This window comes from Balaenoptera borealis (assembly GCF_965194805.1).
Source record: "Balaenoptera borealis genome assembly, chromosome: 3".
In the NCBI taxonomy this organism is placed as follows: domain Eukaryota; kingdom Metazoa; phylum Chordata; class Mammalia; order Artiodactyla; family Balaenopteridae; genus Balaenoptera; species Balaenoptera borealis.
Window position 1 is genome coordinate 9,100,417 of NC_138866.1, and position 144,179 is coordinate 9,244,595.

The 144,179-nt window shown below is 42.8% G+C and overlaps 1 protein-coding gene across 11 annotated transcripts; it reads left to right on the plus strand.

The window, feature by feature from the left end:
• The first annotated feature begins 1,589 nt into the window (after positions 1 to 1,589).
• Positions 1,590 to 70,965, plus strand: DICER1 (dicer 1, ribonuclease III). Of its 11 annotated transcripts, none has more exons than XM_082384446.1 (30): positions 3,455 to 3,576; positions 18,970 to 19,095; positions 21,926 to 21,989; positions 22,975 to 23,075; positions 26,978 to 27,166; positions 27,804 to 27,966; positions 28,953 to 29,083; positions 30,021 to 30,155; positions 30,616 to 30,776; positions 32,619 to 32,787; positions 34,083 to 34,555; positions 40,309 to 40,441; positions 41,677 to 41,919; positions 42,491 to 42,645; positions 45,253 to 45,385; positions 46,363 to 46,438; positions 47,427 to 47,566; positions 49,278 to 49,457; positions 49,685 to 49,898; positions 50,099 to 50,252; positions 51,240 to 51,422; positions 51,701 to 51,806; positions 52,244 to 52,419; positions 53,413 to 54,193; positions 57,002 to 57,157; positions 60,165 to 61,050; positions 62,997 to 63,265; positions 65,757 to 65,919; positions 66,012 to 66,087; positions 66,443 to 70,965. In XM_082384446.1, exons 5-30 carry the CDS (start codon positions 27,023 to 27,025, stop codon positions 66,606 to 66,608), a joined length of 5,766 nt encoding a protein of 1,921 aa, XP_082240572.1. In that variant the 5' UTR covers positions 3,455 to 3,576; positions 18,970 to 19,095; positions 21,926 to 21,989; positions 22,975 to 23,075; positions 26,978 to 27,022; the 3' UTR covers positions 66,609 to 70,965. The 11 variants fall into 11 exon arrangements, with proteins under 11 accessions (XP_082240567.1, XP_082240574.1, XP_082240572.1 ...); XM_082384445.1 differs by lacking the exon at positions 3,455 to 3,576 and adding an exon at positions 3,615 to 3,737; XM_082384449.1 differs by lacking the exon at positions 3,455 to 3,576 and adding an exon at positions 3,615 to 3,737 and having other exon boundaries at positions 22,980 to 23,075.
• The last annotated feature ends 73,214 nt before the right edge of the window (positions 70,966 to 144,179 follow it).

Genomic DNA, 144,179 nt, shown 5'->3' on the forward strand with positions numbered 1-144,179 from the left:
GAGATGCTTTGAACCTATGTAAATATCTCAGTCTTTGTTCAACTTTTACCCACTAAATTTAGCAAACACTGATATTTCTTGTCTGATGATTGCCAAATGATGATTTTCTAATTCCATTATTCCTGCTAAATTTATTAGTTGCGATCTACTTTAAGCAAGAGTTATCTTTCCCCCCTATTTGGTTATTCATTTAAAAAACATCAGTGTGGACTCACGGCTTCTATATTATTCCATGGGATAGAATCTCTTACTATCATAATTAATTTTGATGCTAAAATTGTCCCATATTTGGCCAGCGGGAGCCCCTTCAAGCTGATTGCTTTGTCCTTTTGAAATTCTCCATCATTCCTTGAGCATTTTCATAGTTTCTAGCACAATAAGGTGTTCCAGGCTTATTTATATATGATGCTTTCACATGTATATTTATTTTTATATCTATATATATTGAAAAAGTTGAATTCACATCAATACTTACAATTCTGATCCAATCACTCAAGTCTTCTTGCTGTTCCCCTTTCTGTATTTTAATGCCCTTCTCCAACAGTGAGAAATCTGGCTCGCCTTACTCTTAACACAGTTTTTCTTTGCGAAGTCTCCCTGTACATGATAAGTCACCTGATTTTGCAGGACCGACTCCGCCCCCTGTTTGGGCTCTGACCCTCACACTGAGCTGACTTCCTAGCTGAATATGGGGGTGCCTATACTCTCCTATGTAGATGGAAGAGTAGAGAGAACCAGTCACTAGAGAGAGATGCACAGATGAGACAGGCACACAGAAAATAATCACAGAAGAAGGACACAGAGAGTACCTTCTGGGTTCCTGGAAGCTTTCCAACTCCTGTTTCTAGCCTTTTGCTAAGATGCAGCTGTATGCCTGCTCGCAGCTTTTGTGAGAAGCTCCTACATCCTTATGATAAATTCTTCCCTTTTGGTTAAGCTACTTCAGGTTGGTTTCTGTTACATGCAAACAGAGGCATATTAAACAAAGGTATATTTATATCTTAAACAAAGGTATATTTATATCCTGGCTTGTTCTACAAAAAATAAAACAAATTGTGGAAATAATCAGGGAAAAGGGAAAATAAAAAATTAGCCCACAGAAAACGCATACCACACGGTACTGTACTGTTGCTTAACATGCGCTGAAATATTAGCTCTAAGATTTCCTGTGATCCAAACAAAGTGTGAAACACTATCCCTTACAAGATTTTATGTCTACAGATTTAAAACAAACCAGCAACTGGAGCATGAATAGATAGACCACTGGAAGAAAACACAGAATCTAGAAGTGAACTCTTCAACAAATGGCCAATAAACGGCAAACTACATAGCCATCTGGAAAAAAAAAAATTTGGATTATACCTCACGCCATATACTGAATCAGGTCCAAGAGGATCAATGTTTAACTGCAAAAGACTGGAAGTCAAAATGTCCATCAATAGAGAACTGGTTAAATAAATTATAGGCATATCCCTGCCATTAAATGTTATGGGGACTGAAAAAAACAGCGAGGAGTTCTGTATATATTGCTATAGACATCTATTCTTGATATACTAAGTTAAAAAAAAGCAAGGTATAGTAAATGTGTATGGCACACTATCACTTTTGTAAATGAGGAATGTCTTGGCTTGTACTGCATAAAGAAATTCTCTAGGAGAATGAGCAAGAAACAGTGGTTACCTGTTTGGAGCATAGGGACAGGTGTGGGGAGAATTGTTTTTACTATATACCTTTTTTATGCTTTCTAATTAATGAACCATACATATATACCTCTTTTTAAAAATTCAAAAAATGGATGAAAATCAGACAAACCTGCTGATGGAGTAGCTCAGCTAGTCTTGACAGACTGAGAGGACTCTAGGAGGGGATGGAAATTTTACCTGCCCACAAATTTCCACTGTAGTGAACCCCAGTGCCTATTCCCACCCTAAGATGCCATCCTTCTCATAAAGGATTATCTCCAGAAAGGCTTTATTTATATTACTGGGGAGGTCTTCTGCCTACAGTTCAATATAAGCGCTGGATATACGTAAGAAAAGTTATTTTTATGGAGGTCCGCCAAGTGCATTCTGACTACTTCCTAATTTTGCCCACGAACATTCTGTTTATGTGAAACGTCTTGCCAATTCCCAGTAAATATATGACCAAAATGTGAGCATCGTAGTGATTGAATATACCAGCCCTGAAGCCAGACCGCCTGGGTTCAAATCTCAGTTGTTCACTTATTAGCAGCTTACTTGCTGGAGGTTATGAATTGTCTTCATCTGTTAAAATGGGGGGCAATCACAGCATCTACTCACAGGGTCCACATAACAATCCAAGCTTAGAACAGCCTGTCCAATAGCAATATATACGAGCCACAGAAGACATTAAACACTTTCTAGCATTTACATTGAAAAAAAAATGAAACCAATAGGTCAAAAATACTATGACTTCAACACGTAATCAATATAATAAATATTGAGATGGTTTACATTCTTTTTTGGTAAAGAACACATACATCTGATTTCCAGCTATCATATCTCGATTAGGTCTAGCCATATTTGAAGGGCTCAGTAGCCACACGGAACTGGCGGCTGCTGTATGGACCAGCGCCGCCCTAGACATGTCTCGCACGTAGCACGTGCTAAGGGCTAACTCTTAGCAAAAGCGTGGCTGCTGCCACCACACGTCGTCTGGAGCAAAGCAATCTATCAGGTGAGTCATCCGGAAGACAGGCCTACATTTGGGGATAAATTAATAGAACTTTCTTTTAGCCAGTCACTTACTGGATCTCTGTATTTTAATTCACAGCTGCAAGATAAACTACACGGCTCCGACCTATGCAAATGAACAACTTACATAAATGGGGCCGCTGCCCCCATCTCATTTTCTGGTTATCCCCGTTCCGGGGTGGGGCTGGGGGGTGGGATTAGTTGTCTCCCCAGATGCGGAGGGCCCTGGACCACTAACGCAGGGGAAAAGCAGGCGCGGGGGACGGTCCTTTAAAAAAGGTGCGGGGGCGGCGAAAGGAAAGCCGAGCCCTGCGCACAACAATTACGACCATGGGGAAGGGCCTCGTTTAGGGGGCAAGGGCCTCGTTTAGGGGGCCGTGGGTGCCAGAAAGGGCAACAATGGAGGCGGACGAATTCCGAGAGCCAGCAGATTCTGCCGACTCAAGCGAGCGTCCGCAACCCCCGCGCGCGGGCCCGGGATGGTGGCGAAGGTGCCGAGCGGCGGGCCGTAGAATGTCCGGATCCCGTCCCGGCTCTGGGCCGCAAACACCGCCTGGGCCTCCGCCGCTCGCGTCCACTGTCTCCCGGCTCCTGAGTGGCTGGGGGGCCGGGATTAACCTTTCACCGCCGCGCTCTGTCCAATCACAGGCTCGCTCTCATGCCGGCGCGGGGCGAGTGGAGCGTGGGGGCGCGGAGGGGGCGGTGCGGGCGCCCGTGGTATTCTCCAAGCCGCTGTGCGCCGTTGCCGCAGGCCGTGCGCGGGCTGCGGGCGAGCAGGGCGCTGCGCAGTCTCCGCAAGCGCCGGCGGGAGGGGTCGCGGCGGAGGCGCGGCGCAGCGCGGCGCAGGCTGCTTCAGGCCCAGGTGAATGGAGTAACCTGACAGCGGGGACGAGGCGACGGCGAGCGGGAGGAAATGGCGGCGGCGGTGGCGGCGCCGGGCGGCACCGGGAGGCCTGGGCTGTGACGCGCGCGCCGGAGCGGGGTCCGATGGTTCTCGAAGGCCCGCGGCGCCCCGTGCTACAGGTGAGGCGGGCTCCCGCGGAGCCGCTTTGTGTCCGGGGCGGGGAGCGGCCCCGCCTGGCCCCGCGCCTGCCTGGGCTCCGAGGCCCGCGTGGGCGCCCGGCCCGGGGCCTGCGGTGGCGAGACTCGCGCGGGCAGATGGCGCGGCCTCGCCTGGTCCCGGGCGGCGCGGCCTGCGGGCCGGGCGTCCACGCCGCCGGGCTTTGCGCCTCCCCGTCCCCAGCGCCCATCCTGAGTCGGTGCTTCCCAGGGACTTTGTGTGGTCGCCCTGGCACCGGACGGGGACGCGGGCGCCTCCGTTCCCGGAGTGGAGCGGGTCCTCGCAGCTCGCTCCCGGCCCGCGGAGAGCGGGGGTTTGACAGGTCCGGTTACGCACACGACGGTGGTACGGAGTCAGCCGCCGCGTCTCGGGAGCATCCTCGGGAGCCTGCTTGGTGGCGGTGGCCGCGCTGGGCCTCCTGGGTGGACACCTTCGAGGGGGCGGGAGGAAAGGAAGCCGGGCCATCCGCGCTGGCAGGAAAGCGCGAGACTTCGGGGCGCGCCCGGCGAGGATTGTTCGTGTTTATTGGCAGGTGACCAGATCTGGGTCCCCAGGGATGGGTGGCCGAGGCCATCTTTAAGCCCCTCCTCTCCGGTGTTTTTGTGCCAGCACGCCTGGACTCTGCAAAGGAGGCTTTCTTGAGGGTTTTCAGTCTTTGGGGAAATCAGTGTATGTTTTAAGTTGGCACGGGCAGATTTTTTGTAGATTTTCCAGAAAAGCGGAGCTGCCCCCTGGCTTTGCCCGCACTACAGAACTAACAGACCACTTAATGTATCTTTAATGGCCTGAAGATTTGCGAAGACTGAGATGAGTGGGGCTCCTTGCTGTAGAGTGTTTAGTCAGTGCTTTTGTGAAGAAAGTCATGCTTACGGGGACACGTTACTTACCCAGATGATAAGTCTATTGTTGTGACTATCACGGTTTAAAAAACATTCATCTGATTAAAGAATATTACTTTGAAGTCTTTGCTTCTTGACGTGCTTTGGTCTTTGACTTTTCTGAATCTTCACAATCCTGATTTTCAGTTGTCTTCGTGTTGCTTCTTTTTCAAATGCAGCACACTCAGTGAATGGAAAAGGGTACAAATTAGGAGTCACTCGGAAAATACTTTTTAAAAATGTGCTTCAATAAAAGGTTAACTCCATTGCAAATATAGTGGCGTAAACATTAAATTTTTGAAATAAAAATACCGATCTTAACCCAGAGCTCCAATAATTTATTAGAGGGTGGATGATGGTACAAGATGCTGATTGAGGCTGCTAGTGAATAGTAATTTTAGTGTTAATATCTTTGGGAACTAGGTTGCTGTAATCAGTTTATTTTGCAAAGTGTTGTCTTTAAAGCTAGCTAGTAGCTATCTGTGGCATATGTATATTATATGTAATATATGCTGTATATACTTACATATATAATTATTTCAAAATTTTATTTTAGGACATAGTTTATAAAACTTTAAAGATTAGAAACACTACAAAGATTGCTTTTAATATGATCTTTATGAACATTTAAATGGCAGTGTTGGTTAATGGATTTACTCAAGGCATCAAAACGCTGTTTTAAGAAAAGATGTGCACATTTAATTTGGGGAGAAAAGACCTTCTTTTCCTGTAGTTATTTTAATAAGGGCTTGTTTTACTTTTTATGCTGTCATCTCATGATTAAAGGTTAAGTTCTGTCTACTGTATTATATATCTGTGGCACCGTGTGTGTGTTGTAAAGTGAGGTGGTTTTGCCATTGCTGAATTTTATTGTCTTGATTTAGAAGACATTTTATTTTGATGTGGCTCATGATTCTTATTTGATAGTGATTTTGTGGTAGTATATAGTGGGTAGTACTTTTGAGTGTAGTGCTGCCTTCAAAGAAGGATGACTTTTATGGCATTGAGAGATTTATTCCCTGCCACTGTCTGATGTGTGAGATGGCTTGTTTCGTTTGAGAAAATAGGTATTTCATCAACATTCTCTCCCTTGTGACCCTAACATCCTGTGGTCATTACTTGTGGCAAAGGAGAGAAGGGAAAACATTTATTCATAAGAACTTCCTCCTTACTGTGTGCCAAGATGTTTCAGGTGCTTTTATATGTGTTCTTACTTAATCCTCACTGTGACCCTGAGACAGACTTAGTATTGTCTTATTTTATGTGCAAGGAAGCTAAGACTCAGAGAGTTATGAATCTAGAAGTGGCAGAGCCAGGATTGAATCATGGTTTGATTTCAAAATCTTTGCATGTGGGCTGTCTTCCTTACGTTGCATTGCTGTTCCAAGTGGATTTTAGGGGAAAAACCTGTGTAACTTGCAGGTAAGTTTTTAGTTAATACTTGTTAAGTGAATGGAACTCTGTCTTAAATGTTCAGGTGACCTTTGGTTATCTGAATAATTAAGATTTTTTTACCTTTGTTGTGGTAAAATATAACAAAATGTACCACTTTAACCATTTTTAAGTGTACAGTTCTGTGGCATTAATTACGTTCACATTGTTTGCCTACCATCACCACCATACATCTCCAGAACTTTTTCATCTTTCTCAACTGAAACTCTGTACCCATTAAACACTAACTCCCCATTCCACCCTCCTCCCAGGCCCAGGCAACCACCATTCTGTTTTCTGTCTGTATGAATCTGCTACTCTTGGAACCTAATTGAAGCAGAATTATACAACATTTGTCCTTTTGTGACTGGCATGTTTCACTTAGCATAGCATCTTCCAGATCCATTCATGTTGTAGCATGTGTCAATATCCTTCCTTTTTAAGGCTGAATGCTGTTTCATTCTATATGCATGCACCACATTTTGCTTATCCATTAATCCCTTGATGGACGCTTGGGTTGCTTGTACTTTTTTGGCCTTGTGAGTGATGTTGTTATGAACATAGTTATACAAATACTTGTTTGAGCCCCAGCTTCCGCTGCTTTGGGGTATACCCGGAAGTGGTCGGATTGTTTCTAGATCATCAGAACACTGGACTCAGAACTTACTGCAGTATGAGTTTTCTCAGGGTTTTTCCAGGTGGTTATACTTCCCTACAAATAGGAACTTTTTGTTAATAGAAGACTTTAATCTTTTTGAGGCCCAGGATTTACTTGTTTTTATGATCTCGGTTCCTTCCAGCGTTTGGCAAGTAACTGAATTCATTCAGCTGATCCATCGTGGAGCCATGTTCTGCTCTGTTGGATGCCAGAGGAAGGTACTGGTCAGGTCCCTGTTTAACTTGTGTAAATAGTAAGTTGGAGTCAAGTGATTTATCCTTGTGCTCTGCATTTTGGACACTCGAGTTCAGCTCATTCTCAAAGCCCGATGGATGTATATGTTTTATTATTTGTCTCCTTTGAGAAAGGATTTGAGATGGTCTTATGATAGACAGATGTTTGAGAGGACAGTGAAAATAGTGGTGAAGGTTGAGGGGTAGAGTGTGGAGGGAATTAGATGAGAAGCTCTGCGCAAGGATAATTAGCGTCTGCATGTCACTGAAGTTTTTTTTTTTTTTACTATTTTATTAGTCAAAGCAAAAGAGGAAACAGGACTAATTATAGTTGGTATTGATTAATGAAAGGAAGTATAGCAGTTAATCAGGAAAAGCAGACTTTTCTCTTGTATGATGAATAAGCATTTGAATTCTTATGTAAAATGACACTAACAATATATGGAGAAAACGTTTTACATTTTATAAATGATGGAGAAATATTTTTCACATGCCGTTTTAGAGAAACTGGATAAAGGCCTCAGGCATAATGGAAAAGCTTTAGTAATGTAGGTATACATGTTCTGGTGATTTGATTCATTAGAGTTTAGTTAATTTCTCTTTCAGACGATGTCCGTCATATATCAGTTGTCTCATTCAGGCTTTTGACAGATGCTGAGTAATCCATTCACAATGTACTCTTTTCTGGATAGTATAGGCAGTCAGGATTTTCCAGATTCTGTCTGCCAGTCTTTAGGAATGTGTGTTGGTCTAAAAAGTAGGATTGCTTGTATGGTGGTATAGCCTTATTTTTGAGGTCCAGCTGATGAAATTGAAATTTTCAGTCATGTAAGAAGGCCTTTGTTAAAATAAATTTTGAGTACAAAATGGCTTTCCTGTTTTCCTAGAATTGTCAGTGAACTGTTGGTTCTCCTTTAATATGCAAATTTGCTATACATTTTAAGTAGGTGGCTAAGAAGATGCCACAAGAAGACATCGTCTGAGGCTGTCAGTAAGACTTACTAGAAATAAGACACGAAAGACTTGAATTTTGGCCTTACTGTTCTGATTTTTGAAGCTCATAGTGACACTAAATGTGCTGTGTTAAGGTTCATGGAATGGTAAGGATTAGTAACGGTAGAATAGAACGGTGCTGGCATGAAGAGGGTGCTCATATTTGTTGAGTGAATAAATTATTTTTATATTAGTTTTTAAAGGACTTAGAAGCTAACAGTTTTATGGAAAATAATATTGCTTGTATATTAAGGCTTTTAAAAAGATCATTACTATTCCGATTTTGGACAAATCATGCTGCCTCATTCTTCATTAGTGACGACTTACTAGGTACTTAGAGACATTGTGGATGGAGAGAAGAATTTCATAGAAGAAAATGGCTATGAAATTGGGAGTTTTCCTGGTATTGTAGGCTTTCTCATTGCTGAAGCTGGCGAACCCTGATAGCTGTTGTGGTTGTTCTTTTTCAGGTGACAGCTCAATGTGTGCAATAAAGTAAGAATTTAGAAAACACATTTGGAAATTCTTTTTTGATTAGAATATGTCAGCAAACCAGTTCAGAATTTTAAAAATAATGTGCTTAAAGAACTCAGATAATGAGAGAAGGATCTCAGTTTAAGAACTGATCTTTGACATGATGTAGAAAGGTTCTTTGATTAAGGAGTTAGATCAGTAACCCTGTTTGAAGGGAAAGAGAAAGGCAGTAGACTTTGAGATATTTTGAGATTTTTTTTTGAGAGGGCGACTTTAACATGCTGAGCCCAGAGCTTCGCGTGGCCCCTCCTCTTGCCCATCCTGCTACGCTGCCATCACTCGTGGGTAGCTCTGATTAGCGGTATTTTAAGCTTTTTCCATTTTGCAGAATTAAATATTAGTATTTTATCAAAGCATTATAAGGATGTTTAAGAGCAAGTCTTTGGTGTCAGGAAGACCAGGGTTCAAATTCTGATTCCTCCAGTTTATAGCTGAGGAGCACAGGGTGTCTGGCACCCTTTCTGAGTCAGCTCCCTCATCTGAAATCCCGTCATAATAATAGTACCTACTTCTTGAGGTTGTGAGGAAAAAATGAGTTTCTTAAACTCTTAACCCAGTTCTATCACATAATCACCATTTCATAAAATTTAGCTGATATTATTTTGCTTCAGATATGTACATTAGGGGAAATTTTGCTCTATTCTTTATGTGATTTGATGATATTGTGATTTCCCCCAGAATTAGGAATATTGAGATGTTATGCTTAGCTTTAAAATGGAAGATGAAAAAGAAAAGAGGGCTTGAGTGCAATATTTCACAGACAAGTATTCTATATGAGGATTGTCTGTATTGGATCAAATGGTTCAGCTACCTTAGTTGGGTCCCTGTAATAGTGACCAGGCATAATAGTGCCTTAAGTATTGCTAAATTTCCCTATATAACTATCATTCTTCTATTATGTATGAATAAATGCATCATCCTTGAATCTATATTTTGAAGCAGCATAAACTTTTTATATATATATATATCATATGTACTTGATATAGTCCAGTGATTCTTATTCTTTGGAGACTCCTGATTTGACAAAAGATATGAATCTTATCCCCAGAAAAATGTGCATGTGCATATTCAGAATTTTATATACAATTATAGGAGGTGCAGGGACCCCTGCTGAGCCCCATCCTTACATGCTGATGTAGGCTATATGAACACAAATAAAGACAAGTAATAGGTTAACCAAGGGTAAAAAAATTTCAGACAATTGAAGCAGACATGATTGGTGGAACGAATGAACAGTGTAAAATAACGAGTGGTTAGGAAACCTGTGTTCTAGTTTGGCTTTGCTTCTAAATAACTAGATATGTTAAGGGCACGTCACCCTGGCCTTTCTAGACTTAGTTTTGGTTTTCTCACTTTTAAAATGAGAACATTTGTAAGGCTCCAGGGTATCTTATAGTCGGTAATCTTTGAAGCACCTGTACAATTCAGGGACTTCTCCATTTCAAGCTGAATCTAAACTACATGTGAGACTTGGGAAAGAGAGGCTGCATTTACTGAGCATTGAGGTTTGTATGTAGTGACTATAAGAAAGTAGGTGATGGAATTGTGAGCTGTTCTGAGCAGGAAAGGTAAGGTGAAAACCATGGGAAGTAAGGCTTGGAAAGTAGGTCAAGTCGGATTGTGCCTTGAAAGGACGGCCAGATCTTTCAGAGACAGTTGAGTCTTTTCATCTTTTATCTCTGCATCTAGTACAGCTTAGTGAATGATTGTGAATGAATGAGAGTCTGATAGGAACTGTTTAAACTCTTGATCTGATCAATATGATGAAGAGCAAGTACCCCACTGAGAGGCCTCTGGTACTATTAAAGAGGAAAAAAGTGTTTGATAGGCACCTTCGTATTTTAATTTTAAAAGCTTATTATATTTTGTACGGGACTTCCCTGGCGTTTCAGTGGTTAAGATTATGCGTTCCAGTGCAGGGGGTGCAGGTTCCATCCCTGGTCGGGGAGCTAAGATCCCACATGCCTCACGTCCAAAAGGCCAAAACATAAAACAGAAGCAATGTTGTAACAAATTCAATAAAGACTTTAAAAGTGGTCCACATTAAAAAAAAAAATCTTAAAAAAAAAAAGCGCTTATTATATTTTGTATATAACACTACCGGGATTACCTACCTTTTTCCAAGGGTCTTGTATATTGTATAGCTAAACATTAAAAAGAAAAAAACCCCTAATTTTAAAATCTTTATTTGTACCTGTTACATATAATAAACTCAAGTAATTTATTTATCTTAGACCAAACATAATTTTGGTGTTCAGAGGAAAATGCAGAATTTTGTTGATTAAAAACATACGAACAAATAATAGAACAACCTATATTAGGCATTTAAATGTAGTATGTACATTCTACTGGAGTTAAGGAAAGCTATAATTTCCAAATGCTATTAGTGCTTAAGAAGAGTAATTCTTTATTGCTTATATAATACATGGACTTTAGTTTCCAACCCTTCTTCAATAAAATATGTGTAATGAAGCATTGTCAAAGGGTGCTTTCTTTTGGGGATAATTTGTAAAAAAAAGTTTTGTTGACATATGACAGAATTCTGAAGGAGAATATTTATTGTTATTATTTAAAATCAATCTTTGTACATCTCTAGCTTTTCTGTTGCTGAACATTAGGAGAATTCCGGGAAGTTTTTTTCCATATGAATTGGGTCCATATTTTGGCCAGGAGTAGGGAAATAAATAATTTTCCTAAGGCCTCTTTAGCATGCACACGCTTATACATGTGGACATGCACGCATGTACCCACACATACATCTACACATGCAAAGCATACACTTATACATACATATATACATGTATGAAATCTGTGTCTTGCCTCAGCAGCAAATGCTCTGGCAAAATGCTTACCTGTGTTTTCTATATTGAGTGAAGAAAAAGTTACATGGTACATTGTAGTTTCTATAATATTAATTTATCTAGTTTATTTCACTATGCCTGAACCTCCTTTATAATAATCTGTCTTAAGGTAGCACTTAATTCATTTCACTAGAGAAAGAAGTCATTATGTAGTTTCTGTGTCAAGCAGTAAATCACGTTTAGTCTTCAGCTAAATGTAATAAAGGTACTGAAAAAAATGGTGAGATATATAGTCTGTTATGGTGTATTTATTGAGCACCTAGACTAGAAAGGCCAAGAGAAATATCCGTAGTCAGGGCTGATTTCAGTTGCTAAGGCTTTATAATTAAAGCAATATTTACTTATATGTGTTTATGCAGATTCAGTTAAAAGTAAAATATTCAGTGGGCATCTGTTAATCTTAAAATGGGTCCATTCTTTTTCAACCCCCTGAGGAGATCAAAAGGAACATATCCAGATACATATTTTGACCGGCAGATCAGTGTAAATAGACACTTCCTTTGAGACCATAGTGTTTTGTGTATTGTGGAAATAAAAATAGGAACCAGACAAAATTTTAAGCAGAATTCTACCTCTCCCATTCATTAGTCAAATGGCCTTGGGCAAGTTATTTCAAATCCCTTTAAAATGGAGATGACAACTTGTCTTAGTGTTGCTTTGTGGATTAAACCAGATAATAGAATATAAGTGCTCAATAAAGGTAAATTTTCTCCCTTTCCTTCTTTACTCTGGGAGCTTTTGATATTTCATACTTGCCATGGTATATGAAGAATTTTTACACATTGTATTAAGGATTGTTTACTTCTCTTTTAAAATAAACTTTAAGTGAAATTAGTTTCAGTTGATATACAGGAAAGTACATATATCGCGGGGGCATACAAAGTGAACGTACCGGTAACCAGTGCCCAGATCAAGGAACAGGTATGACCTGTGTTTTATAAAGTCTTCTCAGTGCCCCCTCCCAGGCACTTCCCTCTCTCCCCTCCAGCCCCCACCAAAAAGAGTAAACACCATTCTGACTTAATTACTTTTCCTTATTTTTAATTTTATGTAGTGAAATTATATGGTAAGGTTTTGTGTTTGGCTTTTTTACTTAATATTTTAAGTGTGTGAGATTCATTCTGTGTTGCATCATTGAGTTATAGCACTTAGTTATGTGATATGTCAGCATTTACTTATCTGTTATATTGTTGATGGAGATTTGGCTTGTTTTCAGCTTTGGCTATTATGAATAGTGCAGTTCTGAACATTCTCGTGCATGTCTTTTGGAGAATATTTGTACATATTTCAGTTGGGCATACACTTAGGAATGGAGTTACTGGGGGGTACATGTATATTCAGCCGTAGCAGACACTTCCAGTGTACAGTGCTGCCAGTAGTGTGTGAAAGTTCTCTAAGCTCCACGTTCTCCCCATTATTTGATGCTGTCTGTCTTCATTTTAGCTCTTCTGATGGGTGTGTGGTAGTAGCTCTTGGTGGTTTAATTTGCATTACTCTAATTGCTGATGAAGTTTATTGACCATTTTGGCATCCTGTGCTTTGAAGACCTTTGCCTGCTCTGTGTTTGCTTGTCTGCCTTTTTCTTATTGCTTTGTAGCAGTTGATTATATATCTCCTGTTCTGGCTTGGCTTTTCACTCTGTTAATCAGTTCACTTTCTAAACAGACGTTCTTAATTTTAACGTAGTCCAGCTTGTTAGTTTCTTTCCTTATAATAAATTTTTGCTCACCCCAAGAACAGGAAAGTATTCTTCTATTTTTTTCTAATAACTTTATTTTACTTTATACATTTAGATATCCAGCTGGCATTGATTTTGTGTATGATGTGAGGCAGGAGTCAAGATACACTTTTTCCAAAAAAAAAACAAAAACAAAAACAAAAACAAAAACACTTTTTCCACCTAGATACATAATTAGCCTAGCTTTTATTTGAAAAGACCATCTTTTTTCCCTACTGTGCTACAGTATTGTTTTTGCCATTAATTAAGTAACCTTATGGGTGTGGGTCTGTTTTTACATTCTGTTCTGTTGCATTGTCTGTTCTTGTGCCAGTACCCATGCTGTTTTAATGAACTGATTTTTATTTATTTATTTATTTATTTATTTATTTATTTATTGGCTATGTTGGGTCTTCGTTTCTGTGCGAGGGCTTTCTCTAGTTGCGGCAAGCGGGTCCACTCTTCATCGCGGTGCGCGGGCCTCTCACTATCGTGGCCTCTCTTGTTGTGGAGCACAGGCTCCAGACGCACAGGCTCAGTAGTTGTGGCTCACGGGCCTAGTTGCTCTGCGGCATGTGGGATCTTCCCAGACCAGGGCTCGAACCCGTGTCCCCTGCATTGGCAGGCAGACTCTCAACCACTGCGCCACCAGGGAAGCCCCAAACTGATTGATTTTTTTTTTTTTAATTTATTTATTTATGGCTGTGTTGGGTCTTCGTTTCTGTGCAAGGGCTTTCTCTAGTTGTGGCAAGCGGAGGCCACTCTTCATCGCGGTGCGCGGGCCTCTCATTATCGTGGCCTCTCTTGTTGCGGAGCACAGGCTTCAGATGTGCAGGCTCAGTAATTGTGGCTCACGGGCCCAGTTGCTCCACGGCATGTGGGATCTTCCCAGACCAGGGCTCGAACCCATGTCCCCTGCATTGGCAGGCAGATTCTCAACCACTGCGCCACCAGGGAAGCCCCTGATTGATTTTTGAATATTAAGCCATCCTTGCATTCCTGTGATAAACCATAGCTGTTCACGATGCATTATCCTTTGTATATATTTCTGAATTCAATTTGTTAATATTTTATTTAGTGTTTTTACGTTTTTTGTTTGAGAGACAGGTCTATAATTTTACTTTCCTGTACTGTACTCAGGTTTTGGTGTCAAGTTCATGCTGGTCTCATGTAAAGAGTTGGGAAGTATTCCTTCTTATTTCTGTCTTCCTGAAGAGCGTGTCTTTGAGATTGGGGTTATTCTTTAAATGTTTTGAAGAATTTACTAGTGAAGACATCTGGGCTTGGAGTATTTCATAATCAGTTTTCAATTCAATTTCTTTAAAAGCTATAGCCTTCTTCACATTTTCTCTTTCTTAGATGTTAATTTTGGTAAATTGTATTTTTCAAGGAATTTGTCCGTATCATCCAAAGTATTCTCCAGAGTAAGATATAATTGATATTAAAACATAACCGGATAAAACTTTGCTCTATGTGGAAAAAATTACAACTTTTTAAGAGTCATTTAATGATTTAATATTAAAAAAAAATACTCTTTGTTGTGGTGTATGGAAGAATAGAAGTGTTTAATGTCACTGAAATTAGGTTTTTTATGTCCTTAGAATTTAGGCACAAGTATGATTTATATGGACAAATTTAGTTCCCTGAAAACTAACAGTTAGTTTCATGAAAATGATATTCAAAAGCTGTTGGTATGTGACATCTGTAATTAGATTGGAAGCTAAATTTTTAATCTTTGGCCAAAGTTCACTCTGGATAAATTTGACTAATGAATTATAATTTAACATATTCTTTGTTGGTCTTGGAAGGATTGTTTCTAAGTGATAGTAAACAAAAATAAGTAGTTAAGGTATGAAACAGTAGTATTTTAAAAACTTTCCGGGAGGTGGGGGGCAATCAATATTCAAATGGCCTCTACCTAAGAGTTGCCTATTAGTGGTGAGACTTGTCAGCCTTTCTTCCATTTATTCAGATAGATCCTGCTTGTGCCTGGTACTCGGATTGGTTCTGGATATATGGATTATGTATATTACATTACTGTCTTTTAACTGATATTGTTAACTTTGTGAAAATGTGACACTGGAGCTGAGACTTGAAGATCGAGGAGCAGATGGCCAGGGGATGGTGTGTGCGAAGGCTCTGGGGTAGGAAAGAGCTTGGTGGAGGGCCTAAGGCCCTGTGACTAGTGGGAGACGGGGGAGTTACCCAGCCCCAGTCAGGGGAAGGGAGAGGCAGGGTCACACACAGGAAGGATTTTAGATTTTATCCTAAGTGCAAGGGGAATTCATTGAAGGTTTTGAGCTGTCTTGCTGTCCTGGTTTGATTCATCACGTTCCTCGTACCCTGAGTCACCTGGAGCTTTACGCTCCATGAGTACTCTACTTTTGATTTTAATCCCTTTGTTTTTTTTCTGGGACTGATGCTTGTCGGTAGTCCTTGGCAAGAGGTTGAGTTTGGCAAATGACAGCTACTTCTTCTGCTCTTAGTGTTGGATACTGTGTCTCTCAGTCACATTGTCTATTTGCCATTCAGACAGTTTACTTACTGAGTAGGCCCCTTGGAGGCTCCAGACTTTATCTTTGCAATCATGTGTAAGCAGATATATATGGGGTATCCTGGTGGCTTTGCTCATGTTCAGACAATGTAGGATTAAAAGCACTAGCTTGCAGGATACGGTAGCCGCCAGTTTTGTCCTTTGGTCCAATGTGGGTACTTGCCTGTTTTTTTAAAGAGGACTCTAACAATTCTGGAAGGTGGGACCAGTTACAGTTTTGGTTCTTGCTCTTCTTCCCATTCTCAGTAGTCCCAGAATTTGTGAACCATGTAGCATACTCTTAATTGACCCTCAAGGAGAGGCTCTGAGAGTCTTTTTGAGCATGGTTCCCGCAGTCTCTCACCTCTTCTCCCCAATATGTGCAATTCCTTTTTCCACAACAAACATCTTACCTATTTTTTTTTAGTGATTTGCATAGTTGACTTAAGCTAATGAGTTAAATGTATGTGTTGTGGATTATGTAGGGGAGAAAGAGGAGCCAAGGGGCTGCCCTCTGTGTAGGTCCCATTATAGAAATGAGGCTGCGAGTGAGAGGTGATGAGGTCATTTGCCCGCAGTCTTAGAGCTAACGGTTCATTCACCACTCTGACTTTGGAGCCTCCTTCCTTTCCTCTCTTATCTGGATTCTTTCTATAATATATGTATATTGGGTTTAATTGTAACATAATTGAGTGAAATAAGAGTTGTTACCTTAGGAGACTGCGTTTATGTTGATGCTGCTTCTCTTTCTTGAAGCATCTCTGGAATTCCTGTAAGAATGGTTGTGTGAGGGGGTGTTTTTTTAATTGTATTTAGCAGTAGCAGATCTTCATCTTTCTTCTTAGATTAATTGAATTTTTGGAATTTTTGGAGAAGTTCCTTTGAGAGCCAAGTGCGGATCTCCAAGTGGAAATGTTCCGTAGGCAGTCGGGGATAGTGGTTTGGAGCTAGAGATGGGGTGACCAGCCATCTTGGTTCTTCCGTGGTTGGACTAGGTGGGTGGGTGGTTCCTGGGACAAGGGATTTCAGTGCAGCAACAGGGACAGCTCCAACCAAACCTGTATTCATAGAGGCAAGGATCGTAACCAGGAAAAGGAATGTCCCCTGTGAAGGAAAGAGTAAAGTTCAGGAGTCTCTTACTTTGTTGTGTTCAGATGTTCTTGTCTATGGGCCTTGATAGAGAGTCATTCTTAGGCTGAGATTAAGTAGGTGACAACCCTTCGTGTATGCTGAGACTAAAAAGGCCCACAGGACGAGATTCTAATCCCTTTAGAGCTGTGTATAAGGCCCTTTATGGTCTCGCCCCTGCTTATCCTACCACTTTCATGGTCTTGCTGTTCTCCTGTGGGACACGGCGCTGCAGCACACAGCTTGTAACCCCCTCAACTCGACTTGCCTGGTTTCTGTTTAAATGCTGCTTCACATGCTGTCTCCTCGTCCCCATGAGGTCCTTTGTTATCTTCTCCCTAACCAGTGCTATTACTACACATTCTTCAAAACTGAGCTCAAGTTCTCACATTCTCCAGAATACAAGTTTGCATTAGGGATGTCTTGCTTAATAAATACATGTTGAATGAATGAACAGATAATTTAAGGGGCAGGAGGTGCAATGAGAGTTTTTTAAGTGGGGAAAACCACTTTAAATATCACTTTTTGTACTACTCATCTGTGGAAGCTGTGGTACACTCGTCGTGGAGTGACAGGGAAAGCAGAGAGCATGAGTGGTTGCACGTGTCTGTGGTGTAGGCTCTGCCTCTCACCCGGAACTTTGATATGTTTGCTTCCTGACTCAGCATTGACTAAGCGTCCATCCATAATCATCGTACGTTTCTTAGGCTCATTTTGTCTCAGAACTGACCTCTCTTTAGTAGTGAAATGTTCGCATTGTAGCATCTTAAAGCAGCTTGACATAGAGAATTGTGGGCCCTTTTCCCTCATGGATGTTTCTTATGTGTTGTAAAAGGTAGAATTGGGTAACATTCTAGCACTTGTTGAACAATATTTTTGAGTGAAGTACAGAAACTTGGAATCAAACATTAACCTTAAAACTCACCTTGAAAGCTAGTGATGTATTAAATATTTACCTTTCTGAAAACAAAATTGCAAAGTGAGGGTCATTATAGGTAACTTGAAGGGCAGGGGCGGGTATCTGTGCCATTTTGATGTGTTGGAATGTTGTCTTTTTAAGAAGCATTCCAAGTAAGTGGGCCATTGGCTGGCAGCCTAGAATTACTTTCTATATGGAGATTTGGGTGGATGGAATTTGTTAAAATGGTATTTGACCTGTATTCAACTTCAATTTTGGACAAATCTCATTTTAGGCATAATTACATTGAAATGTAAATATAATATGTTTATGTTACAGATTTTAGAGAAATGCAGAAATTTGTTTGGTTCATAGAGTAGTGCAGGAAAAGAAGGCTGGTGAATTTGTGGTTTAAGTTATAGAAACGGGGGTAAATTTTACCACATTCAGTGGCTTAAGAAGGGAGTTTTTTTCCCCCAATACTTAAGACAGAGTCATATATCTTTATTGTCTTCATCCTCAGTTTAAGAGTGTGTTTAATTCTGAAAGTAATAAAGTGTTCAAATTGTAGGGGATTTTAAAATGCAGAAAAGTTTTAAGGAGAAAGAAATTACTTATGGTAGTAATCCCAGCCTCAATTTTGGGTGGAATTTTCTTTCCCTCCATTCCTCCCTTCCTCCCTTTCTTCTTTTCTTTAGTTTTTAACTTGAGGACACAATCAGATCTTGCTGTAAATAAAAGATTTTTCATTGAATCCCATAACATAAGCATTTTTGTTTATTATAAACTGTCATCATTTTAATAGCTCAGTTGAACTGTAGTTCATATAAAGTGAGCCATCCATGTTTTACCAAACCATTCCCTCATTCATTGTTAGACATTTAGAGTTTTTTGGGGAGGTGGGAGGGACATTTTTTGCTATTATAAATGGTAATGCTGAAGGGTGCATATCTGAATGTAGTTTGTGTTAATGTTGTAAGCTAGATTTATATGCAAGGATTTCTAATTAATAATGACAGATATGACAAAAGTGAAAATGGAAATATTTCTCTTGTGCTGTGTATTTAACTACCTAAGACTAAAAATTCCAGTGTTTAAATTCTTGAAATTATTATCCCTTTTCTCTTTGGTCTGTCACTCTTTGGTTTGACCTTAGTCTTTTCATAATCTGTATTCACCAAATAATAGTTGATAAATCCTTGAAATATTTATTTTATGTACAATGGGTATTTTGGATATTTCTTATCTTTTTGTTTTCTCTTTTCTTGCATTTTATATTTTCAAAACTTGTCTGATGATGATGATGACGACGACGACGGTTACTTGCCCAGCCGTGTACCATTTCTTTGCCTAAGAAACAGTTCAGTCATGTTTGCAGTGATGTCTGGGGAGCCAAACAGAAGTAGCACGTAGTATTTTTTGGTTTTTGCTTTTAAAGAGAACTAGTGGACACAAAGGTGTTTAATTTTATTTTACATTATATACCATGTTTTGTGATTTAAATTTGTTTGATTTTCATTGTACTGTAAATTCATAATGACTAGGTAGTTTGGAGTTTGTGGTTTTTCAGGTTCATCTGATTAAAAATACTGTATAAAATCTTGTATAGTACTTTAACTTTGTATGAGAATACTTTTTTTATATTGAATCTTAGGATTGATACAACATTTTAGGTTCTTTAAGGAGTCCCTTAAAGTCTTAAGAATTGTATGACAACAGTGGTTGTAGATAGAGATGGTAGTGTGGTTTCTTTAAACTACCGTATATTGAACATTTTCTGTGCAAGCACTTTTGCTCTACCAAGGTTAATATGCGTTTAATTACTTAATCCTCATAATAGGTGCTCTATTTTATAGGCAAGGAAACAACCTTAGAGAGAGGTAGTGGAGTCTGATAAACCTTGGTCTTCCTGACACTGGACTCTGCTAGCATTCAGATTATTTTAAATGAAAGATACTTAAAAGGAAAGAAAGAGAAAGAAAAGACTGCTTTCTCCATCCCCAGTGGCCTTACCCAGTGTCCCTCCCACATCAGAGGGCCTCGGTGAGGAGGGAATGACTATATTCCAAAGTATTAAGAGGTGAGAGCAACGGCTTGACTTAGGAATTAACTTAGAACAGCCGCCTCTCTTTCTCCTCTAACTTTAATTTAGAAAAGGGAGGTTGGTGGGAGTTATTTGTAAATACCTTGGATCCCTCTTGTGTGCAGATTCCTTTTTAGGAACAGGAGGGGGTGTTTGCGCACTTAAGCTCTGTCTTCATTTTTAAAACTGCTCTCTCCAGTGCAGTTGAGCAGTATATTTTAGGATTTCTCTACTGTTTTAAGTTTCAAGAAGTGGATTTTGTTATTTGGCGTGACTACTTTTTGAGAATTGGACTTTTTTTTTTTTTTTAAAGCTAATGTTGGGGAAATATAATTAAAAACAAAATCTCCTCCCAACCCAGAAAATCTCTCCAAAAAAGTAGAAGGGAAGGAAGAATTTTATTGAGTCAGCATTAAACCAGAATGTGATGTGTATCTCAGGCTATCCACTAAAGAGATCGCAAAGACAGAAATCTTATTCTTTTGTATAGCTAAGTGGTTACAACACTTTACACCCATGTTTTCAAGATAAAATTGCTAATTTTCTCATATCTTTATGACTGGTGGTAGGTTTTGCAATTTGGAGTCAGTTGCCAAATTAGGCCATCCTAGGAAACTGGGAGATTGGGCATTATCTTTCTTGGTGATGACATATCTTAAGGAAACATTCCTGAGAAGTGAGACTGGCTAGAGGCTTATTTGGCTTTTATAAAGATTCAAGTACAGCAGAAAAGGACTGAAAAAGAAGTTCTGAAAAAAAAAAAAAAAGGAGGGGAAGGAGTCTCTTTCCTTTATTTTCAAGCGGGAGAATTGAACCGCTTATTTTTAATTTGCCCTCACGTCAGCAACCTGTATTATAAACCTGTTATTTTATATCCATAGCCAAGGATGCTCTTAGCATTTAGGCTTTGGTTGGAGTTAAAATTAATGTCTTGGATCTCCATAGCGTATTTGTTACTGTATTAGAGACTAAAAGTTCTTCAGACGTTTTTTAGTTTTATCTGTTAGCTTCCAGGTGTATATTTGAAAGTGTTTTAATGTCACAATATTGATGTTGTGTGGGTGTGTTCTTTTGTTCACTATGGAACTTCATGGTAGTTGCACATTTTGGGCTTCATGAGAGTAGGAATGAAATCTGGACAGTAATATTTGTAAAGTTAGTAGTATCAGAATCTGTGACACATAATACAATGAATGATTTGGAAGCTTTCTGTTACCAATTTTGAAAATATGCACGAGGAAGCTCTAGATGCCTTTAGACTTCAGACTAGGAGGGTTAGCTGTCTGTTGTTACAAGCCTTTGAAAGAGTACAGCCACATACGGGATTTAGATGCTAATTAGGTTAAGTTTGTTGGTTTATACTAGAACTTGACTGAGCATCTGGTATGTGGCATGTCTTTTTCAGAGTTATCTTAAAGGGACCTATCAAACACGAGTTTTCATGTATGTAATTTAAATCGTAGTCATCAATTAAAATTAGAAAACTTGACCTATTGGCTCCGTAGTATGAACATAAGTTGTCATTGTACTTGGCATGTTAACTTTCTAATTTATCTCTATATAGAATTGTCTAGGGAAGTAAGTTGGATAACTCAACAATAATTTTGTAATAGTGGAGTTGCATTAAATTTTAAAGGATTATCAGCTTATTATTTTGGCTACGGTGTTTCTAGAAAAGAGGTGAATATGAATTGGACAGATGTCGAGTGTGACACATCAGGCCAAGTTGGTGTATCGCATTTGCATCATACTAGGTGGCAGTACAGAATGGAATTAAAAGTCAAAGCATGAGGTAGTTTTTGAAAACACGAACTTACTCATTAGGAGAGTAAAGGGTTATAAGTTCATGTAAAGCATGATACTGACTTACTGTAGTCTTTTAGTATTTTTAAAGCCAGATTTTACTGGGGGGAAAATGTAATTTACTTCCAGGAATTCTCCTTATATCTAATTGGATTGTACTAACAACTTTTAAAAATTCCCAATTGTAATAGAACATAATAAATACTAATTTTTAAAGGGCAGCCCTTTCATACATATACTGTTTTCTTGATTCCCAATAGAGAAATACAAAAATTGTTTTTATCAGAGATCTTATTCTGATAAGATAAATATCAGAAAATTTTGTCAAGTAGGAAATTTCTTAAAGCTGTTTTTTAAAAATGAGTTGTATGTTCTAAAATATTCTCTCTGATTGCTTTTAGGTTACCTAGGGTATGAATTAATACAGACTTGGAAACTGAAAGAACTTAGAATCAGCATTTTGAGGTAAATATGTACATACTAAAGTAGTGTTAAGGTTTCCCCATTCTGCTTTGTTAACTTATTAGCAAAACCAATTTGTGTATGAAATGAGAAAGTTTAACCTCCACGCACGCACTATAGACTAGACTAGACTAGACACAAATAAGTGAAAAGAAACCACTGCCAATTTGTTTTTCCTGAGCTTGTGGTAGTAGAGGCATTGCAGTTAAGGAGCATAAATGAAATCCGGTATCAAATCTAAAAAAAGCAACATTTGTTGATTAAATCAAGCTTTTCATCTCAAGTACTTTACGCTTCCTTACTTTTTGACTTATAATTTTGATTTTGATTTATAATCTCTTAGGATTATTTAGGACCTCCCCTAAATTTAAATTTCTCCACAGTATTGACATTGTTGAACTGTTTTCTTAAATTTTTATTCATAAATGAATTTTATAAAAGAGTTTATCGTTAAATTGTTCTTTGAGTTTGTATTTTTAATTTCCTTTGAGAAATTGAAATTGCTGATAGATTTCATACTTGTAGTGAAAACTTACTGCCAGGTGATTTGGATTACTCAGCCAAGTACCTCTTCTGGTGATCTTCTTTACTTCTTTTGTATATATGAATTTAGGAAATAACACATCTCTATCCTTTTATTTATTTATTTTTTCCATTTCCCTAATCACTATCTTTAGAATTTATGTACTTTGTTTGATTTCCTTGTATTCATTTTTAAATCTTTCCTCTAACTTTTCTCAAGGCAGCGCACGCCCACCCCAGTCTCTGGGAATTAGGCATGCTATTGTTATAGCTCATTCTCTTGTTCTTTGTTTTAGAATAAGACTTAGTATCCTAAAATAACCCAAATGTCTTTTGTTTAAATTTTAATACAAAGTAATGGCCTTTTATTCAGCTTTTCATATCCATAAGGCTTTCTTGTAGATGCGTTTATATTTAGTTTAAGTACAGGAGTCTTAAACTTGGCTATTTTTGCATTTATTTTTAGAGCAGAAGCTTGGGTATGCTGTGATTTTCCAATAAACTGCTATCACAATGTCAAAATGCAGTTCAGACAACAGCAACACAGAGATCTCAAACATTAAGACGGTAAATCTGGGCTTTATCATATGTGGAAAGAGGAAGAGAGTTTTTATTCATGTGTTTTGCTAAGTTATTTCTAAATGAATCATACGAAAGCTATGAAACAACCTCACTGCTTTCATGAGTGTTAATTGTTTGACCAGAAATTTGAAATCTGTGATTGGAAAATAGTCATGTGGATTACTCTGTTGGCTCTGCTGAAGCAGTTAACCTTAGTCAGTTAATCTGTGAAACCATAGAACTTTCACTTACCAGCAGGGATTCAGAGCTTTTCATTAAGACCAAGTTAAGAAAAAAAAAAATCTATTTAAACATGCCAAAGAAAGTAAAAATTGGCAAAATTATAGGTTTTTCAGTTTTCATATTATTGGATTACTTGTTGAGTTTTTAATGTTGGATTTGCTTTCTTCAAATAGATAGTGTATCGCTGGGGCCAGTCACTGTGTACAAAGTGAATGAAAATTAATTTAAATATTGTGACCTTCTGGAAATGTAATGGGGAGGGTTCAATTGCCGTCCTCCATTTCCCTGCAAATTTTCTCTCTTGTATCCACCCTTCAGGGTGAGTAGGAGTGGGGCGGGTATGGATTTCCAAACCAAATACTGTAGAAATATCTTTTGAACTATGATTTTGTTCTGTATGGTATTGTGTGGACATTCATGAATCTCTGATTCAGTTCATCAGATATTTATTTAAATGTACATATGGTACATTATACCAGGAAATTTAAGAGCTGCAAAGAATGAGACACACATCTTGTTCTCGTGGAGCATGTTTGCCAGTGTGCCAGTAAAAGAATAAGTCGTGTATGTATGTGTCTCTGTGAATATATGCAATGTAATATAAGTTATGAAAGGCAAATAGAAACTGTTTGAAGGTTTTTACGTCACGTACGTGGACAATATTTGCATTTTACAAACCTGTATTTTTTGTTTGCCATGTCTGGGGTGTGATTTGGTTCGGTAGGTGGTAGAAATATGTGTGAGACATACAGCTCTTGTACTCAAGGAGATCCTAGTCTAATGGGTCGTATTTATTTATTTACTTTTTAAAACTCTTTATTTGGAAGTAATTAATTTCAACCTGACAGAAAATAAGATTAGGACGAAGAATATGTGCTTTACCTATTTTGCCCCATTTGCTTTATCAGTTGCAGCCATTCTCTCTCTGTATATCTGCGTGTAGTTTCTTCTTCTGAACCACTTGAGAATAAGTTGCATACGTCATGACCCTTTTACTCCTGAATATTTCACTGTCTATTTGTCAAGAAGAAGGAAGCTCCCCTACATAGTCATGGTGCGGTTATCAACTCAGTGAACGTAACGTTGCTGTATCTACAGCCTTATCAGTGGACTCTGTAATGGTCTTTATGGCATTGCTCTCAGGAAAGGATCCAGTCTGAGGTCAGTTACTGCGTTTAGTTGTCATGTCTCTAGAGTCTTCTTTAATCGGGAACACTTTCATAGTTTTTCTTTGTACTGATACTGATGATTTTGAAGAATATAGTTCCCCCTTAAGAAAACAGAACAACAACAACAACAAAAGGAACATTCTTCTATTTTTTTAGACTATTCTAAAAATAGACTTTATTTTTAAACTACTTTATATAGTCTATAATGAAGTTTTAACTAAGTGTTTAAATATTTATAGAGTATTTTTTTAGACTTTATTTTTTAGACTGTTCTAAAAATAGAACATTCATTTACTTTTTAGACTATTTCCTGGCACTGTCATTATTATGAATGTTGTCTACGTGAAAAGAAATGATGACAGTGGTAAGAAGGAGGGTTCCCGCTGTACTTGGTTTCTGGAGGTGGAAGAAGTGTGTTTGCGGATTTACATTGCTGCCCTCTTTTCTCCTTTTAAAATTTCCATCCACCACCAGGATTTAGGCTCCTTTCCTGATCCCTTCCTCCATGTCTTTGTTTGGTCTTGGATTAACATTTGGGTTGGGTGAAAAGTGAGGTGTCAGGCTTAACAATGATAAGTCATCCTACCAGTAAGCAGCCTGGAGTGATGAAGGAGAAGTACAGTTGTCCTTCAGTACCCACGGGAATCGGTTCCAGGTCCCCTGCAGATGCCAAAATCCATGGAGGCTCACGTCCCTTGCATAGTACAGTTGGCCCTCCGTATCTTTGGATTCATCCAACCAACGATAGATTCGACCTGCAGGTGTGGAGCCCGCGGATAAGGAGGCCGTAGAGCTATCCCAAGAACGGTAGGCAGGTGGGAAGTGCCTGCAAATCTCTTGGGCCTTCAGCGTGACCTTCTGGATCTTAGGAAGTTAGGTAAAACAGCCTTCCGCTTCAGGTTCTCTGCAGCGGTGTTAAGAAGCTTGAATGATCAACCTGAGGGTGTTCATCCTGTGGGCCTGTAGAATTGAGAGAAGTGAATGCTGAGTGTAAAAGGGGTAAAAGGAAAGGCTGTTGGGACTTTGATTCAGTAGAGAGTGAGTACATTATTTCTCATGAAAGACATAGTTCTGCTTGACCCAGGCAAAATAATGACTTGATAGTTTTTCATAATGTACTCTGGAATGCTGTGCTTGCCATCTTCCTCTGAGAGGGATAATGAGAATGGTTTTGCTGTCTGGTCCACGGACACGCCTGCCTTGCTGAGGTCCTTGGCCCTGCAGCCATTTGCCCCTGTACCATTTACTTGAGATCCTACTTGTATTAGCTGGATGTTGAATTCTCATCAACTGAATTGAGCTCTGAAATCAGAATTTGGTATTATACCTATGCATAAAAGAGACTACTCTTGAGACTTCTTGTTGGATTAGCTGCAACAATTTAAGTCACTGTGTTGTACAATGGTTATAAATTTAACATGTCAAGACATTCAGAGTTTTTGTTGTCAAGGAACAAAGAGTGGGGATTCTTTCTTTCCAGTGTCATAGAGTAATAACAATGAACACTGCAAAGCAGTACAAGGGAGAAAATTCTACAAGGCAAGTAAATTCTGCTGGTGATGGACTTTCACGTAGAGATTTGAAACCCTAACCCTCTATCTGCAGGTTAGGAATTTTAAAAAGACTGAATTATTATTTTCTCATTTTACATAATCATTTTTATCTTTGGGGAAGAATATATGCAATATAGAAGAGTGCTTAGATACCATGAAATAACTTTTATTTCACAGAATGGTGTTGCCTTGTTTTAATTTATCTAGGATATGAATAATTTTAAAGATACATATGTAAATAGTTGATCAGCTGTGCAGTTGTGATAGGTTGTCAATTGAGAAGAATGACCTTCTGTGTTTATGGTCCTTTGATAAAATGACCAGATGTTGGCAGGCGTTTGAATCCTTCCTGTGTGCAGGCACAGTGCGAAGTGCCTTCCATACAGTTTTCTCATTATTTTATCAATAGTAGCATCTTAGAATTTACAAAGAATGTTTGAAATATGTTTACGTATGTATTTACATGTTTTGTATATATACACATGTATTTTAAAGGACATCAATACTGTACATATTTTCTCTTAAAGATATATTATGGACACAGTTCTATGTCAGTAAATACAGATCTGTATTATCTTATGGATTTATAGTATTCTATTTTAAGACTAGACCATAATTTACTTAGCTAATTTTTGATTAATTCATTTTAAGGTTATTTCTTGTTCTTAAGTAATATTGCAGCAGTAAATATTCATGTGTTTACCTCTTTGTGCAGCTGCCTAATTCTTTTAGACAGGTTTCTAGGTGTAGAATTGCTGGGTTGGCGAGTACAGAGTGCTTGACTTTTAAAACGATCCTCTTAGATCACGAAAAAGCTAAAACAATTATGAAGAGTTTGAAAAGGCCCATAGGAATGATACTCTGATGTTTCTCTTGTTTCCGTGCTTTCTTTTGTTTTTAACCCTGCATGGTTGTGTAATGGTATTCTTTTTCCCTTTTGTAGTAAGCTGTGCTAGAACAAAAATGCAATGAAAGAAACACTGGATGAATGAAAAGCCCTGCTTTGCAACCCCTCAGCATGGCAGGCCTGCAGCTCATGACCCCTGCTTCCTCACCAATGGGTCCTTTCTTTGGACTGCCATGGCAACAAGAAGCAATTCATGATAACATTTATACGCCAAGGAAATATCAGGTACTAATGAGAACACTAATACTGGAGCATTTTCACTAAAATGGAATAAATTAGCATATAGTTGACACAACTTATATAAAACTCCTTTACCTTTTCAAGCTTTCCTCTTCTGATTAATTTTCTCATTCCAGATACTTTTTTTCTTAATAGTCCTTTTCTTTTCTAACATCTGCTGGGTAATTGATTTATTTGATAGTTTCATTGGTGAAATTTCTTTTTCTTTTTTTTTTTTTCCCTGTGAAAACCTCACTGTTCCTTAGTATCTATTTGGGTGTGTCTGTCCTCATGATCTGGGTAGGTTTGAACAACCTTGGACTGGAAGAAGAAGCATGGTTATAGTCATTTCAGTTCATATTGTTCTAGAGAAGTTTTCTGTCCCTGTGAAAATAATTCTGAAAGAAATTGTAAATGCCATTTAGGCACATTTACGCAGCACAGCTATGTGTAACCGGTATTTTAATGCCTCTGATTATTATTCTTATATAAAGATGTAGAACGTATGCTTTTTGAAGGGGCAGATTTGTTGGAGGAAGATTTTAGAAAACGGAAATTTTCTGAATTAAAACAAATCCAATTTTCTAAATTCTGTACTTAGGTAAGAAGTGTATATAATCTTTTTTTCCCACTGTATTTCTAGGTTGAACTGCTTGAAGCAGCTCTGGATCATAATACCATAGTCTGTTTAAACACTGGCTCAGGGAAGACGTTTATTGCAGTACTACTCACTAAAGAGCTGTCCTATCAGATCAGGGGAGACTTCAACAGAAATGGCAAAAGGACGGTGTTCTTGGTCAACTCTGGTAATAAAAAATTATTTTATCAAATTGTGTGGAGGAAAATTGGATGAGATTTTATGGTTAAGCAGATTTTTTCTGTGGGTATTAAGTTAAACTCTTGAAAGTATAGAGAGGTTGATGAATAATGTGTTTGTTGAAGCAGAAATATCATTCTGTCTTATTTCTTAACTTTATAGTATTTCTCTTAAATGTTAGTCATCTTACTTCATAGGTGTTAAACTTCAGCTTTTTTCTAAAACGTAATTGCGTTTAATTCTGATTCTGCATTTCTTTTGAAGGATTACTTTCGGAATATAATCTGATCTAAGTGGTTATTTTTGTTTTTGATGTTTTAGCTTCACAAAGTGTATCAAAAGGTGCTTGATTATGAAATAGGTAACTGATTTATGGTCTTGCTATACCAGTTGTAGAAAGAAAGTTAGATGCTTAACTTAAAAGTTAGATATTCAGTAAGAGTTTAAAGTACTGGTTTTTATGTGTTTGGGATTAGGTATTAAAATAAAAAGTATAAAATGTGAACATAAACTGCTCAGGTACTAATATAACCATGTCACTCCTCTTCTTTTTTTTTTTTTTTTTTTAGATTGTCTCAGCATGTGATGTTCTCATGTGCTTTAAATACATATTAGTCTGTCTTATTTCTTGGTGATACAATCTGATTTTATTGAAGAAAACAGGAAGGGTGGATCTGGAGTAGTTGCCATTCCAACCTAGAAATTATATTCTTAGATTGGGGAAAATCACCTTTAAAGAAGAAAGGTGGTATAAGGCTCTCTGAAGTGAATGACAGAGGGTGGGGTGGTGAGTCTAATAAGTGTGTTTTGGAGATAACTGTGAAAATATGATTTTAAATTGGCTATCTAAAAAATTGGTGGTTAGGTGTAATATATAATAATAAGGATTTCCTTAACTGTTTAATTGTTAGTAGTCCAGAGAGCCATTTAGGGAAGAGTTCTCATATTTACATGGCATATTATATTTGTAATCAGCCAACCAGGTTGCTCAACAAGTGTCAGCTGTCAGAACTCACTCAGATCTCAAGGTTGGGGAATACTCAAACCTGGAAGTAAGTGCATCTTGGACAAAAGAGAAATGGAACCAAGAGTTTACTAAGCACCAGGTAAGACTTGTAGAGAATTTTCACTTAATGAATCTGTACAAGTCCTTGGTTTGTAAGATGATCTGTAGCCTTGGTTGTCTGAATTAGGTTTGAAAACTCTACTTTTCTGTACTTTGTCAGCCTAGAAGCTAGCCCTCATGCATTTTCTTACTATAATCTCATCCTAAAGCCAAATAAATTGCTAACATGTATTGCTCTTATTCGATAGAAAAGAAACAGCCTTTACAGTATGATTTACTTGCTTGAAAAACACAAATTCCTATGACCTGTTTCCATCTTGCAGATAACTTGCTTTCAGAAAGTTTACTCTTGAGTTAAATGTCTTGAAACTGAAGACATTTCTTGGTTGAGATCTTAGCGTCTTTGATGGAAGACTTCCTCATAGACGTTTCCATGTAGCCAGCTTGTGTTGAGGGCCTTTCGTGTGTTGGATCTGAAGTGGTTAAGAGATGCTTCCTAACTAACCTCAAGCAGTCCCCAGTTTGCTAGAATGTCTTACATATTGGGTTAAGCCCTCATTAATAAAGCACGTAAAATCCACAGAATGATAAGTCCCTATCTTCTTCCAGAAAACCTTGTCAGTTTGATGGGGAAAAACTGTGTGAATTGTTTTGTGACCTGATAAAACTGATAGGTCTTATCATTCAAAATTATGGCTGTAGGAACCTAAAAACCTGAAGTAGATTTAGTAGATTTATCATAAAAACATGGTCTCCATTATCAAAAATTTTTTTCTTGTCTCTTTCCATGTTTTCCTAATTTTACATCTTGGTTCTCAAGTACCAGCTTCCATACATTGAGGATTTGGGTTTTAATTTTTACTGATGAGTTTCTTAATCTTCACCTAAAATACAGTGGTTCCATAATCTGATTTCATAGAAGTGTGTCCAGGCAGGTGAATGGCATGTGTTGTATACTGATAGCAGTTTTATTTTAGGTTCTCGTTATGACTTGCTATGTCGCCTTGAATGTTTTGAAAAATGGTTACTTATCACTATCAGACATTAACCTTTTGGTGTTTGATGAGTGTCATCTTGCAATCCTAGACCACCCCTACCGAGAAATTATGAAGGTAAGTTTTTAGATTTTATCAGTCTTAATAATGCAGGTCAAATTACTGAGTATAAGCAATGTTTTTATAGATCAAAAGCAGTATTAGTTACCAGTTTTGGGAACTTGGTTCCAGTGTAGGAATGAATGAATGAATATTAAATTAATGTTCATTTAAATCTATAACCTATAACATTAAACTGTAATAAATTTATAACAAGTTCTAAATCTATAATAAAAATTTAAACATAATATAAATCAGTAAATTATATGATCTATCATAAGTGAATTACATAATCCATCATAGCATATTTAAATGTTCCTTTTTGATAAACTGAGCTTTTAAACAAGCTACAGTAATTCTATAAGTGATAATTTTAGTATTTGTTAGGTCTTCTTGACATGTTTTATTAGGATGCTGTCTCTTTGGTTAGGGCCTTGCAAAATGAATTCCTTACTGTCAGTATCTTTTGTTATGTTAGCTCTGTGAAAATTGTCCATCATGTCCTCGTATTTTGGGACTAACTGCTTCCATTTTAAATGGGAAATGTGATCCAGAGGAATTGGAAGAAAAGATTCAGAAACTGGAGAAAATTCTTAAGAGTAATGCTGAAACTGCAACTGACTTGGTGGTCTTAGACAGGTATGCACTTAGTATTGACTTGGCTTTAATGAGACCTGCTATGACAGTTTTAGGCCTTCAGTCTCAGTGCCTTGCAGATAGTCTCTAAGAGAACAAATGGCTGTTAAAAGGAAAGAGCAAGACTAAGAATTCCTTATCAGGACAGTCATCTTCGAATGCAAGAATCGAACGTTATTTCCACAGAGAGTAACGGAGGTGTTTCTGCCTTAAGAGGAAATGTTGCATAAGCGTGGGCCCATCCTATTTGCTGATGTTGACGAGGACTGGGAACTCAGGAAATCGGTGTCTTTTTCTGTCAGTGTGTACACTTTGTTGTTCTGACCCACGTGTCCCACATGATGCTTTGAAAGGGCATTATTTATTTACAGGATTCAATATTTTACAACCTGCTTTAAAATAATAGGAAACACCCTCTAGTTTTGAAAGTGGGTGTGAATTTCTAAGAAGATGTTTATGACTTTGAGGTTTGTCTCTTTTCGAAGGGGTTGCTATTTCGAGTTTCATTAAAACGTGCAGATCTAAGTTGGTGGAAGTGAGCCTATATAAATGAGGTTTTTAAATAAGTATAACTAATTCAGTTCATATTAAAATACCCTTATTAGATATAGCCTTTAACAAGGTTAAAGATTACCAAGCGGTGGTTCTTAGAACAGTTATAGTAGAGATGACTTATTTCTCAGGTTATGAAATTAAATCACACATGGGTTTTGAGTACTGGCTCCACTAATTGTAAGCCATGTGACTTCAAGTGAGTCATTTATTGTTCCTGAGCCTGTAAAATGGCATTAGTGGTTTCAAGGGATTCTTTGATGGTCAGTTACATTGACATGGAAAACACCTTGCGGTATACCTGTCATTTAGTAGGATTTTGGAAAGAGTTCTCTGTGGAGTGAGGTGAAAAGGTAACTTGTAGATTCATGAAACTTACGAATCCAAATGTAAGGTGTAATACAAATCTCATGGCCTTAAGGACATGCTGTTTCTGATTTTCCTGAGCTAAGACAGTCTGTGATGTAGAAGTGAAAGGCTGTACTTTTGCTTTTATCTGACCTGAATTAGATTGGTAGGCCTGTACTACTTGAAGTCTTTAGGAGAAGCAGTGGTATTAGAGTGTTTGGGTAAAACTGGTAAGTAATCTGTTGAGTCTGGCATTCCCTAATTCTCAAAATGTGACTCTTAAAAATTCTTTGGGAATAATGAAAACTGTAGTATTTAAATATCTTTATTGTATTTCTTTTCCTTAATTAATTATTATATGCTTTTAGGATTTTATGTGTTGTTCTGGTTGTCGTATTATGAAAGTCATGAAAGATCCAAGGAATGATATTGTAATTGACGGAAATTTGGGGGAGCTTTCCTTATGAAGATATGTTAAAAACACCTTAAATATAAAATTGACGCTTGCGAATGCTAAAAGTTTTCAAATAGTATGGAAATGGATAAATTTAATGATAACACTTCCTCCCTATGATCTTCTCCCCTCCCCCTTCCCTATTTCTGCTTCTGAGAAATAATCATTATTGAGTTTCTTGAGTATTTTGACTAACATTGTTTCTCATTCTGGATGATGCCTAAGGGGGCAAAAGATGAAAGGCTAAACCTAAAAAACAAAATGAAAAACCTGGGATAATAATGCAGTAACAAAATTCATATTGAGACCTAACAGGCAAACATAGTGCGGATAGAAGGAGTACCACTTTAGGAATGCTTGTTGTGAGCCTGCTTGTTATTCCAAATGGAAATAGGAAGTTTCTTTTTTGGTTTAGATATATAATGGATCGTAATGCTGTAGTGAATTTATTGTGTATTGTGTATTGACAACTTTTGTTTCGGATATTAAAGATATACTTCTCAGCCATGTGAGATTGTGGTAGACTGTGGACCATTTACTGACAGAAGTGGGCTTTATGAAAGACTGCTGATGGAATTAGAAGAAGCACTTAATTTTATCAATGACTGTAACATATCTGTACATTCAAAAGAAAGAGATTCTACTTTAATTTCTAAACAGGTAAGCATATACAAAGTAAGTACGGGGAGTATAATAAAAGGCTTCTATTTATTTTTAATGTTGAAATGAATATTCTTCTAATGAGGCTGTTTTATATACATTTTAGTTTAAGGCCTTACCTTCTTATCTCTGGACATTTTTCATTGAATGTATCGCATTGGGTTGAGTTTACTATTACCCGACAGACATTTATATTATTAAATATAGACCTCCCTGGTTTAAGGAGATGTCATGATTATTTAAGTATAAGAAGTGAGTCCAGTTTTTTTTTTTTTTTTTTTTTTCTTGGTCAGATGAATTAGTTCCTGATCAAACCCCTGGGCTGAATGAATTCTTCTGCTCTTTCTTTGTATGTAACTGGATATGAGCTCGTCATCCCTGAATAGTGCAGCTTTGAGAAGCAATTCCTCAGGACAGTGGTCTTCAAAGTGTGGGCCCTAGATGAGCAGCTTCCCTCTGGAACTTTTTAGACATGCAGATGACAGGCCCCACCCTTGACCTGCTGAATCTGAAGCTCTGTGGGTGGGGTCCAGCTGTCTGAGATTTGACAAGCCCTTCAGTTATCCCGATGCCATTAAAACTTGAGAACCATTGTCCCAGGACTTTGCAGCCAGTTGTGAATGTTGACACTGTATTGAATCTAAGTCTTAATTCTCTCCTGCTGATTTTTTTCTGGAGCAGCAGTGCCCAGGCTCTGCTCAGCACTTGTCTTCTCATTAAGTCCATGTTCAACCCAGTGTGTCTTTTACTTGTCTGCAGAACTGGCAGTTCCTTAGTTTATAGCCTTACTATGGATTTATATTCTGCTCTGAGCTAGGGTTGTAAGATGTGGCACTCTGGGCATAGATAAAGTTCAAGGAAAATTGTTTTGCTTTTCTTTGATACCTAAAATAAAATTACATACTCTGTTGCATATACATATATATGTATATTCTGCTACATAGTTCTTTGCATATTTACCTAGAAGTAAATGACTCAGTTGTACTTCTGACTAATCACAGTTCTAAAATTGCTTTATTAATTGTATACAATTGCATCTTTTAATTTCTCTTATTTGATTATTTTCACTGGAGAAAACAAAAGGATGGTTCTGGGCATATATATGAAAAAGTAGAGCTTGAAGAGACCATTGGCCCTTCTCCCTAACCTTGGGGAATTAACCTCAGTGTTTATATTAGAGGGGTAAATTTATTTTGAAGGGGCAGACTAAAGACAACTTAAATCCCAGTTAAACTACATATGAAAATAACTACATGATTATTGTTTAGCATTTGGGCCTTTACATTGTTTTGTAGATACTCTCAGACTGTCGTGCGGTACTGGTAGTTCTGGGACCCTGGTGTGCGGATAAAGTCGCTGGAATGATGGTAAGAGAACTACAGAAATACATCAAACACGAGCAAGAGGAGCTGCACAGGAAATTTCTATTGTTTACAGACACTTTCCTAAGGAAAATCCATGCACTATGTGAAGAGCACTTCTCACCTGCCTCACTTGACCTGAAATTTGTAACTCCTAAAGTAATAAAACTGCTTGAAATCTTACGCAAATATAAACCGTATGAGCGACAGCAGTTTGAAAGCGTTGAGTGGTATAATAATAGGAATCAGGATAATTACGTGTCTTGGAGTGATTCTGAGGATGATGAGGAGGACGAAGAAATTGAAGAAAAAGAAAAGCCAGAGACAAATTTTCCTTCTCCATTTACCAATATTTTGTGTGGAATTATTTTTGTGGAAAGAAGATACACAGCAGTTGTCTTAAACAGGTAAATCTCTAAGATTAACATTTTTTCCATAGTAGAACAGGCAGCTTTTTGTTTTGTGAAGTGATATGTTGTAATAGCTTTAAGAGCTACCAGGAGGCTTATGTAAGTGTCCTGTACTTGGCACCATCATCATAACTCACGTGTTACGCTATACTGGGATTGACAGGATGTTTATATATACAATAGCTTTCCCCAAAGGCTAGATTTGACATGACTGAGGTGTTTTCCCCTAAAGGATGCTAATCTTTTCTAATCCATTAAAATAGAGTGCAAGTGTAGGAAAATTGTTACATTAAAGTAAAGCATTCCTTGTTTTACATTAATTGTTAGATTCAGTTAGATATTTATTAACCTGTGACTGTGATGTGTTAGGCATTGTGTTGAGCTTTTTACACCAAGCTTTCTCCTTCAGGTAATCTTAAAGATAAATTTTATCAGGGTATTACTGTGGCTAATTTTTCTGTGTTAGCTTTTTTCCTTACCAGATGTCGATTCAGGTTGGCACGTTTGCAGTGAAAAGTTTTTAAGAACTGGATTTGAAATTTGGATTGGTTCATAGACTACATATTAAAATTTTCTGAATCAGAAGAAAATAAAAATGTTAGGGAGGAATTCAGAGGATATTGGCAAAGGTGACAGCGAATGCCAATTAGGTTGTGAATTCCCACCCTACTCCCTTCTTCAATAGAAGTGTATTTTTCCTGAATATAGACCCAGCCAGCCAAGGAGCTACACTTCAGATTTGTGTCAAATGGTCACTTAATGTATGGTTCTTTTGACTTGTGGATGGATGCTCTACTATTTATAAGGGCCAAAAAGGGTCCTTATTTTGCACTTCAATCTACTTTTCTACAAGATCCATTAATTGGCCAAAGTTGATCCCTAAGAGCCTTTTCTGCAAGTATTGATCTCTGAGGAGAAATTAAGCTTTGTATCCTGAGGTAATTTGGGATTTTTTTTTTTCAAACTGCTTCTGACTGTTTGGGGGCCTTGAGAACTTACTTGAGTAACGAGAAATTGGACTCTGGGGTAGTCATCTGGCGGTTTTCAGTCTGGTAATTTTCATAGTCATTGGGCCTGATCCTTATGATGAATATGAAGTAAAATAACTTTAGGTAGTGAATTACATTGGAATCAGAAGTTTAAGGTTGGAAAGGGACTTCACTGACTATCTAATCCAACCCACTTACTTTTATAAAAAAGAGAAAGGCCTCAGGAGGAAAAGTGATTTGCTCTGAGTTAAATTGCCAGTCAGTGGCGGAGACAACTCTAGAATCCTGATACTCTACCTCCTAGTTTCCAGTTCTTTGTATAATCATAATGCCCTCGGGTATGGCAGAACACTAAAAACCAGTGCTTTCCAGTGGGAAGACTGCCAGGAGGCAGTCCAGGAGTGCATATCTGTTCGGGTTATTTCTTAGAATGGGGGAAAGGCATTTTGGGGGTCAGAAAAGTTTAGTGTTGGCACAGTTGTAAGCCGAGTAATAGACGTACTCCCTGCCCCCATACAGGATGGTTTAAGAATTAAATAAATTTTCTGGGGCTTGGAGAGAAGTCGGGCTTCATTTTCTTCCTTTCCTCTCTTTTCTGCATGCGTTTTTAAGTGTAGAGATGTATCCGCTTTCACTGCAGGAATATTAGCCTGAAAAGGTTTATCAGAAGTCAACGTTACTTCCTATTGACTTTGAGGATCAGATTAGTTGTGATCAACTTTCATAAAGTGTGGCTGGAATTTAGTGTTGGACGATGAATCAGGAGCGGTTTGAGGGTTGGCTTTATGGACAGCTAATTAAATATACAATAGAGGTCTTGTTCCAGTAAGCTTTTTAATAAGCTTAGAAAAACTTCCTGAAATCCAGATTCTTTCCTTCCATCAGTTTAACGGGAGGAAAAACCCTTCTTCAGTGAACAGTTTCATGGGAGTACAAGCTATTGTAATACACAGGCAGTTTTCTACTCTCCTAATTAAAAAAATAAATCACAGCTACTTCTATATATAATGTAGTATGTGTACAGTCTCTGTTTATAGTTTTTCTTTTGCCTTTTGTGTTTAGGGCTTTATCATTTATAATTTACCTTTATATATTTTTTAAAATTTCAGAACACTCCATGAGGGAAGAAGGTAGATGTTTTTACTATATCATAGATGAGGAAAATAACACTCAGTTTGTGACCTCCTAAAATAATGCAAGTATCAAGTGGCAGAAAGTGGTTTCCACTCTCCAAGTCTAGAGCTCTTTTCACTGTGTAATTTACTAGTATTGTGTGACTTTCACCAGTTTTTCCATTAATGTCCTCTTTTTAAAAAAAAAAAATTATGTATTTATTTATTTACTTATTTTGGCTGCACTGGGTCTTAGCTGCGGCACACGGGATCTTTGTTGCGGCATGCAGGATCTTTAGTTGCGGCATGCAGGATCTTTAGTTGCGGCATGCGTGTGGGATCTAGTTCCCTGACCAGGGATTGAACCCAGGCCCCCTGCATTGGGAGTGCAGAGTCTTACCCACTGGACCACCAGGGAAATCCCTATTAATGTCCTCTTTTTAATTCAAGGTGTACCAGAGTTCATTTAGTTGTTATATTTCCCTAATTTCCTTTGGTCTGTTACAGCTTCTTCTTTCCTTGTTTTTGATGACTTTGACACTCTTGAGGAGTACTGGTCAGATATTTTGTAGAATGCCTCTCAGTTTGAATTTGTCTGATGTTTTTCTCAGGATTAGACTGAGTTTTAGGATTTGGAAGAATACTGCAGATGTGAAGTGCCCTTCTGGTCACTTCGTCTCAGAGGGACTCATGGTATTAACACGGAACATCACTGGTGATGTTAAACTTCATCATGTGATTATGATTGCGTTTGCCAGTTTTCTCCACTGTAAAGTTATTGTTTTTCTCTTTTCTTACTTAATTCTTTGGAAGCAAGTCACCAAATCTAGTTTATCCTGGGGAAGGAGGGATTCAACTTCATTCCTGGAGAGGGGCTTATATATATGTATGTTACAGAAATTCTTCTGTAAGGAAAGTGTGTCTCTTTTATCTGATTTATCTGTTTATATTTGTTGAATCATGTTCTTTTATCATTATGAACTCGTGTTTGTTTATTTTATACTTCAGTTATAATCTGATACTAGTTTTTTGTTTTTTGTTTTTTGTACAAGTTGTTCCACCCTGGGCCATTGGGGGCTGTTTGAGGTTAGCTCCTGGGTCCCTTTGACATGCCCTCATCCTTTTGTTTTTTGAACACTTCCTTACTTTCTGGCACTACAAGATGTTCCAGGCTCATCTTGTATTTTTCTTGCATAGGATCAGCCATTTCTCCAAGGAGCCCTGGTTCCTTTTATTTCTACTCACTTTTTAGGTGTATGTTTTGTGCAAGTTATTTAACTTTTTAAAGCCTCAGCATCTTCATCTGTAAAAGAGTAATAATACCTCCCTCTCTTACTGGGTTGTTGATAAGAGACACTGTATATAAAAATGACAGTCTTACCACCTGACATTGTACTTGGGGAGGCTGTATGCACACACATGCACTGTGACCTTTGGGTCTGTGCCAGCGGCGTTGAGTAAGATACAGAGATTGAGGGTAAGCATAAACTCTTAGTTTTAAGAGTAAGTTATGTCTGCTGAATGTAATACAGTTATATTCATAAACTCTTAGTTTTTTATGTCTGCTGAATGTTATACAATTGGCCGTTGAATTTTAATGCTTTTAAAGTTACATTTTCTTAGTAGTTAATTTTCGTGGAATTTTACAAAAATTTTGGTTTCAGGTGAGTTTGAAATTAGGAAAAAAATAACCAGTTCTTTGCTATACATTGTTTGAGAAGCTCTGTGCACTAGAGAACAGCATTCTTTATCAAACAGCTTGCTTGTGGAACAACTCACATAAACTCAGTATAAAATTAGAAGAAACAAATCAGACTCTGTCCCAGCAATTCTGTGGTACTGTGAAATCTAGGCAGTGTGTGTTACTCAGTAACAAGCTCCCTGACAACAGTAGACCTTGTTTTGTTTCTCTGGAAGCCCATAACTTTGCAGGGATTCCTTAAATTTATCTGATAGAGAAATTTTTCTCTTTAAACGTTATCAGCATAGGTATATAGAATTCAATTATTGCTTACAAGAGATTTTTTTTTTTATTCATGTGCACATTGTTTCTGCTCTTCGCGGCAGCACTGATGAGAGTCTTGTTAAGGAGAAGTACATTCACTTGTAGTGCTTCTGCCTCTCAGCCAGTTGACGTCTACCAGATTTATTTTTTTAGGCAAATTAAAATACACTCTTTACCTAATTAGGAGTAACTTGAAATGCATTTTTTTAAACCTCTGTTATGTTCAAATTGATGCTAATTTACATAAACTAAAATTTGGAAGTACATATTATTTCTAAGAGAATTAATTTCATATTTTAGATTTTGGGGCATGCTGTTGGCATGTAGCACTGTTTCCTGTTACTGACATCATAAGTTTATAATAACTAAACGAATCTTGGAACATATTAAAGAAGTTTCTGATTTTGAACTTTTTAAGTACTTAAACTATAGAGCAGACTCTCAAACTAACCTAGACACACAAGTGTTTTACTGATTTGGAGGCAGGAAGATATTCTAGATGGCCCTTCAAGGTTTCTTCCAGGGCTTTGATATTAGCCTGTTTCATGTACTTATTGGGGGAAAAAAAAAAGAATGGTTTGACTTAAAAATGCAATTTTCTATTAGGAATTTATACTATGTTGTATGACTTCAGAAGAACCATATGGAATCGCTTAGGTCAGGTGTGGAACCATTTATCCTGTGTGCTGAGTTTTTGAATGTGGGTATTTCCAAAATAGCTGTAATGGCAACACTAACTGTTAACCTTCTGCACCCATGTAACGTGAGCCCGTCCCGTAGCTCTTTTCCGTTTCTTAGTGGAGGGCCCGTCGGAGGGGACAGGCTTTCTGGGCTAATAACAGAGGTGCAGGCAGAAAGGGGGATGAGCTCGGGAGTATGTCCTCTTTCCTGACAGGCTGGGGTGGGAGCTCTCTTGGCCTTGCAGCGCCGAAGCTCAGCAGCCTTTTGTGCAGAACTGTGGTCAGCGGCCTGCCCAGGGACGTGAGTGTTGGGAATGGAGGTGCTTAACAGCGGATGGAGGGATCCCTTTCCCGAGAGCCGTGCTTCCAGTGGTACCGGGTGCTGGGGTAAAACTACAAGAAATAACGCACTTCTCTTCATGCACAGCTGGAACTCTCTTACTACATGCAGAGGAGAATGAAGTATTCCTTTGGGGTATTTGGTACTTTGCCTAAGTTTGGCCGTGGAGACAAGGGCATGACCATTGCTGCAAGTTCTGTGTGTGCTTAGGGAAGTGCGTTGAGAAAGAGTGTGTGTGGTTTTTTCATTATAAGACTTGGACTAAAGCCAAAATACATGAGGAATCCATGTTTCTCTTTGCCTAGCGCTGTCCCCTCCTGGGCCACATTTCTATGAAGGTCGTCACTGCCAAATTAGAAAGTTTGAGGTACTGTGACCATTTCATTCATCAGTGTAAATCAGCCCTGTACTTGGTGTTACAAGTATTTGGTCCACAGATCGACGCAGAGAAGAGCGACAGTGATTTCTTTTTAAGCTAGTTGAAAAAAAAAATACCAAGACTATTTTGTTAGGTATGTTGGCAAAAGGATATGTATTTCCATTTTAAGGGAGACCTTACAAACAAAAGTTTAAAGTTTTTTCCCTCAGCAGTGCTTAACTTCCAAATGTATATAATTTTCTTAGATTGATAAAGGAAGCTGGCAAACAAGATCCAGAGCTGGCTTACATCAGCAGCAATTTTATAACTGGACATGGCATTGGAAAGAATCAGCCTCGTAACAAACAGATGGAAGCGGAATTCCGAAAACAGGAAGAGGTAACCTAAGTTCAAATAATTGTACAATAACAATTTTCAGAACATATACAAACTCTGCCCATAGGAACTTCCTTTCTTTATAGTTCCTCTGCATTTTTTTGGTAATATAGAGTACTTGTTCGTATAGAAACTAGCCGTCTCCTTTGAGGTAGCTGTATAGTGATTCATACGTTGAGAATCTGTCTGGAAAATCAGTTCTGTGTCTTAATTGCCATCACCCATTTTGTTTTCCTTTATTGGGCTGATGGCACACAACTACATTTTATAGAAAAAGAAAGCTTGCGCAAACTTAACTCCTTTTGACTCCATACGACTCTGAAGCAACAAACTGAAATTTTTTCCTAGAGAGTGGTTTGTTTTCTACTTAAAGTCCTGCCTTGGTTGAGTCCTTTAAAAATAACAATATATTTTAAAGATTTTGGCCTAATTTTTTTCATGCTTTTTAAGATTTTGATATAGGAAATAGCATTGTAAAGATGCTAAAACTTAATATAGTGTTCCAGCTTGCAAATAAAAACTTTTTATTTAAAATTTGTTATTTAACTTAAAAGTAGCAGAATAATTCACGTTGAAGTCATTTCTATGTGATAGCTCTTTGATAATATTCCAAGTTTGGGGAGTCTAATAGCCAGAGTCTGACAGATCAGTCTAAAACCCAACTTACTTTCGTATTTAACTTATTCTGGATTGGCAAATGATGTTACCTTAAATCTAGTATGAAAAAATTTTTCACTTAAAAAAAAAATCATTTCTGATCCCTTAAATGTGTCCCAAGATGCCAGAAAATAAGTAATGCTTTGCTTGTAATTTTTAATTCCAAGTGATTTAGGGATTTTAGTGAAAGAGTTTTGACATCTTTGGAGGGATGTTGGCACAAACTCACAGCCATAAGATCCCATTACGGAGGCTCAGAATAGCAACGGGACTCCAGAAGTGGATTCGTTTGGTCACTTTGGTTATTAAAGAACCCAGCGCCTTCATCTTGAAGGCTGTGATTTGTCCGTGGATGCTTCTGTAAAATAGAAAGGCACTTTGATTTTTCAAGTCATATTCAGTTGAAAATGTCACGTGTTCATGCATCTCGAGTTTTGTGTGATTGTTGTCATCATCTTTAGCCTGGCCTGGATTACGCGTGCTCAAAGTATTGTCAGAAATGACAGTTGTCCCTTAATTTTACTACATTGTTTTCTTTGGAAAATTTCTTAGAATTGCTATCCTTGGTGGATTTTTTTCAGGTACTTAGGAAATTTCGAGCACATGAAACCAACCTGCTTATTGCAACAAGTATCGTGGAGGAGGGTGTTGACATACCGAAATGCAACTTGGTGGTTCGTTTTGATCTGCCCACAGAGTATCGATCCTATGTTCAATCTAAGGGAAGAGCCAGGGCACCGATCTCTAATTATGTAATGTTAGCAGATACAGACAAAATAAAAAGTTTTGAAGAAGACCTTAAAACATACAAAGCTATTGAAAAGGTAAGATTCATGTGTTATCTTTAAGTTGTATTTATGTGTATAGAAATAGTTTTATCTTCAGAGAATAGTCTCAACAGAGGTGTGCAGTGTGTACACTATTAGAAAGTTGAGAGTAATTACACAGAGCCAGCAGTATTTTACAATAAAATAGCAGTGAAAATGGTCATATGGATTATTGGGAAAGAAGACCTGGAAAGTGTACTGTTTATGTGGACAGTGTAGTCACAGTTGATTGTTTGAGATGCAGAGTGATTTGAGAGTGATGACATAGCCCCTATACTCATGAAAGACTGGGGATCACTTGTGTGTGTGTGTGCGTGTGTGTGTGTAGGTAGGTAGGTAGGTACAGTGCCTTTTAAGCCTTGTTACCTGTATGGGGAACTTCTCCACATGATTGGAGCTGGAAAGGATTAATTAGGAGAAATTTTCAGCAGCAGGCAACTATGGAGTATTGAAGTGTATTTAGGAGAGATGTTTCATGTCAAGAGAGCTTTTTCTGTAGGTACAGAGGCAGACAACTAATGGCAGAAAAAGCATTTGTTCTCATAAATTCTGTTTTTAAAATGTTCAGATCTTGAGAAACAAATGTTCCAAGTCAGTTGATAGCGGTGAGACTGACATTGAGCCTGTTGTGGATGATGATGATGTTTTCCCACCATACGTGTTGAGGCCCGATGATGGTGGTCCACGAGTCACAATCAACACGGCCATTGGACACATCAATAGGTATGGCATCAAATCACTTGCATGGAAAACCTGTGAGAATTGCGAGATTTAAGTCTAAACCTATGAGTATTGTGTTGTTTACCTTTTGCAAACAATCACCAGTCTTTCTACTTATGGCTTGTGATACTTTGATGAGAGAAGGAAAAGAAGTTGCTTTTTTTTGTTCATTGTTCTTTTTTGTCAGAAGGCAAAACCAGTATTGCGTAGTAATAAATGTTTAGTTCTCATTGGCAAGGCTGACATAATGAAGGCATGCGTATTTTAATTAGATTGAAATTAATTTTGCAACACTCACTCTTTTATAGATCTTGAAACTTGTTTTGTGTCATGAATGTTGGTGGATGTTGAATTTTCCATTAGCGGTCATGGAAGATTATGATAAATTAACCTTTTTTTTTTTTTTTTTTCGGAGTATGTTCTGTTTTACTTTGTCCTGAGTCGGTGGTAACATTTCTAAGAACTAAGAACAGCAGATACATAGCTAGATTATGTATCAGGATAAATTTTGTGCAGAGGCAAAATAAAGGAACAGAAAACATAAGATTTTCTTTTTAACTTTTTATTTTGAAACAATTTTAGACTTTAAAATATTGCAAGAGTACTACAAAGAACTCACATATACCCTTCACCCAGAGAGACCCATTCAAGTTTCACGAGAATGTTCTTGGAGTGAAAGGGTCCAGTCCAGGATCGTGGGTTGTACCCATTTTCCTCATCTCTCTGGTCTCCTTCAACCTGGAACCATTCTTCAGTCTTTCCTTGACTTTAATGACCTTGCAACTTTGGAAGATGACAGGCCAGTCATTTCTCAATTTGGATTTATTTGATATTTTCTCATGATTAGACCCAGGTTATTTGTTTTTGGCCAGCATATCATGGAAGTGATGCTGCGTTCCTTTCATTCTCTCTAACGGGGTCACTCAGTGTTTATTTGTCCCCTTATTATGGTGGTGAGTTTGATCACTCACGTAAGGTCTGCCAGCTTTCTCTACTGTAAAGTTGCCTTTTTCCCCTTTATAATTAGTGACTATTTCATGGGGAGATATTTTGAGATTATATGAAATTTATTCCTCTTCCCAGTTTCACCCATCAGTGTAAGTACTCAATTGATATTTCTTGCCTGAATTGATTATTTCTGTGATGTCTGCAAATTGGTGATTTTCCGATTGCATTATTCTTTCTGTATTTATTAGTTGTCGTTTTACTGTGAGGAAGAGCTTTCTCTTCTCTCCGTTTATTTGTTCCTTTTATTTTTTTTATCCAATGTGAACTAATGGGCTCCTGTTTTATTCAGTCATTTATAGTCTTTTACTATCATTTATTTTGTTGTTAAAATTGTGTAAAATTTGGCTGGTGGGGGCCCCTTCATTCTAGCTTCTATGTCTTTTTAACATGTCACCATTATTCTTTGACCATTTCTGTATTTTATGGCAACTAAGATGTTCTAGACTCATAATTTCCCTGCCCCAGCCTAGATATTGGCTATTTCTCCAAAAGGTCCTGGTTCCTTTTAGTGGAGAATGAGTTGTGTTTAGAAACCAAGATCTGCACACTAGGTGTGTTCATTGCCTCTGGAGTATTACTGCTACCAGGCTGTTTAGTAGATGGAGCTAGAAAATATTTATACCTATTCACATACACGTTTATATTTATATAAACATTTATATAAATACACGTTTGTAGTTATTTCTGTATCTGACTACGTGTCTGTTGTTAACTCCATTTTTTAGTAGGACACCAGAGGGTTTATTCCAGCTTCCCTTTTTTCCATCTTTGTTCCTGGCTTTTTTAATAGTGAGGAATCTAATTCCCATTGTCCTCAAAATAATTACTTGACTGTTCAGTCTCCCTGTATGTGGCAGTCTGCAGGGCTGCCACCATGTTTAGGTGCCCTCATTGCGCAGGTCCTGACCTTGCAGGGTTGCTGCCCATTCCACTGCCCTCCTTGCATGCGTCCTGGCCCCCGCTGGGTTGGCTTCCTGTCCCAGCGCCCTCCTGACCTGGGCCCCGGCTCCCTCCCTCGAGGCTGGCTGCTTGCCCTGCTTGCAGTGCTCTCCTTGTGCTGCTGCTGGGTGGTCGTCCTGTTCTGCTGCCCTCCTTTGTGTGAACACTGGCCCGCTTCTGATGCCTTCCTTGCGTAGACCCCAGTAGTTGTTGGCAAATGTAAGATCATTAAGGAACAAACACTGGCAATTTATTCCCCTAACGGATTCTGAACAATACTTCCTGCACAGTCCAGTCATAGCACTAGACGTATATGGCTATTTATATTCAAATTTCAATTTTAATGAAAATTAAATAAAGTAAAAGATTTAGTTCCTTAGCTGCCCTTGCCACATTGCACGTGCTCAGTGGCCTCCCTGTCAGACAGCACAGATACAGAAAGAACATCATTGCAGAACGTTCCATTATGTATGTAAATGTACTACTGTTCCATCTTATTGAAAGTTTGAAGCAGTGAAGCTCAGACTCCACATATAAATACCAATCCAGTAGAGGGGAAGAGGGGCGTAAAAAAATCAAACTTTAGAATGTGAATATCAGTAAAAATTCTTTCCTCTGTTTCTCAGTTGTAGACTCAGCATCAGAATTTCTTTTTCTTCACAGATACTGTGCTAGATTACCAAGTGATCCGTTTACTCACCTGGCTCCTAAATGTAGAACCCGAGAGTTGCCTGATGGTACATTTTATTCAACTCTTTATCTGCCAATTAACTCACCTCTTCGAGCCTCCATTGTTGTAAGTTTAGAAAAAGAAATGATTGTGCCTTAAAATATGTCATTAATGGATTTGTTTTCAGCTTCTCTAAGGCTATGCAAGTTACAGGTAAATTTGGCTTTAAATCTACTTTAAAAAGTAAATTTGTAAATCTCTTTTGTAGTCAACTATATGTTCAAATCTTCAATAGACTGTATAATTCGTAGACTCCCAGAATTAGATTAGATGACCTCTGAAGTTTCCTCTGTAAGATCTTACTACTGTGAACATTTCTGGCAGAATCATTCAGCTGTGGCTTAGATACTTAAAGTGACACAGAATTCATTAAATGCAGTTGGGTTGCTCTAGTTATTTCGTTGTTGACTTGAAAATCAGCCTTTGTGTAACTGCTATCCTTAGTCTCAATACGGATATATGAAATTCTTACTAAAATTTAAATTCATCAAAATTGTAAAATCTTAGTTATAAGTATGTAGGTTTTACTGGGCAGGCTTTTTTTTTTTTAATTATTTATTTTTGGCTGCGTTGGGTCTTCGTTGCTGCGCACGGGCTTTCTCTAGTTGCGGCAAGCGGGGGCTTCTCTTGTTGCAGGGCACGGGCTCTAGGCGCATGGGCTTCAGTAGTTGTGGCACACAGGCTCAGAAGTTGTGGCTCGCAGGCTGTAGAGCACAGGCTCAATAGTTGTGGCGCACGGGCTTAGTTGCTCCGTGGCGTGTGGGATCTTCCTGGCCCAGGACTCGAACCCGTGGCCCCTGCATTGGCAGGCGGATTCTTAACCACTGCGCCACTGGGAAGCCCTGGGCTGGATTTTTAAAGATGGCTCTTCAAATATGGAGATTAGGATTTTTTAAAACTTGCTGACGTTTTTCAAAATGAAACTTTGTTCTGGTAAATTTCAACTTTAAAGATTTGGCGGTAGAGGTTTCATATATGTTTTACGCACTAATGATAATACAGCTTCATGCATATATAATGGGCACATTTTTTGTTACTTTCAGGGTCCCCCAATGAGCTGTATACGATTGGCTGAAAGAGTCGTAGCTCTCATTTGCTGTGAAAAACTGCACAAAATTGGTAAGAGTGTTTGAAGGGCACATGTAAATAAAAATAAAGTTAAAAACAGTGTAAAACAAAAGCACATCAAGGGCTTTATAGGTGCCTAAGGATTTTGCGGGCTGTGAACTTGTTGCTCTTGGTGTGCTTTGGTGAAGATAGATGTAAGTATGATGTAACTGAAGATCTTGTGTAAGATGGAGGAGCTCTGTTTCCCACAGCTTAACAGCTACAATTTATTTGCTCCCATTTCCTGACCTCTTTTAAATATATAAATACATAAAGGTCTTCTAGTAACTGTTGAATCATGAACATTTGTGTTTTGTGTTTTAATGTATTGGTCTCTCAAATTAGTCTATGTTAGTGTACAAATTAAAACGTTTTTTTTTAATGGGAAGACTTGTTTTCCAGTGGTGTTTGTAAAGGGATGACATGTGCTATTTTCCTGTTCATGTTTTTATTTTTTAATCTTAGAACAGAATTTATAATCCTGATCATATTGAATATACAAATGTCAAAATAGACTTGGCTTTAAGTATCACATCTGATTACTTTTGTATTTTTTTGAACATTTTAAAATTATTTATTTATTTATTTATTTATTTCTGGCTGTGTTGGGTCTTCGTTTCTGTGCGAGGGCTTTCTCTAGTTGTGGCAAGTGGGGGCCACTCTTCATCGCGGTGCACGGACCTCTCATTATCGCGGCCTCTCTTGTTGCGGAGCACAGGCTCCAGACGCGCAGGCTCAGTAATTGTGGCTCGCGGGCCTAGTTGCTCCGCGGCATGTGGGATCTTCCCAGACCAGGGCTCGAACCCGTGTCCCCTGCATTGGCAGGCAGACTCTCAACCACTGCGCCACCAGGGAAGCCCTTGTATTTTTAAAAGCACAGATGCTTTAGTTTTCATGACTTTTCCAGTTGCTTCCTAACATAGTGCTGTTCTGGATTATTCACTGATGAGTTAGAGAGGCAAAATCAGGATTGTTTGTTAATTCTCTTTAAATTTCTTAGGCGAACTGGATGACCATTTGATGCCAGTTGGGAAAGAGACTGTTAAATACGAAGAAGAGCTTGATTTACATGATGAAGAAGAGACAAGTGTTCCAGGAAGACCAGGCTCCACAAAACGAAGACAGTGCTACCCAAAAGCAGTTAGTATTGGTTAGAACTGAGTAAAAATCTAGCCTTTCTGACTTTATTTCTTGCTATATCAAGTCCAGATTCCTTTGCTTGGCTTCCCAAAACCCTTGTAAGTTAGCCCACTCTGTGGATCTCAGCTCGTTTCCCTCCCTCGTTCACAGCTTCTCTCAGATCAGCCCCTTCGCTGTGACGTGTACACTGTGTACTCTTTCTCATTTCAGACATTGCTTTTGCTTTTCTTCTCAAAAGGATTCCTGGACTCATCTATCAGATTCTATCCAGAGTGCGTTAATTTCATTTAAAGAGACGTTCTTTGTTTCATTCACTTTAGTGTCAAGGTTCTTGCTTTACCGTATGTTTGGAGCTAAAACATAGAGGGTGTGTATGATAAAACAGGCAAGTGCCCGTCCAGATGAGGTGCACACCAGCAGGTGCAAGCACAGTTACTTGTTGGGAGTTAGGATGTGGCTTGACTGGAGTTAAAATGAGTTTTTTCAACATATTGTGTCTAGCGGGATCTGTGGCGTAGTTCTAGCTGTAACCATGCTGGGCTGAAGTACTTACTTAAAAACTATTTGTCAATATTTTTACCTTATAAAAACCCCAAACAGAAGCAAAAATTTGCTGTATACTTTCATCTTGGCCTAAATGTATGATTTTTTTGTTTTATTTTTGCAGTTTTATTGAGTTTTTACTTTTTTAAAAAGTTTGCACCCAGCTAAGCGTTTTCAAGATTCAAAATCATGTCAGTTTTTCAAAAATCATGAATTAAGTTATCCGATTTTCTGAAATGCTTATTTCCTCATATCCAATTTTCCTGCTCTAACATTTATCCTAGAGATTACTGGACGAGTTTCATATGACAAATGTTATCACTAATAAGTGTTTTGAGAAGCATAGTACTGCTTTGTATCCTGTTTAATTAATAGGTGCATTCTGTATTATCTGATATTCTATTAACTATAACTATCCCATAGCCAGCATTTCTGTACCTTTTAACTGTGGACATAATTATTTATGTTATTGAGCCTCAGAAACTGCAAGACTATTGGGTGAGGTTGTATGAATATTGAAAGTTTAGAAGCAATCTTAGTTTAAGTCATGGTTTACTCCTTCAATGAGATGGCCATTAAAAATGATACTGATTTGTATTGACCCTGAAAGATGTTCTCATTGTAGTAACTGGAGATAAAAAACTGGTTATGATACAGTCTTTGTTTTGTGGTTCCATTTGTAATGAAAAATACATATGTGTATATGTTTATATATGTTTATTCTGGAATGTATACATTTATTCCAGAAAAAATCTGGAAGATGATACAGTATATCACAGTGTTAATAAAGGTTATCTTTGAGTTTCAGGATTACATGGGATTTAAAAAATTTGGCTACCTTTATTTTCTGGTATTCTACAAGCTAGTAAAGACTAAGAAACCCAAGAAAGAAAAGAGTTTGTTCTCTAGTCAAAAGAAACAGATCAAATGCACAGTATTGTGTTGAAAGGCCCTACAGTGTTTGATGGTTTTATATACTTTTGCAGACCCAGAAGTGCCGACTTTCCAGTGAGGTTAAGAAATTAGGAGGTCTCCTGCCTTGGATATTTTCTCAGTTTTCTCTCATCAGCTTTTAGTAAAGCCAGGAATAAATTTGTTATCTTGCCAACATCTGGAAAAGAGGTTAATACACTTGAACTTGATGCTTAATTTTTCTTTCCAATCCCAGATTCCAGAATGTTTGAGGGATAGCTACCCCAAGCCCGATCAGCCTTGTTACCTGTATGTGATAGGAATGGTTCTAACGACACCTTTACCTGATGAACTCAACTTTAGAAGGCGGAAGCTTTATCCCCCTGAGGATACCACAAGATGCTTTGGAATACTGACAGCCAAACCCATACCTCAGGTAGACATTTCATAATGACTGTTTATGTTGAACTGTCTTGTTCTTTTTTAAAAAAGGAAAAGCTACTTTAACTATCTTTTGTTACCACAGAATGTTTAATATTTTAAAATTAAGGTATCTCTTCTGTTCCCCTGATACAAAGCACCATTCCTTTTCTGAAGTTAAATGTTTGTAATGGACTGAAACATTTGCTAACCTTGGAGGTGCATTATTTTTCTTTTGTTAAGATTCCACACTTTCCTGTGTACACACGCTCTGGAGAGGTTACCATATCTATTGAGTTGAAGAAGTCTGGTTTCACGTTATCTCTACAAATGCTTGAGTTGATTACAAGACTTCACCAGTATATATTCTCACATATTCTTCGGCTTGAAAAACCTGCACTAGAATTTAAACCCACAGACGCTGACTCAGCATACTGTGTTCTACCTCTTAATGTTGGTAAGGACCCAGACTCTAAAGTGTTTCTGTATACTAGCTAAAAAATGAAACTGTTGCTTAACAATGAGCTTATTGTATATACTACAGAAATATCTTTGATAACTCTGAATTAGACACATATAATGAATATACAGCTTGAGTAAAGATCTTACCTGTATTGTTGTATTTTAACAAGCTAAAGGGTCTTTTTCTTCCCTAAGTTAATGACTCCAGCACTTTGGACATTGACTTTAAATTCATGGAAGATATCGAGAAATCTGAAGCTCGCATAGGCATTCCCAGTACAAAGTATTCAAAAGAAACTCCCTTTGTTTTTAAATTAGAAGATTACCAAGATGCAGTTATCATTCCAAGGTAAGATTTTAAGTGGAAGGCTAAGTGGTGGTGATACTTCGTTTCAGAAGATTCCCTTGTTCATATGGGGAACGTAAGTGACCTGTGACTTTGGCACTGATGTTACTAATAGAAAATATAGGTATCTCTTCATGGTGGACCTGTTCTCTCCAGTCTACTTACTTAAAAAACAAAACCTAAAACACTGTTGATGAAGGGATTTTACTTTGTGAAGGTCAGATCATCTGAATGATGTTGATAGGCTTTCTTCTTAAAACCTCCATCCTTTTAATCCCCAAAGTCTTAAAGAATTTGGGTGTAAATAATAGTTTATTAGAATTGTTAAAAGGCATAGTGTTATTAAGTGCAGTGAAAACAGTAAATTACTATGCTTTGTTTCTTATTTTGTAAAAATTTTAGGGGATGGAGTTTTTGAGCAATAAAATTAAACATTGCACTTTTTAAAGAATTAAAGTACTGGCTGCAATTCAGTCTTTGGTTTTTGTTTTTGTTTTCTTTTTTCTTTGTGTACTTCAAAGCCATATTTTAAATGTTAGCTAACACCAACCTATCAATATCATAAATGGCACAATAGTACATTTTATGTGGCAAGTGTCTTTCATGTTTAGCGTTAGTAATATACAAAGTATTTACTTGGTTGTTTGGATATTGAAACTTTTCTATACTATTTATACTGATGAAATTAAGAGATATTTAAAGGTGCCATTTAGCTTTCATGTGTTATCAAAGTATAGATATTTAGCACAAAGACAGTAGTAAAATAGGGGAAAATGGGGAGTCAGTTTTTACTTGATATAAATATAGTTCTTCTCGTCTTAAATCCACTTGAAATGTATTATTTAGAATTGAAGTTTCATTAATGTTACTTATTTTTAACCTTTTTGAACTCTTTAAAATCAAATAATTTGCATTTCCATATTAAAAGCAGTTGTGTTTTGAGAATAGTTGATTTAAGCCAGAAAGTCACTGATTGTTTTTCTTTTTTAGATACCGCAATTTTGATCAGCCTCATCGATTTTATGTAGCTGATGTGTACACTGATCTTACCCCCCTGAGTAAATTTCCTTCCCCTGAATATGAAACTTTTGCAGAATATTATAAAACAAAGTATAACCTTGACCTGACCAATCTCAACCAGCCGCTGCTGGATGTGGACCACACATCTTCAAGGTAAAGGAGCTCTAGAAATGACATTTTGATTTTGCTTGTGGCATTATTTCCAGAGGTCAGTAGGCAGGTGTGGAGGTTCACAGTCCGTGCAGCCCACCTGTATGTGGGCTGTGAACTCAGGAGGTCCTTTGCACACAGAGTTGCCCAGAGTGTGGCCCAGTGGTCTGCAGTTGAAATGAGCTCTTCAGGTGACTTGTAGGCACACTGAAGTTTTAGAACCACTGTGAGATTGTACTTGTTTTTGTCTGTTTGATAAAATTATTTTGAAATTTTTATAGACTGAATCTTTTGACACCTCGCCATTTGAATCAGAAGGGGAAGGCTCTTCCTCTGAGCAGTGCTGAAAAGAGGAAAGCCAAGTGGGAAAGTCTGCAGAATAAACAGGTAGTGAGTTAATTGCTACTAGCATAACTTAATGTTTTGAAAGATAAGTTTGAATTTTATTTTATCAAGTGAATTGAGTGATTCGTGAGGTTTTTGGAAGTTGCCCAGCCCTTACGTTTTGTTTGGCTTTAATTAATATGATGTACTGACTTCCATTTGAATGTCTTTTTGGTAAGTGTGAGAGGTTTGGCTTTTATACTTGATCCACTGATAGCAATTATATCATGAAATTATCCATGTAAATCCTAGGATAAATCCCATTTTCCTTAAAGGATTATTTTAAAAAATATTTTTTAGATTTTTTGCTACTGTTTATGATTTTTGTCTTTCTTCATTAGTGAAATTGGTCTTAAGTTTTATTTTTTCTTCTCTTGTGTGTTTGCTTTCTATTTGTCTATCCACAATTTATATTTATCCACATTTTTGCTTACTCAAAGATACTGGTTCCAGAACTTTGTGCTATACATCCAATTCCAGCATCACTGTGGAGAAAAGCGGTTTGTCTCCCCAGCATACTTTATCGCCTTCACTGCCTTTTGACCGCAGAGGAGCTAAGAGCGCAGACAGCCGGCGACGCTGGTGTGGGAGTGAGGTCCCTGCCCGCGGATTTTAGGTACGCCTGTGCTGTGGGCCAGGAAGAGCTCGGCTCCTGAGGTCCTGCTGGCAGAGGAGTGGAATTAAGTTCACATTTTAATTGTATGTAGAATAATTTTTAAAAGATTAGAAAGAAAACGTGGATGCCTATCTAATATATGAAATAAATGCATCGTTTGACTCATAAGTGAAAATCTATACATTGGGTCAGTGAGTCTAACGTTCTTGGGAAGTTACAGCTGGAGAGGAGAGCCTGAGGTCAAAAACAGTCATTCCCCCTTCAGAGATGGCAGTTAAAGTGAAAATGAGAACAGTTGTTGCCCACTGCTGACATTTTAAGACGCTTCCTTTTTTATGAAATCAAATGTACATGAAAGAGCAGTTGCCTCTGTGTGGTCTTTGTCTTCATTATTTTCTTCTCACCTGTCAGGTCTCTGCATTCTAAAGAAATTATTGGTTTAATCACTCAAATTTATTTTGGTTATCCAGTTGGCAAGACCAAGATGGTTCAGGAAATGAGGAACTTAATAATAGCAATGATCACACCTACATTTATTGAGTACTTACTACAGCGTCAGACACTGGCTTAAATGCTGTAGCTCACGTCAGATGATTTCATTGTTAGGATCCTGTGGCGTAAGAGGTGTTAGTTCCTCTTCCAGGTGTGGAAGCTGAGGTACAGAGATGTGAAGTAAGTTGTCCCAGGTTACCCAGCTAGTTACCTGGCTGGCCTGGGGTCCCAGCCCTCGCAGTCGGTGGCTCTAGGTCCCGTAGGCTGGCCCCAGGCTTCATGAGCTAAGCCCCACGCTGTGCAGAGACCCATGTCCCACTTGATGGTTACACTGTGCAGAGTTCCAGTTGTGTTGATTCCTGCCTTGGAAACTTATTTATCTTCTAAGGTAGGAATATATTTATAGGGATCTTCATTTATTTAACTTTTACTCAAATTGTTCTTGCTCTAAGCCTAGCCTTTTTGAAGGATCTGATGAAAAGTTATCAAAATGTCTTTCAGATACCCCAACTTAGACTTCGGGTGGAAAAAATCTATTGATAGCAAATCTTTCATCTCAGTTGCTAACTCCTCTTCAGCTGAAAATGAGAATTACTGTAAGCACAGCACAATTGTCGTCCCTGAAAATGCTGCACATCAAGGTGCTAATAGAACCTCCTGTCTAGAAAATCATGACCAAATGTCTGTGAACTGCAGAACGTTGTTCGAGTCACCTGGTAAGCTCCAAATTGAAGTTTCAGCAGATCTTACAGCAGTTAATGGTCTTTCTTACAATAAAAATCTTGCCAATGGCAGTTACGATTTAGCTAACAGAGACTTTTGCCAAGGAAACCATCTGAATTACTACAAGCAGGAAATACCTGTACAACCAACTACCTCATATCCCATTCAGAATTTATACAATTATGAGAACCAGCCCAAGCCCAGCGATGAATGTACTCTACTGAGTAATAAATACCTTGATGGAAATGCTAACAAATCTACCTCAGATGGAAGTCCCGCGACGGCCGCCGTGCCTGGTACTACGGAGACTGGTACGGCGCTCACGGACAGGACGGCTTCTGAGCAGAGCCCTTCTCCCGGGTACTCCTCGAGAACGCTTGGCCCAAACCCTGGACTTATTCTTCAGGCTTTGACCCTTTCAAATGCTAGTGATGGATTTAACCTGGAGCGGCTCGAAATGCTTGGCGACTCCTTTCTAAAGCATGCCATCACCACGTATCTCTTTTGCACTTATCCCGATGCTCACGAGGGCCGCCTTTCCTATATGAGAAGCAAAAAGGTAAGAAAGCGTCCTTTGATTTTGAGCAGTTATATTATTCAGCGTGCATAAAAGTGGTTTCAAGCATCGGATAAATTTCAGAGGCGGAGGAAAGTGTTGCCGCAGGGATGGCCACACCCGACAGGGCAGCTGGAGCCTCCTGTGTACCCGCGTGGGAGTGACAGTAAATGTAGTGTGGAAGTAAGACTGAGGGAAGAAAGGTAACGAAGATAAATATTTAAATGATGATAAAAGAGGCGTCACAAGGCGCCATGCACCTGCTTGACAGGTAACACACAAAACTGCTAAGCGCTCAGAAGGAAGGAATATCACTTGTGATCAGGGGAGGCATGAACAGAAGAGGTGCGTTTGTAGTGTGTAAACAGGGAACATATGGCAGAGCATGTCAGGACTCGGTGAATAAACTGTGGAAAGATCCGAGAAAAGACTTAAGGAGGCGGGTGGGCTGAAGCTGTATTATGGAGGATCTTCAGTGCCAGGCTAAAGAGTCGGCACTGTTTTGAACGAGGTGCATGTTGAGGGTACTTCTTGTGTAAGGGACTATTAATATTAATAAAGCGGTAGTTTTAAATGGTCAGGCTGGAAGCAGAATGCGGCATGAGTTGAAAAGCAAAACCAAACCAAGCTGAGTGATCATTTGGGCCTTTGAAGAAGTCTAAGCTTAAGCAGAAAATGAGACAGATGTAGAGTGTGGCAGCAAGGAGAGCACTGAGGGGAGTGAGATTCAGAGGCAATAAGCATTTTAGCAGACGCTTACGAGTGTTTACTCTAGCCAGACACTACCCTTGTCACCTTACATATATTAATTACCTAATTTAATTCTGTATACTTCTATTTATTTTATTTTTTTTTTGTAATTGTGTATACTTTAATCATCCCCATTTTATAGCTGAGGATACTGAGGCAGGAGAGATTACCTGGTTCAGGTTAACATGGCAAGTATGTGGCACGGCCTAGACAGTCTGGCTTTAGAGACCTCACTCTTGACCATTACACTGACCTCCCTCTGAAGTTCTCTGTGACACTAGGCACTGCACTGAGTGTTCTACACACCTGCTCTCTCCAGTCTTCTCTACGTGCCCCTCAGCGGTAGATGACATGTCCCCATTTTGCAGTTGAGAAAACTCTTGCCTAGGGAGTTTCATTGGCTCGTGCGGGTCATCCAGCTGGTCTGGGATGGTCAGGAGCGTGGCTGAGGCCGGAGCGCATAGCCTTGCCCACTCTTCTCTGCTGCCTCCTGGTAGAGAGGGTGATGCAGTACTAACGGCCATGGCAGCTGGGGCGATGACGGGGCTGGTGCTGAGGAAGACAGAAGTATAGGAGTGAGAGTTGGGGTTAGCGTTTTTAGACCTCATGGACTAGGAAGTGGAATGTTCAGGTAGTTAAGAATTTAGGACTTAGATGCAGTCTGGGCAAACAGTCTTTGTAAGAGTGATAATTGAGAACGAATGAGATTTCCCAGGGGTGGTTGCAGGAAGAAAGTATCAGAGGCTGAGAATGAGTATAAAGTAACAGCGTACTCTTAGGTAAGAAAGAAATTATTTTTCCTTTTTGAAAGTTCATCCATTGTCTGCTCAGAAAGCTCTGACTCCTTACGTGCTGCAGAAATCGCTGTCACTCCCGCAGCACGGTGGTGAGGGCCCTTTCAGGGTGCCCCCCGCCCCCAAGTGTCCCGGCGGGGCTGGTGCTCCTGGCTGTCCTTCCCGGGACCCGCGCACACACCTGCTGTTGCCCCTTCCCCGCTGCTCGCCCCGTTTCTGCGGGCTGAGCTCGGCCTGCCCCACCCTGTGCCTCACATGGGCCCTTGCTGAGCTCTTTCTTCCTTTTCCACCCGGCGGACCATTTCTGCCGACTTCGAATGTGATTTCTTTCCCTTTCACGTCCCTGTCGCACTTGACCCTCTGGTTGGCATCTGTGATGCTGTGTTCCCGTGGTGTGGAAAGGGAAGCCAGCGTGTACTTAAGCCGTGCAGGCGGCGTGGGAAAGGACTTCGGCCCAGAGTGAGCGTCACGGGGGGGCTCCCGGCCCAGCCTGCGGGCTCCAGGGACCGCTCCTCTGTCTCGCTGCCCAGCAGCGCCTCTCCGACGTGGGTGCTTGTTCAGGGGTATTGAGTTACGTGGAAAAAAGGCTCATGAAGTACTTAAATAAAAAGGAACCCAGTTTTTAGAAAATGAAAATGAGATTGACCGTTCTAGACCTTGGTTTCCAAGTAAAAATGAGATAGAAATATGGATTTGAGTAAATTAAGGAGGAGATGGAGGCCTTAGGAAAAACAGACTAGAGGGTAGACAGTAAAGCTGTTTTATTGATGACAGTAAACACGGAGTTTTTCTTTATTGCCTTTTGCTCTATTTTAAAATGGTTGAACAAAATATCTTGAAATGCCATCCAAAACTAAGGAATAATATTTGAGAAAGCATTGCAGTCGAAATCATATTTATAGCTTAGGCCCTAGGAACATAAAATTATTTTAGCTCAGTTCAGTGCCAGTTTTCACTTTATAGCTAGAGTTTATGGTATTTCCTCCTTTTATTTCATTGAAAATATTGTGACATCTTGGACTTATGTGGATTTGTATTCTTTTCTATTTTGATAGTCCCAATTAACAATTTGAATTTTATATCATCAGATTACATGAGAATTTAACATTTCCTATCATGAAGAGGTAGAGAAACTATACAGTGTGAATAATTGATGACCAGTTATGGAATATGAAGAATATTTAGCTAAAAATTATGTTAATGCCTTATATGAATTTCAGCAGTGACTGTTGATGGATAAGTGTCTTATAAATTTTTTCTGCTAAAGGTCAGCAACTGTAATCTGTATCGGCTTGGAAAGAAGAAGGGGCTGCCCAGCCGCATGGTGGTGTCAATATTTGATCCCCCTGTGAATTGGCTTCCTCCTGGTTATGTAGTAAATCAAGACAAGAGTAACACAGAGAAATGGGAAAAAGATGAAATAGTAAGTTTTTGGTAACTGAATGGATTTATTTTTTGGTGAAGGGCAGAGGTTTGTTCTATTAATTTTTTGTTTCTTTTCCCTGGTGTGTTTATAATAGAGTAGAAATTCAATATATTGAATTAATTCCTTTAAACAGACGTCTTTTCATTGAATTTAGAACAGTGTTGTAATTTTGATAGAGAACAATTTCTGTGATCTTCCTTTTCCAAAGGCAAAAGGGTATCTGATGCTGTGACTCAAAAAAAAAAAAAAAGCAAAGCTCTGTAACATTTCACTTTAATATTACATATTACGATTTATTGTAGATCCTTAGCTCTGTTCAGTGAAATGACTTTTCAGTGACCTATGATCTCCAATCTGTATGTGAAATAATTTCAGTAAAATCTTGCTTTTGCAGCTCAGGGCTTTCTCAGGACTATTTCTCCTCTTGTGACCTTAAAAAAAAAAATACATAAAGGTTGTAGTTTTCTGGAAATAGTTTAAATCTTGCCAATGACTTTAAGTCTCCAAACGTTAGCTGCAGCTGCTTCATTTTGTCCTGTCTCAGAGGCCACCAGAGGGCACCTTGGAGGGCCTTGCGAGCCGGAGAGCTGTGGAAGCAGTCTGTCCACTGTGGTTGGCTGGGAGGCCATCTCGCAGGCAGTTTCATTTCTCAGACATTTATTTTGCATTAATGATAAACTGGCTTGTTGTTACTTCATTTCCAGGTAGCATGCTCTGTGACTCTATTTTGATTTTTACTTATTCATTGAGTATATTTTTAACTCATGCAGTATTCGACTTACTACAGAAATTGAACTTATTTGGAAAATCATTAGAATATTTTAATGCAAGTTGGGTTAGAAAAATTATTTATGTTATTAATTTAGAAGTAGATAGAACCTTAGAGGAAGATGTGTAAGATTTTGAGAACTTTAGAGAAAATACTGCATTTCTATGAAAAACATTCCAGTAACACATATCCTGCCTTATAAGTCCTGTTTCATAATATCATTGTTGCTTTAAAAAAAAAATTTAGCATAAAGGTGATGTTAGCGTGTCCTTTTAATTTAAAAAAAATTTTTAATTTTAAGATACAAGGTTCTTATTTTCCTTAACATTTCAAATGACCTGGCACTTTGGTTCTTAGAATACATTAAATACTGTTTATATTTTCATTTAATAATTTCTACTTCTTGAAATGGACCATTATATGATATTGGAAAGCATATGCTGGATCCATTCCTATTCTACCTGCCTCGCTCCTCAGCAAATAGGTTTAAGTGAAAACTTTGCATACAAACGCTGAAGGTGGGAATAACTCAGGTGGAATGTGAACTTGAACTGTAAAAGGAGTTTCATGCTGGTGGTTTTGTTTTTTTGTTTGTTTGTGTTTGTTTTTCTTGGGGTTTTTTTTGTTTTTTTGTTTTTTGGAGAGGTTGAAGTGCTCTTGGAAACCATTTAGTGAGGTAGAATCCCACTATTTTGCAGATAAAAAAACCTCGAAACCCAAAGGCGTTAATGAACTTTGCCCAAAATCACACAGCTTATTTGTTGATAAAACCCAGCCCTTGCTGTGTGTTTTGCCAGTGTCTGGTTATGGTAGCATCTTACTAAAGATAGATAAGGATTTTTTAAAATTAAAAATATTATTTAGTCTTTTGTTTTTTTTTTTTAATTGAAATCTGGCCTTTTTTTCTTAAGGACCAGATAGTCAAAAACATCTCACGTTACCTTGGGAAAATGTAATTTTTATTACGTAATAGTTCCTAGAGGTGTCCACCATTTTAGGTTTTTCTTTTGGTTTTCTTCCTTATTCTTGAAAAAAATTTGTAAACTTTTTAATTAAAATATACAGACAGATAGTTGTAGATATATGGATGGCTTGGCTCATTCCACTTATTTCTTTTCAGACAAATGCACTGTTTGTATCTCTTTTGAGTCTGGCTTAAAATGAGAATATTTGCAGTATTTAAAAAAATGGTTGACAAAGTTTGAAAACCTTTTTATCAGAATACTCTGCAAAGTTGTCACTATCGAAATTGAACCACACCCTCATTGAAGCACTCCCTCCCGCCTTTCCCCCCCAAGTAAAGTCTTGTTTATTTATTTTTGTATTGCACAACAGAAATTTGGTATCTTTCTAGCATTGCAAAAAAGTTACATCATTACTGAATCCTGGCCCATTATTAAGGTTGTCATTCACAAATAAGCTTTTGCCAAAGAAATTGGAATTAGCAAAGATCTTCTGACAGAAATTGGATTGTTGTGTTTCATGTTAGTCTAAATTGTCTTCTGTTTTTGTCAGTTATGCTATAATCTGTTCCCCTGATTACTCTAGCTCACCGGAAGGGAAAAGCATAATTTCTCAAATTCATAGCTAAGTTCATAGTGATCACTTTAAGTTTCCAAGCAAAGTAGTTTAGTTTTACATTGTAGCGAATGAGCTTTGAAGTGGAAATAGGGACCAAAACTTTATTATGAAACCCCACTGTCCATTTTTAATGTTATAAAGAAAATAATTTTATCTGTTTACATATTATTCTCTTATTTAATTGCAAAGATAATGCTTTTTCTACATCTGGAATTTAATTTTATTAATTTGAAAACCTTTTAAAAAACATTTTAGAACTTTATCAGCCAACTTGAAGCTCTCTGTGATCAGCATATGAGAGCTTTCCTTGTGTCTCCTGCTACAGTTAGAATTCTTAGCTGAAGTTTTGCCTTGTGGAGGTTAATTTTAAACTTTATATCCATGTATAAAATCCTTGACTTAAAGCTTCATACTGGATAAAGGTCATTTTATAACTTAGAAAATGAACATTCAGAGAACGTGTTTTACTTTGTTTATATGATTAAATAACTTATTTTATGTTAATTGAAAACAAATGGCCATGATTTGAAAGTTGCCTTTTAGTATTTGTGGTTGTCATTTGAAATTATCCATAACCCTTGCTTTTATTGAGCCTCAAGCCCTTTTAAAAACAGCAGCTATGTCTCCCCTCCTTCCCCATTCTCCCTCTTTCAGACAAAAGACTGCATGTTGGCTAATGGCAAACTGGACGCGGACTTGGAGGAGGAGGAGGAGGAGGAGGACCTGATGTGGAGGGCTCCAAAGGAGGACGCGGATGACGAAGATGACTTCCTGGAGTACGATCAGGAGCACATCCAGTTCATAGACAACATGCTGATGGGGTCAGGAGCCTTTGTAAAGAAGATCTCGCTTTCTGCTTTCTCAGCCACTGATTCTGCCTATGAATGGAAAATGCCCAAAAAGTCCTCCTTAGGTAGTATACCATTTTCATCAGATTTTGAGGATTTTGACTATAGCTCTTGGGATGCAATGTGCTATCTGGATCCTAGCAAAGCTGTTGAAGAGGATGACTTTGTGGTGGGGTTCTGGAATCCATCAGAAGAAAACTGTGGTGTTGACACAGGGAAACAGTCCATTTCTTACGACCTGCACACCGAGCAGTGCATTGCTGACAAAAGCATAGCCGACTGTGTGGAAGCCCTGCTGGGCTGCTATTTAACCAGCTGTGGCGAGAGGGCTGCTCAGCTTTTCCTCTGTTCGCTGGGGCTGAAGGTGCTCCCGGTAATTAAGAGGACTGATCGGGAAAAGGCCATGTGCCCGACCAGGGAGAATTTCACCAGCCAACAAAAGAACCTTTCAGGGAGCCGCGCTGCCGCCTCTGGAGCTGGCTCCCGCTCCTCTGTGTTGAAAGACTTGGAGTATGGCTGTTTGGAGATCCCACCGAGATGTATGTTTGATCACCCAGATGCAGATAGGACACTGAGTCACCTTATCTCGGGTTTTGAAAATTTCGAAAAGAAAATCAACTACAGATTCAAGAATAAGGCTTACCTACTACAGGCTTTTACACACGCCTCCTACCACTACAACACTATCACTGGTAAGGAGCCCCAGACCGAAGCTCACTGCTCTGAAAATGAGACCTTGTGTTAATTGGATTGTTCTGTAGAATGATGTAAAAAGAATAATCTATGCATGTACAGCCTTAGAGCTTAGTACGCATGGTGCGGGGAGGAAGCACAAGAAAGTGAAAGAAGCCTTTCTTTTTGGGAGCAGGCACTGTTCCTTAACTTTGACAGTTGGGAGCAGAGCTATCTTCGCTACTCGTGTCTCTGGCATTTTACATGCAGCACAATGAGGCAGATTCGGGCCTTAGTATTTTGCTGTGTTTTTGCCATTTTTTGCTACCCCCTTGTCCTTCTGATACCCGGTCACTGCTGCTTTTGGTTCTTGAATAATTTATTCGTATATTCTGAATGTCTTTCCACATCTTTTTATTGTTCTTCCTGAACAAAAAGGCCCCTCCCTTTAAGGTCTTTTAAAATCTAAAGATGAACCGATTAAAAGAAACTCTTTCACAGGAAGGTTTCATCGCTCTGACTCTGTTGTCACCTCCTGCTTTGCGCCGTGCTCCGTGTTTTTTCCCTCCTTTATTTAATAGGCTCCCAATCCATTCGATTAGAAGGGAGAATAGGCGCCTAAAACCAAAATCGGCTTCAGGTTTCGAAACAGCTAAAGTCTGTATTTTTTTTCTGTGTCAGAGTAATAAGCGCTTGAATTCAGAAAACCAAAGCCGAGTATAAAGTTTGTATAAGAAAAACAGTGTAGGTTAAGATGATCAGAAAAATGTAAAACCAGAAGTGAAAAACTATCTGACTCTGGACTAGAAAGACTGGTGAAACTAAAACCTGTTTTTCTTTGTGGAGAAGAAACAAGGCCTCCTCTTCTACCACGCTCTGCTGGCAGGGGCCCTGGGTTCTAGTCTGCCTCGGCCCCTGCTTCTGAGCTCATCGGCTGTGCGGGGGCAGCTCACTATCTCTGTTCCCGCCTCAGTTTCCACAGTTGAACGGCTTCTTTTTTTAATTTTTATTGCTTTACGATGCTGTATTACTTTCTACTGTACAGCAAAATGAATCAGCTATACATACACACACACGTATATATATGTATGTATCTCCCCTCTTGTTTGGATTTCCTTCCCATTTAGGTCACCACAGTGCATTAAGTAGAGTTCCCTGTGCTATGCAGTGTGTTCTCACTAGTTATCTATATTTATAGCAGTATCAATAGTGTATATGTGTCAGTCCCAATCTCCCAGTTCATCCCACCTGAACAGCTTCTTTTTAATCACTGTGAGAAGATAGAGGTGTTGATCAGCGTCGATAACTTCTCACATTTTGACATCGATCATTTTTGCTAAAGGTCTTTGCTCGCCTCCATGACTCTCCTTTCTCAGCCTCTTGGTTTGTGTCAAATTCAACATTTTTCATTCAAGTTGAGAAGAAAACTGTCTTGTACTAACTGTCATCTCGTGTAGCAAATGTAACCCAGGAGTGGCGAGGCATGGCATCACTCCCACACTTTCCAGAGTGTGAGTGGACAAGTGTGCAGGGGTGACAGCAGAGCATGGGGAAGGGCTGTGTGCAGGGTCTGGCGTTCGTTGCTAGGTGACGGTGTGTGATGGAGCCTTTAGAATGGTGCCCCAGCACCTGCCTGGCCAGCAGTGCCGAAGGAAGAGGGTTCAGTGATGATGTCACTTGGGAAATGCTTTTTTCTTAACGAGCATTAGTCTTTTGGCCACTTAAAGATTTTATGACCCCAATTTCTATGTAAGAAATATGCTTAATTTGTCATTAGAATTTAATTTCCAGAGGCTTCCATATGATGTCAACTAATTTTGTCACTGAAGAATATATATGAAAGTGAATCCCAATAAAAGTCTTTTCAGTGGGTCTGGGGGAATCAGTTCTTTATCTGAGTTATTATTTGAAAATTGTGTAAATGTTTTTGCCGGAGCTCAGGGCTTCACTTTGGATCTTCCCTCAGATTGTTACCAGCGCTTAGAATTCCTGGGAGATGCAATTTTGGACTACCTCATAACCAAGCACCTTTATGAAGACCCACGGCAGCACTCCCCAGGGGTCCTGACTGACCTGCGCTCGGCTCTGGTCAACAACACCATCTTTGCATCGTTGGCTGTGAAGTATGACTACCACAAGTACTTTAAAGCAGTTTCTCCTGAGCTCTTCCACGTCATCGATGATTTTGTGCAGTTTCAGCTCGAGAAGAATGAAATGCAAGGGATGGATTCTGAGGTTAGTGCCATTTTAAGATATGTTGAATTCAGTGTTTAAAATAAGCCTTCCGACTAGGGTTCTCGACATAGCTGTCTAGAGAGCCAGCCGAAGGCCAGGGTTGTGGTGCCCAGCGCGCTCTGCATTTTCCAGGGAAAACTGAACGGGTCGCGGTCTTCAGGGAGGCCTTTTCAACTTGAGCACTCATGCTGTGGTCATTCTGGCGAGGAGAGGGAGGGAGCCAAGGGGCTTTCAGCTGCCTCACCACCCCCAGTCCTTGATTCGGGCTCCCGGCATTTAGGCACGCCGGCAAGGTGCAGCCCTCCCCCTGCCCCCAGAGAAGCTTTAACCTCAGTGCAAGCTCGGCCTGGTTGGTTCTGTCTTTCTTTCTGTTTAAAATAGGTCAGAAGTATTTGCTAATATCTCAGAGAAGCATCACAAATGTATATTCTGCTTCTACTTGAAATGGGAAAATCTCATTTAAAAACAAAACTTCTAAATTTTTAAGGACTGGAATTTGAGAGGTTTCTACTGTAAGTTCAGCCAAAGGTTCTTTGGTGATGGAGCTAATTCTAATGTGTTTGTGAACTATTTTGAAATTTTGTAGGAAAGGATTTTGCTGAGATCTTTCTAATCTCCTCTAATCCTTCACTAACATCCATCCACATACCTGGGTACCCAGGAGAGCACTTTCATTTCTTCTTCTCCTCATTCTGATTCCTTTGTTCTTCTTTCTGTAGATTTCTTATAAGTCATGGAATTCATTCATAACTCTGGTAGCCATTTTAATTATTCTTTCTTTAATTTGTACCTTCCTGTTTTTTAATCGCACACACCGTCGTTAGGGAGTAGTGCATTTCCTTGGCTTCCTGTGAGAGAAATGAAGAGCCTGGGTTTTGAGGTGTAGCCACAGGGCAGAAGGGTCGAGCACGTTGCACGGGATGGAGGGTGTGCTGAAGGGGAATCAGTAGGCAGTGCCCTTCCTCTCCCCTTTCACCCTTGCACACGCTCCCAAGGTTAGTGGTCTGAGTTGGAGCACAGCGAGCAGTGAGACCAGGAATCAGAATCGTCTCAGATATAGTCAGTGTTATTTCCAGTCTCATTCTGTAGAAATATTTAAGCTTAGAAGCTGAGGAATTAGCTAAACCTGAAGTTCTCTTTTGATGACAGTTGGACATACTGGCTTTGTTAGTTTTTGTTCATTCTTTTCCTTCCCTTTGTTTATATAAACATATGTATAGAAGTTACAAAAACTGATTGGGAATGTCATGGTCTGGCTTCTCTAACTTACTGTTTGATTTTAAGAAAGTCTCTCCACCTCTCTGGGCCCCAGTTTCCTCATTTGTAAAAGGAGAGAATTAACCTTGATAAGTTTAAAAATTCCCATCTACAACAGTAAGTATCTGATTTTTTCCAGTAGTCAGCATCTATTATATAGAACTTTGTGTGGCTAAACCATCCATTTAGAAATTACTATCCCCCCTCCTTTTTATTTCTCTTTCACAAGAAATGTGTGTGTATTTTAGAAAATACAAATAACCGAAATTAACATTTTGTGATGTTTTATTGCTAATGTACATAGACATAAAGTTATGTACAATATAAAATGAAATTATAGCATGCATAGTGTACCATACCCTATTCTTTTCACTTAATATATTGTGGATGACTTTTTCCGATCATTAATAATTGGGATTACAGCTTTCAGTAGCTGCACGCTAGTGAGTACATGGCTATAATGTAATGTGTTTAAACAATCCTTTGCGACTGGACGGTTAAGGTATTTTTTGTTAGGGTTTGTAATAAACATGGATGCGGTAAATATACTTAAATATCCAGTTACCTCCTTAAGATGAATTCCTAGAGACGGAATTGCCACATCAAAGAATTATGAACTTTTAAAAGGCGTTTGATACATATGTGAGTTTTTATTCTATTAATTTGAATACCTACTCTGTGTCAGGATCTCTGTCATGGTGAACATGGTTTAGTAAGTGGTTTAGTAAAAGGGGAGCTTGGAGGAAAATATCTTCCAAATAGAATTTCCCTGTGAAAAAGGTGGCAGTTTACACTCCCCAAAGCAGTGTACACCCTTGCTTGCACTGCACTGAGTATTTTGCCTGCTCCTTGCTGAGCCGCCAGGGGGTAGACCTGTTTCAGTGTGCAGTTCTATGATTATGAGTGAAATTTGAAAATTTTTTTCATCAATTTATTGACTATTTCCAGTTTGTGTTAGGGTTGTTTTTGTTTTTATTTGGAAGTAATCTTTTTTCCTTTGTTGAGTATAGAATATTAAATAGGGAAGGGCTTTTTTTCTTTTTTTTTTTTTTTTAAGGTAAGATAATGTTTGTGAAGAACCTATTACAGTATAATTGGCATGTCATAAATGTTTGATGTTGTTACCCTTGTTAAAGATATAGTAAGAGTCGTATCCAAGAAAAGAAACACATCTCTGTAGACTGCCTTTCAAAGTGGCCTTTTTGCTTACAAGTCACTTTTCTCCCTATAATAGCTTAGGAGATCTGAGGAGGATGAAGAGAAGGAAGAGGATATTGAAGTTCCAAAGGCCATGGGGGATATTTTTGAGTCGCTTGCTGGTGCCATTTACATGGATAGCGGGATGTCGCTGGAGATGGTTTGGCAGGTGTACTATCCTATGATGCGGCCGCTGATAGGTACAGTTGGCTCCCCTTCGAAAGAAGCCAGGATCACAATTAAAAACAACCTCAAGGGTATTAATCACATCATTCTTTCATTTTGATTACAGAAAAATTTTCTGCAAATGTGCCCCGTTCCCCTGTGCGAGAATTGCTTGAAATGGAACCAGAAACCGCCAAATTTAGGTAAGCAAAAATACGCAGGGAAAACAATTAACTTACTGAAAAACAAGGGGGAAGAGTTTTCAAAGATGCCATAAACTAATGATTTTGAAAAATATTTACCCTGGGACATGCTCTTATGCAGTTGCTGTTTGTAGCCTGATTGACTTCTCTTTTTGTTTTGTAAAGTAGCGCTGAGTTAGAGAAGGAGCGGCAGCCCGTGCCTGTTGGTAGCATGCAGCAGTCATAACGCGCGTTTCCTTCGTGCCGTGTCAGCTTGTATCGGGGACTCTCAGCCTGAGAGTACATACTTGGTGCTGACTGACTGTAATAATAAATACTTCTGACTTCTAACTCAAGCTGTTTGGCTTTGTTACAGCCCGGCTGAGAGAACTTATGATGGCAAGGTCAGAGTCACCGTGGAAGTAGTAGGAAAGGGGAAATTCAAAGGTGTTGGCCGAAGTTACAGGATTGCCAAATCTGCAGCAGCAAGAAGAGCCCTACGAAGCCTCAAAGCTAATCAACCTCAGGTTCCCAACAGCTGAAACCCCTTTTTAAAATTTAAAAAAAAAAAAAAAAACAACGAAAAAAAGCAGAATTAAGGTGGAAAATATTTAAGTTGGAAAGGATGATTTAAAACTGATAGTGAGTGGAATGAATTGAAGGCAGAATTTAAAGTTTGATAGCAAGATAGGTTACAGAATAAAACATTTAACATATGTATAAAAGTTTTGGAACTAACTGTAGTTTTAGTTTTTTGCGCAAACACAATCTTGTCTTCTTTCCTCACTTCTGCTTTGTTTAAATCACAAGAGTGCTTTACTGATGACATTTAGCAAGTGTTCAAAGAAATTATTGAGAGTTTTTGTTTTGTTTTGTTTTGTTTTAGTTTAATTCTGTCAGCTTTGCTTAGTGTTCGGAGGCCAAGGAGCTTAAACGTGGAATAGCCCCCAGGGTTCTGTTGAGAGCTCTTGACACCCGACGGTGTGTGTGGAAGTGCCAGTCCTGCATAGTTGATAAGCTGAGTAGAGCGATGCAGTTTGCGAGAGAAGTGTGCCAGTGTTGTCTTTCCTTTCCACATTATAGCGTGTAAGATGATGTTTCCTGGTCGCTGTTGCACTTAACAGTAAGGGACAGATTTTTAATTAACATTGGCTGGCATGTTGGCAAATCACATTTTAGTTTTCTCATGCCATGTTGTCTTGCATAAAAGAGGTTCTTGCCTTAAGAGTAAAACCCTCATGGATATTCTTTCATTTCTGATCTTTTTGGAACAAACTGTTTTACATTCCCTTCATTGTGTTATTATGCATTAGACCTTGAGAGAGCGTGATACTTAAAACCCACTAGTATAGTTGTAACCTAACTTATGACGGGATTATATGAGAATTTCTGTCATATGTGTACTGAAGACGTTTTCAAAACCGGAATAGGTAGTCTATGGAGTTTTTAAAATACCATCATAAAAATAGTCGTTGGCTAAATACCCAATTTTACTGAAAACCTCCTGCTAGGTAGTTCTGCTGATGGAAATTGTTTGTGGCAAATAATTTTGCCCTGTAGGCTGTTGCTCTAACAAAATAAACTTTAGACATATCACACCTAAAATATGCTGCAGATTTTATAATGGATTGGTTACTTATTTAAAGAAGCAAAACAGAGCACCTTACCCTTAGTCTTCTCACATACATTTCTTACTGTACTTTTCAGAGTGTTGCATGCATATTTCACCTACCAAAGCTGTGCTGTCAATGCCATGAAAGTTTAACGTTTGCGATAAACTGCCGTAATTTTGATACGTCTGTGATTTAGGCCATTAATTTAGATAAACTAGCTCATTGTTTCCATCTTCGGAAAAGGAAGAAAAAAGGCATTTTTAGGCATTTGCCTAAGTCTCTTTAACTAGACTTGTAGGCACTCTTCATTTAAATACCTCAGTTCTTTTCTTTTGCATGCGTTTTTTCCCGTTTGGTGCTATGTTTATGTATTATGCTTGAAATTTTAATTTTTTTTTTTTTTTTTTTTGCACTGTAACTATAATACCTCTTAATTTACCTTTTTAAAAGCTGTGGGTCAGTCTTGCACTCCCGCCAACATACCAGTAGAGTTTTGCTGCAATTTGCCCCATTAATTATGCTTGAAATTCAAGAAGCTGAGCAGAGGTGTCTAAGTAATTTCCAGCACATCATTCTGAACGTGATGCCTCATGTAATGCTGCATTTATGTTTGAAATTGCAGTTGAATACTGTACTTCTTGCTTTATCTGCACCACCCACCCCCAGAGAAGCACCTCTGCGCGAGTGCACGCAGAAAACCGTCAGCTCTGCTTTCCAAGGAGACCTGAGTGAAGGGGGCATTAAGCTTCTCCAGCATGATTTGTTGTCTCCAATCTTAAACTTCAGTTGAGATCTAAATTATTAAATGCGCTTGAGAGCAAATCAGTTTGGGTGGACATGTTTTTAAAATATTTAATTCTGATTTGGAACCTTAGATTTCTATTTGGTTTTTTTAAGAAACCTACATGTAAGATCTCCTGGCAATTTAAAACCAAGCAATTGTTGGAGTATGTAACTGTAAATGTATACAATTAACAAGTAAGGCTGGATGTGAATTTCACTTGTGAGGGTGATTTGTGATAAAGTTGTATCACAAATCTCTTGATAATTTATAAACTACCTGATGCCAGGAGTTTAGGGCCTTGCATTGTGTCTAATGCACTAATCCCAGTTTTAAGGGATTCACTGGCCTCCTGGCACCAAAATCAGATTGTTTCACAGTTACAATTCCCGTGGGGAGAAAAATGCCTCAATCTATTTTGTAACCTTAAGACGAGTATTTTTTGTTAATACTAAAAAGTTCAGACTTGGATGAGATTAGGTCACACAGTCTCAGGGGTTCAGATTTCCTGCTACCATTCAAAATGTTTTATCAACGGCAAACTTTAGCTATTGCTTTTTAAATTTTTTTGGTTGGAGGACAATAGCTGATTTTAATTTGTGACTCACGCTTTGAAGCAATCTGTGATCCCCTGGTTACTAAGTTAAAAAATAAAAACTATGAGTTAGACATATGAAATGGTTATGAACGCTTTTGTGCTGCTGATTTTTAATGCTGTAAACTTTCCCCTAGTTTCGTTTATTGCAATGTTTCCCATCCATTAATTAAGGAAAAAAATCACTCTTGTCGCTCCACTTTACCACCTTTTCTGTCATCCTTCTGTTCCTGTGATTGCCATGTGAGACTGAGTGTGATTTGGAAACCCCCCTGGTGTGGTTGTGCGGCCAGCACATGCGGGAAGGACTGGGCAGGCGCGTTTTGAAAAGCAACTGCAGAAATTCCTTACGATGATTGTGTGGAGGTTAGTTGGCATGAACCTTCATTGTAAATGTTTTTTGATTTTTTTTTTTTTTTATAATACACTTTCAGCAGTCCTGACTATGCTGCGTTTTGTAATAGCTTTTTTCCCCTCTGTTCTGTTCATGTAGCACAGATAAGCATTGCACTTGGTACCATGCTTTACCTCATTTCAAGGAAAATATGCTTAACTGAGAGGAAAAAATGTGGTTTGGCCTCGCTGCTGTTTTGATTTACCGAATTTGAAAAAGATAATTATAATGCCTGCAATGTGTCATATACTTGCACAACTTAAATAGGTCATTTTTGTCTGTGGCATTTTTACTGTTTGTGAAAGTATGACGAAGATTTGTTAACTGAACTCTTAATTATGTTTTAAAGATGTTTGTTACTTTTTTTTTCTTTTCTCTTTTACATTATGTGAAGTGATTAAATTTAGAATGACCTCTAACACTCCTGTAATTATCTTTTAAAATACTAATATTTTTCCTCTCTTAATAATAGCTTGCCCTCAGAAAGATTCAAATTGCCCTGCCTAAATAGCAAGAGACTGGAGGCTACTTTGGTTCTGTTGGTTCAGTTCATAAATACAATTATTCACCCAGCAGTCGGCTCTTTTAGTCATTACCTGACATCAGCCTGTGTAACTGCAGAGTGCAGAGACTAATCGAGACCCAGACCTACCACAGTTCAGTCTTAAGGCCCAGTTGATTTAAAACTTTCTGTCTTCCTCTGTTAGGGTGTCTAATCCTTTTACACAAAATTTAAGCCACCAAACGGAGACCTTGATGTCTTCATTTCAACTGCATCTGAAGTTCTTTTAGTGCCCCGAACCAGTTTGTGTTAGCTGCGGAACTGAAACTCATGTCTTGTTTATTACCTATATGGTTATTTTAATTACATTTAAATAGGTATATTTTTTCAACCACTGATTACTTTTCAGGAACCTAATTATTTCCAAATAAATTTCTTTATTTTATATTGTACATGAGAAGTTTTTAAGATATGTTTAAGACCAAGAATATTGAAATGATTTTAAAAGTTGTTGGATTCGCCAGTAGCAATATCTAGGGAATTTGCATTGAGACTATTGTATTTTCCACTAGCAGTGAAAATGATCTTTTGAAGCTAACTTGTAAATATATTTTAATCGTTAATTGTTTTTTTTTCCTCTAGTCCATTTTTATTTGGACATCACCCACAATTTAAATTTTATAGATGCACTCAGAATTCACTGCAGCAGCAGGTTACGTAGCAAAAATGCAAAGGTGAACAGGAAGTGAAATTTCTGGCTTTTCTGCTGTCAATAGAGTGAAGGAGAATGACTAAAATCAAGTAAAACTAACACATATATAATTTGATTGACAAAAAAATATTTACCATCACATGCTGCAGCTGTTTTTAAGGAACATGATGTAATTCATTCATACAGTAATCATGCTGCAGAAATTTGCAGTCTGCACCTTATGGGTCACAATTACCTTTAGTCGTTTTTTTTTTGTAATAATTGTAGCCAAGTAAATCTCCAATAAAGTTATGGTCAGTTCACTTTGTGTCCTTTTGTCTTTTTCGTTTCTTGTTTTGATTCAGGTCAAGTTTAAATAGTTGTAGCAGAAATGTCTTTAAAATGTTTTAATTCCATGGTCATCTGAAAATGCATACTTTAATATGATAAAATGTTGTTTACCAAGTTATGCTTCGCATCTACTGGTGGAGTTATCTACTAACAATTGCCTTGTTCTTTTCTGATTTAAATAATACCAGTGTGTTTGCCTGAAATTCTGCCACATTGACTGATGTTTTCCAGGTCCTGGATTATCTATGACACATTTGACACATTCCTTAAGTGAATTTGGTTATTCTGAAGTCAAGTGGACAGAATGTTCGGCTTCCAGGTTTTTAGGACACACTTCCAATATAGTATTGGTTAAGAAAGAATTCCATTATTTCAATCTTTGACCTAATCTTTTTGTAACTCAGTAAACCAAGCACTGAAAGGAATGCCTTTGCTGTAGGAACAAGATGGTGAGTATAAGTTTCTTGGAATGAGAAAAAAAATTCAGTTTTCCTTTATAAGAGTTTAAATTAATCTCTTCCTTTCCCCTCACTCTGACTTGTCTAAACTGAAGGAGGAAAAAGTATACGTATTTTAATCCTGAGGAATCTGGTTGAGTTCTACGTGCTTGCGTTCGTTGGTGTTACTGCCCAGAATTCACTGCGTGGTTCAGGCCAAGCCTGAGAGCCACAGCCCTTTCCCGCCGCCTCGCCCTCCCTTCCTGTGGCTGGAACAGGGAACACAGGCAGGCAAGGCCAGGCAGATCAGCTTGCAGGTTGTGATGTGCATGAAAAGGATCCAGACGGAAGTGAACTTTTTTCTTTTTGCGGATCCATAAGTGTATCATGTAGGTACTGGATGGAACGGTGGGTGCTGGTAGCAGCCCGCTTTGCCGTGGACTGAGCTGTGGTCCCCGCGGAGACACCAGGGGCAAGGGAGTGCCCTCGTGGTAGACGCGCGGCCAGGGGCGTTCCCGACCCGTGTGCGAGGCAATGTGGGGACAGCTCGTAGATCTTTTTTATTTCTCTTTTTTCTTTTTGTGGTAAATTATACAGAAAACTCACCACAGAGCCATTTTTAATTATAGCATTTAATGGCATTAAGTACATTCACATTGTTCTGCAACCATCACCACCATCTAGTTCCAGGACTTTTCTTCATCCCAAACTGAAACGCTGTCCCCGTTAAACACCAACTCCCATCTGCTCCGTCCCCCAGTCCTGGTATCCACCATTCTGCTTTCTGTCTCTGAATTTGACTGTTTTAGGTACTTAGAGATAAGTGGAATCAGACAGGATTTGTCCTTTGGCGTCTGGCTTGTTTGTTAGGGTCCAGCCATGTTGTAGCATGTGTCAGAATTACCTTCCTCTTTAGGGCTGAGTAACATTTCGTTGTATGTGTAATATATAGACCACATTTTGTTTATCCATTCATTTGCCGATGGGCGTTGGGTTGCTTTCACGCTTCCACTTTTTGGCTGTTGTGAATATTGCTGCCGTGAACATTGGTGTACATTTACCTGTTTGAATCCCTGCTTTCAGTTCTTTAACGTATGTATCCAGGAATGGAATTGCTAGATCACACGGTAAATTCTCTGTTTGATTCTTTGAGAAGCTTCCATACTGTTTTCACAGCGTTGCACCATTTTACATTCTCGCCACCAGTGCACAAGGATCCCAGTTTCTTCACATCCTCACCAACTCTTTATTTTTATTTTTGATAATAGCTATCCCAGTGGGTGTGAGGTGGTATCTTATTGTAGTTTTGTGCTTATTGGCCATGTGTATATCTTTGTAGAAATATCTCTTCAAGTCCTTTGCCCATTTTTGAATTGGGTTGTTTTTTGTTGTTGAGTTGTAAGGAGTTCTTTATATATTTTGGATATTAAACCTTTATCAAGTTCGTGATTTACAAATACATTTTTCCATTCTGTGGGTTGCCTTTTTACTCCCTTGAAAATTCTGTCTTGAAAAATTCTGAATTGCAAGACACGTTGGCCTCAAGGATTATAAGGGCTCTCGGACCTATAATAACTAAGATTTATTGAACACGTACGAGGTGCCTGATCTGTCCTAAATGTTTTACACATTTTATGCCATTTACTCCTCACCACGATTACAGAAATGGCAGCCTTTGGAGGGAAGTAGAGCATAGTGCATCACACTGAGAACTGGGGTCACGATGTCTGGCTTCCGGCACTGTGCAACTTCAGGCAAGTTGTTAAGCCACCCTTAGCCCCACGTCCTTGCCTTTACAATGAGGGAGAGTCATTTGGCTTCAGTGAGGGTTGGTGTAAAACGCTGGGCTCAGGGCCCCACACATCCTAAGCCCGCAATGAACGCTCCTTGTTACTATAATCCCCATTTTACAGATGGGAAAAACGAGGCATAGAGAAGGGAAGTAACTTGCCTGAGGTCACAGCAAGTCAGGGCTGGCCCTTGAACACCCATCTACCTAAATCAAAAGGAGTGTTTGACCATCATTCAACAATTCCCTAATTTATGTGTCTCCTTTAAGATAAAGGTGAAATTAAAATATGTGAATGTATGTGTATGTGTGTCATAGATTTTTCACGTTGAGAAGAAAACCAGATGGTGACTCATAATGAACATGGGCGGCAGTTGTGGGATTTCTTTCTTTGTTTTGTATGTAACCCTAGTAGCTCCTGAGGAGAAATTCATGGCCTTTGTTAGAGAGCCCGAGTTAAAACCTACCATTACTCTGTTACCCAACTCACATTAGTCTGAAAAACTAGGGATGCGCCCAGTGGCTGTTTAAGGGCTGTGCATGAGGCCAGTAGTCTTGGTAAGAGAAGCCATTGGTTCCCCGTTTTAAATAACACTCTTCCTGGTCCAACAAGAAATAAGCGTTTATTTTAACCTCTTTGCTTTTTTCCCTCCTGCTTTTGCATTCACTGTATTTTGAAAAGAAAGGAAAGCCCTTTTACCTCAGTAAAGCCACTCCCGTTATGCTGTAAGGTGCCATTAAAACAGGACCAAAATGAGTGAGTGAAGTTGAACTGCAGTCCAAAGTGTGTGTTCTTTGCACGCACGCACGCGCGCGCGCGCACACACACACACATACACCCTTGCAACAGAAGTGTGGCCCACGATGGCGTTTATGCCGTGCAAAGTGAAGGGGATGTTCCCTGATCTTGGTGACCTCCTCCCAGTTTTCCGTGGTTGGGGGGCCGAGTGTGGTGGTTGATGTGTGCACAACCTCGAATCTATAACTAGGAAGCGATCAGGTGATGAAGCAGTACTAGAGTGCTATTTGTGTCTTGAAATTTTTTTCTAACATTTTTAGGGAATAATTTTTGATGAGCCGCTTACTAGTGCTGAGTGTTGCTGGGTTTTTTGTTCTGAACATTGCCTTTCATTCGTAACACTCCCTACGCACCCCCACTTTCCTATCAGTGCCTGAATCTGCCTTTGCGATGGAGACTTGAGTAGATCCCAGGGATGTTCGTAGATGTGATATGGCAAAAAAAAGTTCCATGGTTCGCTAAGTTTGGGCATTTATGGGTTCAACATAGTTGAACAGGATTCTTTGCAGGGCTTCTCAGGTCCTTTATTATGCTGAAGTGCCTTGGGCCTGAGAGAGGGCTGCATTTCCCAAACTTATTAGACCACAGACACCTTCACAGTAGATCTTAGGTACCAGCATCCTGAGCAACACACTTGAAGACTTGCCCTGCCAAGCATGCGGGCGTTTGGTGAACCGTGTCTCTGACGGTGCCCAGGAACCCAGCAGCCTGTGGTCGGTCAGCCAGCGTCACATGAAGGTGACAGGCAGCCCGTGCGGGACCCTAAGGGTTTATTCACTGCGTCACTTTGGCTCCCCAGGCGTAGGTGAGTCCAAGTCCTGTTGTCCTGGCTACACGTGACTTGCCGTTGGCAGTCACGAAGTCACGCTCCTGTTGGATGTGTTTTCTGTTAAAGCGAGTTTTGCTCGTGCAGGGGTTGGTCCCTGACAGTCCTAGAGCAGGACACACTTCAGGGCATTTGCCTCCTGCTGAGGGCTGCACCTTGGCCATCGGAGGATGATGGATGTTGTCTTCCCTATCATCCCAAGTCTGCAGCTTTCAGGGAGGCCTTTCTATGTGCTGTTGACTCTGCCTAAAGCTCTCCTGGCCCTCTCCCCACCTTTTTTATTCATCCAGTGCGACCCTTCCTTGCAGACAGAGCCGGGCCCCTGGCCCCCTGGGACATCTTCCCATACCCAGCCCACCCTCAGCCCAGGTCCCCACTACAGCCCCCTACCCTTCTCACAGCACATCTCACACCGCTGCCCCCCCTCTCCACACGTCTGCGAGCCTCTGGAATGAAAGGACCGTGTCCTAACCACCACCACCATGTGTTCTGGGTCCCAGATGCCACTGGACCACAGGAGAGCCTCAGTATGTGCTGATCTCAGCCCAGTGCTGTGTGCCCTCTATCTGCAGGTGTTAATGATTCTTCAAGAGACGGAGGAAGGGCAGGGTCAGGAGAGGGGTGAGGGTGGAGGCAGCAGAGAAGAGAGTGGGGAGAATCCCTGCTTTGCACAATGTCTTCACTGAGGGGAATGGGACCTGGGTCCTCCTGACTATCGTGTCTTAGTCTGGGGTGAAGAGTGGGCCTTCTGGTCCATCGGACACAGTTGGTTCATGCAGAGCTGAAAACCCAGTCGAGAAATGTCTGGAAGAACCTGTGCTTTTCCTGAAGATCTGGTTTGAATGGACACTGATCTTGTAACTGATCTTTTTTCTCTTTTTGCTTTGACTACTCGGCAACTCAGAGCCAGATTTGCAGCAGGCCTATGGGTCACCCGTTCACTGAAACATTTGTGGGCACAGTCTGTGTGCGGCACTCTTCCAGGTACTGAGGACAGAGCTGTGAGGGGCACGAAGGCCTCGTCCTCATCACAGGCTGTCACATTCCACGGCCAAACCAACGGGTAGTTGCTTTCTGGGAATAAAACCCTGTGTTTGTATTAGTTTCTCATTTCCCTTTGCCCTCATCCCCCTAAGTCTCCATCCTATCCTGTTACAGCATCTCTCCAGTCGTTGCCACAGATCTTGGGAATAAGATGGACTGTAACAAGCGTATCGATACGCCTTGGTCCAGGATATGCATTAAGCAGCTACTAAGTATTCGGCATGAAGCTGACCTAAATGAGTTAAGGTAGTTCTTGAGAAGGCCGGTAGCCCAGTAGAGTCACAGCTTTGAACTTTGTTCTGGTTTTGCTGTGACGTCCCAGTGGGCCGGCCTGTTAAATGGGTGCAGCCGCAGCCCACACGCTGTTTTGTGAAGACAAGCAAGGCGACGGCCAGCCGTGTTCTCCCACGACAGGGGGCGTCGTGCTCTCGGTGTTCCCCCGGCTCCCGAGCCCAGGCTCAAATGTGGGCAGACACAGTGGGACACAAGCTGATTTTATGGGAAAGTGTGTTTGAGCTTTAAGTTCTCTTAAGAGCCGTAAGGCCACTTTGGGTTTTGTTTGGTGGTTAGTTATTTTTACTTACGTTTACCTATTTTGGAATAAAGGGCTGAATCAGTCCTTTTAACAAGCCAGAATTCCAGCTTGAGGCTGTGTTTATAAATAGAAAATCGAGGCTTTCCAGAACTAAAGCTCACTAAAACCAATTCTGTTGACAAAGGGGAGGTACTGTCAGCTAGTGGTCTGAGCATTTCTAGGCATCGGGGATTCCTGGGTCCCAGACACGCCCCCAGGGTGATCCAGCTTTAACCCTCCTGTACCGAGGATGCTGAAAGGAGCCAGTCAGCTGGTGCTCGGGGGCCTGCACTGTGGCCAGGTCATTGGCCTCCCAAGGCCTCTGGCTCCTCTCTATACAGTAAAGGATCCAACAGCTGATAAAGCCACAAAACTTGAACTTGTAAATGCAGAAGTAATAGATATCTGAGTCATGGCTGGTCAAGGTCATGAATTCCTAGAAGCCCAGGCCATGTTCTTGTTCTTTCACTCGACTCATCAGCTGTGCAATCATCTGCGAATGTCGCTTCACCATCCACTACGGTCAAGCCCTGTCCGGGCGCCCGAAGTCAATGGGATTCAGTCAGTTAGGTCTCTCATATTCCAGTCGGGTAGGGGTGGGAGGAAAGACAGATGTGAAAGCAATCTGATAGTTTTGGAGAATAATTGCCTGGAAGACAGTGAAACGAGGTAGTGGAAGCGAGTGGCATGTGGAGTGGTGTGGCCAAGGTTAGATTACAAGATAGATAACATGTATTGAGTGCTTACTGGTCTGAGCACTGTCCCTGTGGTTCATACAAGAGGAGGTTCGACCACCAGTTTACAGATGAGTAAAGATATGCAGAGATGCTGCTGACGTCCTTGAAAATGAGTAAAACACAAGACGCTGCATTCAGGGCTCAGCTTATGGTGGGGACAATTGTGTGTTACCAAATAACTTCAATCCCGTGTCCTCTCCGATGAAGCACTGACCAGGGCAAAGTGGAAAAAAGCTGGAGGATGAATGGAACCTTTACGGAAGGAAGGGGCGATACTTGAGCTGGGTTTTGAGGGATGAGTAGAAGTTCTCACAGAATGTCTCCCTGTGGGAGCTGTTGGTCCGTGGCACCGTGGATATTTGCAGGCTCTTTAATAGGCCACGTAATTCTTTGGCATGATGGATCCAGGGGGGCTCCTGAGACGTGGGTCATGTTATGTGGTCATTTCATAAAGCCCTGAATGTTTTTGAGGAATTATTTAAAGGGAGTGATCACTGTAAGTCTTCAAAATTAACTCACATATTTTAACCCAGATTTATAATGTCGATGTGGCTAATGACATCCCTGCAGACATTCTGAGAGCAGGCTATATTTTTCTGGGTGGGAGCTTTAAACCTGTACTTCTTTCAGCAAATCTCACGGTCTTAGGTTCCTCAGAGGTAAGGTCGCGGGGGTGGGGGCGGTATTCAGCCAAACCAGTGATTCTGAGTTAGTATCACACCGAAATCAGAATGTCTGGGGTGAGGCCCGGGCATCTGCATTTAAAAGAAAGTTGCCCAGATGATCCTAATGTGTAGCCAAGGTGAGGGGCCACGGGAGCAGAAGCAGGGTCTCCCCAGTGTGCTGCAGAACGCCGGTGGGGTCCCTGCTTCTTTCCTCGGCCAGAACCATTCCAGTTGGCTCTGCTCTATTCACCGAGCTTTCTTAGAACATTGTGTGGAAAGAAAGGGCCCTACTGCCGAAACTCATGTTTGAACACCATTGGCCCAGAAGCCTGCTCGGACCCTCTGACTCTACATCTGTGGTTCTCGGGGGCATTTTCCCCCGAGGGCTAGATCTTGGTACCATTTCTGCACTCTGTAGAGCAGCTGCCTCCTCTCCCAGGTCTGGCTACCTTGCCTTGATAGGTGAGCTAATTCCCAAATGTGGCAGCGGCAGCATGTTACAATGAGGGTTTTGATTACCTCGTTGTGAATTACAGCACAGTGCCCTGGTGAAGGGTCAAAGGTATTTGAAATCCTTTGGGATCAAATGTGAGATATTACTAAAATGAGGCTCCACTTAATAGGTGATAAATCTTGATATTGTAAGTTTAATATAGTTTGATGGTTGTAAATCCAGTGAATCTACTGTAGGAATTTGGTGTGTGTTGCATTTATGAAATATTTAGTCAGGTGTTTTTAAAGGTATGATTTTACTCATAAGGTACTAATTTTTATGGGCTTAAGCAAATTTCATATTGGTGTCAAGAAGGCTGCTGTTTGCGGGCCTTTGAAATGAAAAAAGACAAAGGTATTGCAGTGTTTTTTTTTTTGAATTATAAGAAAGCTCTTCGGTAATATTCACAGTAATAGCCAAACCAAGAAGTGGATTTTAGTATACTTCAGAGTATATTTTAGGATAAGAAAATGGCTGAATAAGAGCAACTTAAAAGTAAGTTTATATTTGATGTGTAGACTGTAAATATGAGGAAGGAGTACACATCTGGGGTGGAAATATGGCCACAGCCTAGATGTTGGGGCAAGTCTACCAGGTTGGTGGGCGGGAGGCCCTGAGTTCATTACTAGTCATGCATGTTTGTTTTCTACTGCTACAAATAACCATGCATTTGATGGGTCAAAACAACATGCATTCGGGACTTCCCTGGTGGCGCAGTGGGTAAGACTCCACGCTCCCCATGCAGGGGCCCCAGGTTTGATCTCTGGTCAGGGAACTAGATCCCACACACATGCCTCAACTGAGGAGCCCACGAGCCACAACTAAGGAGCCTGCCCGCAGCAACCAAGACCCAGCACAACCTAATTAATTAATTAATTGTTTTTTAAAAACATGCATTCATTATCAGGTTCTGTGGGTCAGGAGTCTGGGCACCAGCTTAGCTGGGTCCTCCGCTCAGGTCTCGTGAGGCTGCAATCAAGGTGCTGGCTGGGCTGAGGTCTTATCTGGGCTCGAGGTGCTTCCAGGCTCACGTGGTTGTTGGCAAAGTTCATTTTCTTGCAGATGCAGAGCTCCTGGCAGCTTGCAGCTTCAAGGCCAGCAGGAGAACTTCTCTCCCACGTCAGTCCTTCTTTTCGGGGTAAGGCTTGGACCCACCTAGGATAACATCAACTGACTCAGAGTCAACTGATTAAGGACCTCAATTACATCTGCAAAATCCTTGCACCTTTGCCATGTAACATAACCTGACCATGACAGCGACGTCCCATCGTATCCCCAGGTCTCGCCCACGCTCAAGACGAGGGCATTACAGAAGGTGTGTATACCAAGGGGTGGGAATCCCGGGGGCACCGTAGAATTCTGCCTGCCACACCACAGATGTGACCCTACACAAGTCTCTTCGCCTCTTTAGCTTTCCTTTTGATGTACTGTCAAATGGGGATGGTAACTCCTACCTGTCTTGGAGGGACGTTGGCAGCCTCAATGAGATAATGTGTAGGAAATCAGGGGGTAAACTGGGCAGCCCCTGGTGCGGTGCCCAGGCAGTGTGCTGCATGCCACGGGCAGGCAGAGGTGCCTGAGTGGAAGTATAAGATGTGGGGAGTATTACCTGCTTTGGGCTGCAGGTACCACTGAATGCACTGAGTGGATGTAAAAATGAAGACACCATGGACACATCTTCAGTTCCCGTTCATTTGATCAGTGACCTGAATGGGCACTGAAGTTGCTTATAGTTCACTTTTCAAAAGAGTTGCTTTTCCAAATCCTCACAGTCTTAATAATGACCACTGACATCTTTTCTGGATTGGGAACGGTTGCAGTGTCCAGTCGTTTACTTTGACCCCCTAATCTCCTCCCAGCCATTCACCAGGTTCAGAAAGACACCATGATCAACAACCCTGTGATTTGCCACATGAGGGCCATTCAGTGGGACGCATTTGCCCCTCCTCCCCACCTACCTACCCTCTGGCTTCCTGGTACCCCCTCCCCAAAATGGTCCCCGTCCATCACTTTCCATTTCACAGCTAATGTAGAACCCAATTGGAGACAGATAGGGACAGATGAATTTTTACACAGTTGCTGCAGGTCACTGGTTAAGTTATTGGTCAAATAATACTTGCAGTACAGATAACTGCTTTTGCCATTGCAACCTGGCTCTGCACGGCAGTAATTACAAATGCAGGGAAATGGAGGGAAAATCCATCTTATTTAAAAGTGTTTTAGTGTCAGCAAACACACTGTGATGCCATTAAGAAAGTTTTTGTTAAGGACACGCTTGACTTGAGGTTTTTAATTTGTTTGAAGTATTTTGCTAAAACAGAATTATGTTGGAGTTTACATAAAAGTAGAGAATGACATGAAAAGTTTTAACTTAAGCAGCAAAATATAAAGGCTAATCTTATTTAAAAGTAATATGTATGTCTTGATTGAGTGCCCAGATACACTCAACTGGGACTTTTTAGTGGAATCGGGTCTAAGCAGTTACACTGAGTTATACCGAGAAGGTTTCCCTGAGCTTATATTGCCAGACCTGAAATACTCTTGTGGCTGCATTTAATAAAGAAACGAAAGTCTTGAGTAAGGGGATATGATTTTTTATGACAGAAGGAATGCAAATAACTTTTAGTCTCATTGCCTTGACCGGGTTTGGTTTGATTTGATGGAGTTTAATAATGACTTATAACCTGTGCTGACAATATGCAGGCCCGCACAACGTCATTTAACTCATTTATTCTGCTTGCTGTAAAAACAAAGAGATGGCAAATAAATATATGGAACGTTCATTGTTTGTCAGAGGGCCCAAGCCAAGAGTTTTCAGTGACCTTTTAAAATATGGTCCCAGGCTAGTACTAAAATGTCTGTCACTCAACACACACACTTGCATGCTTTGGCCTTTTAACCCATGCATCTTGCGTTTTTCTCTTTCAAATGGGTGTATGAATTTCCAATCAGCTGCGGCGATGTAGGCTTTTGCATCGGAGGATTACTGTAAATTGCAGCCTGACAATTACAATACGCAGGGCACCGGCGAGTTATTAATGGGCTCGCCTACTGATGGCCTTTCAGCACAGCCTCGGACCTGCTGAGCCTCAGCCTAATTAGATCCAGGGGTAGAGGCCCCGGTGGATGAGGCGAATGGGGAGGGGGCTCACCGAGACCCCGCCTCCAGCAGAGGAAGATATCAATTGATTATGGATGGCTCCTGTCCGCCATGTCGGATCCCTAATTCACCTCCTCCTTAATGACTTGTATTGGCTTAAGGAGCTCTGCCTGATTTGACAGCATCAAGCTCAGCTGACAAAGACCAGCAGGTGACTTTAATTGAAGACTTCTATGGCAAGAGATTTTATGCAAGACAGAGCAACAGTTCAACAGACACAAAAGAGGCTTGTAAAAAAAAAAAAAAAAAAAAAAAAAGTCTGCAGCAGTTGTAGAAGGAGACTGGGACCAGACCTGGAGTTAGCTACTTGCTTGCGTTTAGTTTACACTTTTTCACCCCTTCAGTGGTGGGATCAGGAAGGGAGACCCCCTTTCCTACCCCCTGCCCCTGGAAATTCTGCAGCCGTCTCTCCTCTCTTGGGTTTCAATATTTATCTTTAGGGATGAATTATGTCCAGGCATAAATTATGTTTGACACATCTTGATGCTGGGGGAAAAAATTAAATTTTTCACTGCTCGGAAAAGCATTCCCCAGAACATATCACACTCCGAATGCGTCCTGAAAGAACTCAGCATGCTGTTTAGTTTTACAAAATTAAATGGACGGCCTGTCTGAAGCGTCGGAAGGGTGGAGGATAATGATCACTGAGTGAATGAATGAAAAAAAAAAAAGATGACAGATAGGATTGCAGACTTGGAGCGCTGGGAAAGGAGGGGAGAAGGAGGGCTAGGCGGGGTCCAGCCAGAACGCTCCTCACTGGTAGGGTCAGTTAGAAAACTCTTTAGGAGATGCCTTGGTTTTTTGGAGGGTCGAGACATTTAAAGGTATCGTGTCATCCAGGTGGCTGCACGGCCAGCATCTGCTGGGGGCCTCGGATGTGGCTGCCTTCTTAGATACTCTATGGGCAGTTCATCTGATCCAGCCCCTAGGAACTCCGTGTCCTAGTCAGCCAAACATCTTATACTTCGCCTCACCCAACTTCTTACCAGGATCTGAATATGCCAAATATTCTCATACCTCTACCCTTTGCTTTTGGAACTTTCTCTGCCTGAATTTTCTTCCCTCCTCCCTCCTTCTTCATCTTGCAAACTCCTATTCACCCTTCAAGACATAGTTTGGTCACCTCCTCCAGGAAGCTTTCCAACTCCTCCCTTGCCCTCCCACTGGAGCGTTCTGACTCCAGAGCCTGCACTCTCGTCCACTATGCTGTGCTGCCTCCTACAAAGGGGTAAGGAAATATTTGAACATCCGACTAACCAACCAGAACACAGTTTGCACCCCAAGGGAGGTACCAAAGGAGTCCCAGAGTTAGAGAGAAGGGAGTGATGGATTGTGGGGAAGGTGGGTGGAGGCGGAATCGGGGGGCACCTGGGAAGGGAGGTGGATGCTGGGGCAGTGGTAGGAGCGGGCTTTCCAGGAAGCTCAGACTCCGGAAGTCAATTGGGCATCCGTGCCAGACGGTTTAAGGGCTGGGAATGTTGCCCAGAAGAACTGATTTGGAATGACAATGTGATTAGGAAACTCCAGAATCCAATAAGGCTAATAGCCTAGCTTGGTCCATATGTTATGAACAGATTGGCAGATGCCCCAACCCACCCCCCAAACAAGCAAATCCATACTCTTCAGCCTCCCCACACACGCCACAGTCACAGCCTCAACTTCCTGGCTTCTGCTCTGCAGAACAACTTTCTCTCTCCACCTGGCTGGCCCTACCCAGCTCTCAAGGAACCCCCCTCCCACCAACACACACACCACCACCACCAGGAAGCCTTCCTGGATTCCTCCTCTTGGCAGAACCATTCCTTGTGTATGCCTGCCACACACACCTATCACATGTTATCAGTCTTACTCTTTGCATTCCTGGATCCCCCTGGCAGCCACTTGGGGGCAGATTCATTTCTGTATCTGTACTCAGGGTGGCCACGTCTGTTGCTGAATGAATGTGAAAACAAAATGGGGGAGCTGATCCCAAAGAGCTATCTTCAGCCACAACTTTGAGAAGTTACATTGCTTTTAAAAAAAACAAAACTTGGAACAGTTCAATGATTATTTGTCAGTGGGGATCTTTATTAGGGAACGAAGAAGCATAGTAATCAAGGTTATCTTATTTGGTTGCTGCACTTCTACTGTGCGATGGGCCCTGTGTGTGTGTGTGTGTTGGGGGGGGTGGGTGGCTCCTGCCACAGAGATGACGCCAGTCCAGTTGGGGAGGTGATGCACAGAGGCAACCAGAGAGTGATGCAGTGAAACGAAACCCATACCCGGACCAGGGAGATGAAGGTGATGGAGATGGAAGTGGATGGAGATGGGAATGGGTAGAGATGGAGGATGATTGGAGATGGGGATGAGGGAGATGAGGATGAGAGCGATGGAGGTGAATGGAGAAGAGGATGGATGGGGAAAGGGGAAGATGGAGATGGAGGAGTCTAGATGGGAGATGAGGGTGGTGAGAGATGGGGGTGATGGAGATGGGGATGGATGGAGAAGGGGGTGATGGAGGTTGGGGGGTAGGTGAAGGTGGGGGTGATGGAGATGGAGGGTGAATAGAGACGGGGATAGGTGGAGATGGGAGTGATGGAGAAGGTGATGATGGAGATGGGATAATGGATATGGGGGTTATGGCTATGGGGTGATGGAGAGGGGGATGGACCGAGCTGGGGGGTGTTGAGATGAGGACGTCCTGGGTCTTGTCTCAGAGGAAGGAGAAGGTGAGGACTCTGAGCTGTCATCCCTGCTGCGGGGATGGGGACGTCTGAGCCCCTGCAGTGCAAGGACCATTACAAAGTCATCTTTGTCTCCCTCATTGTCTAGTCCAGAGCCTGAAACAGGAGGTTTTTCAATGCATATTTAATGAATGAAGGAGTGAATGTTGAATGTGCAGAGTGGCTCCTAAATCCACATTCCCGCCCTGACTTTAAGCCCCAGGTTGATTTTCCCAACGCCTCCCCAGCTTTCCCCAAACCCAGCCTGTGCCCGGGTGACCCATTTTTCCTCTGCTTTTCTTTGCTGGGTTGATGGACCTGCTTTTCTCCATCTCCAGAAACGTCAGGCCACCTTGCCCTGCTCCTGTCCTCACCTCTCCCTCGAAATGCCTATCCTCGCCCTCCCTCCATGACCATTCCGGGCTCTGCCCTCCCCTCGGGCCCACCTGGGCCCTCCTCATGGCTCCTAAGCCACAGCCCCGTCTTCAGTCTTCCTCTCCGGCCATCCCTGTCCCGTGCAGCTGGCAAAATTTCTGGACAGAAACAGCTCAGATCACATCCAGCCCTCCTCAAACGTCTTCCGCCTGCTCTCTCTTCTTCCTGCGCCGACCCCACCTACCCCGCCCCCTGGCCTCCTGGCTCACTCCTCAGCTGGCCCATCACCGCCGTTGCCTGGCTCCAGCCTTCCTCCTTCCACCTCCTCTCCATCCACCCGCCTTCACGTGGGCCACACGGGACTAGGCCCCATCCATTTGCTGGGTGATCTGTGGAAGCCACTTAACCCCCGACTTCGGTTTTTGCATCGCTGTGATGAGTGGGTTGTTTGGAGCGAATGGTCGGAGTTGGAGTCGACATGACATAACAGGGAGAAGCATAGCTTTGGACTCAGGCGGGGCTGGGTTCGAACCCAGATTGTTCTGCTTAGCAGCTGTCTGACCTCACCACACGAAAGTGACCATGACCGCACCATAGCAGGAGTTCTAGTGCCCAGCACAGGGCCTGGTACAGTGCGTGTGCAGTAAAGGTGCCTATCCTTACTGAAGTCTCATCTGTGTCTGGAAGACGACTATGCATCCCTTTCCATCATTCCCAAGTGAGGGGAAGGGCGCTGCTCTTGGCTGCACCTCCATTTATTTTGGGGCCACCTTGCATTCTTCTTTCCGAAAGGGCGCGGCCCTTGGGAGCCATGAACGTCCAAGCAGACTGGAGCTGCCAGGCTGAGCTGGGGATGGATTGCTGGAACGAGGCATGGCCAGGTCAGTTGTTCCAGGACTGAGTTGGTCCCCCGGTATCCTCAGCGCTTTGGCCTCCTCTCCTCGCAGCCGTTCACTGGAAGCGCCTCATTAGGCCGCCTCGGGAAAGGCGGCCTGGCCGGCATGTCAGACTTGCTCTGCCCGGCATAACTCAGGCCTTGGCTGGGCCCCTTGCCCTGGGCTCAAGGGGGCCCCCCAGGCAGGTTGAAGTCATCTGTCCCTTCGCTCATCACTCTGGGGAGGAGAGTGGAGCCGCCTTCGTCCCGGCTGGGAGGCTCCTGGAGGACAGTTTGTGAATTTCATTCTCCTTCCAAAGACGCAGCTGTGATGGATGCGTATTTTCTGGCCAAATCCAGCTGAAGTTGGCCCCTGCATTGTGAAGTGTCAGGCTGCAAAGAGCAAGGCTGGGAGGGTGGAGTGTAGGGAAGAGGACGTGGAGAGGGTGGAGGCAGGAAGAATACAGGCTGGAGATTTCTGCACTCAGGAGCTGGCCCAGAAGGGCACAGCCTAGAGGGTGACCCTGTCGGGGTGGCTGTTCCTGCACAGATCAGGGCACTGATGCCTTCACAAGTGGGCCTGTGGGGCCCCGCATAAGGAGGCTCCAGTGAGAGGCGTCCAGAGAAAGGAATGGCCTGTCAGGAGGGCTGGGAGCTGAAACCCTAATCCCCCAGTGGGGTGTGGAGATGCAGCCCAGATTTTAGAGGCTGGGGTCTGTGATGACAGTTTCCTCTGCCCTCTTCAAGGAACGCCCAGACTAGGGGCCCCCTCTCTCCTCCCTCCTTCTCATGCTGTTGGAGTCGTGCAATGTGAAAACTGCATGGGGCTTGCAGATCTTCCAGCAAAGTCCTTCCTTCCTTCTGCTCAGACCATTTTCTGAACGAGGAGACTGAGGCGCAGAGATGGGAAGTGGCTCGTCCGCGTCCCCACCTACCTGGCTGTGGAGCTGAAGAAGCAGCTTGCCTGGGACCCTTTCACTTTACACCACGTGCTACTTTCTTCATTTCCACTCCAGCCCCCATCCTCTGTGTTTTATATGTTTCTTCTCCAGGATCCTTCTATTTCGGCATCCCCGAAGCAAAAGGAAGAAGTAGAGACAGAGGGGATTTGAAAAGAAGGTCATACATGTGAAATAACTGGAAAGGGGGTAAGAGAACTGGAGGGAAGTTCCTAGATGACAGACAGAAGGCATCTCCTGGTGTGGGGAAGGGAGGATGGGGAGGAAGAGGCAGTGTAAGACCTGCAGAAAGAGAGAGGGGGATAAGATGGGGGAAGGAGGACCCCCAAGGAAGGAGTCTGTAGACCCAAGATCATGGTGGCTAAGGTGCCCTAGATCCTTTTTGAAATAATGTTGGGTATAAACAAATAAATGATGGTGATGGTGATAGTGATAGTGATGGTGATGATGATGGTGGTGGTGGTGGTGGTGGTGATGATGATGATGGTAGTGATGATGGTGATGATGACCATGGCAGTGGTGGAGGTAGTGATAATGATGGCAGTGATTTTGATGATGATGATGGTGATGATGATGGTGGTGGTGATCTTGTTGATGATGGTGATGCTGCTGCTGCTGATGGTGGTGGTGATGATGGTGGTGTTGATGCTGATGATGACTATGGCAGTGGTAGAGGTAGTGATAATGATGGTAGTGATTTTGATGATGATGATGGTGATGATGATGGTGGTGGTTGTGGTAGAGGTGATGATGATGATGGTGATGATGTTGATGATGGTGGTGGTGATCTTGTTGATGATGGTAATGATGCTGCTGCTGATGGTGGTGGTGGTGGTGGTGATGATGGTGGTGATGTTGATGATGGTGGTGGTGATCTTGCTGATGATGGTGATGATCCTGCTGCTGATGGTGGTGGTGATGATGGTGGTGGTGATGATGGTGGTGTTGATGCTGATAATGACTATGGCAGTGGTGGAGGTAGTGATAATGATGGTAGTGATTTTGATGATGATGATGGTGGTGGTGGTGGTAGAGGTGATGATGATGGTGATGATGTTGATGATGGTGGTGGTGGTAGAGGTGATGATGATGGTGGTGATGATGATGATGATGGTGGTGGTGATCTTGTTGATGATGGTGATGCTGCTGCTGCTGATGGTGATGATGATGTTGATGGTGTTGGTGGTGGTGGTGGTGGTGTTGATGCTGATGATGACTATGGCAGTGGTGGAGGTAGTGATAATGATGGCAGTGATTTTGATGATGATGATGGTGATGATGATGGTGGTGGTGGTGGTGGTGGTGATGATGGTGATGATGTTGATGATGACGATGGTGAGGCCGATGGTAGGGATGATGGTGATGATGGTGGTGGTGATGATACTGATCGTATTAACTCACTGTAGGACCTAGGGTAAGTCTTTTATCCTCCCTGGGCCTCAGTTTCTCCATGTATGAAACAAAGAGGTTGAACTTCTGCCTCTTTTTTCCTCTGAGATTCTGTTATCCAAAGAAAGGATCAGCAAAATGTAGGAAAATCTTTTAGGGAAGAAAGAAAAAGGGTTGGGGGAAAACAGGCAAATGGGGGTCAAACAAACAGAAACAGAGAGGAAACGTTTGTGCAGTCATGACACAAAAGAGCCCCCTCTCCTGAAAGCCTCTCTCCTTCCGGGACTGGGAAGGCTGTCCCTGTGCTTCTGGGAGATGAAGAGTTGCTCCGGCTGGAATGGAAGTGGGGTAACAACGGCACAGCCCACTGTGCGCTGACAGCACCTGATTTCCCAACCCAGAGAGTCCTCACCTGCTAATTACATCTCCCAGGCCTGCCTCCGCAGGGAATTTGGCTTCACACAATCACCACCCCACGCCCCAAAGGGTCTGGAGTAAATCATTAAAATATCAGGTTTCCCGCCCCTGGGGGATGAGTAGGTGCTAAAAAGAGGCCAGACTGGATTTGTCAAAAACCAATCAGCTCTCACACACCAAATAGCCCCACTCGGTGCAAGTAACCAGCCTGGGGTTTAGGGGCGTGAGAGGGGGACAGACGGGGGCTCTGGGAAAGTGCTTAAGCCCAGGGCACCGATTAGTTGCCCTCAGGGCCAGACAGAGCCTTGGGGAGCCAGGGAAGGGCCCAAGTGTCCGGCCCGGCTGAAGGCAGGAGAAATTACCCCATGAAGAACCTATAAGTTCAGTTCGCCACCAACAGAAAGTTTTTGGAGCCCTGGGGTCAGTCTTGCTTGCCCCCTCCAAGGGTCAAATGGGCCCAGAGCTACGGTGGAACTTTGCAAGCTGCAAAGCACTGAGGAAATGCAATTCATTCGCGCACTTTTTCAATCAAAAAAGTCGTCTTACAGAGAAAGACAAATACTGTATGATATCACTTATATGGGGAATCTAAAAAATACAACAAGCTAGTGAATAAAACAAAAAAGAAGCAGACTCGCAGATACAGAGAACAAACTAGTGGTTGTCAGTGGGGAGAGGGAAAGGGGAGGGGCAAGACAGGGGTAGGGGGAAAAAAGGGTAATTATGGGATTATATGAAACCATGTGTGTGAAACTCTTGAAAATTGTAAAGCACTACAGAATTTAAAGAATTTTTCATTCAATTAAAAAAAAAGCCATCTTAGAGCAAGACTGTGTGCCAGCCCCAGGGAGGCTCTGGGGACCCTAACATTCTGCCCTCGGCCACCTTGTCCTTTTTGATCCAGGTTGTCCCTTGGCCACTGTGACCACCCTTAGTCATCATACTGGCTCATCCTCTGCCTGACCTTGAATGTGGGAGCTCCTCTGCCGCGGGGTCTGCTCTCCCCTGCCCTCTCCTCCTTCTCCTTGGGTGATGTCTTCTACCCTCACGGTCATAATTACTCTCAGTGGCAAGGGCTTCCCAGGTCTGAGTCCCCAGTCCCACCAGTCTTCCCACTTCCAGACCCATCTATCCGTCCATCTCCTGGACTCTCCCCTCGGATGGCCCTCAGCGTCAGCTCATGAAGCCCAATTGTCTTCTCAGGCCCTCCAAAGCCGCTCCTCCTGGGCTTCCTGTCATAACTAAGGGCACCCCTGTCCAGCCGGTACTCCAAATTGGAAACCTGGGAGGCATGCTCCTTCCCTCCCTCCTCCTCCCCCCACTCCTTCCCTCCCCCCTCCTACCCCTTCCTCCCCCCTCCTCCCCTCCCCCCCTCCTCTCCTCCCCCCCATCCGGTGAGCCCCGGTCCTGCCGATTCTTTGTTAGAGCTCTTGGTGTTGGTCCTCTTTCTGAGCCTAGCTGGGGCACCTGTCTCGGCAGCCCCCCTCTGTAGCCTGTGTGACAGACGGTCTTGCAGCTGCAGGGCCACCTTCCAGAGGTTTTCACCTACTTTCTAGCTGAGGTCTAAGCAAATCAGTCACCCCAAACCCTCGGTCTCCATTTCCACATCTGTGGGGATAAAATATGCCTAATGCACAAGATTGGTGTGAGGTTCACACGAGGTGAGGTTGGTCCTATTTTCACAAACTGGGTCATGGATATCTTGGGGTGTGTGTGTGTGTTTATCCGTGTGCCAGGGAGCCCAAAGAGTTGCAGGGTAAAATGAAGCACTTTTTAATAATGCCAGTTTTGCTCAATTCTTGGGGCCCAATATATACATTTTCCCAAATATTTTTATATTAAAATAAACACGGACCTATTATGGAATTGAATACAAATCTTGCATCCACGTAAAAGAGTAACATGAGCTCTAGCAGATGCGGTTGGTGTCCTGCCCAGATCTCCTCACCTTTAGTCCTTTGGGTCTGACCACTCAACTCCCAAATGTTGACACCGGCATTTCTCTGGCTGCAGAAGCCCACCCCACCCACCCCCATGCAGGCCAGGAGATGAGCAGTCTCTGGGGGTAGGCTCAACCTATGAGCAACGGGCATGGGTGTGTCAATACCACAGCTCCCAGGCTCATGCGGGTGGTGGGGAGAAGGGTGGGCACTGTGAGCTCTGTGGGCTGCATTGGTCCCGGAGCCCCCAGCAAGATTGGGGGGCAGTTGCCCACAATGATACAGGGCTTAATCATGCACCCCTTCTTGGCTGCCTTGGCCTCCCTGTCTCCTCTTACCACCCCTTCATGGTGTGTCTTGGGATCCTTCCTTCCCACCAACCATCTGCCTCCTGATCTCAGAGTCTGCTTCTGGGAGAATGAAACTGAGACCTGGGATGCCTACCAACAGCAACAGCAAGAAAAACACCGTAACAACAATAAAAATAGCTGCCAATTAGCCCGCTCCCCGTTTTCCATGCATCGTCTTCACTTACTCTCGTTTGCCTGCAGTAGGTGCTGTTTACAGATGAAGATGCTGAGGTTTAGGTCACACGCTTGCCCGAGGCCTCACAGCCCGTGAGAGTGGAGCTGGTATTCCAGCTCCTACAGAGTCAGAGCCCACGTTGCAGCCTCTAGGCAAACAGCCACTTTGACTGGTGCCCTTGGTGGAACCATCTGGAAAGCGCATTGCCGGGGCAAGCGCTGGTGGGCTGTAATCCAGGAAGTCTCCATGTGGATGCGGGGCACACCTGCGGCTGTTGAAAAGGAGTCCTACGAGCCCAGAAAATCTGTAGGCCGTCCCTCCCATCCCACTACTCTTTTTGAAACGCTGCCTTTCTTTTTTTTTTAAATCGAAGTATAGTTGATTTACAATATCGTGTTAGTTTCAGGTGTACAGCAAAGTGATTTGGTTATACATATATATGTATATACCTATATCCTTTTTTTTGATTCTTTTCTGTTATATGTTATTACACAATATTGAATATAGTTCCCTGTACTATACAGTAGGTCCTTGTTGTTTACTTTATATATAGTAGTGCGTATCTGTTAATCCCATACTCCCAATTTATCCCTACTCCCCCACCTTTCCCCTTTGGTAACTCTAAGTTTGTTTTCGATGTCTGTGAGTCTGTTTCTGTTTTGTAAATACGTTCATTTGTATCATTTTTTTTCGATTCCACATATAAGCGATATCATCTGATATTTGTCTTTCTTTGTCTGACTTATTTCACATATGATGATCTCCGGGTCCATCCATGTTGCTGCACATGGCATTATGTCATTCATTTTTGTATGGCTGAGTAATATTCCATTGTATATATGTACCACATCTTCTTTATCCATTCCTCTGTTGATGGACACTTAGGCTGCTTCCATGTCTTGGTTATTGTAAATAGTGCTGCTATGAACATTGGCGTTCATGTATCTTTTCTAATTAGAGCTTTCCTCTTTTCCGGATATACACCCAGGAGGAAACATTGCCTTTCTAACTGATGTCTTCCTTTCCCACCTGATACAGGCACAGGGCACGAGAACCATCCCACCGTCTTCTCAGCTTGCTGGAAGGAAACCCCAGCACAAGGGCGGATGCTTGTGGCCTTTTGGGAGGTGATGCTGGCTCCACTCGGCCAGATGGGATATTTTATGAAAAGCTTGAAATCCAGATTTCCATATGAAATGTCCTCACTTTAAAATATTGGCCACTATCTAAAAATGCTTACAATCCACCATTTAGTAGCCCAAATAACCCCATCTGGGGGCTGAATTTTGCCCAGGACCCACCAGTGGGTGACCCTGGCTGAGACATGCCATCAGCCCCAGGGCTACAAGGGTAAACGGGCATCTCTGTTTCCGAGGACCCCCGACTTCCGTCACGGAGAAGGGAGGGACCCGTTCCTGGACCAGCCGCCCGAGGGATGGAGCCTTTTGCTGGTACCCCCATGTGGGCTGAACGGGACCTCCCTGTGCAGCCCGGGAAACCGAGGCCAGCGGGGCAAGGAGGTGCCGAGTTGCCACCCTGCAGGCAGCGTCTGAACCAGAGAGGAACCCGCCGTCCCCGGTCTCCTTGGTGGCGTCCCCACTGCTGGTTTGGCCCCGGCAGGGCCGTGGGAGGTGCCCGGTTTGGGCGGCCGCCGCGGGCACCCCTCACTGGCCTCTGTGGGTGGCTCTGCCCGTTGGTTAGTTTTCAGGGTCTGGGACTGTGGAGTTTGCTGACAACTGCCAGAGCCCTGATGAGTGGCGTCGGGACTGTGGCTGTTTATTTAAAACCTTACAAACAGTTTACAGCCAACGGAGCAGAGTTGACAGGCCAGGACTTCACTGCCTGGTGGCCCTGAGGGGCTGCGGAGAGAGCAGATTTCTAGCCGGTCCGCACACTTTAGGGACGCGCTTGCCGCTGGGGCCGCCTGGCTGGGCATCTCCGGGAGGCCCCTGGCTCCTGCCCGGCTTGACACACTCTCTGGGGTCCTCCCACTGATGTGGGCTGAATGTGTCCCTTCAAAAATGTGTTGAAGTCCTAACATCAGATACGCGATAATGTGACCCTATTTGGAAGTAGGATCTATGCAAATGTAACTGAGTTAGAACAAGGTCATGCCGGAGTAGGATGGGGCCTAAGTCCCATGACTGGTGTTCTGATGAGAAGGCCAGGCCAAGACACAGAGACACAGTGAAGACAGGGACGAGGATTAGAGTTGGGCTGTCACAAGCCGAGGATTACCGCGGATTGCCAGGAGCCACCAGAAGATGGAGGAAGCGAGGAAGGATTCTTCCCAAGAGCCCTCAGAGAAAGCATGGCACTGCCGTCACCTTGATGTTGAACTTCCTGCCTCCAGAACTGAGAGAGAATACACTTCTGCTGTTTTAAGCCTCCCGGCGTGTGGGTTCTTTGTTACGGCCGCCCTAGGACACTGACGCACACATCCACCTCCAGGCCTGCGCTAGGGTCCCTTCACGGCTCACACCCGCCACGCACACTTACCTTAGTACCACTTGGCTGTGTCTACCTGGATGATCCCCGGGCCCCGCAGCTCAGCTTCCCTGCAGCAGGACCTGGTCGTGCTCCTGTGGTGGCCCCGGGCTCCTGGAGCAGGTGAGCAGGAAATTAGCAGACACCCAGTGGCCAAGAGGGCGTGGTCCTGAGCATGTCACTGCCAACCTACTGGGACTCCCGGGGACAGCCAAGGAGCGGGGGTGGGAGAGAGAAGAGGAAGGCCTGTCTCTGAGGGTGGGGACAGGCAAGAGGAAAACTGTTTGGTGGTAACTGTGCTCCTGGCGGGGGCCGGCCAGCCTGCTGCTCAGCCCAGGAGGAGTTTGCAAACGCCTCGCTACTGGGTGAGGTCGCCGACCGAGAGCAGCGGCTTTTTGACCTCAGGTTCTCGGGCTCAGCCCAGACCTACCTACCAAGAACCTGCATTTTACCAAGATGTCCGGTGACTTGCAGGCATGTGGTGCTGCAGAAGCACCGGGCCTGGGACGGGGAGGGTAGCAGGATGGATGGACTTGCTTCTCCAGTGCCTCTGGCTCAGTTGGGTTTTCCACAGGAATTGGGGTGACCGATCCAAACCGGGGTCTGCAAGGGCTGATGTCGGGAGGAGAACATTCTGGTCTTCGTGGTCCCCAAACTTGTCTTCCTCCGCTGCTTCCACCCAGGTGCTCCAAGCAGAAACCTGGGCGTCACCCGGAATCCTTCCTTCTCTTGACCCTCCACCCGGCCTGGTCACCAAGCCCTGGGGATTGTAAAGGAGGTCTGTTCTCTCTCCATCTCCATGGTCAGCCTCTCCTTCTTGCCTGGACGACTCTTATAGGCCCTAAAGTTCTCCTGTCTGTGCAGACCTACCTCCTCTAGGCCACTCTCCACGTGGTAGGCAGAATGATGCTAAAAACTCTAGTTCCCACCGAATCAGGCTCCTGCTTAATTCTCAGAGCCCCAGCCCCTTGGACCATCTTCAAAGAAGGACCCAAATCCTTGCCGGGGCCTGGAGGCCTGGCCTGAGCTGGTCCTGCCTCATCTCGTGCTGCTCTGCCCACACTCCCCGCTGGCAGTCACCACACCCCTCTCATCCGTCAGTGCTCCCTGCGCACCCCTTACCCGTGCAGGACCTTTGTCCATGCAGTTTCCTCCACCTGGCGCACCTTCCCCCACCCCCCTTTTCCTCTGGTCAATTGCTATCTCATCCTTGAGATAACACCTCCTCCGGGAGGTCTTCCTGCACCCCAGACAAGACCAGGCCTTCCTGACCTTCTCATCCTGCGTCCCTGCTTTTCCCCTGCAGCACTTGTCACGGTGCTGATTGCAGTGCCGTGTGCACCTGCTGGAGACTGGCGTATGCCAGGAGGGCAGAGGCCAGGTGTGCCTGTCTCCTGCATCCCCTGCCCGGCACCGTCGGCACTGCAGCCTCCCCTCTGGCCCCTCCAGCAACCCCTCTCCACTGGCGCCAGAGTGGTTTGGCTGAGGTGCCAGCCCCATCGCGCTGTGCCTTGCACCAAATTCCCTCGCGGAGCCCAAGGGCCACTGAGTGGATGAATGAACAATTGAGTCACGAAGGAATCTACGCAGGAGAAAAATGTGCGATTTCGAGGTAGTGATCAAGACAATAAATGAAATACCCCACAGCGTGTCAGCAGTGCCACTGACCTCTCCACAGCAGCCGCTTCTGTCGTTGTCATTTTGTTTTAATTGTTTGTGTCGAGGCCTGGTTTATAAATACTAAAGTGCAGGAAACTTCAGGGCAGAGCTGGGCGCATTGTTACACATGTAACAGCCAGGGAACCAGCACCCAGACCCAGACATGGGGTATTTCAGGCCCACCCCCTGTGGGCGTCCTCTCAGCCCCTGCCCCAACCCAGAGGCAACCACTGTTCTGGCCCCTATCACCCCCAGAGTTCTGTCTGTTTTTGAGTTTCACAAAACGGAGCAGGCTTCTCTGCCTGGCCTCCTTCACTCCACCCATGTCTGGGAGGTTCAGCACGTCGGGGGTGTGTGTGTGTTGTGGGGGGCGGTTTGTTCTTTTTCGTTGCTGTGTAGTATTCCACTGTACAGAGCTGTCACTGCTTGTTTGTCTGTCCCTGGCATCTTACAAAGGACAAAGGTGGAACGCAGAGGCATTTACTAGCATGTCTGTGGCCACACATTTAATAAACTGTGTTGCTGGAAACTGTTTTCTGTCCTAACTTGTGCTTATTCCTCACCTTCCCACTGTCTTTCTGGACAAAGTAGGTTGATTGGGAAACAGTCATCCAGGGCAAGGCAGAGGCTTCCCAAGTGCAGAGAGAAGGAAGGAAGCTTGGACCCTGGACATGATGACCCTGGGGACATCAGGCCATCTCCCCAAACTGCATTTCCTTCCCTACAGTGATCTGACGGCCTCCTTAAGAAACTGGTGTGCAGAAAACCTTATTCGAAAAGATACATGCACCTCTGTGTTCATAGCAGCATTATTCACAATAGACAAGGCATGGAAGCAACCTAAATGTCCATCAACAGATGAATGGATAAAGAAGATGTGGTACATATATACAATGGAATATTAGCCATAAAAAAGAATGAAACCGTGCCATTTGCAGAAACATGGATGGACGTAGAGATTATCATACTAAGTGAAGTAAGTCAGACAGAGAAAGACAAATACCATTATGATATCACTTATATGTGGAATCTAAAATATGACACAAATGAACTTATTTACAAAACAGAAACAGACTCACAGACATAGAAAACAAACTTACGATTACCAAAGGGGAAAAGGGCGGGGAGAGATAAATTGGGAGTAGGGGATTACCAGATACACATGATTATATATAAAATAGATAAACAAAAAGGACCTACTGTATAGCACAGGGAACTATATTCAATATCTTGTAATAACCTTTAATGGAAAAAAATCTGAAAAAGAATATATATATATGTATAACTGAATCACTTTGCTGTACACTTGAAGCATTATAAATCAACTATACTTCAATTAGAATTAATTGATTAATTAATTTAAAAAATCATTGTGTCTTCAATAAGTAATATCAAATCTCCAAACAAATGAAGAAAAGAGCAGACTCAATCTTGTTGTGGGATCTTGGGCAGGTCCCCTTCCTGCTCTGGGCTTTGTCACCTCCTCTGAGAAGCCAGAGGTGGGCTCTGCCCTGGGGTCCCAGCCGCCATCAGGCTGGGAGGTTCTGTGTCCTGTGGCCTCTCAGGAGACTGGGTTGGGCAACCTGGTCTGAGATTCCTCTGCTCAGCCGGGTCAGGCAGGGGCCACGCTGGGGGCTGTCCAGGGCCACGTTTGTTTGACTTGAGTCCATCCCCTGGTGTCCGCAAATTCACTTTTGTTTATTTTCCTGAGAAGCTACGCAAGCCAGTGAGACTAAGCAGTCCAAGCCAGACGTGCGTTTTCACTGTAAAAATATTTTTGCGGGTCAGAAAATTGCACCAAAATGTTTTTATAGGCAAAATGCTGCCGTGTGCTGCTCGGCCCTGTGGCTGGCTGGCTGCAGTGGATGGGGTTTCGTATGTGAAATATGTCCAGGAACACATTTCAATAATAATAACAACAACAAACATGTAGGAAGCACTTATTATTTGTCTGGCAGTTTGCCAGTAAGTTCTTGTGTGATGTTTTCGCCCTCACCTCTCTTTCTGTGGTCAGTGTGATTGTCATCAGTTTCATTTTGCAGATGAAGGAAATGAGGCCCAGAGAGGTCAAGTGACTTCCCTAAGGTCACACAGCCTGCTAGGAACAGAGCCAGGATTAGAAGCCAGGTCTGTCTGACTTCAGAGGCTGGGTTCTTACACACTGTGGTGCCCATCTGAGGCCCTAATTCATGCCTGGGACAAACCCTGGGTTCTTCTATCAACATTTTTTGTGTCACTATGGTTTCTAGCAGTTTTCTAGGATGAAGTTAACTGTAAAAGTTTCATAAGCTACAGCTTGCTGCCAGTCTAGAAGGAATGTAGAACATTCCCTGCGTATAGGACTAATAGAGCCAGAGTGGCCTTGAAGATCACCTCCTATAATCCAGGGGGATTTGTTTACCATCCTCCTCCCTGGGGACAGGGCCACGGTGATGCATCTCAGTGTCCCTGGGCCTGGTACAGATTTGCCGCTCATGATGCTTGGTCATAGATGACGTGGGGTTAGGGTTCTGCTGGTCTCTGAGCGATGGCTCTGCAGAGAAGCATTCCCAGGGCAGAGGAGGGAGGCGGTCACGCACCATGCCTGGAGCTGGGGCTCCTGCAACGCTGGGGGCAGGACAGCCCATGGGCCCTGTCCAGGGGGCAGCTCATGGCTGGGACCATGACATCCTCAGGTGGGAAATTTCAGAGGGGTCAGTCAAGCCCCCAGGACGTGGGTAGGGGCTCAGTCACCGCGGGATGAAGGAAAGTGCCTTGGCCATTGGCCCCTTTTCTCTGCTAAGCGTCCGTCTGCTCCTCGCACATCATCCCTGAAAGTAACATCATGACGCTGAGAAGATTACGTCCCGCATTCTCACTTTGGGGTCTATACAGCCAGAATGCCGCGCTGGCCCGGGCACACAGGAGGCCTCTGTAAACAACTTTTGAACGACACTGTATAATATTTAGAACCATTTAGTCCAGGATGACAGCCCTCTAAGAGGGCTGGATGTGACTGGCTCGCATGTCAACCTGGAGATAAAAGGGGCTTTCACACACCAAACGCTTTCTTTTAGAAATCAGGAGAGGAGAGCTGCCCAGTTCTGGACTGTGTGTGCTTGTGTGTGTGTGTGTGTGTGTGTGTGTGTGTGTGTTGGGTCATGTGCCCATGTGTGTGTTTAGGTGCCTCTGTGTACGTGTCCTATGTGTGTATGTGTTGGCTGTGTACGTGTGTGATGGGGGAATGGGGATCAGCTCCAGGGTGGGCTGTGTTGGTGGCCACATGGACAGATGCCAGGGAGGGGTCCAAAGGGCTTGGCTGAATCAGAAGCTAGTGGCTGAAGCACCCAGAACTGAGTGGAGAAGGTCAGCAGTGACGGATCAGCCCCCAAGGAGGAGGGCAGGGGGTCACGCTAAAGGCTCAGCAAAGGTCAGGTGTGAGACGCAAAGAGGGCCAGCAGACGAGGAGTAGGGGCGTGGAGGGTGGAGGACAGGCCCTCGGCACAGTAGCCAAGGGGGCCATGCGGCTGCTGCAGAGAAACAGCGCCTCCTGGACGTCCCTGTGTGCTGGCCACCCGCCGAGCTCTTACCAACAACGTCACATTCAATCCGCCCCGGCCTCAAGGTACACGACTCTTACGCCCATCTTCAGTGGACACACGAGATGACTTCTCCAAGGTCCCACAGCTGGCGAGGAGTGGCGCTGCCGGTGGACTCTTAGCTCGAGCTGCTTGTTGTGTGAGGGTCAGCTGCTTGTTGCAGGGATGATTGCACCTTCTGTGATGGTTAATCTGTGTGTCAGCTGGGCTGGGCCACGGTGTCCAGATATGTGACCAAACGTTATTCTAGATGTTTCTGTGAGGGTGTTTTGGGATGAGATTAACGTTTGAATTGGTGAACTTTGAGTAAAGCAGATTGCCCTCCCTAATGTGGAGGCCTGCCTAGAGCAAAAGACTGACCTCATCCAATCAGTTGAAGGCCTGCCTAGAACAAAAGACTGACCTCCCCCAGCAAGAGGGAATTCTGCAGCAGACTGCCATTGAACTTGAGCTGCACATTGGCATCCTTGGTTCTGCAGCCTGCCAGCCCACCCTGCAGATGTTGGACTTGCCAGTCTCCATAATTGTGCAAGTTAATTCACATATATATACATATTTATATATCGATATCTTATTGGTTCTGTTTATCTGAAAAACCCTGACTAAGACATCTTCTCGGGAGCGAAGTCACAATAGGAGTAAGAGCCTAGGACTGGGCACCCTGAAATGGACTCAAATGGAGGCTTCTTGACATCCTGCATGGCCCAGGAAGGGGGTCAAGCCAGGGAGCTGTGAGGGGTGAAATAGGTTCCAGAGCAAGTAGGAACAGAGCAGGAAAACGGGTGGTGTCTGGGCAGGGAGAGGGCAAAACGCCCGAGATTAGGCCCACCTCTGCCACGTTCTTGCTCTGTGACCACGGCCAAGGCATTTTCCTGCTACATGCCTCAGTTTCCCCATCTGTGCTGGTCTCCCTGTGTACCAGGTGGCCTTTGGGAATCTCCCTGTCTGGAATATTCAAAGATCTCCAGAGGAACAGAGCAGAAATCAGGACCCCACGAAGGCCCACATTGTCCTGCCTGCAGCTCCTTCTACAGGCCCCGGCTAGTGACCCGCCCCTCCCTCCCCACGGTGTGGAGCTGTGGAGACAGAGTTGGCAGGAGAGCCGGGTTCAGGTCCTGCTCCACCTTGTACTAGCTGTGTGGCCTTGGGCAGAGCAGTTTAAACTCAGCATCCATTTCCCCAGTCTACAGGATGGGGCAGTGATGCCGCCTCACTAGTTTGTTCTGAAGGTTAAGTGGGTGAGAACGTGGGCCTGGTATTTACTATGCATTTGTAAAAAAAACCACACCAGTGATTCTTGCTGATCTTCTGGAATGGGCACACGTGAAGTATCTGACCTTGCTTTCCTTTTATAGGCTCACAAGCTCCATCTTCCCTTGGCTCCCTATGGCCCTGCGGGGACACTTCCTTCAGAATGGAGTCACCACAGGGTGAACGAGCAGGGCAGGTGTGGGGTGGGATCTTGCTGTCCTACGTGACTGCAGCATGATGTCCTGAGTTTTGTGCTGGACCTTGAGAGCCCATGGTGCATGGAGGAAATGCACCTAACGGGCCACGGCCCAGTAGGTGGTGCTCTGCCAGAGGTGTTAGCTGGGAGCAGAAGAGGGATAACAAACCTTGCCACTCTCTTTTTCTGCCCCAAAATCCATTGAAAATGAAAAGAAGACAGCTCTTGGAACAACAGCAGTGTGGCACTCAGGAAAGTGGGCTCCAGTGCAACACAGGGAAATGGGCTCCAGTGCAACTCAGGGAAGGGCTTTGTGTCCATCACTTCTCTCCAATGGACAAGGGCTGCCTCGGAGGTGATGAGCTCTATGTTCCTGATTTTCATTCATTTATCCAACCATGTCTGTTACCCTCTAACCTGCCATCCATCCACCCACCTCTCCATCCATGCATTCATCAATCCATCCAAACCGCCATCATTCTACCCATCTATACATCCATCCAACCACCCATCCATCCATCCTTCCATCTATCCACCACACATCCATCTATACAAGCATCCATCTTTTTATCCATCCATCCATCCATCAACCCACCTATCCCTCCATGTATCCATGCATCAATCCATCCATCCATCCATCCCTCCATCCATCTACCCACCTACCTATCCATGCATCAATCCATCTAAACATCCATCCTTTGGTCCATGCATCCATGTATCTACCCACCTATCCTTCCATCCATCCATCCATCCATCCATCCAACCATCCGTCTATCCATTCATCCATCTAACCAACCATTTATCCATCCACCTGATCCCAGGTGGCCTTGGCCTGCAGCGGCTTGAAGCAGGATTTCGGTTCTCCAGCCAGAGATTGAAGTCAGGCTGTGGCAGTGAGAGTGCTGAATCCTAGCCTCTAGACCGGTGGCCAGTGACAAGACCCTTGGCCTGTCAGCTTTGTAGAAAGTGAATTTCCACGAAGAAACGGAAATAGTGAAACAAGTAAAGTGTTTATTAGGAGGAAAAAGAGTACGTGTGGATAGACACACTGGTGGGCTCAGAGAGAGAGTCGCGCCCTCGTGGTAGTTTGAATCACTTTTGTGGGACATTTCTTCCAGGTTTCCTTCGGCCAATCACCTTGCTTTGCCTGGTTCTGAGTCTGTATTTGGTTTATCTCAGGGTCTTTCCATGTGTGCACACGCCTCTCTTAGCCAAGATGGATTCCAGCGAAGAGGTCTATAGGTAGGTTGACATCACTCCGTTTTTGACGTCCAAGGAACCTTTCTGTTCACATATAGTCAGGAAGGTCTCCTTGACCTCGAGAATGAGAAATACGTGGTCTCTATCTTTTATCAGGGCAGGGCTCAGCTTCTCCTCCTCTTCATCTTGGAGGATCTGTCCACAGGGGACAAATTTCTGCTGCTCAGCCTGGGTCCCATCTATCTTCTGCATCACACCCATCTATCCATCCAACCATCTAACACATCCATCTATCCATTCACCAAACTATCTTTCTTCCATTCATCTACCCTTCTATCTACCCAACTATCCATCTATCTATCCTTCAAACGTACACGAGAGCCCAATCTATATCAAGCTCTTTATTGGAATCCTGACATTCAAAAGATGACCATGCTGTCCTTGTCACTGAGGGAATCCTAGGAGAGCCGGGGAAATTCAGCTCTTCAACCTGAGGCCAGGTGAACCACCTGCTGTACACAGTGCTGAGGGGGTTTCTGGGTGGGCAAGGCGGGGCAAGGCAGGACAGGGCGATCCTGAACGGCCTTCCAGCTCAGACATTCGCTGGTTCAAGAACCACTTAATGATTTTCCTCATGTTTCAACGTCAACCACAGATCACTCAAAGGTGTCTATTCAACCCTGACTGTGTGTACCTGGCCTCCTGTGCTGGCCAGCTGTGGGGATGCAGCCAGACTACGTCCTGTTCCCACGGAGCTTACACCCTCGTGGGGAAGACAATCAGCAAATAAATGTGCGACAGACAATGATAAATCCTATGCAGAAACATTCAGTCAGGGAGGAGGATGGAGAGATTTGTGGGGGGATGGGAGCTGGGGGGATTGGGTTGTTATTTAGGTAGTAGGGTCAGGGAGGAGCTCTCTGATAAAGGGGCATTTCCGCAAACTCCCGCAGGCAGTGAGGGTCTCTGGGTGAAATGTGCAGAGGGCACAGGCCCTGAGGTGGAACTTGCTTGTCATGATCCAGAAAGAACCAGGAGGCCAGCGTGAGGAGAACAGCATTAGCAAGGGGTGGCTGGCAGGAGAGGAGGCCAGAGGCATCGGGAGCTGGAGGCTGAGAGACTGTTAGACCACCCCAGGCCATCTCAGTTCCCAGGAGTTGAACCCCTGGAGAGTGGAGTGTCAGGATCCAAATGCATATTATAAGGGTCATTGGGCTGCTTAGTGGGAGAGACTGTGAGGGGCAAAAATGGAAGCAGAGTCAGTGGAAAGCCAGGCGCTGGCCTAAGGAAGCAGAGTCAGAGGAAGGGCGAGATTAGAACTTGCCCCACTCCTGGCTTTGAAGACGGAGGAAGGGGACACAAGCCAAGGAATGTGGGTGGCCCCTAGAAGCTGGAAAAGGCAAGACAATGGATTCTCTCTACAGTCTCCAGCACGAACCAGCCCTGCTTACACCTCGCTTTGAACCCTGTAAGACCCATCTTGGACTTCTGACTTGCAGAACTGTAAGAGAATAAATGTGTATTGTTTTAAATCACTATTTTTGTGCTCATTTGTTATTACAGCAGCAGTAGGAAACACATGCATAAATTGGTTTCCTCTGAGGCCTCTCTTGTTGGCTTGTAGATGGCTGTCTTCTTCCTGTGTCCTCACCTGGTCTTTCCTCCATGTGTATCTATGTCCTCTTCTTATAAGACACCTGTCAGCCTGGCTTAGGGCCCACCCATATGGCCTCATTTTAACTCAACCACCTCTTTAAAGGCCCTATCTCTAAGCACAGTCACATTCAGAAGCACTGGGGGTTGGGACTTCCATATATGAATTTGGGGTGGACACAATTCAGCCCATAACCCTTTGTAAGGTACAGGCTTGTTCCCCACTTACTAACTGGGAAACTGACTCTCCAAGTGGCAAATGACCTCGCCCAAGGCTTGTCACCAGCATGTGACTGGATTGCATCCTGCCCATCCTGCTCCAAATCTCCTCTAGCCACCCGCCCACGCTGCCTGGAAAGCAGACTGTCTCATTTCCCCGCTGCTGGGTCCCATCCCCCCCGGTGCACCTCATCAGCAAGGGGGAGCCTGGCGAGAGCGGGGCCGCGGTCCTGCGGCGCGACCTCACACCACATCATGCGTCGTCCCCTTGGCGGTGGCCTCAGTGTAATCAAACACCCGAGTCAGATGTCGCAGAATTAACAATCCTCCACATGGTATAAACAGAGTCTAAATCAAATGCCAGCAAAAGGATATTGCCTTTTAAATAGGTCCTGACAGCTGTGGAAAATATTATGCCCAACTAGAATCCTTACATACGACAGACATTAATTCTTAAAGAATGCCTCGACGGGTCCTCTGGATGGTTTGTAAGATTTTATTTTATTATGGGCTGGATGTATTGAAGTAAGACTATAATCTTATTGTGCTCTGACCTCTGTTTTTATAGCTCTGTATAAACAGCAGTTACTGTATTAGATGGAGAGATGTTTACAGATGGAGAAATAAAAACATGCCGATTTACTGTGTTGTAGAAACCTGAAACCAGCCCGAGGCAGGGCCTGGGTTTTGTACGTCAGGGGCCCTGTCCTGATGGGAGCAGACAGCTTTGACGGGCAGGAACACAGAGCAGGGCACAGGGTCTGGGTTCCTTTCGGTGGGAGGACGCAAGCTCGTGGCTCCAAAGTGTCAGGTCTTTGCCGCCAACATCCCTCTGAAGACTCTGAGATCCAGGCCGTTTGGATCCCCGGGTTGGACATGAATAGAGGAAGGCTTCCTTGCCGAAAGGGTTTGGTTTCTGTCTTGTGTGTTCGTTGCTTCACAGATGCAGAGTCTGTGCAGAGAGGGGACCCGGGCTTCAGAGCTGGGCTGACCTGGGGTTGGTCCTGACTCTGCTTAATGACTCTGTGACCTTGAGCTTCAACCCTCTGAGCCTGGGATTTCACCTCTGGAACGTGGGAGTGAAAACACCTGTCTCATAGGTTCTTGGGGGGAATGAAAGAGATAATAGACAGAAGGCCCTGGGCCCTCGGGAATGTTCCTTTCCTTTGGCCTCCCCTTTCCTTTAAAATCCTGTTCTATTTTCATTAGGGAGGACCTGGTAGTCCTTGGGGAGCAGCCTTCTTGTGGCGGCCATAGGCCACTTTATTGCGTCCACTTGGCTCCCCAAAGGAGGGCCTCACCCTCTGTTCCTTCCTTCCCAACTCACAAAGCATGGAAGGCCAGCTGGGGCCCCATGCAGGGAGAAAACGAGGCAGAGGGGCTGTCGGCAGTGGGGATGCTAAAGTGTCAGGAAGGGTGGCCAAGGCAGGTTTAACTGGGAAGTTAACCTTGGAGTGAAAACCCACCTAGTTTTCCACGTAAAAGTACACGTATGTACTTGGGAGAAGAGGACCCCAGGCAGGGGAAGCAGCGGAGGCAAAGGTCAAGGGACAGGTGCAGGCAGGGGTGGGGTGAGGGGACAATGATGGGCACGAGGTCAGGGACATGGTGGGGTCACGTGGGGTCAGGTGTCCAAGTGGGTGTGTGGTCCGGTCACACAGATGGTGCTACTGTCCACCTGCTTGGCACCAGGGTCCTAATGTCTCTTGATGGCAGGCCCCTGGGAGAGTTTGGGGGTGTTATAAACTGACTGTTTGTGTCCCCCCCACCAAATTGGTATATTGAAGCCCTAATTCCCAATGTGATGGTGTTAAGAGGTGGGGCCTTTGAGGGGTGATTAGGTTTAGATGTGCTCATGAGGGTGGAGCCTGCATGATGGGATTAGTGCCCTTTTAAGAAGAGTCACCAGAACTTGCTCTCTGCTCACACACAGAGAGGTCCTGTGAGCACACAACGTACACGGACACCCAAACCAGGAAGAGAGGCCTCACCAGGAACCAAATCTACCAGCACCTTGGACTTGCAGCCTCCAGAGCTGTGTGAAATAAATATCTGTCGTTTAAGCCACCCAGTCAAGGGTATTTCATGATTGCAGCCAGGGCTGACTAAGGCCCTAGTCAGGGCCTTAGTTTGACAGGGGTTCCCCATGTCAAACCATGGCTTGGACAAGGCTGTCATTTAGTTAGTAACAGCCAGGTCAAAGGATCGCTCAACAATTGTTAAAAATCAACCGTCCCTTCCTAATAAACCATAATGGAAAAGAATATTTAAAAAAGAATGTATATATATGTATAACTGAGTCACTTTGTTGTACAGCAGAAATTAACATTGTAAATCAACTATACTTCAATTAAAAAAATTAAAAAGAATCAACCGTCCATTGAGTAATTGTTAGAATGATTTGTTGAGCCATTTCTACTATAATTAATATCATCTGGTTTGTGTACATACACACACATATATTAAAATAAATTAAATGCTTTTCAAAGTTGTATTTATATATTGATTCATGTACTAATGTATGTTGCCATAGAAGTTGACACATATATAATCCCGTGTGCATAACGGTGGCTGCTGGAGCCTCTAAGTTTGCTGCCAACCCTAGCCTTCTATGTTTTCTTCTTCTGTCCCTGTGTGTCTCAAGCCCCAAGCACCAATGTTCTAAATGTCACCCTATTCACCCCAATCCTCACCACCCCAGCTCATTGGCAGCTTCAGGCTGGGTCCTTCATCTTCACCTGGCCACCTTCCACTGGCCATTTCCCCAATGAAAACTCACTCAGTGTCTCTGCATTCATGTAACAAGAGTGGTACATATATACAATGAAATACTACTCAGCCATAAAAAAGAATGAAATAATGCCATTTGCAGCAACATGGAGGGACCTAGAGATTGTCATACTGAGTGAAGTAAGTCAGAGACAGACAAATATCATACGATACTGCTTATATGTGGACTCTAAAAAAACCGGTACAAATGAACTTATTTACAAAACAAAAATACAGTCACAGACATAGAAAACAAACTTATGGTTACCAGGGGGGAAGTGGGAGGAGGGATAAATTGGGAGATTGGGATTGATGTATACACACTACTATATATAAAATAGATAACTAATAAGGACCTACCATAGAGCACAGGGGACTCTACTCAATACTCTGTAATGACCTATATGGGAAAAGAATCTAAAAAAGAGTGGGTACATGCATATGTATAACTGATCCACTTTGCTGTACAGCAGAAACTAACACAACATTGTAAATCAACTATAATCCAATAAAAATTTTTAAAAAATAAAAGAAAATTCACCAAGGGAAACACAAACTAATTCTCATGATGGGAATAAAGAAAATAAATACCGAAAAAAAAGAGTGTATTGCACGTCTACTTGAGGTACTGGGGAGACGGCCGTGAACAAGACAAAGACCCCACCTCATGGAGCTGACATTGAAGGGGGAATGAGATACAGAAATGTGATGTGTACTCCCTGCCAGGGGACAGTGAGTGCCAAGGAGAAAGATGGAGCAGGGCGAGAGGACAGAATTTAGGATAGAGTTCAGGCTGGGAGTGTTCAAGCAGAGCGCCTCTAATAAGGCTTTGTTCCTGCTGACATAAAGGATTTCTTGGGTCATCCATCCTGGGTAGTTTGTGACTATTTCTTGTCCCAGATCAGGGCATTTTAAATGCAATAAAAAGTCTGTGGGGAAAGAGGAAAGCCCTGAAAGAATCACACCCATTTCTACAGTGTTTTTGTTTTATACTCGTTTCTAGGACTTCACATCGACCCATGTAGAGGTCAGGGCAGGTAAGGACACTGTACCTAGGGAGGCTGCTAGTGACCCTCCAAGGTCGGTTGTTAACCTAGCAGTGAGGCAGCAGATCCATCACATTAGGCGGATGCCATTTCTGGTTGTCAGGCTCTGGAGCAGTGGGGCGGGCTCACCTTCCCGGAGCCCAGTGGGGTCACCTCTTCCCCTCTACATCCATCCTCCCACCAGCATGTGCCTGCCCTCTCCCAAGTGTGGTATTGGACAAGAGAAGGGAAATCATGGTTCTCTTCAAATAGACAGTGGCCTGGAACACAAGGGATTGCACAGACCACTTCTGGATGGTCCTAAACAGTGATGGACACTACAGTTCAATTCAAAGAGCCCTTTTCACTGGGGAATGTTGTCCTGGAGGGAAGGACTTTGCTCCAGAATTCCCAGAGCAGAGGATGTTGGAGCCGAGATGGAAGGAAGATGGTCCGATGGAGGAGGTATACAGGCTCCATCCTCAGGCAGGTCTGGACTCTCCGATCCTCCTTGATTTGAGTGTCCGTGAGTCTAGGGCAGTGGTTCTCCACCAGGGACGATTTTACCCCCAGGGGACATTTGACAATGTCTGGAGACATTTTTGGTCATCACACTGTAGGGGGAGAGGGGCATATTTCCTGGGATCTAGTGGGCAGAAGCCAGGGATGCTGTTAAGCATCCTCCAGGGCTCACTATTTCTCCCCCCACCCCACAACAAAGAATGTTCTGGCTCAAAGTGTCCTTAGTGTGAAGATTGAGAAACCCTGGGGCAGGTAGATGTTTAGCTCTGAAGAGGACCTCAGAAGTCAGGGCACTTTGAAGATGGGGAAACTGAGGCCCAGGGTGGGGAAGGGGCTTATGGAGGGTAACATGGTGAATCAGGGGCAGAGCCGGGGCTAGGAGCCCATGGAGTCCTTATCCGGTGCGCATTCTCCTACTCCAGGCCAGCTCAGTCACTCGCTTCACCCCGGAGACTCCCGTCTCTGCCCGCACTTTGCCTGTGTAGACATCAGTGCTCAGTCTAGCCAAGGGTTAAGGCAACACTGTGCTCACAGCCCTGTGTCAGTGTAGACGCAGCCCCTGCTCTCTGTGTGGCCACAAGCCGGGAACTTACTTTTACTTTTTCAGTTTTCCCCACTAGAATCTGGACCAAACTCAAACCAGACCCGCCATCTCTGAACCACAAACTCAAGCAGGCCTCTGTGTGCATCTCTCTTATGGTCTAACGCAGCCAGCACAGGCAACGGTTCACCCTCAACAAAAGCCAGCAGCTTTTCTGCCTGTGGCCTGTGACACAGTTGATAGATAAAAGCCTTGGCCTCTTTGGGACAAAGCGGTTCAGTTAAAGACTCCTCATTTCTAGATTGTTGGGGAGGGATCTACAGGGAAGGTTTCCAGTGTGGGGTTTGCATGTGGCCATTTTCCCAAATGCTGCTTCTGAGACGTAGAGGCAGGGCTTCGGGTGTGAGCAACAAATAATCAGAGGAGCATTTTCTCTTACTGGACCTCAGATCACACCAGAAACATATGGGATCCTCCCTCAGAATCTGGTGCAAAAATGAGACACTGGGGCTTCCCTGGTGGCGCAGTGGTTGAGAGTCTGCCTGCTGATGCAGGGGACACGGGTTCGAGCCCTGGTCTGGGAAGATCCCACATGCCGCGGAGCAACTAGGCCCGTGAGCCACAACTACTGAGCCTGCGCGTCTGGAGCCTGTGCTCCGCAACAAGAGAGGCCGCGATAGTGAGAGGCCCGCGCACCGCGATGAAGAGTGGTCCCCTCTTGCCACAACTAGAAGAAGCCCTCGCGCAGAAACGAAGACCCAACACAGCCATAAATAAATAAATAAACAAATACTTAAGAAAAAGAGACACTGTGTAGGGTGCCCGACTTACGTACATGTTGTCCAACCACACTGGGGGGTGGGCCGGAGGGGTCCAGTCCCTTCCTCCTGTGGGAGCCTGGTCCACGGCCCTGGGTTGTGTGCAAGTTCCTGGCTGGGAGGCAACCACCTGGGGCAGGTGTCACCTGGTGTCCCAAGGAAGGAAGGGGGAGAAACGTGGGTATGGAGAGTCTGAGTCTGGGGTCACAGTCAATTTATCTTTTTTTTTTTTAAATGACAGCTCAAAGTCTTCCTTTTTTTTTTTTTTTAAATTATTATTATTTATTTATTTACTTTTGTCTGTGTTGGGTCTTCGTTGCTGTGCGAGGGCTTTCTCTAGTTGCGGTGAGCGGGGGCCACTCTTCATCGCGATGCGCGGGCCTCTCACTGTCGCGGCCTCTCCTGTTGCGGAGCACAGGCTCCAGACGCGCAGGCTCAGCAGTTGTGGCTCACAGGCCCAGCTGCTCCGTGGCATGTGGGATCTTCCCAGACCAGGGCTCGAACCCGTGTCCCCTGCATCAGCAGGCAGATTCTCAACCATTGCGCCACCAGAGAAGCCCCTATCTTTTTTAATTTTAATTTTTTTTTTACTCTCTATTTTGAAATAATTACAGACCCACAAGAAGTTGCAAAAATAGTCCCAAGAAGTCCTGTGTACCCTTCTCCCAGCTTCTACCAGTGGTGACAACTCACGTGCGATATCAAACCCAGCACATCATTCGGCACATTGCAGGGACCAGGACTCGAAGCTTTGCTTGGATTTCCCCGGTTTTTACATGTGTTCACGTGGTTTTATTTTTGTGTGTCTTTGTGTATCATTCTATGGCATTTTATCCCATTTGTAGATTCATGTAACCACCACCAAGATCAAGATCTAGACCGTGTGCCTCAAGGAACTCTCTCCTGCTTCCCTGGGAGAGTGACACCCACCTTCCCCGTGCCGGACCCCCCAGTACCTCTTATCTTTTCTGCAGCTCTATGATTTGGTCACCTTGAGGATGTCATATCAGGGAGCCATATGGTATGTAACCTTTCGAGACTGGTTTTTTTCACTTAGCACAATGCCCTTGAGATCCATTCAAGCTGGTTCTTTTTTTATGACCGAGGCATAGTCCATGGGGTGGACGTACCATGGTTTGTTTCATCTGAATCCCATCAAAATTGTCGAGCCTGCCCAGTTGGTGGTAGCTGCCTGAGACACGGTGACAAGGAATGGCCAAGCCGCGTGCCGGTCAGCAGAGGACATACCATGGTGATTGACAGCACTCTTCCTATTCACTAATTCGCACATTCAATCAGCGCATTTATTTGGCACCGACTCTGTGCATTGTGAGCAACTCAACGGTGAAGAAGAGACCCAATTCCAGAGGCCAGTGAACTTATGGCTCAGTGAAGGAGATGATACTTAATAAATAAACAGGAAAATAGATAGTTATACCTTGTGACAAGGCCTTTAAGGAAAAGAGCCAGGATCTGGGAGAGAAGATAACTTCGGGTAGCGTGGATGCCTCAGTCTTTTCCCAGCAAGATGAAGAGGTGTCGGTTCATGGAGGGGAATGGCATTCCAGGCCCAGGAACAGCATGTGCGAAGGCTCAAAGGCTGGAAAGAGGTGCACATTTTGGAAGAGTAGAAGGAACGCAGAAGTGCTGAAGCATGATCCAGGGGGTGGAGGTCAGGTTGGGCTGGGTCATGTGAGTCCTCGTAGGTGGAGCATTTTATCTCCAGGGCAAGGGGAAGGCTTCAGAGCATTTAAGCAGAGGAGACATGTTGTATGGTTTGTGTCTTACAAACACCGTGCTTGCTGGGGTGTGGATATTGGACCACAGCGGTGAGAAGGGAAGCCAGGAGACTCTTTGGGAGGTAATGGTGGCCTCCTGGGACCATGACCATGGGGGTCTGGTCTAAGTCTTTGGCAGTGGAAGTTAAGACAGGTGGACAGCTTGGAGAGGCTGATAGTCAGGAGGTGGAAGAGACGTGATCCCTGTGTGTGGAGCTACCTCAGGGCCTGACACTATCTTGGGCTAAGCGACGCCGCTCTGGGCTTGAGGCTATGGAGAAAAGGCTACTTGGGGTGGTAGAAAGAACACAGACAAGCTCTGGGGACAGTGGCTCAGTCCAGATTCTGGCTACACCTTCTATTGGTGACCTGTGCTTGAAGTGACTTAGCTTCACCCAGCCTTTATTTTCTCAGCAGTAAAATGGGTATAATCGTTACCTACAGGAGCTGTTGCAAGGACCAAATGGGATGCTGTGCGTGGTACCAAGCACAGTGGCTGATGCAGCAGGCACTCAGTGGGTTCTCATCATCTTCTCATCTCCTCTCTTTGAGGGCAGGAATTGGGTCTCATTTAGCCTGGTCACGCCAGCATCCAGCAAGTGCCTGACCCGGGGCAGGTGTTCCATAAAGGCTTGTTCATTTCTTCCCTTTCCTTGAACTTCCTTGAGAGTCTCCTTGTCCGGGGACACATGGAGAGTGCTGGGTGGCTGTGAGGCATGGGGGTGGCAGTACAGGGGGCTGGGGGGATGGATTGGACTGCCTGGGACCCTTTGATGTGTTGGGCCTGAAACAGTCTCTCTTTAATTTTTAGAGTGTGTGATTCATACTACACGTTGGCTACTGGACCTCTAAAAAGCATGACCCAGGGAAAGGGGCTGGAAACAAAGACTTTGCAGGTCTAAAGGGGCAGCAATCTACCATATTTCCTTCATTTGAAATGGATGATCTTTCTCTTTCCTCCTACTTTGCAGCGTTTTTGAAGTCAGGGTACATCTTGCATCTGTGTGGCTACTCACCCCCCAGCCCCTCGCTGAACGGTTGTTAAATCTTTCAGTTGATGGTATTTTATATCGAGGAAATCTGGCTGTGCTAGGCTTCCTGACCCCGCCACCCCTTCCCCATGATGTATTAAGTCACTGTGAATTAGGCTGGACGAGCCAGACAGATCCTGTCTGAAGGTTTTCGGAGTCCCCCGGCGGTCTCTCTTTGCCGTCCAAAGCTTCTGAAAGTAGATGGAGATATTTTATTATTTGGTAGCAGATAACTTCCTCAGCGTGATCTCCTGGGGGTTATTACTGATGAACTCAGAGACATTTGCTACTCATCAGATTTTGCCCTCTGACAACGCAAACTGTTAAAGGAGAGGAATTCCCGTCAATGACATGTGCACCGCAGAGAGGGCATAAAAGAGATGCCCGTTGCCAGGCGACCAGTCAGAGGAAACTAACTCCCTTGCACCCTGTCCCCTGGTGGTGGAGAGTCATGGCTGTGCTTTAATGAACAGGGCGGGGTCCAGATGACCTCCGAGAGAGGTCAGCATCCAGGTCAGCAAGGGCACAAGCTCCTGTTTGGGTGTTGAGATGTGTGGGGTAGAAGGGGAGGTGAAGGGATGCTGGAGGGAGAAACCCTCTGGGCTCTGGGTGCACAGGGCTTCGGGGTGGGTGGGAGCCCCTGACCCTGTGGCCTCTGGTCCCCTGTGCTGCTCTAGGTCAGTGGTGTTGGACACCCGGCTGTGGGTGGTCCTGACTGTGAACATGGCTGGCCGTGAGGCTGGCCCTTCTGGTCTCAGTTCTGAGGTTTGAGGACCCACTGGACCAGCCTCTCTTTTTTCCCAAGGACAACCCTCAGAGAGGGGGCAGTGCCAGGCATGGGTCTGAGTCCCGGGCTGTCACTCTTCATGTGCTCCTCTCTGACGAGGGGAGGGTAGGGCCCATCTCAAGGGATGGGGAGGTGCCTGGCACGGCAAGGGCCTCACAGGACAGGGAAGTAGACCTAGAACCCACTTCTACGTTGTCAGGATCGGCTCATGGCAGCATGTCCCGTGAGGACCCAAGGGGGACATTTCTCTCTTCCTTTAGTCCCAGGCAGAGCTTGGGTTGCTCCAGCCCCAGGGGTTTGCTGTGAGCGCACAGGAGACAGAGCCAACCAGTGTAGAGGTTTCCAGATGGTGGGATCTGGAGACTGGGGGTCTGAGGGGTGGCTCAGGGCAGCTGCGAGGGCAGTGGGAGCGGAGGGGGTGGAGCTTGGGCTCCTGAGTGCTCCCTTCCCCCACTCAGAGCAGACCCACTTCCATCTGTTTTAAATACTGTGGCTCCTGGAGACAGGACTTGTAGAGAACTTTGCTCTTTGGAAGGTGCAAGTCCAACTTGCAGGCCACCACGGCCCAAGTGCTCGGGACCTCAGTTTCATCTTTATTTCCTGATCTGACTCTGGGCTTCGTCTTGTTCCTCCTGTTCTGGTTCCCTTTGGCTGATTTCTTCACAGCATTTTTATATTACATGTTATGCATCTTTTCATGCTGCTCCAAATCCTGTTTGGTGTTGAGCCAGGCACGATAAATTGACTAACAGTGTTTGCTTCTATGCTCTCTGTGTCACTCTCATCCTTAGGGTCAAGGTCCAGGGCTATGAGTGGTAAGTCAGGAGGCGAGAGGGTGTGGGATGGTCCCGAGACCACCGACCCGGCATTCTCCACCCCTCCACGTACTGCCACATATCCTGACACGCACACAGGCACACAGCACCCCTCCCGGGAGCACAAACGCTCCCCCTACCTTTGCCCAAACTATCTGGGAGACCAAAGGCTTGGGGACCCCTGCTCAAGCCTGGGCCACATTCCTTTTCTAGAATGTTTGTTTGGTTTTTCTTCTGTCCTGTAAACACCTGGAGAGCCCGAGGGCATGGTTGGTACTGTTTAAAGAGAAGCAAAGGGTAAGTCTCCAGCTCAGGGGTGGATTTAGGCTGGAGCTGGTCTTTCCAGCAGAGGCTGAAACCCTCAGTGGAAAAAGTGAGGGGTCTGGGCGTAGGAAAGCGGTGGAGCTGACTGACCAGGGGTCCTGGGCTGGACCCGGGCTGGGAGCCTGAGATCTAGCGCTGGGCCGCCTGCTCTCGGGGCCCCTCTTCTGGGACGGGATGTGTGATGGCCCAGTCCCCTCCTGGGTGTGCTGTGCTGGAGATGAGGACACAGGGCCACAGGGTGGCCCAGGGCTGAACAGGACTGCAGCTCTGTCTTCAAACCCCTTGCCCGGCCATGGTGCCGACCTTTCCTAGATGTAGCCTTGGCCAGCGTGGCCCATCTTGTCTGGCTAGTGGGGAGGCACGTGGGTGGCCTGTTGTGTCCACTTGCGGCTCTGCGTCCTTGGGGCCATCTGGAAGCCTCAGGGAAAGGTGGGGGAGTGGCAGGACCCCGCTGCGTGTCCTCCTGGCTGGCCAGACTCCTCCCACCATGGGGCACCTGCAGCCACCCTCAGACCCCTCCCCCTCCCCCGTCCCCCGCCCCCACGCCCTGGTGCTCACCCCCATCCCATACTACGCCCACACATGTCCTTTCAAACACACATACACACACACACACCCCTCCACAGGACACCTCTCACTCTTTTCCTCCCCACGGGAGAGTGAGGGTGGGTGTCCCCTTCTGGAAGCATCATCATTTTGCCTGTGAGCCCACTTCCCTCCTCTACCCTGCACATGTCGGTCCTCCTGGCGTCAGCAGCCTGTTTCTTTGGGGACCTGCCTCTCTCCGGTCTCAGTACACAGGGTTCAGCTGGGGCTGGGCCCACCGTGGACCCCAGACAGTGAGCCAGGTCAGACAAAGCAGAGGCCAGCCTCCTTCTGGCACATGACCCAGCTCGGCCAATGGGAGCCCTTGGCTGGAACCTTCCGGAAGGAGGACGTCCCCTTGGCTGCGCTGGTGGGCTGAGGACCCAGAGCTGCGTGGGGTGAACCCACACGGGGGATGCAGGGTCCAGCCCGAGGGGCGTGTTCCTCTGACACCCTGGGGCTCCCAGGGAGCCTGTGCCCGGTACCGGAGCCACCCTTGAACTCCCCTACAGGTACCCATCAACCCTCTTTTGGCCCAAATCAGTTTGGGTTGGGTTCTATCCTTTGCACCCAAGGGCATCCCAAGTGTACGATGGGGACTTAGACGGCACCCGGCCTTGGGGCTCTTTCTTGCAGAGTGGATCCGCTGGGCGGTCAGGCTCGGTGCGAAGAAAGTTGGGTCACGTGGCTGGTCACATGGTGGAACCAGCCCTGGAAATCAGGGCTCCGCTCTCGGAGTCCTTACTCTTCCTTCGTTTGTCCCCCTTCAGGGCAACTCCATGCCAGCCCGTCAGGCTGCTTGGGGTCCCTCTGAAGAGTAACCAGTGCTTAGAAAGGGGGCAGCCTGGCTGTCAGGGGGGTGAGGGCCCCGGCCATCCTCGGCTCCTCTTGGCAGAAGGCAGGTAGGGTTACCAAGGCCCAGGGCTGGGAGGGTGCCGGGACCTCAGCCAGGCCCAGGCACAAGTCTCCCAGCTTTGTTTTGCTTATAGATATTTCTCAATTGTTCTTTAACAAACGGGATGGTTTGACATATAATTAAACTATATACAGCAAAATCCACCCCCATAACAGCTGTCACCTCTTCCAGGGGGCTTTTCCAGCTCCCACCTGCCGAGTAGGAGCCCCCCTTCCCCCATGTTACTTCTGTACTTACCTTCAGGTGGCATGTGTCACTCAGGACTGGGGGTTTGCTTGCTTACGTCCTGCACGACATCCTTGGGGACATGGACTGTCTTCATATCTGTTTCCCAGCCTTCAGACCCTGTCAGACACACAGTAGGTGGTGAGTAAATATTTGCTGAGGTTTATGTACTTTTTGTAGCCAGACAAACCTGGGCAAGGGCTGGTCTCCTCTCTAAACCTCAGTTTCATCTGTGGCAAATGGGGTTAATAAAAATACTTATGCAGAAAGTGCTGTAGCAGATTCTGTTGATGCCAGGTCCTGTATCTCCTCGGCCCGTCTCCAAGTTCAGCTGAGTTGTGGTGGACTGTTTCTGGCGGAGGATTGGGTCCAGCCTTCTCAAGAGGCTGGGTCGCTCTGCTGCCCTGCCTGCGGGCGTTGTCTGGCTCCAGGTCACCATGAGGGTTGTCCCCAGCTGGCTACTGCAACTCCAGAATTGCAGGGAAGTTCTCGCCCTCGGAGAAACCCTCCACCAATGGGAATGGGGGGGTCCGTGGATAAATGCACCAGCCTCCACGTCCTCCAATGGGACAATTCTGAGGTGCATTCCATAATTCCCGAGAGGGTCCCCATCCAGGTGGAGCCCTGGTGCCTGTAGAGGCGACCAATGCATTAGCACACACTTCCTGCCCTGCTGGGCTCCTCCATCCCTTACTTACTCTTCCTGGGACAGCCTCCAAATAAACAACCGCACCCAAGTCCTGGTCTCAGGGTCTGCTTTTAGGGAATGCAAATGGAAACCGTTATTTTGAGGGTAAAATGAGGCAGTCCGTCTCAAGAGCTTAGCACCATCCCTGGCATGTAGTTAAGGCTTAATAAGCGTGGGCCATCGTAGCTATATCATTCCCCTGTTACATCATCAACACTGTTACCATCACCACCCCATGATCATCAAAGTCAGGTCTTCTCTTTAGGAGAAGCCTGCCTGATTAATGAGGAGAGATTCCCCCATATTTCCACACACCCACCCCCCCCCCGGACTCCCCTGCACAGAACCTTGGCAACGTGCACTTGGCACACTCGTGGCCAATCAGATGTCTCAGGAGCTTGTCCCCAGTCCTGACACCTGCCAGGGACCCTGCCGCAGCTGCTCCTTCTGCTTTTCCGCCTTTGAACTGTAAGGTAGAGGTTCAAGTGTCCCCCTTGGAGCAAGGCCAGGGAAGTCCGCCCCTCCCCATGGGCCTGGCAATCCCCACCAGCCGCGTTCCAGCAGGAAGATGCAGTGACTCGCAGGAGGCAGTCATTTTCTGCGCCCAGATGGCTGCACCACCCCCCGGTCCAGCCCCTACCCAAACAAGACGCACATCCCTCCTGCTCCATGGTCCAGTGATTAAAGCAAACATATTCAAAGCAATGAGTTTGCCAAATCAAAGGAAAGACAAAGAATGCATAAAACCCCAGCAGTTTCAATTTCATATTGGAATATCAAAGGAATATTGAAATATAGGAATATCAAATACCAATTCGTTATTTTTTTTAATGTTTTGCATTTACAGACTCAATTTCAATGGGCTAAAGCCTGCTGTCTTTAAGAGGCTCCCGTATAATATAAACTTCATTGGTTTTAAAGGAAACAGATTGGAAACCTGGGGCACAGATAGGTTTTCTTTTTCCCTTTCTTGCACAGCTGTGAAGGGTCCATATGCAAGAAGACCCAGAGATATTTGTTGATTTATTAGTCAAGTCATCAAGGCCTCATGGAGGAGCTCTTGTACGCTTGGTGTCACTCTGGGTGCTGGGGAGACATGGAGAAATGCAAAGTGTGGTATGTTATTGTTCCTGCCTTTGAGGAATCTCAGTCCTTCTCCTAAAGTAGGACCGACTCTTATCATATTAGTCTGAGTTCTCCAGAGAAACAGACCAATAAGATGTATGTGTGTATATATGTATATATGTGTGTGTATTTCTCTCTCTCTCTTTCTATCTCTCTAGTGAGAGATTTATTTTAAGAAATTGGCTCATGTGATTGTGGGGATTGATAGTCTGAAATCTGCAAGTCAGGCCAGCAAGCTGGAAATTCCAGCAGGAGTTAATATTACCATTCTCAAGTCCAAAGGCAGTCTAGAGGCAGAATTCCTCCTCCTCAGGAAACCTGTCTTTGTACTTAATGTCTTCAACTGATTGGATGATGCCCACCAATATTATGGAGGGTAATCTGCTATACTCAAAGTCTACTGATTTAAAAGTTAATCTTTACCCAAAGTCTACTTGTTTAAGGATTAATCACATCTAAAAAGTACCTTCACAGCAACATCAAAACTGATGTTTGAATAAACAGTTGGGCACCATAGCTTAGACAAGCTGATGTGTAAAATTAACTGTCACACCTATCAAACTACCTAAAAGGAGTATAAAATCCAGTGCTGAATTTGGCTGGTTGCCAAGCCCCTCCAACATGCCCAGCATTGTTTCAAGTACTGGAGAAAAAGTGGGAAATAGGATAGCAGGGCTTCGGATTCTCTACTGGTGGAAAACTGATAATGAGAAAGTGAAAAGATACATGAACAAGATAAGTTCAGGGAGTGGGAGGAGACATGGAGAAAATGGACCAGGACAATATGATGAAGAGAAGTGACATGCAGCTCTGGGTGGAGGGAGAGCAACTTTGATAGAATGGATGGTCACCTCTTTGGGGAGGTGACATCTCAGCTGAGACCTGAATAACAAAGCAGCCAGTGATGTGACAGTTGGAGGGAAAAGTGTTCCTGGCAGAAGGAAGAGCAAGTGCAAAGCCCTGAGATGGGAAACAGTCTGGCATATTCTGAGATAAGAAAGAAAGCTCGTATGGTCAGAATGAGGGGAGAAATGATGCATTGTGAGGTTAGAGGGATAGACAGTAGCTGGAATATTCTGGAATAAAGAGGCCACTGATACTCTAAAATTGATGGGAAGACTTTGGAAAGTGATAAGTAAGGGAGTAACATGACCTGATTTATGCTTTTTGAGAATCAATCTTGCTGCTGGTAGAGAATGGGTGTAGGAGAATAAGGGTGCAAATGGGGAGCCCAGTTACCAGGTTGTTGCAAAAATTCATGGCAGAGGAAATGGCTTCCTGAATGGCAGTGTGAGAAGCTCTGCAAACCCCCTCCCTAGTGAAATAATGATAACTAGTGAAAATCATAAAAACACAACCATTAAAATCTCTGGAAATTGCTCTAAGGGCATACAGCAAATAAAGAGACATTTATTCAATAAAAGCTATTAAATCTGTGACAATGGATGTACAATCCACCCCCTCCTTTCTACTCCCAGCTTAGCATGACAAAAGCTCTACTCTGGGTGAGTGGAGTGAAGAATATAGGATCGATCCCTCTCCCCCTTGCTCCAAGTGGAGGCTAAAAGCAGGACAAGGTTACCGGGGCTCCAGTCACCAGCTTGCTCTTAAGGTGGAAGTTCCACTAGCAGAAGACCAACAAGAAATTAGAAGGCTTGAACAACACTATAAACCAACTAGATCTAACAAATATCCATAAAACCCAACAGCAGCAGAATACACATTCTTTTCACTGCGCATGGAATATTCCCTAGAATAGACCATATGCTAGGTCATAAAGCAAGCTTTGATAAATTTTTAAATGGTTGGAATAATACAAAGTATGTTCTCCAACCACAGTGGAATGACATTAGAATCAATAATAGAAGGAAATTAGAGGAATTCATAAATATGTGGAAATTAAACAGCATATTCCTAAATAACCAATGGGTCAAAGAATATATCACAAGGGAAATTAGAAAATACTTTGAGACTAAAGAAATTGAAGATACAACATACTAAAACATAGGAATGCAGCTAAAGTAGTGTTTAGATGGAAATTTATAGGTGTAAGTGTCTATATTTTAAAAAGAAAGATCTTAAATCAATAACCTAACCTTCCTACTTATGATGCTGGAAAAAGAAGAGCAAACTAAACCTAAAACAAGAAGAAGGAAGAAAATAATAAATATTAGAAAGGAAATAAGTGAAATAGAGACTAGAACAATAATAGAAAAACATCAATGCAGTCAAAACTTGGGTCTTTGAAATGATCAACAAAATTGACAAATATTTTGCTCGACTGACCAAAAAAAAAAAGAAAAAGAAAAAGGACTTGAATTTCTAAAATCAGGAATGAAAGAAGGACACCACAACCAACTTTACAGCAATAAAAAGGGTTACAGTGGAATACTATGAATGACTATGCCAACAAACTAGATAACTTAGGTGAAATGGACAGATTCCAGGAAACAGTCTATCAAAACTGAGTCATGAAGAAATAGAAAATCTGAAGAGAGCTATAATAGGTAATGAGATTGAATTACTAATTTAAAAACTTCTCACAAAGAAAAACTCAGGATCCATGGTGAATTCCACCAAACACTTAAAGAAGAGTTGATAACAAATCTTCACAAAATCTTCTAAAAAAGAAGAGGAACACTTCCCAACTCATTCTGTGAGGGCACTATTAGCCTGATACCAAACTAAACACAGATATTACAGGAAAACTATAGATTAATATCTCTTATAAATATGGATGGAAAATCCTCAGCAAAATAATAGCTAACCAAATCTAGTAGTATATAAAAAGGATTATATACTATGACCATGTGGGATTTATCTTAGGAATGCAAGGTTGGTTCAACATCCAAAATCAATTGTTATATCAATGGAATAAAGGACAAAAACCTACATGAATATCTCAATAAGTGCAGAAAAAGCATTGACAAAATCCAATGCTCTTTTATGATAAAAACTCTCAACAAACTAGGAATAGAAAGGAACTTCCTTAACTTGACAAAAGCATCTATGAAAATCTCACAGTTAACATCATATTTAATGGTGAAAGACTAAATGTTTTCTCCCTAAGATCAGGAAGAAGACAAGGATATCTTCTCTTGCCAATTCTATCTACCATTATATTGAAAGTACTAGCCAGGGCAATTAGGCAAGAAAATGAAATAAAAGTCATCCAGATTAGAAAGGAAGATGTAAAACTATCAGTATTTGCAAATGACATGATCTTGTATATAAAAATCCTAACTAATCCTTTGAAAATTTATTAAGACTCTTTAACAAGTCCAGCCACATTGCAGGTAAAAGATCAATATACAAAAGTCAATTGTATTTCTATAAATTAGCAGTGAATAACCTGAAAATGAAACTAAGAAAACAATTCGATTTACAATAGCATCAAAAAGGTAAAATAGGGAGAAGTTTAATTAAAAAGTATAAAATATATACTCTGAAAGGCACAAAACATTGTTGAAGAAATTAAAGAAGACTCAAATAAATGGAAAAATATCCCACATTCATGGAGCAGAAGACTTAATATTGTTAAGATGGCAATACTATACATATTGATCTATGGATTCCATACAATCCCTATCAAAATCCCTGCTGGTGTTTTTTCAGAAATTGGCAAGCTGATCCTAAAATCCATGTTGAAATTCAAGGGACCCATAATAGCCAAAACAATCTTGAAAAAGAAGTACAAAGTTGGAAGACTCACACTACTCAATTTCAAAACTTACTTCAAAGCTGCAGTAATCAACATAGTGTGGCATTGACAGAAGGATAGATATATTGAACAATGGAATAGAATTGAGAGTCCAGAAATAAACTCTCAACTATATAGTCAATCGATTGTCAACAAAGATACCAAGACAATTCAATGGGGGAAAGAATAGTGTCTTCAATGAACAGTATCGGGCCAACTTGAAATCCACATGCAAAAGAATGAAGTCAGGCCCTCACCTCACACCTTATATAGAAATTAACTCAAAATGGATAAAAGATTTAAATGCAGGAAGTAAAACTATAAACTTGAGAAGAAAATATAGGAATAAATTACTGTGAACTAGGATTAGGCAAAGCCTTCTTAGATACAATAGCAAAAGCACAAGTAACCTCAGAAAAAAACCGATAAACTGGATCTCCTCAAAATTAAAACATTTTGTGCTTCAAAGGATAAGGAAAGGCAAATAAAAAGGCAACCCATAGGATGGGAGATAATATTTGCAAATCAGATTTGGCAAAGGTCTTGTATCTAGTATATATAAGGAACTCTCATAACTCAATAATTAAAAAAAGACAAAGAACTCAATTAAAAAGTGGGCCAAGAATTTAAATAGACATGTCTCCAAAGAAGATATACAAATAGCCAATAAGCACATGAAAATATGCTCAAGATCATTAATCCTCAGGGAAATACAAATCAAAACCATAGCAAAGATACTGCCTCACACTCATTAGAATGAAACACTCATACATTGTTAAGAAGATTGAAAAATGGTGTAGCTGCTTTGAAAAACAATCTGGTAGTTCCTCAAATGGTTAAACAGAGTTACCTTGCAACCCAGCAATTCTACTCCTAGGTATATACCCAAGAGAAGTAAAAATATACGTCCACAAAAAAACCTATATGTGAATGTTCATAGCAGCTTTATTCCATTAAGTCAAAAAGTGGAAACAACCTAAATGTCCATCGACTGATGAATGAATAAACAAAATTTGGTCTATTTATATTATTAGTTATATTATTATGCAATAAAAAGGAATGAAGTGCTGACATGCTACAACGTGGATGAACCTTGGAAACACTATGCTAAGTGAAAGAAGCCAGTCACAAAAGACCTCATATTGTATGATACCATTTATATGAAATGTCCAGAACAGGCAACTCTATAGAGACAGAAAACAGTTAGTGGTTACCTGGAGCTGCTGGTGGTGGATAGGGGTGCTGGATACTGCTAACAGGTAGGGAGTTTCTTTTTTGAGTGATGAAAATGTTCTAAAATTAGACTGTGGTGATGTTTGTACACTAAACTGAATGATACACTTTAATGGATGAAATGTATGTAAATTATATCTCAATAAAGCTGTTTTAAAAAATTCCAGGGTAGAGATGAGGGTGGTTTGGACCACAGTTGTGGGAAGAAGACAGTTTAGACAGCTATTTCCAAGCATTTGCTGATGGGTTGGTTGCAGATGAGAAGGGGAAAGAGGTAGAAATCAAGGATAACTCCAAGGTTTTATCCTGAAAAATGAGGAAACTGAGGCTTGGAAATGTGAAGGCACCTGTATAAGTGGCACTTCTTAAAGGGACCCCATCCTGGATGGAAACTGTGAAGGAACCAGTTGTTTGATGCAACATTGAGCATCTGGATTCACCAGACCAGGGGCCACCCTACAGGGGCTTCTGGTTGGATAAGAAAATCGATGTTCTGTATTGGTGAAGCCATTTTGAGCGGGGGCGACTGTTCCTTGTCGCTGGAAGCATCCTGACCAACACAGGCATTCTCTGAAGTGTGTACCAATATTGTCCCTTAGCTTATTCTCTGTGCCAGCTAGGGCTTTTCCTGCTCCGTGGGACAAAGCCCAATCCTGAGTCTGAGGAAGAGAAGGCTTCAGGCATGGCTGGATCCAAAGACCCTGACCATGTTGTGCCTCTTCGCTTTAAGTCCCACTGATAGTTGATCCTATCAGGTCAGTAACTCCGACAAAAAAAAAGAACTTCTTCACAAATAGAGCTAGCAGAGAATTTCCAAGGAGGACTCTTTTAGACCAGCCCTGAATCACCTGTTTACTTTTGTGATGAGGGAAATGGCAGAGGTTCAGATTCAGCCCCTTCAAACCACCATGGAAACAAGAATAATCTGTTGCTGAAAGAGGGAAGAGATGCTGGGAAAGCAAAACCAGGAATTGCCCACTGCACCTGCCACAAAAGGGCTTTGTGGTCCCTAGTTTGGGAAATGCTACATACTGTATCCCCCTCTTAGAAATTCACAAGGCACCTTGGCATACTAAAGGCTCTGAGAAGTCCTGCAGAAAAAGGATAAGAACTCTTAAAAAATTTAACCCAGCATTTAATAAACACTTTCATTTTGTTTTGTTTTGAAGCTCACTAGTCAGCTTCCTATGAACCACAATTTTGGAATAGGATTGGGAAGTGCTGGGCAATGCTTCCAGGCACCGTGTGTTCACATATGTGAATCTTTCAAGGTTGTGGAGCAGGAAGACAAAATATCAAGGTCCTAGACTGGAGGGGGACACTGTGAACGTGACAAGCCAGTTCACAGGACTCTGTGGAATAGTGGTGGCATGGTTTGGGCACGGTTCGGCTCTCCCTCAGGGACGCCCACCATCCACTAATGTGTGTGGCTGGAGCAGGGAAAACCCAACATGATCCATGAAAGACATTCCCATGAAATTGCCGGAATACTGAAACAGGTCCGTCGCCACCCCAGATGGTCTGGGATGCACAACCTGGATTAATAAAATGGGCAGGAGTTTAGTCCTCTTGGAGTTGCTGGGGTTTGTACATCTTCACAAGTTCAAGACAAAAATGTATGTATGTGCACGTTTCAGATTTGCTTTATGCAAATGGAAAAAGCATTGCGTTGGTTGTAACTTCATAAGTCTGGGAGATCAGCCTACAGATCTGCATCCTGAGGTAAAACGGGGCAGTTACTGAGCAGGCCATCTCCTGGAACAGCTTCAGACGAAGCCCCAGCAGCCATAATTGAGGACTCTGATGGAACAGAGATGTTCCAAGAATGTTCCCAACCACCATGATTGCATCAGCCCTTCTCGGGGAGCCCGGACTGAGGCTTCCAACCATGGGGCAGCTGCCCCCCTGTAGACAGCAGCTTCAGATTTCCAGGGCTGTGTGTATGGGCCTTAACTTGAGGTCCCTGTCCCACTCGATGGCTGCCAGCCCAGGCCACCTTTGTCCAGAGGAAGGGAGAGGCGGGGCTCCAGGACTGCGCAGACCTCCAAAGCCAGAAGAGAGGAGAGAAGACTCCAGAAGCAGGCTGTGTGGAGCTGTCGGGAACCCAGTTTCCCCCTGATGACCAGGAGGCCTCCTCACCCTCCAGGCCCTGTGCTTTCTTCCCCAAAACTTTTATGGTCCCAAGTCCTGTTTCTCAGGGAGAAGGACACTTCTTTGCACATACGGAGAGACACACGTCTTTCCCTTTTCACTGCAGAAAGGCTGTTGAACAGGGGACAAGCTGGAAGAGCCACCAGGAAGCCACCTGCTTCAGGGAAGCACTGTCAGGTCCCCCCAGTCGCCATGACAGCTGGGACTGCATGCCTCTAAAGAACCACAAAGATGGACTCAAGATTTCCTTCTATGTTCTGTGTGGACTCATTCCCCCTTCCAGGTTTCTGGGGACTCCAGATGGCTATGCTTCCATATTGCCTTCAAGCTCGGAGCTGCTGCCTTGACTGAGCTGACCCAGTTCAGAGATTGTCTCTCTTCTGTATGTGCACCCGGCTCCCTTGTGGGCCTCATCTCCTTTCCTTGGTTTACACACACACACACACACACACACACACACACACACACACAGAGTCCTTAGGCCTTTGAGGGTGTCAGACTTTATTGAGTCAGATTTGCTTATATAATAAAGAGCTTAAAATTAAATACTAGTTATTCTTGTTGATAAGAGCCCTTGTCTTTCCTCTACTTCTCAGGGACAAAACCCCCAGCCCGTTTCTTTATGCAGAGTCATTTTGTTATCCCTTTCTTCTGCCTTTTCTTTTCAGACCTGATCTGAGGCTGATCTGTCACGTTCAAGTGCTTCTTCAAAAGACCAAGGTATTTTCCACCCAGAAAAGAGAGTGAGTTTAAATGATTTTCCCAAAGTCACATAGCTAGTGAATGCTGTTGGGATAATAAAGCCCAGGATCCCTGCTTTGTGGCTGAGAGCAGGGGAGGGAGAGGAATGGGGGACCCTGCTGTTGGTGAACTCACTCCGTGGAGAGAAGGAGTAGCCATTGATCATGATCATTTCCTCCTTGTGATCAGATACATTTCCGGATCCAATTCACTAAGATCTCTTCGGAAGCATATCTTCCTCACTTGAGCCATCAGATAAGACTGAAGCTACGGCCATGCTCAGATTCCTGACCCACAGAAACTGTGAGATAATAAATGTTTATTGTTTTAAGCTGCTAAGTTTTGGAAAGTTACAGGTCAATATCATTCATGAACAGAAATGCAAATATCCTAAACAAAATATTGGTGAACTGGATCCAGAAATGTTTAAAAAAAGAAAACAAATTATGATGAAATTAGATGTCTTCCAGATAGGCAAGGCTGAATTAACATTAGAAAGTATATTAGGAAAATTCACCATGTTAACAGCTTGAAGGAGACAAACCATTGGATTACCTCAGTATTTCCAGAAAAAGCATTTGATTAAATTCAATTTATGGTAGAAACTCTTAGCAGCTATGAAGGGAATTTCCTTAAGTTGGCAAAAAGTATCTGCCAAAAACCTCTACCAAATATCCTCCTCAATAGCGAAATGTTAAAATCTTTCCCTTTAAAATCACGAATAAGACAAAAATTTCTATCATTGCTTCTGTTTAACACTTGGCTGGAGGTCCTAGTCAAAACAGAAAATAAGAAAAGAAATTAAGGATGTAAATAGTGGAAAGAAAGAAACAGAAGTGTCCTTATTCATAGATGATATTCTTGTCCTAAATCTAAAAGAATCTATGGAAAATTTATCAGACCTGATAAGGGGATTTTACGAGTTTGCTGGATGTTATAGATTGAATTGTGCTCCCCAGCCCCCGATTCATATGTTGAAGCCCTAACCCACAACGTGACTATATTTGGAGACGGATCATTTAAGGAGATAATTAAGGTTAAATGAGGTCATAAGGGTGGGGTCCTAATCTAGTGTCCTTCTAAGAAGAGAAAAAGGCACCAGGGATTTTTCTCCATGTGTGTCCAAAAGAAAGGTAATTTGAGGACATGGCAAGAAGGCAACTGTCTACAATCCAAGGAAAGAGGCTTCACCAGAAACTATCTCTGGCAGCACCTTGATCTCAGACTTCAGTCTCCAGAACTGTGAAAAAATAAATTTCTGTTGTTTAAGCCATCCAATCTGTGGTATTGTTATGGCAGCCTGAGCAGAATAATAAACTAGATATAAAAGCAATATATGCATATATTAATTGCATTTCTACATATCAACAATGAAGAGTTAGAAAATGCATTAAGAGGTTATCATTTGCAGCAGCAACAAAAATTAAGGTATCTTGGAATAGAACAATCCAAATAGATGAAGACAAAGTCAGAAACTGTAAAAATGTGTCGAGAGGTATTAAAAATATCTAAATAAATGGAAGGATGTACATCTGCATGGATAGGAAGACTTATTATTTGATAGACATCAGTTCTTTCCAAATTGATTGATTGATCCAATGCCATGTCTATCAAATTCCCAGGGGTTTTCCCCACTATTTTTTTGAAGAAATTTGACAGTTGATTTTAAATTTTATACAAAAGATCCAAAGGTCAAGAATAACAAAGACCCTCCTGAAGAAGAAAGAGCAGTCAGGGTAGCTTACCCTGGCAGGTGTTAGGAGTATTAAATGATTGTGATTAAGACAGTGGTGTGTATGAACAAGGACAGACAAATAGACCAAAGGACACAGAGGAGATATGTAGGAACAGACTAGCACATTGTGCAGACCTGGTATGGGAGAGGCTGACAGACTGAGGGAAAGAAAAGTTGGACTGGTCAATAAATGGGACTGAAACAAATGGCAATTTATATTGGAAAAAAAGAAATGGATCCCTACCTCACGCCGTGAATTAAAAGTAATCCCAGATGGATCAAGGATTTCAATGTGACAGGCAAAAATTCTGAAGTTTTGTAATCAAATTTAAGATAAAATTTTGATGAAGTCAAAGTTATCAATCTTTTCTTTTAAGGCCTGTGATTTTGGGGGTCATCTTTAAGAAATCTTTCCCTACCTAAAAGTGATAGAGGTAGAGAATTCTGATTACCCAAAGATACTATGAACAGTGTAAAGACAAGTTCCAAACTAGAACAGATTTTTGTAAAACATAATTGCCAAAGATTAACGTCTAGAACAGCACTGTCCAATAGAAATACAATGGAAGGTATGTATGAGTTTTATAATTTTTGGTAGCCATAATAGAAAAGGAAAGGCAAACAGGTAAAATTCGTTTTAATTAACGATAATGATAGGTAATGAATATAACAGAGTGTTTACCAGAAAATATTTTATACTGCTTCAGTTTTTTAATTTAATTAAAATTAAATAAAATTAAAAATTCAGGTCCTTCGCAGCACTAGTTACATTTCTTTTTTAAAAATTTTTTGAAAACTGAAGTGTAGTGGATTTACAATGTTGTGTTAGTTTCAGGTGTACAGCCAAGTGATTCAGTTATATATATATTTTCAGATATTTTTCCCTTATACGATATTACAAAGTATTGAGTATAGTTCCCTGTGCTATACAGTAGGTCCTTGTTGCTTAACTAGTTACATTTCTAAACGGTGGTGGCTGAAACTTTGCTCTCAATTGTCTAAGTATCCAACTTTGGGGATGAAGATTACATTTTTAAATGACTCAGACACATGCCCTTTCTCAATTTCTTGGGCATGGAAGTTAAAAATTTTATTTTAAAAGTAATATAACAACTATAATAAAACTCTGAACAGAGAAAACAAATCACCCATAATCTTACCTTGCACATTCCCATGCAGCCCTGTACACACCTTCCACATCACAGTGCATCACACCTCACACACATGTGCACACACCTACACACAGTCACATGGCTGCACACCAGACTAGGTGAAGTTCTGCACTTTTCCCCTCCACTCACCCTCCCAAGGTCCTGTGCTTAGCTTCAGCATCTAGTACGCAGTAGGTGCTCAATAAATGCTTCTTGAATAAGTGGCCTCTGCGGCCCTGTCCACTCTACTCTTTAACATCTGTTGTTATAGCAAAACACGTTTCCAGTTTACGGCACTGTCTTCATACTATAAGGCTGAAGAGTATTGCAGGAAGTGTCATGTGTGCTCTTCTAAGCCACTGGCATGTCACGAAGAGCTTTACAAGAGTGGCATTTATAGACAACATTGCAAGGAAAATCTACCTGCATGTAGCTTTATCTTCTACTGAACTGTGTCTTCAGCATACTGTTGCCAGGGTGGTCATGCCAAGACAAAACCTGTGATGGTATTTACAGCTCTTGATTTATGTTGCCAAATTGCCTTCCAAAAACATCATGCCATTTTCCCCTGCCAGCCAGCCCAGGGTTACAACGTAACATTGCCAGTAGTGTGTGTACTGTTAAAATAATTTCTTTTGCTAAATAAAGTGTATCGGTTAAAGCTTGCATTTGGCAGAATGTTTATATTTTGTTTCATCAGACTTGCATGTCTTTTCCTTTGCAAGTTTTTTCTTTGGCTTCAAAGCTTAGAAAATCACCACCCTTCCCGGAGTCTGACAAATATTTGATTGTATTTTCTGCTAGGCTTTTCGGATAATTTGATTTTTGATGGGTAACTTTTTTATTGGAAAAAATAATCGAGTAACATTGCAGAAAACTTTGAAATAAAGAAAAAAATTGTCCATACACAACACCGTCACCTGGTCCGGGCTGCTATCATTTTCTGTGGTTCCCTTCAGTGTTTTTCTTTGTGTGTAGATATTTTACATAGTTTTAGACATGAGTAGAGATGATGTTATATTCTGCTGTTTCACTTAACATAATAGCATAAGCATTTTTCCAGTTGCCTCCTAGTCTCCTTAAGAATAATTTTAGTGGCTGCATAATATTTTATCGAGTGAATGTACCTTATAACTTGATTAACCAATCCCTTCTTTTAGATACTTAATTTGCTTTCAACTTTTTACTATTAAAAATAATTCAGCGATAAATGTCTTTATACATCAAGTCTTTTTGGATTGCTTCTTGTGAACAGAGTCCCAGAGCCACATTCCTGGTAAAGGATATTAAACCACAGCAGACACAGTTGCCTACTCATTACCCTCTTCCCTTCTTCCTTATAAACAGAACCTCGGATTCTGTTCAGGGTAGCAATGTTCTCAGTTTAAAATTACTTTCCCAGACTCCCTTGCAGCTGGCATTGCCCTTTGACTCAATAAGGAGAAAACAGCAGCTTGTAACTTCAGATTACTGGGAAAACTATTGCTTTCTGGCTTCAAAAGGAGTGGTTTTGAGACCAAGAGGATGGGAGCCACCCATTTAGCTGGCAGGGAGAAAGATCCTGGCCATGAGGACATCACAGAGTTGGTGTATCCACCCTGGAAGCTATCTCTGGACTCCTGGGATATTTCTCATAAGTCTATTATTCTTGAATATATTTTAGAATACCATATCAGAATTCCTGGTATTTTCCAGAATGGATGGAGGATGGGGGATATTTCGGGGAAGTAAATAAGATGTGATGAACATCTCTCAGTTACGCACCAGGTGCGTTACATACTTACCCAGCATGCACAGCTAAGGAGGAACTATTATCATCCCATTTTACAGATCCAGAAGTAGGGGCCCGGAGAGCTTAAGCAATTTTCTTTCCAGGTCTCCTGACTAGTAGGTGACAGAGCTAGGGCCCAAATTCAGATCTGTTTAAAAGTTCTGTGATTTTTCTGTTTCAAAGAGAAAACTAGCTGCGACATGGAAGGACAGTTAAACCCCATTCATTAAGAAAACAAATGCCATTGGTGTCAGAAGGAAGCAGAGATGGGCAGGAACTTGTTTTGGAGCCAGGGGACAATGTTTGTATCTGAGTTCATTGTCCCCCATGCAAAACTCTCTGCAAACTCATGTTCACAACTATGCCCTACTTCTGATTTTAAATTTCCTTCTATTCATCATTTTTTTTTTCTGATTTCAAGAGTAACAAATATCCATTGCAGAAAATTCGGACAATATAAACAATAAAATAAAAATTATTCAGAATCCCACTCCAAGGGTTAATCACTATGAACATTTTAGTGTGTTTTCCTTCCAGCCTTTTTTTCCACATTGATATTGTTTACTAACATGCAATTTTGCTTCCTACTTCCTACTGTACTGCCTGACTAGGAAGCTTTCAAAAATATATATATTCAATGAATGACTAAGTAAATGGATGACTTTGTATCCAGATCTTAGCTGAGTGCTTGACACATACCAGGCCATCAATAAATTTTGTTTGAATGAATGTATAAGGAAAGAAATAAATGCTTTTCATCTCAGTTCCTAGCCTGGTAGATAGTAGCTTCTCATTGAAATTGAAGAAAGTAATTAAATGCTATTTTTCTATAACATTTTTATCAGAAACATGTTCTCATTTCATGACAAACTCTTTATTGTTATTACTTTTAATGGCTGCATAAAGTTCACCACTTCATCTTTACTGCCCTCCTATTGTTGGATATTTAAAGAGTTTAAAATTTTTCATGATTATATAAAATATTATGGTTAATATGGCTATGGTTAATATCTATGTACATAACTCTCTGTATGTATTTTAAATAGATTCCTCAATATGGAATTCTTGAGTCAAAGGTTTTGATATATTAATATTGATATTACTCTATTCAAAAATATTTTTCTGGGGAATTCCCTGGCAGTCGAGTGGTTAGGACTCAGCGCTTTCACTGCCATGGCCCGGGTTCAATTCCTGGTCGGGGAACTAAAATCCCACAAGCCAAGTGGCACGGCCAAAAAAAAAAAAAAAATTGTTCTGATCCGCGTCCAGACCAGCAAGGTATGCACGTGTCTATCTCACTTTATGCTCAACAGCTCTGAATCCCGTCAGTGTTTTTTCCATCACAATTGCATTTTGCTGACAGCTAAGCATTACAAGAAGCTCCAGGATGAACAAGATGGGGAAAGTCCAAAATGATGATTTTAAAACTTGGGTTCAATTCAATCCCACTCCTGGGCATATATCCAGAAAAGACGAAAACTCTAATTCGAAAAGATACATGCACCCCAATGTTCATAGCAGCACTATTTACAATAGGCAAGACATGGAAGCAACTAAGTGTCCATCCAGGGATGAATGGATAAAGAAGATGTGGTATATATACACAATGGAATACTACCCAGCCATCAAAAAGAATGAAATAATGCCATTCGCAGCAACATGGATGGACCTAGAGACTATCATACTAAGTGAAGTAAGTCAGACAGAGAAAGACAAATATCATATGATATCACTTACATGCAGAATCTACAAAAATGATACAAATGAACTTATTTACAAAACAGAAAGAGTCACACAGTCATAGAAAACAAACTTATGGTTACCAAAGGGGAAGTGGGGAGGGATAAATTAGGAATTGAATTAGCAGATACATACTACTATATATAAAATAAAGACAAAGACCTCAATATCTTGTAATAACCTATAATGGAAAAGAATCTGAAAAAGAACATATATGTATAATATAACTGAATCACTTTGCTGTACACCTGAAACATTGTAAATCAACTATGCTTCAATAAAAAAAATAAATAAATCCCGATTATGAGCAAAAACAAAAAAAGTTGGGTTCAGTGAATCCTCCAAAGTCCACAAAGGTATTTATATTTTTAGTGACAGGATTGGAATGATAGGTGCAGTCTCACGTACAATGAGAAGCAGGAGGGAGATGATCTTCCCAGTTCTTTCCAGTTCTGGATCTTTCTCAGACCTCCATAGGCATGTACTGTTTATGCACTGCACTGGTTCTTTTTGTCAAGTGTGCACTCATTTGAGAGTTAATTTATGGTTTCATTGGGCTTAACAATTCTCTGGCTTAGCTCTGACAAGGGCCTAACCTTTGGGTAACAATTAAAATAAATAACATTTGTAGACTTCATTACAATTTTCAAATCAACTTTATATGCCTCAGTCCTTTGAACCTCAAAATATTCCTGAGAGAAGGTAGGTATGACTATTGCACCCACTTGAGGGAAGTATGGGGTTCAGGATGCTCGACTGACTTGCCTGAGATCACGTGTCACAACCTGGTGGAACCAGGACTCGAACTCAGGTTTTCTGATTCCAGGTCCCAGGGTTTTTCTACTCTCCTAGGGATTGAATAAAAAACCCACAACTGGTCAGAACCAGTATCTGGTTCTTTTTTCCTCCCTGGGCATAAGAAGACCGCACTTCCCAGCCCCTGCACAGGGAGGTGGGGTCATGTGATGAGTTCTGGCCAGTGAAGTGTGAGAGGAAGTGGTGCATGTCATTTCTAGGTGGAGGCAGGGAAGAGCTCTTGTGTGACTGATTCTCCTGTCCGGTCCTCCCTGGACTCCCTGATGATGGAGGAGGACAGAATGTTGAAATGGTAAAGCCACACAAAAGACACATCCTGAATCCTGAGTCACCGCATGGAGGATGGCTGTTCTGGAGAATCACCCAGAGCTGCACTGGAGCTTGTGTGAGTGAGCAACCAAGTTTTGGGTTAAGCTCCTGAGATTTGGGGGCTTGTTTGTTACAGCAGCCTGGTCTAGTTCATCCTGACTAATATAAGGAAGGCATACTTAAATGGACGTATGCCAGGAGGTATAATGGTATAGTGGAGCCTGGCTTTGGGGCTGACGTCTGTACCTTTCTTGTTTTGTAAGCTTGGTCAAGTCCCTTTCACTCTGAATCTCAGTTTTCTTCTCTCCATTATTAAGTGATCGGCTATCAGCAGTGTGCAAATGTGTGTTTTATTATTATTTTTTAAAACAAAGATCTCTGTTTTGTTGAATACTACCTTGAATAATCTAAGAAACTTATAGCTTTGCTGCTTGGCTGGTGGAATATGTTGAATGGGACTTCCTGAACCAGGCCTGCTTGACCCCTCCCCCTGGTTGCCACAGTGCACCCAACAGCCATCTGGGGCTCCTCATGGCCCTGGTTGGAAAGTCTGGGACCCTGGGGGAGTCTGGGTTATTTTCTGGTACTGGCTTTGGAGACACTGGGCATCTCTTCCAGGCTGTGGGCCCTGTGAATTTCTTCCCATCACAGCAACGCTTCCTTTCAGAAGGCAGGTGATGGTCTTCATGTAATACATGGTCATTTTCTGCTTTTGGTAAATATTTCCTGAGTACCTACTGTGTATCGGGCCTCCTTCTAAGCACAGCAGATCCAGAAATGACAAAGACTCAGTTTCAGTTCTGAGGAGTTGTCATACCGTGAGAGGTAGGGGAGAGAATTGGAGGTAAAAGACAATACATGTTTTTTTCCCTTTGGCCATGCCTCGCAGCTTGCGGGATCTTAGTTCCCTTACCAGCGATCAGACCTGGGGACTTGGCAGTGAAAGCGTGGAGTCCTAATCACTGGACCGCCAGGGAATTTATAGACAATACATTTTATTTGTAACCATTATGCCTACAGTACTATTTTTTGAGCTCCGTTATGTTCTGAGCACTTTGGATAAATTATTTTAAATCTTTGTAGCCACCCAAGTATTAGCCTCTTAGGTGTTTCCTAATACTGCTTTTGGGGCCCCCTTTCCTTTGAACAGTAAAAGGGGAATGGCTTGAACTCCTACCCTGTGTGTGAGGGGACCCCCCATCAGCCTCCTCCATCCAATTTCTCTGGAGGCTCTTGGTCGAGGGTGTATGTTTCTCCTCACCTTCACCAACTCTAAGCTCTGCTTCCAGTGACTTCTCCACGTTTCCCCCATCTTACCTCCTGTGCTCTGGCCCATTCTCTTTGGTCCCTCCTGCAACCTGGATTTCCCCCCAATCCCCCTAGGTATGGGAGCTTGAGCACACGGAGCCTGCAGCCCTGGCAGCACAGCGATGCACACAGCTTCAAATGGAACATGGGTTGGTCGGGGGAGAATGCATCTTCATCAGGAGAACTTAGCCATACTGTGCGTCTTTGCACAGCTCTCCTCCCACCTAATTGCCATGCTCTCTGAATACCCTAGAAACCTTGAACGATCCCTGCTTCAATTTTGTTCTCTTTCTAGAGCTTCTCCCCCCCACCTATTGGACAAAGTCTGTGGCCCATCAACATATTTTGCTAAACAAGCTGCTAGAGACCCTGCGTCTTAAAATTTGTCTTTCCTGCAACTTGAACAAACTGTTTGTCACAACTCGTGTCCCCCCGGTCTCTGTAGGCGGCAGGGAGCAGTACTGAGATTTATTCTTCTTGATACAAGTGACGCTGTGTCATCTCCACTCCATTCCCTAAAGCCCCGGCTAGGAAGGCAAAGTGGCTACCTTCCCTTTTTCTTTTTCTAAGAAACCCCCCTTTGCATGCCTATCAAGTACCGTCAACCTTCATTATTCGTGGAGTCCATATATGTGACTTTGCCTCTGTGCTAAAATTCATCTGTAACCCCAAGTCAAACTTGGGGGTGCTTTGGAAGTCTTCCATGGGCATGGACAGAGCAGTGAAACCTTTGGGTCACCTAATGTGCGGATATTCACACCCGAGGTTGAACGAGGCAATGCTCTGCCTTCCAGGTTCTGCTCACGGGCTGGAAACAAGGGTCCTGGCTGCAGTCTATTTAGCGCTCTATGTTTTGCATTTTTGCACCTTTTGTTGGCGATATCCCTGTTATAGTGGCCCCCATGCGTCATGCTGTCAATCTCAAGAAGGCTGTAATGTGTCTTACTGAGAAAATACGTGCGTTAATTCAGATGTGAATTACATTGGCCATGAGTTCAATGTTGATGAGTCAGCAATGTATATTAAATAAGGTGTCTCCAAACAGAAACACACATAAAACAAGGTTACGTGTTGATCAGTTGATGAAAATATTGTGACCAGAGGCTCTCGGGAGCCTGACCCTGTGTTTCTCCCAAGAGCAATGGTTCGATATTGGCTAACTCAGTGTTTGTGGTGACATTTATACAACATAACTACCACAACATGCTTCACTTTATATGGAAGGAAAGTGAGCTCAGAAAAGCCAGTTGCCAAGTTCATGTACAGTTGGCTGGCTCTAAGTTCCCTTCTCTTTCCACCAAACCATGCTGCCCTGACGTTCTTCCTCCCTCCTCTCCTATCTAAAACCCTTGAAATGTGTGGTTTATTTTCTATCTCTCAAGGGGTTGTGCAAAAATTGTCCATCCCCTCTTATCCCTTGCATTTTAATTGTCTCATTTTAATCGGCTGGGGGCTAGGAGGGGTGACCTGTCCCCCACCAGCAAGCTGAGCAGGGTACAAGGGTCCCCATTTCAAGTTGTCCCATCCCCCCCAACTTTGAAGCTTAATAGCTTTAAAATCTTACAAGTTGTAAAAACAATTAAAGCAATAATCTTAAAAAGAAGCAGAATGCGGCCTTCAGAGGAATGTGAGCCATTCACACTTCATGGTTAAATGCAGCCTGGGCCTGAGAAAACGCAGAGACGCCCTGTGAATTTGTTGATGCCAGTTTGGACAGACTGTTTATTTTCATGATTTCATGGAAGAATTTTAATTTAATGAGTGTTTTATACTCTAATGTAAAGCATCGTTCGAGCCCTGTAATTACTGTGTCAAAATAAGCCTTCTTAAGCGGCAGCAGCTTGAACTCCAGAGCTGTAACTTGCATCCGAAATCAGGCCGGTGGAAGTGGGGGGAAGGGGCCGATCAGAGCAGATCGGCTTCTTAATGGAATTGGAAATTAATGAAGGGGCGAAGGGGTGTCTTGTTGAGCTCATTCCCCCCAACCTGTGGCTTAAATGCTGGAGCGGATGGGCCTGGAGACAAATGTCTCCTTCTCCTTGGTCTGTCTGAATCTTCTCTCAACCGAGAAATAATTTACTTTCATAAAAGCCTGTTTATCTGACGGGGCGCGCCAGTAGGTTAATTTCAGACACGCAGTTCATCATTTCAGCATTTCCCGCTTTTTGCAAAAAGGAGGATATTTTTGCTTTTTGGCTTTATGCATGACGCATAAAAATTATTAATTTTCCTTCCCGTTATTTATTTTAGAGCATGGAAGAGATTTCTCTGCAGCCTGAAAAGAGGGCAGCTTCTCCCAGTCCTCCAGGTCAATGGTTAAGGGCAAGCAAAACCCTCCAGCTTTAGCGAACTCTCTGTCCCTCTCTGCTACCTGCTCTTTCTCTCTCCTTGTCCACTTGCCAGGGCCAGCATTCCTGGGCGCCTCCGGCTTTTCCCTAATGAAGCACAAAATGGTCTTTCCAGATGCAGACGGAGAACCTCAGCTTTCATCACACCCTCCTCGTCCTGGGTTGGGGGATCCCCCAAACAAGCCACTGGAACGTCTTCTCTGGGGTATTTTTTTTTCATGCTAATCTGCCCAGATTTGTGCTCATTGTTCCAAGTCCAAGAATCCAACTATGCAATATGATAACTTGCTATTTCCATCCCTGCTAAGAAATACATGTGTAGTCGAGACACTGCGTACTTTTCTTAGCAAGGGAGGGAGGGACTTCTCACTCGGCTAATGAAACAGCCTCTTGCACTGTGCATTTTGATGGCACTCACCAGTTATGAAATAATAGCAGCAGTGAACCTCAGCAGAGCCTTCCACAGCGTCCTAAGTCCTATGGCAATGCGCTGTCTTTTTCCCTCTCCTGTGAGTCAGGACCAGTGTTACCATTTTGCTGCCTGGACTCCAGGACGTGAAATGCATTACTAAGGGGCAGCAGGATTTCAGCTTTGGTCTTTCTTGTTTCCCAGTTCCAGGCTTTTTCTAACAGGGACTGCCAAATTTAGCAAAAGAAAAAAAAAAAAAAAAGGAACAACAATTCAGATAAACAGTGACTACTTTAAAAATATGCCCATGTGATATTTAGGATGTTCATATACTAATAAATTATTTACCTGAAATTCAAATTTAATTGGGCATCCTAGATTTTATCTAACAACTCAAGTTCTACTCTACCAGCTGCCTTCCCTTAAATATAAGAAGATATGCGTCTTCTAGGGATAAACTATTGGTCCCTGGCTGAATCCACTGGCAGCTAAATTTGCTCTGGCCTAGGTGTTTGAAAATTGAATTTGGGAAATTTTAGATGGAGCAGGTGTTCTTCAGCCATTACGATCTCCACCACTCCTTACGCGGCCCCAGCAGCTTCCCATGTAGATGTGTTGCCTGGCAGCCTTTGAGTTGGGCACCCCCGTTCCAGCCTCTCCAGGCCTTGCTCCTCTATGGCTTCTGGTTGGAAGTTCCCAGAACAGCGTCCTGAAACCTTGCTGTGGGTGATCTTTTGAAGAAAGGAAAGAAAATGTATCAAGTGACCGTAATGTGCTTTAACAGTCATGATCGCCATTAACACGCGAGGACATAGGCTTGGCTAGCCTCAGGTTTGCCAATAAGGATAAGGAGGCTCAGAAAAGACAAATCATTGGTCGAGTCACACATCTGGCAGCAGGAAGGGGATTCAAGCCAGGCTGCCTGACTCCGGTGTCCCATCTCTCTACCCATGACCTTAAAATTCATCTGTTCATTTCCATGAACCAGTATTTGTTGAGTGACAACCGCATACCTGGCACGGCCGGGTCAACTGTCTGGCTGGCTATTTTTATTTCTTTCATTTGGGGAGGACTAAGTCCACAACTGAAAGGCATTTGAAAAGGTCTTTGGCTCTTCTGATCCTGCAGTACAGGAACGGGTCTGGATTTTTATTTTTTAAGCACACCGCATCTTGGTAGAAAATGCTCTTCTCATTTTGCGCCTATGATGCAGCTAAATTGTCCCCTGGATTTATTTCAAAGTGAAAAGAAGCAGCAAAGATTGCAATTCTTATGCTGTAGTTGCTCTTTTTAACTCAATTACATTTTGACAATTCGGAATGAAACTTGGGGGCATGTCTTTGTTTAAGCCGCCGGCCTTGCATCAGAACAGTCAGCACACGGTATATGGCTAGTGTCAGGCCTAACAAGCTTTGACAAGGGCATTTAGCGGTTGTAATTCAAATCTAATTCAGAACATCTTAGCACCGGACCTGTCAGGCCCTTAAAATGCACTGTAAGTACAAAACCAAGGGCAACAGTCCCAAACCCAGCTCTGTGCGGCCTCAAGTTGATATGTCAACAAGAGCAGTTACAATTAGGGGTTCTTTCAAGCATACTAAACTAATTTACAGTACTCTGGAAAAGTGGGAAAAGGACCTGAGGCTTAAAATCCCAGGACTTCTAGATTTCAAATCCACAGCACATAAAAATACAATTAGAGTTCAGCACCAAAGAGTGCAGGCTCGAGTCTGCCTTTCGGTTCCATATGTACTTTTTGGCCCTTAAAAATAGATATGCCTAAAAATGCGTGCATGTGTGTAGTTAAAACAAAATAATAATAGTTGACTCTCAACCACTAAAAAAAAAAAAAAAAAAAAAAAAAATACCCTTGTCAGATCTTATTAGGATCATGTTGTGGGTTTCTTGAACCCTAAATCGGCAAGGCACCTATTTATTATTTGTGGGTGCTGCTTGTGATGGAATCTGGCTTAATTGGGGAGTGTTTCTGCTTGATGAGGCTCCACATTTGGCCACAAAGCACTCAAAGTCAGTGTGGCCTGGATGGTTTGAACTGGATTGAGAAGCCGGGCTGGGACAGAGGGGATTCGGAGCATGGCGGACCCATTGGACACAGATAGGATTACGGTGACCAACATGTAATTTTACCATCAAGATAAAACAGGGTCCGATTTTAAAGCACTCTTGTGATTCTAGGCAGCTGTGCGCTTTTAAGAGGCACTGCCTTAATGCAAGGACAAAGGCTAATGGGAATGTTTGCAGATTTTGCTCTTATGATTTATCTACTTTTTATGCACAACAATATAGACCCTCCCCTCGAGGGACTCGTAAATGTGATTTTACTTCCCAAATTACAAACCTAGTCAATTATTCGGGAATGAGTCATTCATTCAAAAGTGTCAGTAATGTGATGTGTTAACCATCAGGAAATTTTACACCAACTGGAATTATAAACACCAGATTTAAAAAAAGAAGAAAAAGAAAAAGGGAAAATCTTAGCCAGCAGCGAACTCTCCTTATGAATGGTGCCTCCTATTAGGTACTACATTTGGGGGAAGGCAGAGCTGGACACTATGTAGGTGAACTTCTTCCCTTCCTGCCTCGTCAAGCCTACCCCAAAGCTGAAGTTCTTTTAATATATTTGTCCACAAGACTGAGATGGATGGCGAGCCATCTCCCTTGGTGACAGAAGAGATGCTGACAGAGGTGGGACAGAAGCAGTGACTGAGCTGACACTCATGTCCTCTGCAAGCCCTGTTGGCTGCAGGGTAGGCTTGGGGCCCTGCAGTGGGGGGACCCCAGTGTGGACTGAGCTCTTACAGCTGAGCTGAGTCTCAAAAACCCTCCTCTTCTTCCCACACCATCCACGGGGACTCCCTCTCTTGGGGTTTTGCTCCCCCTGCCGGAATCTGGCCATGTAGTTGGCCCCAGTGGGTTTGGTTGGATCCCAAAATCCATAAACTCTTCCTTGTGGGCGGGCCTCTTGGGAAACTGCAGTTTGGCATCAGCAGTCATTGGAAAAGTTTAGTTACAACGATTGATCACAGTGGAGGGCTGAAGGGGAAACCATGGTGGTCTCGTCCTGAAGTTGTTTCCCGGAACACCAGGGTGAAGCAGGGTCAGGGCACCACAGCATCAGGGCGCAGCCCTAAGACTGTCTGCTCCAACTGTCATAGAGGGCCCACGGGTCTGCGTGTGCCTACAAGACTTACTCAACCTCTCTGACTTCTGGTACAGCCTCTTCTCCCAACCACTTGTCTCCCTGGAGGCCTGGCAGGTAACTCTGGTTCTAGATCTATTTCTTGCTGTGGAATTTCTGTTTGTCTCCTGAATTGGCTTTCACTGTTTCTCCCAGTGAACGTCAGTTCCTGCCCCCATGGCCTCCTCTGCTGCTGCGCTCAGGTCTGGGGCAAAACCTGAGGCCCATGGGCTTCCATTTCTGACCCATTGACTGCTTCCCCGGTGGTTCAGTGGTTAAGAATCTGCCTGCCAATGCAGGGGACATGGGTTCAAGCCCTGGTCCGGGAAGATCCCACATGCCGTGGAGCAACTAGGTCCGTGTGCCATAGCTACTGAGCCTGCGCTCTAGAGCCCGTGAGCCTCAACTACTGAGCCCATGCGCCACAACTACTGAGCCCGCGTGCCTAGAGCCCGTGCTCTGCAACAAGAGAAGCCACCGCAATGAGAAGCCTGTGCACCACAACGAAGAGTAGCCCCCGCTTGCCACAACTAGAGAAAGCCCGTGCACAACAGGGAAGACCTAATGCAGCCATTAGGTCTTCATTTTGTTTTTTTTTTTTTTTGCATCTCATCTTCATTAGGAAGGCTCCAGCCCTGAGGCCAGGGTGTGGCAGCAGGCAGCCCTTAGGGAGTCCTTGACAAGTAAGGGCAGATGTGATTGGAAACCTTATGACAGTTATGCTGCTTAAGTGTGGGCACTGCATCTGTCCTGCCACAGCAGGATGGGGAAGAAAACCAAGTCTTGGAGGGTGAGGGGAGTCACCCAGGCTTGCCTAGTCACATAAGGACAGAGTCAGGACTATGACAATATATACATTTCTATGTCCTCTCTTCTTCTCAAAAGTTGACTCAGCTTAGAGCAAAGCGTACTGGTTAAGTCACTATTTCAATGGCTAGTTGCTGTGCTAGTTTCTGGGGCTACATGGAAGGGAAAACTTTCTATCTTCCTAAAAAAGAGCAAGGATTGTGATTCTTTCCTCCTGGTTCCTATTGAAATGGGCATGAGGTGTAGAAACAGAAAACTCTGCACCAGCTGGTAGCTCGGGGAGGGTACCAGGCATGGGTCAGAAATGGATTCCAGCAGAAAGAGGACAGATTCCAAAATGCTGCTAAGGGCCTGTGTGCAGCTCACCTTTCCCAGAAAGCAGCATTGCTTGTAAGAGGAAACCCAGACCTTATGGAGATCCTTTATTTACAGGGATGTATTTGCAAGCGAGTCAAGTTATATTTCCTTTCAACTGCTCTACATCAGTAGAATTTGAAGGCAGCTATATGGTTATCACAATAATGACTTATCCAGTTATTGATGATTACTTACTTAGGGTCTCTCTCTCCTTACCAAACCATCCTTGCTCGTCTCTGATTCCTGGGGCCTGCACCTGCCTGGCACATAGCGTGCATCCTTTAAACATTTGTTGAATGAATAAATAAAAAGGTGGCCAGGCCTTATCCCAAGAGTAAAACAGTGAGAGATGGCTTCTTGAAGCTGTAGGTGAGTACCAGTGTGTCCAGAAGATGTTAAAATGGTATGTAGGACTTCCCTGGTGGCACAGTGGTTAAGAATCCACCTGCCAATGCAGGGGACATGGGTTCGATCCCTGGTCCGGGAAGATCCCACATGCCACAGAGCAACTAAGCCCATGTGCCATAGCTACTGAGCCTGCGCTCTAGAGTCCGTGAGCCACAACTACTGAGACCACGTGCTACAACTACTGAAGCCCATGTGCCTAGAGCCTGTACTCCACAACAAGAGAAGCAACTGAGGTGAGAAGCCCATGCACCGCAATGAAGAGTAGCCCCAGCTCGCCGCAACTAGAGAAAGCCCGCGCGCAGCAACGAAGACCCAACGCAGCCAAGAATAAATAAATAAATTAAAAATAAATAAATAAATAAAAATGGTACGTACAACTTCCTAATCAAAAGAAAAAAAAATCAAAGCAAAAGAAAGAAGAATAAATCATTAACAGTATCTTATAAAACAAGGTGATGAAGACAAGAGCAAAAATATCAGTTATGACAGTAAATGTAAATGGGTTAAACCTCATGCTTACTCCAAGACTGGACAAAAAAATAAACAAAACCCCAAATTCAGCTATGTATTGTTTCCATGAGGCACATGTAAAACGAAGTGGCTCAAAAGTTTCAAGAAAAAGTATTTTCAAAGCTCTTTTCAAGCACTCATAGGACAAAACAAACAAACAACAAACCACAAAGGCTAAATTTTGGTTGCTATAAATTGATAAAGTATATAAAGAAAACAAAATAATCACAAAGTTGTATGGGATGAATTGCATAGTATTAAAATTTAGAAAGCAAAATCTGTCAATAATACGAAGAGAAATTATCACAAACATAATAAAAGTAGGAAAATTTAGCATTAAGAAGTCCTTTAAGATTAAGTAGGTAAAAACAGGAATATGGATGAGGCAAAATGTATTTATTTATTTATTACCTCTTACAAGTTGCTTTACAACTTTTCTAATCCCATGAATATTAAAGAAATCGATGATAAATTTTAACCATGATAAAAATGTGGAATTCAAAGAAAGCACAAGCCAAATTTAGAGTGCCAAAAATAACACTCTAATCATCATCAGCAGCAGAAACTAACAAAATCCACTTAAAAAGAATGGAACAGAATTTTCCTCTAAATATCTCTTAGGTCAATACCTATCAATAAAAGCTTCAATTGGAGGCTACCTAGAAAATATTGACAATGACCACCCAATACGCGGAAATCCACACAACAAGGCCAAATCTCTATTAGATGAGGTATTAGTTTCCTGTGGCTGCTGTGACAAACTACCACAAAGCTGGTGGCTTAACAGAAATGTGTTCTCCCACGGTTCTGGAGAGCAGAAGTCTGAAATCAAGGTGTTGGCAGCGCAGTGTTCCCTCTGTGGGCTGCAGCGGAGAGCCTCTTCCAGCTGCCCCAGCGATCTTGAGGCTGTGTGTCTCCATCTTCTGCCTCTGTCTTCACATCACCTTCTCCTCTGTGTGTCTGTATTCAATCTCCCTCGGTGTCACTCTTGAAAGGATACAAATGATGGCATTTAGGGCCCACCTAGATAAACCAGGATAAGCTCCTCCTCTCAAGAGCCCTAGATTTACCACATCTTTTGCCATGTGAGATAATATTCACAGGTTCTGGGAATTAGGAGCGAAGATTTGGGGGAAGTCATTTTTCTTCCTACTGCAGATGCAAGTCTGTAACATAAAATACTTTTCATTGTTAAAGAAGAAAGAATAAAAATCACATGTTTAAGTCAAGAAATAAGAAAGAGAACTCAGCAAAGGAATCAAGTAAAAAAGGGGGCTGGTATTCTGTTTAGATTTTTAGAAAACTGTATAAGTGAGAATGTTAAAGATGATTTTTCAAATTAATTTTTATTGGAGTGTGGTTGCTTTACAATGTTGTGTTAGCCTCCACTGCACAACAAAATGAATCAGCCAGACACATACAGATATCCCCTCCCTTTTGGACTTCCCTCCCATTTAGGTCACCACAGTGCATTAGGTAGAGTTCCCTGTGCTATACAGTATGTTCCCATCAGTTGTCTATTTTATACATAGTATCAAAGATAATTTTTAAAAATTTAAAATATAAAATGAATGTAAATATAAATACAAGTATGAAAAGAACATGTCAGAGATTTCATTTAATTCATAATTAATGAGGCCGTTGGTAAGATATTATTGCCTCCAAGGAGAATTTGAAGAGCAGAGACACATACAGGCCATGAAATAAAGCTACAAATAGATGGGTGACTGTACTTTCCAAGGCAGAGCCAGGTGCAAGGCCCAGCCTCTGGGTCAGGCCCACAAGGGTTGGGGGCGGCCTGAACCGTGTGTCAAGGGCCTGGGTGGTGCTTACTCATGGCATGGGGCAGTGTGCAGCCACGGCCCTCTGTGAAGATCTGCAACCAGCCAAGTCCCATTAGGGCGGAGCCTCACCTCCTTTTCTGCCCCTGTATCCTGCCCCTTAGTAATTGATCACGTGCTGCCCGAAGATTAGAAACAGCAGCGGCTTAGCCACATGTGGGCTGTGGCCCTGGGGCCAGGTGACAGTTCCTTCACCCCACCTCCAGTGCCAGCTCTCACCAGTTCCTCCCAGCCACCCCAGAGAGCCTCAGAAAGGGGCTGGGAGCAGCTGCTTGAGCTAGTGGCTACCTGAGGGTTTCCCCAGAAGCCTGGTATTAGGGATTCTTAGTGGGATAAGACGGAGACACTGCTTTAAATGTGGTTAATCTGCTTCGCTTTATTTTGTTTTTCTTGCTGTTCTTCTCTAAGCCCTTAACCCACTAACGTTTTCATGAATTTCCCGAACAGAATTATAGTAGGCTGTGTTTCCCAAACTCACTATACCACAGAACCCCTTCTCTTTTGCTTCCCTAGAAGGCAGCTGGAAGGATTGGTGTTCCATGGGGCATATACTGTGGAAAGCCGGCTGATGTAATTCTGAGGAAGGGTGAAGGATACAGAAACATCTGATCAGAGCCTCTTTATTCCAGCCAAATTGGTGGTTGAATCCAATGTGTGCGGGAGGCCTGAGGCAGGGAGGGGTTGTTCCCGGACCTTTCCTCGTCCTCCCCACTGTCACGATATAGTAGCAGGAACTGGGCCTCCACGTCTGAAAT

What these genes read in the sequence shown, in the direction of transcription:
- DICER1 (XM_082384441.1), top strand. Translation starts at nt 3,114, where the DNA reads ATGGAGGCGGACGAATTCCGAGAGCCAGCAGATTCTGCCGACTCAAGC. An exon ending in AATTCCGAAAACAGGAAGAG is followed by an intron (nt 40,442 to 41,676) that starts GTAACCTAAGTT and finishes GATTTTTTTCAG; the next exon opens with GTACTTAGGAAATTTCGAGC. An exon ending in CCACTACAACACTATCACTG is followed by an intron (nt 61,051 to 62,996) that starts GTAAGGAGCCCC and finishes ATCTTCCCTCAG; the next exon opens with ATTGTTACCAGCGCTTAGAA.